This window comes from Lepidothrix coronata, unplaced genomic scaffold (genome assembly GCF_001604755.1).
Source record: "Lepidothrix coronata isolate B3197 unplaced genomic scaffold, Lepidothrix_coronata-1.0 Scaffold41, whole genome shotgun sequence".
Lineage (NCBI taxonomy): Eukaryota > Metazoa > Chordata > Aves > Passeriformes > Pipridae > Lepidothrix > Lepidothrix coronata.
In genome coordinates this window covers 4,241,347-4,367,814 of record NW_016690221.1, presented here as the reverse complement: position 1 = coordinate 4,367,814, position 126,468 = coordinate 4,241,347, and the positions used below count along the sequence as shown (strand labels likewise).

The window sequence follows — 126,468 nt, the reverse complement described above, 5'->3', positions numbered from 1 at the left end:
CCCTGCGGCACAGCCATCTTGTCCTGGCCGGGGCCGAGCCGAGGGGCGCGGGACGATGAGGGGCTTCCCGGTGGCCGCGCAGTCGCTCTCGGTGAGGCGGACGCGAGGACGTCGTGGGCGGTGCGGGAGAGGCACAGTCGGCCGTGACAGCCGCTTTCCGCGTCCCGGCGGCTGCGGGCGGGCCTGACCCGGGCGGCGCGGGGCGGGAGCCGGGCGGGGGGCGCGGGCGGGCCGTGGCCCCGGGCGGGGCTGGCGGCGGGGTCGCGGGGGGCGCCAAGTCCGGGGCCTGGCGGGGCGGGCGGGCAGCGGAGCGCGGCGGCGGGTGAAGGTCAGACAGGCCGCGGGCCGGGCCCGGGCAGGGAGCGGCCCCGGGGGCTGCACCGGAGCCGCCCCCGGCAGCGCCCGAGGGGGGAGCGGCCCCTCAGGGGATCCGGCTGCCTGTGGTGACACGGTGGTGCCTTTGGCGCTGGGGCTCGGCCTGTCCCGCAGGCGGGAGGGCAGAGGCCTTGTCCCGCTGCAAAGGCTCCCGTGGAGCTGGGACAGCGGGATAGAACCGGGGTTAGAGCTGCGCTAGAAATGCGCCCGAGTGGGAGAATGACTTTGAGTGATTGACAGCGTGGTTGTTTTAGACATGATTTAGTAATTGATAAATAAGGAGGCTTAGAGGTTAAAACTCGGTGTTGTACCCAGTTTTTGGTGGGGGAAGAAAGGAGTTTTTCCCAGACTCACACGGAACAGCCTGTGGCTGAGCAAGGGCAATTACATCACTGGTGTCCCTACAGCTGGGGGCAGTGGTGCTGCTGCCACTCAGTTTTCACCTTGACATGTATGGGAATAAAGTTATTTTTTTAATGTGAAAATAAGAGTAATATGTAAGTTTATTCTACAAGTATAAGCATCTTCTAAAGACGGTGGAAAGAAATAAATTTCAGAATCGAAATTGATACTCTTGTCATTTCTGTTGCCAGCTGCTGAAGGGAAGGCTTTTGCTATGTGAAGAACTGCTTCTGGTTCTTAGAATCCTAGTGTCATGGAATTGTAACTGAAAAATCAGTAAAATTTTCCAACACTCTTTGCAGGATTAGAAAGCAGGCATCACTTTATTTCTATGCCAGGCACGCGGGGCTATCTCCTATCCCTTGAATTAGCAGTTTATTTATACTGTAGAGATATACACATTCAACATGTTTCTTAGAAAAAGGCTGGACTGTGTTAACTGTTTTCCTGAAATTATTAGCATATTTATTCACCAGTCTGAGTTCTTAGAAGAGGTTGCATTGTATTAATTTTCCTTATATGAAGTTGTTTGTTTTCATTTATACAGCTAAGACCCCTGGGTCCCCCCAGTGTGAACTTGATGAGCAGTCTTGTGCACCCAGATTAATTATGCCCTTAGCCATATCAACTCTTAGCCCCTGGTTTTGTAACCAAACCACTGGTTTGAGTTGGAAGGGACCTTAAAGACCATCTAGGTCCAACCCTCCTGCTGTGGTCAGGGATTTCATTCACTAGATCACGTTGCTCAGAGCTCTATCCAGCCTGGCCTTGAACACCTCCAGGGGTGGGGCAGCTACAGCTTTGCTGGGCAACCTGTGCCAGTGCCTCACCACCCTCACAGTTAAGAATTTCTTCCTAACACCTTATCTAAACTTGCCCTCTCTCAGTTTAAAACCATTGCCCCTTATCCTGTCACTGTCTACCTGGATAAAAAGTCTTTCTCCATCTCTCTTATAAGCCCCTTTAAGGTGCTGCAGGACTGCAGTGAGGTCTCCCCAGAGCCTTCTCTCCCCCAGGTTGAACACCCCCAGCTCTCTCAGCTTGTCTGTGTAGCAGAGGTGCTCCAACCCTTTGATCATCTTCGTGGTCTCCTCTGGACCCGCTCTGTCAGGTCCAAACTTCAGTTTGAGGACTTGCCTACGTGTCCTCTTTGTGTGCAGCAGTCAGTGTAGGCAGGTTGGTGCTCTGAGGGGTGACTCTTCAGGAGCCTACACCTGACAAAAACAGAGTTATCTCCAAGCTGGTGTGCTGCACATGTGGCTGTGGTTCAGTTATTGCTATGCAGGGGTCCTACAGACTGTATAGGACAGGAGAGATTCCCACTGCACAGCAGCAAAGAGAGGGGAAAACCAAAAGCTTTCTTGCAGTGCTGTTTCTTGAACTTCCAGAAAGCTTGTGTAAATCATTGCACAGGTTTCAACAGTGATGTAAAAAATAATCAGAGTAATTACATGGGAATCACTGTTTTTACTCTGGGGTTTGAAATCCTTCATTGTATTTCTAGTTTAAAATTAGTTGCTTCTTCAGTATTGATGGAACATATGATAAATGAATTAAGGAAATCCATTCTCTTTTGCTTTCTCTTCTAGAAGAGATTTTACTCTCTTAAAGTAGCTCCTAAAGTTAAAAGCTCACCAACTGCAGCAAAAGTGAAATTATCTCCAGAGTCTGAGGATCTTGAGGTCAGTATGAGTACTGGTATTTATTTCTTTTTCCTTTTAATTTCTTTTTTAAAACTCAGTCGAAGCAGAGCTGTGATTGTACTTCCAGTGAATGACTAAACCATTTTTTTTTCCCTCTTTATTACAGATCACAAAATTACCAAATGGCTTAGTTATTGCATCTCTGGAAAACTTTTCTCCAGCTTCAAGAATTGGTGTGTTTATTAAAACGGGCAGCAGATATGAAACCACCAGTAACCTGGGAACTGCTCACCTGCTTCGTCTTGCATCTAATTTGGTAGGTGCTTATTCCTTTTGTTATGATGTTGATGCAGTAGATGCAGTGGTCAAAGGTTTATTGTTGCAAAAATAAATGTTACAGTAAAAAATTTAATGTAACATCCTATAAAGTGGAAAACAGTGTACCCTGGTACTTGGTTACCTGGTTTGAGTGCAGGAGAAATGACATTACTTCCTGGAAGACAGGAAGAAATATTTCTTTAGAATTATGCTCTCCTGTGGGGTGCCTGAAAGTGTATGTGTATATATATATATATATATATATATATATATATATGTAGTATATTTATACCTAGCTTTGCACATAGATTATTTTATTTAGGCTGCAGTAAAAATTATTTTAGGGGGCTGACACAGACTCAATTTTGTGCATGTGTTTGGAATATTTCTGAATAGTTTTTCTTATTGCTGCCATTAACCCCAAACCTGTTCTTAAATAGCTAGAATTATAAATTGCCTTTTTTTTTTTTTATTATTTTCACAGACTACTAAAGGAGCATCCTCCTTCCGGATTACTCGAGGCATTGAAGCTGTTGGAGGCAGCCTGAGGTTTGTAACCACATAGAGAAATAATCTGTCTTGGTAAGATGCAAATGAGCCCTGTGACTAAAGGGAACAGAAGATAATATGCACAACAATATGTAGGTGGATAAGCTCAGTGTGGAACTGGTACTTGAAAAGTGAATGTTGTCAAGGAACATCTTGTACTTCACATTTTACTAAGCTCCAAGAGTGCACTCGGGATTTGTATTTTACAGAGACCTTTCAGTAAGCAAAATATAAATGTTGTGTACCTGGAAGAAATATAATTTGTCCAGAAAGCTTACATTTTCTTTCTGCCTTTTCAGACTTCAAGATTAAACTTGCTGAAGTCAGTAGGTTATTTTTTTCTCCATCTTTTGTGAATAGATACTACTCATCATACTGCAAGTTCGGGAACAATTCAGACAGTAGTTGCCTTTTGTGATTTGAGAGTTTAAAGCCTAGAAAACAAGACTAAGAGAAATAAAAGAGGGATCTCGCTGTGCCTCATTTCTTGCAATGTATCTTGAAATCATCCAGTAAGATTGTTTTATTTAGAATTTGGTTAAAAACAGACTTGAGACTCTACCCTTTCCTGTTCCTGTCAATAACAAAAGCATTGAAGCAAAAGGACAAGACCTATTATGTTTTCTGCCCAAAGAGAATAATTTCTATATTTCTTTATTTAATACATATATATTTTTTTCTTGTTTTGCTATTCAGCCTTGTTTGCTGTTTTACCTTGAATTATTGTGGTATCTTAAATTCTGTTGGTCACATGACGCTTGTTATTACTTGAATATTGAAGATGGGAGTTTTAATTATGTCTGTTTCTGCAGTGTTTGTATTATCACTCCTTTAAACGGTCATCCCAAGCAGATTTAAGGTTAAATGATTATTCCAGTCCATATCTTGCTGCTGAATTCAATAAATGTGGAAAATGTGGAGAAATCCACTTCTATGTTCTGTGCTGAAATGGGTTTTGCTTTTTTCTCCTTTAGTGTGTACTCAACAAGAGAGAAGATTGCTTACAGTGTTGAATGTCTGCGGGACTACGTGTAGGTATCTGGATGTGCTGTAAAGGGAATTACTGCATTCTGTACAAACTTCTTGTAGTAAAGATCTGTCATTTTGCAGGGTGAGAGGAATGTCCTTGTGCTTCTGTAATAAATCAATAAATCAGTATATTAATATTCAACTTCTGTGTCATATTCCTGAGCATATGAATGCTACAGAACTGAAGTTGAATTCTTGTACTTTGTACAGCAGTGGTAATAACTGCTCTGATACATTTTGTTGTTAATGTGTTGCTTGCATATCTGTTTGAACTGCAGAAGTATGTGTTACTCTTGTGGTTAATGCCTTTGTAACTTTTTTTGTCTAGTGATACAGTAATGGAGTATCTTCTTAATGTCACCACAGCATCAGAGTTCAGACCATGGGAAGTAGCTGATCTTCAGCCAAAATTGAAAGTTGATAAAGCAATTGCTTATCAGAGTCCTCAAGTTGGTAAGTGTTTTCTAATCCACTGCATTGGCTCTGTGAGAGTTCCTCCAAAACGAAAAAAATGTGGAAAAAATAGTTTCCCTTTTGCTCTTTCACATGACCATTTAATATTTCAGCCTGTCGATAGGTATGATCTTTTTGTTGTAATGGAACTTTTTTTAATACACAGATTTTTCCAGCCCGTGATAACATTTAGCAAGTAACATACTGAAGACAGTTTACACCGTTCTTGACAGCTTTCATGTTACCTTTTTAATTCTTTTGGAGTACAACCAAAGAATGTGCAAATCATGACTGTTGTTGACAATGTATTTGCAACAGCTTGTGTAGTGAAAAACTATTTAGGTATTACTCATTGGTGTGAAAACAGTATTCTACAAAAGACTTCTTGAATATGGTTATTTTGGTATAAAAACAACATGTATTTTCATCACACTGAAAATGGATTCCAGCTTTAGGATTGTAAATTTAGGTTTCTGTGTTTAAGGAAAAACGAAAAGACACACACAAAGCCTCAGCCAGATCGAGCCTATTCCACTTTATCTTTTGTTATTAACAGTAGTGATCCAAGATCACCCAGGTAGTTCTGCACAATAAACATCATCTGTACCACTGTGAAGGGTGCTCACCTTCATAACCCACTGAAGGTGACAATGTAATGTTGGAAAAATCTCTGGCTTATATTGAAGTCCTATTATTTTTTTAAATACAAGTCACAGTCTTTTTTTTGTTTTGTTTTTAACTTGCATCAACTGCAGGTTGGTTTTCAGAGTAATTTAATATTTTCAGTTACCGTTATGTTCAGAAACAGAACTATGAAGAAAGGATTGTCATCTCTTTAGGAAAAAGTATGAACAAATACTGGGAGAATATCAAACAGGAATGAGTAGAATGCTATTGGATACAAGAAAAAACTACAGAGAAGGGAATTTAAGACACTGGCATGCTTCATCTCAATAGGGAGATAGATGAGACACCTCACAAAGCTACAAATAATATTACAGAGCCTGTTCTTTTCTCAAGATCAAGAACAAGGGATGCTTACAGTGAAGATGATAATTCTGAAACTAATTAAAAGATTGTTGTTTTTTTTCTGCTGCACCCCTTCTCCACACACTGATTGCATTTATAGCTTACTGTTGAGGCCAAAAAGTGTTGATCATATACAAGTTATTAGTTTGTTTTGGTTTCTTTTTAATAAGTTACAGAAGGATAGAAGGCCTCAGACCAGATTGCTCCAGCCCAAAGATTTGGATGAAACTTCATGTGGATTGGATTATTCTAGCCCTGCTTTTGCAGATCTTATGGTCCTTAAAGTGGACCACAGCTCTGTTTTGTTTAGTTACATTACAGGTGTCTGTTACATTAACCATCATCACTGAAACTTTGTTCCTCTTAGGAGTGCTGGAAAACTTGCATGCTGCAGCTTACAAGAATGCTCTGGCAAACCCCTTGTACTGTCCAGATTACAGAGTTGGAAAAATTACTTCTGAGCAGGTAGGGTTATTTGTGTTGTGTTAGGAATCTGCTTCAGTTTTTTTATCAGGAACAGGTGATGTCACTTGTGAGAGAAGATTAATTTAGGAAATATACAGTTAGTATTTACTACCTTATTAGTCTAGTGTTCCAGTAATTTTATTTTCATGCAGCTTTTAGTACTGGGTACAGAACTCATATTCACACTTAGAGAGGTGGTTACTGTCAGTGGCTTTCTGTTGATAATAAGGCTGTCAATGAAATGCAAGTGTTCTTATATAAAAGGGTTTTGTGGTTGTCACTGGGGAATGCAGTAAAGTGCCATTCTATGGGCAGTTCCTTTGGGAAGCGTTGGGGTTTGCTGCATGAAGAAGTACAAAGGGGTATGTCAGAAACACACTCAAGATGTTTGTTTTTTATACAAAATACCCTAAAATGTGAATTTACTGTTGCAGCTTCACCATTTTGTCCAGAACAATTTCACAAGTGGGAGAATGGCTCTCGTTGGAATAGGTACGTGTGTTCTTGGATGGACTCTGCGGGTCATACAGGAGAACTCCAGTAGAAGTTGGAGTTCTCTCTAGAAGTAAAGTGTTGTGGTACACACTTCACACGCTTTTATCTGACTGCTGTAGCTTTTCAATGCCATTGCATTACTTGGAATAACTTGTACTGCAGGTGTGAAGCACTCTGACTTAAAGAAAGTGGCAGAGCAATTCCTAAATATCCGAAGTGGAGCTGGTGCTTCTGGTGCAAAGGCTGTTTATCGAGGGGGTAAGTTTCTTGTTCTGAGTGACTGATTTCCTGTCTGTTATAAATGTAGTATTATTCAAACTTGCAACTGAAAACTATATAGTTGCACTAAATGCTGGACATGGGAGGTGACAGTTCAGAGGTGTAGCCCATTTAAATAAGCAGAGGATTATTCCCCACCGTGGAAAGTTCTGCCATAAAACTGAACCCAGATCTTCAACAAAGATCTGCAAGATCAACTGCAGGATCATTTATTCTATAAAGTGAAAAACAAGCTGGCATATGGTTTTGGTAAGATTCCCTTAAGAGTAGGTTAAGGGCTGTCAAGAAGTGGAGGTAGCATTTCTTTTTAGAGAAGATGTGTTAAAATGTCGTGAGTCAAAGCAATGCTTAGCTCTTTCAGAGCAGTATCTTGCACTGATACCGACAGCTACTGGTTAGTTGGAGTATTGGATGTTTCTCTAAAGAGATTGGAGGGGAAAGAAAGTTTCCAACATTTAATATTTGACTGGAATAACTCCAGTTTCTATAAACCAGAATAAATATTATTATGAACAGAAGGTGCACTGCTTTTCTGGATATTTGTTGTGTGGAGACTCGCTGAGTTTTATCATCCCACACTGTGTATGGTTTAGGATCAGGTTCAAGTAAGGCAAGTGAGGTACTTGGTTTTGTCCTTTCAAGAAAATTTTGAATGTAAAGGACTTTTAAAATTGTGTACAGTCTACTAACAGCTTCATGGTGTCTTCCTGAGTAGACATGCAGTAACTTCAGACCCTGGTTTCCCTCTCGTGAAAGGGAAATATTTCCTTTCCATACCTCTGAATGCACAGTGGTTTCCAACTGAACACTTACTACCTTTTGTTCTGGTTTTGTATTTTTAGGAGAAATCAGAAAACAGAATGGTGATAGCCTTGTCCACGCTGCTATTGTAGCAGAAGGAGCTGCTGTTGGGAGTGCAGAAACAAATGCCTTCAGTGTTCTTCAGCATGTTTTGGGAGCTGGGCCCCTTGTCAAGAGGGGAAGCTGTGTTACCAGCAAATTGTCTCAGGCTGTTGCTAAAGCAACTAACCAGCCATTTGATGTAAGTTCTGTAATATTTTATGTAAAATGTGTATTATCTTTGAAAGGCTACTACCTTCGGCTGCAGTCTTAATTATTTCATTCTTGTACACGTTACAGTGTATCAATGAAGCTTTCCAATCTGATCTTTCCTCTGCACAGATGGAGTTTAGCTTCCTGAATTAAGTACTTTAGATCCTTATAGTAATTATTTTCCTGTGTTTGATGCTGAATTGCTCTGGTACTTGAAACAGTTGACGATGTTTGTTTTTTGCAGGCTTCTGCATTTAATGTTAATTACTCTGATTCTGGGCTCTTTGGGATTTATACCATATCCCAGGCTGCAAATACCGGGGAGGTGAGTTGCTGATTAGAATTTAAGTATTAACAACATAACCTTCAAAGTAGTGTTTTGATTTGTGATAGTGACTGATTCATCTAAAAAAAAAGAAATTAATCTGATTTCCTGTATAAGAATGCTACATGTTCAGTTATGACCAAGCTCTGTAAGCTGGGAACGAGACTTACTTTCTGGGAAGGACAAATACATGATATGAACTAGAAATAGTAAAGTGCCTTGAATTGCTGACTGCAATTGCTGATTTACATTTGTAAGCTGGCTCTTGAAGCTGGCAGAACCAAATACTCTCATGAAAAATGGTGGGACCATATAAATTAAAGCTGTGGTGCAGTTAAAATCCACACTGGTTTCTGTGTCTCTCACTGGGGCATTTATTACAGTGGTTTTAGTTTTGTTTTAATTTTGTTCAGAATTGTGTTCAGGCAGACAATCCTAACATTGTCAGCTGCTCTCCCCTGAAGTTTCAAAGATTCCCAGATCGTAGAAATAACCTGTTGAAGTTTAAATGTGGGAAGAAGTTTTAAATGGTGTGATTTTCCTCAGGTCATTAAAGCTGCTTTGAACCAGGTAAAGGCAGTTGCTCAGGGCGGTGTCACCGATGCCGAGGTCACAACGGCAAAGTAAGTGTGTAAAGAACTGGCTCATGTGCTGTAAAGAAAAGTTTCTTAGCATGGAGCTACTTTGTCAAACACTTAGACTGTACAGCAGAGTTTTTCATCCTGTAGTTATTTCCATGGGGAACTGCTCACGGTCCTGCATTAAAACTGAACTGCTGTCAGTACTGGTTTCCAAAGCTGTACTGGTTCTCCAGTAGTGTTATTTCCTAATAAAAGCTTGTTAGGTAAGTGTTCATGTTTTCAATATAAGAAATTAGCTAGTGTCAGCAGATGCTGTTGTTTTAATCATATTCTGTAGTATTAAGATGTATTTAAATTAAAATCCTAAATTGCCTTATTTAGGTAATTCCCTTTACAGTTGCACTGCAGGAATTCCCAAAACAATTATATTAAGCAATCTGTGCCATCTTCAAAGAATAATAGTAATGAGGGTCTGCAAGTGTGAAGTGCTGAATTAGTGATGTTCCATCCAAGGGCTTGAAATACATGCCCCTAGGAATGTTTCAGATGGAGGAGGGGGGAAATTACTATTACAGAAACAGTAATACCGACACTTCAGTAGGAAAATTTTGTGTTGCATGTGTAAAATACTTATAAGACTCCATGTAAAGTATAATTACTCAAAACTTGATAGCCTAGACATGATTCTACTTTGGTCATTAGTAGCTAAATGGTGGAAATACCAAGCTACTTAATAATTTGCTATTGGAATAAATAATTTTCTATCTTTTTGTATTTAAAAAAAAAAAGGACTGGCTTATAAAAAAAGATTTTCATATGTAGCAGTGAGACTGCATAAAACAGAAAAAAGTGTGAACTCGCTGTCTTTTAACAAGACATGGAACTATTGCACAAGGAGACTGACCATTTACATTTACTGCTTGTCATTTAAAACAAAATTGCTCTGCATGCATCTGTTCTACGCAAGAAACATTAGGTTTAAACTTCATAGAGTAGTTGCCTAACTGCATTAGTTACTTCAAACAGAAATCCTGAGTTAGAGATCTTCTGACCATGTGGGGAGGCAGTAGATGTTCAAATACCTATCATGTTGATGCTTGGGCTATTTGTAGTGACACTTTGCTAACTATGGAACCCTTCTGTACTTGAAAAGGAAAACCTTGCAAAATGGAGAGCAATCTGGAAAACTTAAAAAGCACCAAAGCCTCTTTGTGTTTACAGGGGTGGTGGGGAAGGTGATAGCAGGACTCAGATGCTCACTCGTTCTTCGTGCTTTGTTTGATGGCAGAAATCAGCTGAAAGCCAACTATTTGATGTCAGTGGAGACAGCACAAGGGTTGCTGAATGAAATTGGCTCCGAGTCGCTGGTGTCTGGCACACACACGTCACCATCTGCTGTTGCTCAGAAAATCGACTCTGTAGCCACTGCTGATGTTGTGAATGTAAGTATGTGTTGGCATCTACAGGTGTTCCTTAATCACTCTGTGAGGGTTGTTTTTGTGGGAAACTGATGCTCATTTGTGTGTGTTTGTAAACACACACATATACTGTCTTTAAAAAAAAAAGGCAATTCATTTACAAATCCCAGCTGGGTATCTTTTGATGTCTTTACATACTTGATTGACAGAAGATCCTTTAATCCAATACACTGTAAGTAATGTAGCTAGGACTGATGTAAAATTCTCATCTACTTCACTTAAATTTACCAAAATTGCCAAGTAAGATTCATGGAGAACTTCATATTAGTTCCAATGCAGGTGATTCTGTGTCTTTTTGGATTCCTGAGTCTAGAATATTTGATGTGCTTAATAAAACAATTAGGCTTTCAGTGATAAATTGATTTAACTGCATTGCTCCTGCACATTATCTTGTGCCTTTTATGTGAAGCAAACTTCATACAGAAATCCATCAGAAAGAGAATTTCTAAGATATAAAACTTGCTTTTTTTTACATTCATTGCTTATTTGTGCTGCAGCATAAACTAGCAGTAGCTTTAGTAGTGAGGAGAGATCTGTATTTTTTGGTGTAATAATTTTTCTAAGAATAACCGTTTTTGGAGTTTATGCCTTTTATATCCAACTGTCATTCTGCCATTTGTGTTTAGATTATAAAGTAATGAACAGCTGGATTAGAAGCAATTAGGTTTATGCAGCAAAGGAAGATTGTTTACATGACGTTACAATAGTGTCAGGATGTTTGGTTTAGTGACTTGAGGCTGTGAGCAGCATGGGAAGCTGTTGCAGTGAATATTTCCTGACAGCCACTTTCCTGATTCATTTTCAGGCTGCAAAGAAGTTCGTCAGTGGGAAGAAATCAATGGCAGCTAGTGGGGACTTGGGAAATACTCCTTTCCTTGATGAGTTGTAAAAACAAAACTGAGATACAGATTCAAGATGGACCTGAGCTCTAAGTCACCCATGTTCTAAATAAATTACCACTAACTTGTTATTTATGAATTCAGTTCTTTCAGAAAATTAATCTGGAGTAATTGAGGGCTTGCACTCATCAAATAAAGTGCTGAGTTCATACATTTTGTGTTGAGTTTTTTTCACTGAAAATGGTATCTAAAAGGCTGGTAAATCTGGCTCTGTATACTGAAGGTGAAAACTACAGTGAGAAAACAACGTGAGTTTTAGTCAATGTAAAAAATAAATATATAAAAATTGATCACTGTGATGAAGACAAATACTATAATTACCACTAGTTGTCCATGTATTCTTGTATGTTCAGGAAAAATTCTTGAATTTTGACTGTCTGTACCATCCTTAAATCCAGTAAATGAAGAAACTGGCCTTTAAATAAAGCTGACTGTATTAGACTTTCTTAGAGCTTGCAACTGCTACTTGTCTGGGACTAGCAGAAGTGGTGTTTCTACATGTAGCATTGGAAGACATCTCTGAAGAGATTAGCTGTGTAGAGCTAGTACATAACTTGAAATACAGAACACAGATTTTTTTTGAAGTCTAGGCATATATTAAAAGAAAACAGATACAATGCACCTTAAGAAATCTAGGGTTTGAAGAAGGCCAGTTTTGAGCTGAGCTGTTGTGAAGAAAAGGCAAATTCTTCCAGATAGGATGTGTATGATGCAGAAGGGTGGGAGGAAGAGGAACAGTACGAAGGACTAACACCACTAGCTTAGGACTGCAGAATGCATCATCATCATTATGGAGTACAGCATCACACTGTCTGTACCTACTCCAGCCTAGATCAGGTGTTGCCAAATTTGGGATATTGCTGGTAACATGAGTGAACTCACACCAGTATGACTGGGAAGATTTATACTGAAAAGCTTCCATGTCTGTATCTTCATCACTACTGGACCCAGTGTCATCATCAGCATTTTCACTTGTATTGGAAATACACAACTGGTATAAGTTTAAGATGCAATAATTCCCATAGCTATTCTGTTAGCTAATCAGGAAGTCTTCATTTATTTCAGATACTTGTTCTAAAGACAAGGTCATTAGTTCTGAAGCTCCTCTAATATCACATTAATATTGTCCATAGTCATACTATTTTGTTTGGACTCTAATAGCTAAGTTGCAGTTCAGTCAACAAAAGCAAGCTATTCGGTTTCTGCTCTTTCAGCATAGCAAATGATTCATTTAAACATAGGCTTAGAGGTTTAATCTCTTGGAAAGCCCCTTGCTGTGTGAGCTTCCTTTCTGCTGTTCTAGCCTAATTATCTCATTTTAATACTTCTGTTCCTTCCCCTGCCTCTGAGGTTTATTTCTATTAAAACTTTGTGCCTCGGGAAAACTTGTAACTGCCTTGTATCCCAACTAGATTAATTGTACTTACTGCGTGGACCACCTTTAGCTTTGGGAGCAATATATTTTGAAAAGCTGTGTGCCATGGCTCTCACAAGAGGTGCTTATTTTTTCCTGCTGTTTAATTTTAAAATCCTAATCTTTAAGTACTGTCAGTAGTTAAACTGATAAAGAAACAGATAAGCTTTTTACAGGATTAGAGCAAGACCTTCCTCTTGGTATAATCAGCTGCTGGCAGCTGTCTTGATCCGTGGCTATGACAAATGGACATGGCCTCTGACTTCGGTGACTTTATTGCCAGCCAGACTTTATGCTCCCTGTGGAGGCAGCAGAGGGCACGTCAAAACAGCCCTCACATGGGCACGGTGCAAGACACTGTCAGGAGAGGCCAGGGAATGAGTAGGAGGTGCCTACAAGAGCCGAGGCATTCCAGCAGAAAGCATGGGGATGGGTTTGTGTTTGATTGTGTGTTTTCAGGGCTAAGGCTGCAAATGATATTCTTTTTACCAGCTGCTGGTGGAAAGCACGGAGCTGCAGTTTGTACTGCAGCCAAGAACAGCAGACAGGAGGCCCAGCACCTCTGTATACAATGGGGTATAACAAGATGGGGTATGGAGGGATTTGCAATTACTCTGTAAACCTGTGACTTTTGGGGGACTGAAAAAAGGCAAGCAGGGTCAATGTGCAGCAAACTAAAGCTCTGTCTGCAGCCTGGCAGAACCAGTTGCACAGAGGAGCAGTATCAGTAAACACTGTGTACTGAACTGCAGCACACCAGCACGGGGCTTAAACAAGCAATACCTCTGTTTGCTGCAGAGCAGGCAGAGCAAGGAGCCATAGAACACATCACATGCCATAAATAATTTGACTCCTTGTTCTTAGAGCCTTTATTGAAAATGCTTTTGGGGCTTGCCTTCTTCAAATTGTTGCAAATAGAACTGCTTAGTTTCAGTGATGCATATTCTTAATATTCAATGATTAGTATTCTAATTATAGATTTAAAAAAAACCCAAACAATGAAACAAAGCAACAATCAAATCAGTACCATACATATACTTTTGTATGCCATAGGGGATGTTTTAGGGGAATAGATGAAAACTATCAACTCCTAAGAAAATAATAATTAGAAAGTACTTAGTTCAAATCCATTTCTATTTTATGCTCTGGATTTCTCCACTGATTTTTATACTTGGATCAAAAGGGTAAAGCCTTTCCTAAAAAGAGGTATTGTATTTCATCAAACAAGTAGATATCTCTTCCTAGTGCTTGGAATACTAACTCTCTCTGAAAGGTGCAAGAAGAAAGGACTGCCCAGACTGTAAAGGCAATGCTGGGAAAATTGTTCTAATTTAAAGATATGCATTTTCACTGTACAGACAGTAAATTTCTAAATTTCTTCATTACACTCAAGTCTTCGCTTCATAGATTCCAATGTTAGAGACAATTTAATGCCTGGAATTAATGTAGCACACTATCATCTCCAAACTCTATCCATGTGACTGATGTAATTGGTCTGGGGACCCATGTGGAGCAGTCACATTTACAGAGCTTTCAATTACAAGTTTAATACAGGTATCTGATGTTCCACAAGAAACCCTTAGTAAGTGGTAATAGTCTGCTAGCACTGATGTGGTTCATTTCAGGTTTAAAGCATTTGGCAAGTCAACACCTGCATGGATTGTTAAAGCACAGAGATTAGTCCATTGCCACTTTGTAACTACTCTGTGTAATAAAGAGAAATAAAAAAGCAAACAATAAGGCAAATTAATTTCAAGCCTTGGGAAGTTTTGTGTTACTTGTAGAGTGAAATTACTTGAACAATACTACAGTGAACAAAGAATGTTATTATTCAAGTTTAGTTGCTACATAAAGGTAATAGTCAAAATATTTTTGGACAAACCTGCTGATGAATAGGAAATCTGTTTTTGCTGGAGAAAATCGTATAGACTTAAATCTTGATCTGATTATGAAACAGTCACCATATGAGCTATTTTAAGATCACAGGTATTTTATCACAATGGAATGCTGGCACTGAGCTTTATACAGTTTGTGCTGGTTTCTTTTTTCTGTAATTTTAAATAGAGTTTCTTTTGATCTGCCTAAGTGTAAATAAATCAGAGAAAGGCTCAAAGCATAAATGCAGAACAAGAATATTTTCAGTGCTATTACATTTGAATATCACAGTTGGTTCTTTTTATCTGGTTTTAGCAGAGCTTTTCTTAACAAGGTTTGTTATCTGGAGATACTGCCCATCCAGTAACATTGTGAGAGCTAATCTTTGTTCACCCATCCTGATATTTGCCATCAGTGCTGCAATCAGTGTGTGCTGAGAGGTTTTCCAGTGCTGATGATGGCCCTTTGAAAAGTGAGAGGAAAACTTTATTAGTTGGAAGTGTGATATCATTCTTCAATAAAGAGTTTAAAGAGACATTTGAGCAAGTGCTGTCCCCACTCTTAATTGTCCAAGCAGTTAAGCCTCTCATCCTTAGTTGCTTCTGTAGATAGGCATTGCCTGCTGAGTTGCTGCCAAAAAGCCGTAATAGCAATACTTATAAAAAGTTAGTGTACTCTATAAACCGGCTTTCTGCAAATAAATATACTGGAATTCGGTTTTACTTTACTTAGAAATTTATTTCTTAAAAAGTGACACATTTTGCCGAGTGAAAAAGCAGTAGTGCTGTTACTTAAGTATTCATTACAAGTGGCAATACATTCAGGGAAGGTAGGGAACAGGGCACAAAATAGTAGAACAGAGGAGTTTCCAGCTATTAAAGACTTCAAGAAAATATTGCATGCCTATAACAAATGGATTTTTCAAATCCATATTTCTTCCATGCACCAATTTTTCCTGGTTTAAAGGGAATAATTTCAGCCATTTTTCATCAAAAGCCTTATTATTTCCTTCGCCCTTAAGAAAATCTGTCAAGTAAAGGCAATTTCAATTGAATGTAAGTACAGGGTTTGTCTTCCAAATAATAAATCCTACTGATTGCTGTTGAACACTTTAAGATTACTTTACTAACATCTGCATTTTGTTTGTATAGTCTCCTGTCTACACAAAAGATCTACATAAAAATAAACAGCACAGACAATCACCCACTTGGCTTCCCGGTATGTTCCATATAGAGCAGTCGTGCTGCTCTGGAAAAAACAAGTGGGTGTTTGCTGTCGAAAGGGAAAAAATATGTAAGCAATTAGGTATTTTCCAAGTACCTGTAGATGTGGGGGCTGTTAGGTTCGTTTGCTGCAGCATTCCCATAGTACGATGGCAATATCGAAGGCACAGATTTACTGTGGCCAGAACCGGGCAGGTTTCCCACAATTGGTGCATTGTTCATTTATTGGCTACAGATTCCCCACGGTTCTGAATCCATGGAAAAGCGTGCCATCAAAACCGGCTCTGTTTGGGTGAGATTTCCAGCCAGGACTGATTAGGTTTTGTTCCAGAGGCACGGCACAGACACAGCGCCGTGTGTCCGTGTGTGGGGCTCCGCAGCCGCGCCACCCCGAGGGACCTCAGTCCTTCCCCTTCCCCTGTCCTCGCCACTGCTACAGAAGCAGCTCCGAAATTTAGGCTCATGCCCAACAGATAGAGAGCAGTGAGCTGAAAAACAGGAGGCAATTTCTGTGGTGAAGACAGATCTGCGACAGCTCCGCAGCCCTTGGCGCTGACCGAGCGGCTCATTTCTCGGTTCAAAAACACCTCTGGGGACTGGGATGCGACAGGGCATGAGGGCAGGGGATTCATTACTCAGCAGCGGGGAAAGTGTTGGGACCCCCTCGGGGCAGAGCCGGGCTGGGACGAGGCGGACCGGGGGCTCCCGGGGGCTCCCGGCACCACCCGCCCCTCACGACAGACCCGCGCTGAGGCACCGCCCTCTCCCTTAGGCCACACCCACACGCGGATTCGGCCCCGCCCCTCGTCCCTCACCAGCCCGCCCCTTCGTGCCGGCCCCGCCCCCTTCCCCGCCCACTAACAAGCAGCCCTCGCCCATCATCGACAAGCCCCGCCCACGTGCTGTAAGCCCTGCCCACCCGCTGCGCGCTCCCCGGAGATCCCCGCCCACTTCGGCATTGGCCACGCCTCTCTAAAGGAAGCCCCGCCCCATCCGTGCTGCCTTGGTCCCGCCCCCTCGAGAAGCCCCGCCCCGCCCGGGACGCGCGCGGGGAGCGCGGGTTCCCCTTCCGGAGCGGCCGCCGCCCCCCCGCCCGCCGGGTTCGCTTCCGGCGCCGAGCGGGTCCGATGGAGCCGCGGCCGTGAGGCGCCCCCGGCCCGGGCTCGCTGCGGCAGCCGGGCGGAGGCCGGAGCCGGGAGCCGCCGGAGCGCCGGAGGACATGGACAAACTGACCATCATCTCAGGATGCCTCTTCCTGGCCGCCGACATCTTCGCCATCGCCAGCCTGGCGAACCCGGACTGGATCAACACCGGCGAGTCCGCAGGTGAGGGCGGCCGGCGGCGGGACCCGGCAGGTGGCCGGGGAGGGTCTCCGGGAGTGCCGGGGCCGAGCGGAGCGCGGGGAGGGCCGGGGGGCTCCCCCGAGGAGCCGCTGCCCGGGCGGGAGGTGCCGAGGGTCCGCTGGGCACGGGGCGGGCGGGCGGCCGGGCTGGCTCCCGGGGGCTCCCGGGGCCCCCCGGTGCGGCTGTCGGCGGAGCGGCTGGAGGGGGCTGGCGGGACCCCTCGGCCCGGGCAGAGCCCTCGGCGGTGCCTCCCGGTCCCCCGAGGGGTCCCGCAAAGCCGCGGAGCCCCCTTGGACTGTGCATCCCCGCCTGTGCCTCCCGGGTGCCGTCACCTTGGACAGGGAATTCAGATCAGGCTCCGCTTAGTTCGTGGCAGGTTTTGAGTGTCTCGTACTACACTGACGTTTCCTTTGTTGCAGGGAAGTTCTTGCCTTCCTTCATCTCTTTTTTTCCTTTTGCTCCTGCATGCTGATTTTTATCAGCTTTTAAGCCTAGATCCCATGTGGTTTTTATTTTAGAATGTGACACTGTTTTCTTTAAAAGAGCAAGGATTTGTGCGTCTCTCTTCTTGCTAACGGTGTAATTGTTTGTATGGACAATTTATTTTAGGCTGTTGATAAGGACCTGGATAGTCTGATCAGTGGAGCAGGGAGAGATAACAGGAGAAGGGCCGCTCTTTGATGTCATGTCCCCAGGGAACACAAAGCTCCATGTCAAGAAAGGAAGCCATCCTTACTGCAAACAGATGAAATTAAATTAACCACCTTGACCAGCATTAGGACCCGAGGGAATGGCCTGAAGCTGTGTCAGGGGAGATTTAGATTGGATCTCAGGAAAACGTCCTTCCTCCAGAGGGTGGTTGGGCTCTGAACAGGCTCCCCAGGGCAGTGGTCACAGCACCAAGCCTGACAGAGCTCAAGGAGTGTTTGGACAGTGCTCTCAGGCACATGATGAGATTTTTGGGGTTGTCCTGTGCCAAGCCAGGAGCTGAACTTGATGATTCCTGTGGGTCACTTCCAACTCTGGAGATTCTCTGACTTTTCCTAAATGTATAACTTTGAAGCAAACCACAAGTTAGTATAAAGAAAAATGGTCTTGGTGTAAAGAGTTCTGTCATAAATTCGTGCTGAGGGTTTAAAAAACTTTCTTTGTCTGGCTTGCATCTTTCATGGTTAACATTCAGTGTGAATTGGGGTTCACACTAATAGTCATGTGTAAAAGGATTGGGGTTCTAATTATGTCATATTTCATTTATTCTAATGAATTAGAGTATTGAAAATGTTGGCTGTTAGGGATTGATGAGTGGGCATTCCCTCTGACCAGACTGTCTTAATGGCTTGTTTGAATTGCTTCTAGTCTAGAACTTGGCCTTTCCTACATGCTTGAGACCAGAGGAACAAGTCCCTTTCCTTCCCAAAGTGCAGCATTCAGGAACTCCCCAGATGACTTCACCGTTCCTCCTGTAGCTAATTGTGATGATCTTCCTGCCTGTGGCTATATAAAATAGTTGGTTCTTTCCTCTTAGAATTCCACCTAGCAGTAGTGCTGCAGTAATGAGCTTCAGGGGCTTAAATAAAATAATCTTAATTTTAAATATTTAAGTATGTCTTTCTGAAGTCCTGCCTCACATTAGCAGATCCTGTGCAATGTGTGAGATGTTGGTTTCTCTCTGCCCATGTAGAAGTGAGATAACAAAAACTATTCTGAAAAAAGCACTGAAGGAAAAAGAAGGTCCTTTGGGAATTAACCACAGTCCTTTACATTCTTTCTTAGACAAAAATGTTCCATATCCCTTTATAATACAAAAATTATCTCCTAAAATATTATAAGTAGCAATCATTATTTCTTGGTTACTCGGTGGATGATTACTTAAGAATCATCTGCCATTTCAGTGGTGCAACTAACAATGTTACTTTTAATTAGGCTGGCAAACATGAAACCTGTGTGGATTTTTCTGAAGGACTTCACTAGTCAAATAGTGTTTTGACAGACCTAAGTCTTTTTTCTATTCTTTGCTATGTTTTGAAGCCAAACAAATTGCTGTCTTGATAAAACCATAAAGCAGAGCTAGCTGTCATCCTTCCTTAGTGACTCTTTTGTAGATTTTTGTTGATAGGGGATTCAATGCATTATTATAAGAATTCTGGTTAAAAGCAACATAAATGTATATTTCTAGTGCTTAGACCTTCTAAACTGAGCCTTTTGCCCAAACTGCAAAGAAAGGAAGTGTGAGGATGCCCATTGAACCGAGGACTTCCTGTAGCAAACACGGTGGTATTGAATTATGAGGTGAATGCTTTTATGAGTGCCATTCATTACCCAGAGCCTGCTGGGGAGAGATTTGGCAAAGGAGGGCACAGCCCTGATGGTAAAACCTGTCCCAGCTGCTGGTGACATTCAGGCACTCTCAGCAGACTTACCGTGCTTGGAGCACATCCAAGGCCTCCAGCTTCCATATGTGCCACTCAGAACCAGGGTTTTTTTAAGCATCCTGCACTCTGCTGGTGAAAGGAACTGTTTTGTAAAAGAAAATATTTCTTTGCTTTATCTCTGTGTTCTTAGGTCCATCTCCTGTGGGAATTATTCTATATTGTGCTTCTACAAGTCAGCCTAGTCCCGAGGAGGAAGGGGGGTAACAGTGTCTCTCTGCTTGGCTGCTGAAAGGCAGCGTGGAACAGCCTGGTCTCCTCAACACTGCAGCTGTTTGAGGATGGCACAGAGCAGAGGTCTTGGCAATCCTGGGAAGGCAGCACTGCATTGGCTCATTCAGAGCTGTTTACAGCCATTCATTTTGGGAACCTGGGCTTATGTTTCAGGGAAAAAAAAAAAAAAGAATCTCTTCTGATTTGAATGCTAAACAATACGTACCTCTTACTCCAGAGATAATGATGATTTTCTGCTAAATTGGATAGCAAAATAAATCAGTGGCTTTAAAGCTTTTCTGAAAAATCTAGGTGGTTGTCAATATTTTTTTAAAGGGGCTTATTTTCTGTGGAATCAATATAGAAGAAGAGCTGATTAGTTTACTAAATCTTACTCGTAAAGATAAGTTTTACAGTCATTTGAAAAGTGTTGGCCATAAAAATTTCTCTCCAGCATTGCAATTAAGAGCAAAGGAGTGCAATCAAGATCATTGAAGGTTTCAGATGCTTATCTGAACCACACCTTTGTGAACATGGGTCCAAGTCTCCATTTGGCTCTTTCTGTAGTTTTGTAAGAATTGTTCATTAGCTGAGTTTTGGGTATTTCATACATCTTTAAGATTATAAAGGAAAGATGAAAATAAAATGGATTTTTCTTTCAGAGAGTTCTCAGTGAGGTTTTGTTATTCGTGCTGTGCAAGTGCTGATAACCAATCTGGAAACCAGTGGCTGCTCAGTATTCTTGCACTGACAGCCTTTTCTTATCAAACTGACACTCTGTGTGAGAAATAAGGACAGAGTTGGCTTTAATTTAAACCAATGCCTAAAGTGCCACTGATTTCAGTAGGAAGGAATTCTGCTCCTGTATCTCTACACTTCTTTTGAGAAGAACTTTATAAGCTGATAGTTTTGTCTCCATATGTTCCTTTTTTGTGTGGGAGGGTCTTTAATGATTTTGATATTTTGCCTTCAGTAGGGGAGGAAGGGGATAGAAGCTGCTCTAAGCTTCAGCTCTCAACCCTTTTGTAGGGAAGAGGGTATGAATAGTGTGCACAGTTGAAATTAGAGTTGTTAAAAGCTGTACATGTGTGGGGTTTGACAATTTGAAGTGCTTTTAGGATAGGTCAAATAATTCAAGAAGATAATTTAATCAAATAAAATCTCCCTTCAGAAAGCTAAGCTATCAGTTTGTTTATGTGATTTAGTCATCCCTTCCTATGTAGCATGATTGTTCACTTGATTCCAATTTACAGAACAACGTGTACCTTTTTTATAGCACTCATTAAGTTCATATGGATGTCAGAATTTAAGGATGCTTAACTCTGATGGGTAACTCCTAAAGCAAGTATATATCACATCCTCTTATGCTGATCCATAGATCACCAGGGAACATTGAGTATAATGTTATGGCCAGGCCACTCAGCATATGCACAGCAGTGCTGACCTGGGTGATATTGGTGTTCAGCAGAGCTTCCAATTTCATCTCACATCTGTGACATAAGCACAAGGTCCTTGTGTTAGGAATTCTACTTTTCATGTGAACTTCTGTATCAAACATTCTGTATCTTGCTGTGCAGTAACAGTATGAGAGTGAATTGTGAATCTACAAGATGCCACTTATTTTAAATTGCCTGTTTACAAATGCTGCCTTTCTGTGTATCTTCCCAAGTGTTATGTGTAGTTCTTGGGTTTGCATTCTGAGTTGTAGTTTTATTTGTGAAGCACGATTCCTGACTCAGTGGTATCTGTGGTCTTCTAGGAGAACAAGCCATACGCAGCAGGTCGTCCCTCCTGAGGCAGTTACCTCCCTGCTCCTGTGAAATAAGCTGTCTGGTACTAAGTGGAAAATTACTGATGTTCAGTGTTATTCCTCTGCATGTCATAGCTCTTCCTGAGGAATTTTGCTTCACAGTTCCAAGAGGAACTGTAGCTTTGTTGGGATCAGCTTAATGAACTATCACAGGTGATGTGACCAAGCAGTGATTCCTGGCTCCTGCTGAGCTTGAGACCACTGAAATATTTTTCTCTAATTGGAGCACTGACTATACATTAAATAAACCCAAGACCACATGAGGGTACTTGAATTAATTAGTATTTCTGAATAGAATAGAATAGATAAAATAAATAAAGCATCAACAATTTAAAGAGCGTGCAAACTTGAGTTCCAGCTGGAACTATTGTTCTAAGTACACTTGTCTGCTCCAAAACTAGTGATATGTAAAAATCAGGATGGCATATTACCACTGCCTTCTGCCCTTTAGGGCCTGTGCTGAGAAGCTGTTCATGTACAACACTCCTCTGTGGAGGAATCATGATATAGAGCAGTCATTGTGCTGCCCACTGAAGGAGGCAGTGGTTTGTTTCTGTGATGTATGGATTGTTGGCTTTTCAAAAACTGGTTGTAAAAGGATTCTGGTCATCTTTGTTAAGCATCTTGCAATACACTCAAAACACAGCACGTGTCTCCCGGTTCTTCTCGGTAGAGGATGGTGGGACGTGATTGGAAGCAATTCTACAAAATTACTTTTTCCTCATGTTTCTTGTGCTATCGTGTAGTGACTGTGACAGGAGAAGTTATTTGCCCTTTCGTGGACCTGTTTGGATTGCATGCTGAGAATACAAAAAAAAGGATGAGGATACAGAGAATGAAGAATTATGTACCATCAGGTCCTAGAAAGAGGTGAGTGCTGAAAAGCAATCTCCTAAGCCATCTGAACATCAGAGTGCTAAAATTAGATTCTGGACAAAATTTTCAGGAAAACACATTCCTTAGACAGATGCTCCCAGATGTGTGAGCAAGGAGGGAAAGGTGGTGAGTTGTGATTAAAACCTGCTGGTCCTAAGATGCAAGCACTGCCAACTACTTGCCTTTCAGAGATGTTGCCAGTGCCTTAAAAACAACAATACAAAACCCAAATATGAACTAGAATCTAAACCCTGTATAATTTGGTTACTCTATCAAGAGTAGTCTGTTAATAGTTCTGGGAGGGTCTGTGCCATCTTGAAAATGAACATTTCCATTCCACTTTGGGACTGTAGATGTAAAAATGTGACAAAGAAGAGTGTTTGAATTGTGCTTGGGTTCTGTATTTGACCAGGCCTTAAGGCACAAGAAAAATCAATAGAAAGGCATTGTTGTAATGAATTAATTTTGTGCTTACTCAATCAGTCAACATTTAAACATATGGAACTATTTTATGTGTAGGAAGAATCCCATGAAAGAGAGCTGTGTCAGCCTGGTTACTTGAGCCTGCCAGAGCAGAGATGAGAGAGCCAATTGTTTTTGTCCATTGAGAAACTGATGTTTTACATCTGCTTTTTAACAAATACAAACTGATACTGCTCCTGTGAGATGCTCGTTTTGTTTTCCCTTTAGCATGTGAAGGTACAAAATTAATAGTTTGCCTTCAACCAGATGCTGTTGAATTCCTCATTTTCTAATTAGTGTTAAAGAATTAGGTAAGAAATACCTGATTACAGAGTGCAGATTTGGGAGCCAGTAACTTGTATTTACCCGTCAAATCTACCATCTGGCATGGCTGAGTTTGGATGTTGGCAAGTTATTGTGGTAGTACCTCAGTTTCTTCCTCTGTAAAAAAAAAGGTGGTATCTTTATCACAAAAGCTTCTTTCAGCCTTAGCAGCAAAGCTTCAATTTCTTTTTTTTTTAACTTTTGTTTCCTGTCACAATTTTCCTTTATTAAACCGAGGAGAAGATAATCACAGAATAACAGGCATTTAATTTGTCTTTTCTGATGGTAGGTGCTTTTGATAAGGTACTTGAGTTTCAGATATTTGGAATAATCTTTTTGCCTTTATTTACTTGCCAGCAGTGTGCACAGTTACTATAGAATTAAATTCTAATCTGTATGTGCAGATACAGGTTTGTTTTCTGTCTATCCTATAGAAGAACTTGATGATCCTTGTGAGTCCCTTCCTACTCAGAATATTCTGTGATTCAAAGTTCGTGGTACTTTGTAAAACTGCTGTGTAGAAGTACAACCTGTGGGAAAGGTGCCTTGGTGAGACTTCAGCTCTGTGGCTTCAGGAACTTACCTGTGTCTCACAAACAGTGATGGTTTTTTAAATCAGCTTAGAGCTGATTTTACGTGTGTCTGTCGCATTTGCTGCCACAAACTGACACTGAAATCAACACAAGAGTGATTTAAATATATGAATCCTAGAAGGAAGGATTCATTAGTGTGTACTGCAAAACAAAGATTAAAAAGTGTCTGAAATAACGAAAAAAGGAATCCTGTTAATGGCTGAGGCTTATTAAAAACATTTGTATTGTTCAGTTTCCAGCCAGCACTTACATGTAAGCAGCATTATGTAAACTCCATTTGTACTTTTGCCAAAGCAAAGAAGATCAGTAGGTCAAACTTTTAAACTTGACCTACTTTTTTTTTTATAGGTACTTCACAACAGCTTAACTTTTTCCCACTTATTTTCACGCTAGTCTTGAAACAAAGTGGGGAGAACTAACTTTTCTTGTGTGCTGCAGTGTGTAGGATTTTCATCTTATTTAGGCAGTTCTTGAATCCTTTTCCAGAAGTGGTTTGAGAACTGTGTATTTCAGAAGAAGGTAACTGGAGTGACTCATAGATGAGGAGGAATATTGACCTTTGCAGTGGATAAATGCTGTTTTAAAAACAGATACAAAATTATGTTTGTAGTATGGTCGAACAAATAAAACACGGAGAATGTTTTATTCTTGTACAAAGTAATTTGGGAAAATTATAAATTATTTTATAGTATGTACAATTTTAAATTTTAAAATAAATTTCTCAATACCTAATGATAAGTTCTTATAATTCAGAGTGCTTACAAATTTAGTAATTCACAAAGGTTTTTATTACTAAGGGCTATATGCAGGAAAAAAGTTCTGTGGTAATTTTGCAGCAGTCCCCTTATGTGTGCTCCAACTGCTTTGCTGAATTTCACTTTTCTTCCCCAAGCCTCTGACTGATGGAGATATACACAGATCTGAAAAACTGGAGATATGGCCAAGAAGAGGATCTGTGCAGGGTAGGTGTCTATTTTAAGGAAAGCAGAAACAAGCTCTAGAGCATTTGACTGGAAGAGCACTTTTATTGGCCTGATTCTGTAGGAATCTACACGGAATCAAAAGTCATAGGCTGTGTCCTTTCTCAGGGTGAAGCTTTTGGTTTCTTCCTCTGATATCATGTTTGATTTCCTTCTTAAAGGATTTATCTTGTAGGATTTACCTTAAAGGTATTATCTTGTATATATGTTTTAAATTTTGTAAATAGAGTTGACTATGAGAGTTTGGTCTCTCTTGGCTACCTTAGGAAGTGTCTGATTGTGATGGTTTGTCTGTGGGATGGGCTAATCCAGTATGAAATACTCACTGCTAAGAGTTAGAGGTTCAAAATTCATACAGAGTATGTAGAGTCTGGTTCCTGTCTTTGAGTAAAACATAGTCTGATATATCTGGGTCCTTGGGATGAACTAAAATGCTCCCTTGTGAAGGCACTGAAAGCCTCTCAAGGATTCTCTGCAGTATCCAAAGCCAGCATTTCCTATCCAGACAACACAGTGTGATAAGCAACAGTTGGCTGCTGCCCAAGAACCTCATGGTAGCTGCAGTTCTGTGCCATAAATTACAAAGCACTTTGGGATTATTAAGGATGACAGTCTCTCAAGGTGTAGTGATTAATACCCCACTTAGATGTTTAAATACTTGTCCAGTTGAAGACAGTTCACATTAAGCCTTGAACTTCCTTGACCGTGAGCAATTCTTTGTGCTGTTGTTTGGACACTGCATTGGTAGGGCTGGGCTGCCTCTGGGCTTGGTACATCCAAGAATTTAATAATCAAATTACAGTGTTCATAGACAGTAAAGTCAAGTAGTTTATTTCTGTGCTGCTCATCATGTTTGTAGAGTTTTAGTGTTGCAGTTCTTACTCGCGGTTTTCTGTTCCTTTGCCCAGGTTGTTCTTGCCTTGTTTCCACTTTACTTGCTGTGACTACTTTCAGCTGTTGGCAGTAATGTCATTTAGTTGTATTTTAAGGAATAAGTGTGGGATCAAAATAGGAGGGAATAGGACAACTGGTCGTTCGCTGTGTGCCTCAGAACTGCTCTGCTGTGAATACTTCAGAAGGGCTGCTTTGAACGCTGATTCTTTCTACTCTTCTCAAACTGATGGCACATATACTAATGTTCTTAGGCTTAGTGAAACAGCTTGCTTTCTGCAATAAAATCTTTGTATCCATGTGGAATGAGAGGGATTCGGACTTCATTGATGGGCAGGACAAATGTACAAGTAAGGGGGAATGGTTTTATCTGTAACTTAATCTGTGTGATCTTATTGCATCAAACATTCACAGCCTTTGGTTATAATGTCTTTATACCAAACCAAAGTGAAGAAAACTGATGAGAGGTTGTCATGGACCTCAAGTTTCCTAAAGGATGACTTTTGTATAGAGAGCGACTTGTTTGACTTAAAAATTTACTTTGATGTTCAGTCTTCTCTACGCAAAATAGAAAGGCTCTAAATTGCAGCATTAAGAGGTATCTTTTCTTAATCATAGACAGTAATCCAACGGTATTCCCACCATCAGTGGAAATGTCAGCTCCACAACTGCCACAGTGGAAGATTCTGATTTCCTTTCTCGTAGAGGAGAAAAGGCACTGCTGCTTCTGTGCCTGTTGATGTGAGGAGCCTTGTGGGCGTAGCGTGCTGTGGGGGAAGAGAAGTCACAAGGGTGAAGAAAGAACTTCTTTTCCTTAGGTTGAATTCCGTTCTGAAACTAATCATGCACCTAAATTCACGAGTTAATGATGTGCTCTCCATTGCAGAAGCTCATGTGGGAAGAAGCACGTTTCATGTTGTCTTTGAAACCCACACTTAATTCAATTTAAAAACTATGCTACAAGATTGTACAGGAAACCTGGAAAGATTGAAAGGCCAAGAATTTCTAATGTGGTCCCATAAATTCTTTCGGTGGAATATTAGTGGGTCACTCAGCAATTCCAGGAAGCACTCTGAAGCGTAATACATGAAAAATGGTGAAATAAAGAGAATAAAGGGCAGAAGTAGTAGTTGCTGTTTTACAAACAGAAGTCTGTTGACTTATGCCCAGTGGAGTCTGAAGTAAATGCTGTCTGTAAGTAGATGTTCAGTAAGATGAAGTTCATGAGTATTTCTTGGTTTTTTATATCAAATCTAACATTAGAGTGAATTCTGCTTCAGAACGTCAGTATAACAACTGTATAAACATTTGTTAACAGATATGCTCTTTGGAGCACTATATAACATCTGATTGCTTTTGAAGAATAGTCCCACTTGCTCAGAAAGGGCTGAACCTTGCTGTTTTCAGTAAAGTATAAATTTAACTGTTCAGGAATGGTCTATCTTCTCTTATTCTAGCAAAAAAAAAAAAAAAAGTCTCCAGACTCTAAGAGTCTATTTTTGTAGATGCCAATTTGTGATAAGGGAGAAAGTGTTATCACCACACAGACAGCACCTGTTAATTGCCTAAATAATTCAGGCTTAAATTATGCAGGCTTCTAAAACAAGGACTTGCCCTAGCAAAAGGGATAAGAAAATATAACTTCAGGATAGGACCTGAATATACTTCCTGCCTTTCTATTCTTCTTTGTTTTTAATGTTTTTCTTGTGATGGGAACAAGCAGCAAATGCCTAATTTTGAGAATTATTACTGCAGAAGAAGGTTGGGGTTCGGTTTCGTTTGGTTTATTTTCCAGTTTGCCTGAAAAGTAGAAGCTACTATTTAAACTGGGGGGGCTTCAAATGTTAATCAGGCAGGAAACTGTGTGCCAGCAGTCCTTGAGGACAGGTGGTGTGTAGTTAAGCTGTGTGTCAGTCTGTATTTCAGCACGTGAAGCGTTATTGGAGATAATGAAATCTTTGCCCCTGTACCTCATCCCTTTCAAGTGCAGTTTAACCTGCACTGCTGGTTCTTACGAGCATGTTATACACGGGTTTGGCAACAGCTAAAAACTGCCTTTAGGAATAAAATCTAAGGTTGGGTTTTATTCTACTTGAAATATTATTCCAGTTGCAATGAAATATGTCTTCGGGCAAATAGGTGCCATTCTTCAGTTGACAAAGATGCCTTATGGAATAAAGCCAAGTCTGGTAGACAGGGATAGCATCTTTTATATTCCCAACCAGTACAGTGAGGGAAACCTGTGTGTCCAAGGAAGGGCTTGCGAGACCAGAAATGTGCCTAATCTTTCCAGTTATTCTAGAGGTTTTAATAAAAGATTACTTCTACCTGCCAACTTCCCTTCTCGTGTCCTCATTGCTATAAATACAATCTGCCATCAGTTGTGTGATTTAAAGGAACTGCCACAATTGTTAGTACATTTTGTTTGCTTTTTGAATGTTTTGTTCTTTATTTAGCATAGTCTGTTGTACTTTCAGGCAATCTGGGCCTAACATATTCTCCCAGAAGTGGACCAATTGAAAGTTGGGCTCAGGTGTAAGTAAACATTCAAGCACATAAGGTGCATTTGGGCTGAGTGTTTGCAGAACACACACCTAAACTTTGCAAATATGTTTCTAACCGTATAAATGCCAAAAGGCATTTCAACACTTCTCTTTTCACCTTCACCACTGGGTGATTCATAAGGCCATGGAAGAGCCAGATTAGTGGGTGTCCTTGGAGCATGTCTGATGCAAGCTGAGATCAGCACAGCAGTTACGTCTGACGGAGGAAGACGATCCTTATTCCTCCTGAATTTGATTTGATAAAATGCACAAGGAATCTTGAGGGCAGGGCCAGGACCTGAATTTTTCTCCTACCTTGAGTGCCTTTGTCACTAGGTGAGAGAAATTGCTTTAGGCTGTAACCAGGAAGGCTGATACTCCTCTAATTTTTCTCTCCATGAATAAAGAGAGAGAGAACAATAGGATACTTTACTTGATGTGGTTTGAGGATTTTGGTGTATCTATCCTGATCTGCTTGAACATAACTAAGTTTGAAACTCAACTGACTTGGTGACGTGATGCTTTTGGATATGCAGGAGTTAAAAATGGAGCCTGTGAACAGACCACCTGATAAGACACCAGTGTAGTGGATCACCTTCTACACAGAAGATGCAGAATTTCTGTGGTTTTCTGGTTGTGTCATGTTCATGCCACATGGTAAACTCTGGTGCTGCCATTACTGACCCAGCCTGGCCACCTCATGTCACTGGCTCGAGCCCCAAAGACCTGCACATCAGCCATAGGGTTGGGAAGTGATGAGCAGACCATTTCTGATAAGGCTGGGGTAGGGTCGTGTGGGGTGTTGGATAAAGAGGTGTCACTTTACAGCTCTGTCTGAAGCCAAATATAACTAACTCTGTTAAACAGAAAAAAAGCTCATCAGATGTTAAACGGCAGAACAGCTGTAGGTGTCGCAGCTTGTGGCTTTCAGCTGAACATATGGCATAAAACTGGTGTAGCTGACTAGAAAAATCGTTTTTAAATATTGACACTGCCTTTGATCTTTCTTCTCTTAGGCAGTGAATTTTGTCAACCTTGAGTAGCTCTGTTTTGGTTGGAAGAAAAATGGGAATAACTATGGATTTTTATTTGTTTTTTTAGGCTAAATAAAACATTAAGTTTTCTTATTTTAAAAAAGGTTCTTTCTTTTTTCCAGGCCCTTGCCACTTCAGAAGCTGTAAAGATTCTAGTCACTGACAACACTGTCCCATTGTGAAAATGCTCATAGTGTTAGAAAATTAACAAACAGAAGGATGCAGCTTATTAGAAATCCTGTTTACCAACATTTAATTACTGCTGACTTCTCAAGTAGGAAAGAATACCTTCAGCATGGGCAGATTTCTTGGCTCTGATACATGAGAACACAGAGCCTTTTTTGTGTCAGGAGAGTTGTTCCTGCATTGTTGCCTGAGGATAGCTCTTAGAGAGTCTGTGGTCCATCTCAGGAAAATAATTAAAAAAAAATTTTAAAAAAGAGGGGATGCAGAAGAAAAAAAGCATTAAATAAACCCAACACACAAGCAGCATGGCATTGAAACTTGTATGTTGGGATTCAGAAATAAACTTGCTTTTATTGGTCCAACTGTCTGCAGTGTAAACATCACTTGCAATTAGTATATCATAATGATTGTCATCTGTAGTAATAAACTTTTGTAATACATGTAAGTCTTTCCCAATAGATGGCCCCTGATTTTTTTGTTTTGTTTTGTTTTAATTTAAGGAGGAGGGAGGGAGAAGACTGTGGTTTTTGTGAAGGGGGGATTTGGTTTGCATTAGGCATGATACAAACATGGAATTGAAAACTTTTGAGGCAACTCAGGCACCAGATGTTGTTCAGCAGCAAGGCAGGCTTTTCTGCTAGTATACTACAACTCTTCCAGCTTTGACTTTAGACTTTAAAGCTTTGAATTCTTCTCTTTAAAAGCCAGAAGGCTTTCTAAAGAGTGACAAAAAATGGTACCTGGTAAGTTAAACTCTCTGGAAATGAGGTTGGTAAATATAATTAAATTGGTAGGTTCCTCATAGCTGGGTTTGAAGCTAGGGATGTTACCTCACCTATATGAGTATTTTTAAGAATACTTAATTCCTGAAACAGGGAAACACCCTTTACATCTCTAGAACAAGAAGGATGGTGCATTTCAAAGTTGGTATGGATAAATGGAGTAGAAGAGAAACATCAGCTTATATAACATAATCTTAAAACATTGACTTGAATTGCTCTTAAAAGAGGCCCTCTAGGTATAGCAGAGACTTTGCAAGTAAATCTAGGTCTTTAGTGAAAACTGACCTTTTAACATTACATAAATATTTTTAGGTGTGTCTTTCATGCCAGTAAACATTCAGTGGGTGTATGTATTGATCTTGAATCTGGTCTTTTTCAAAGTGAGAAGCTCCAAAGCTGTTTTCCCAGGGTTACAACACCTGTTAGATGATTTGAGAGACAAATTGGAGTGAATGCCAAAAACATAAGATTTGGCTTACAAAGGGCAGGAAGGATAATTCATAATCCCTTTGTTTTCAACTCCTCTATGTTCGGTGCTTTTGCAGTTGATCCTCTGTTATTCTTTTCAGCCTTCCTTTAAAATTTATAAATCTTATTTTTGTGAGTCTGAACTTGTTTCCTATGAATCTTACTGACTGAACTACATACTGGAACATCCGCAGGGAAAGAATCGACCTGTTATGCCACATCCTGAGTACTGTACTTGCATGGTAACCTCCAAGTTATTTTAGTGGCATAAGTGCTAAAGAGCATCTACTCAAAGTACCCCCATCCCTCACAAAAGGAGTAATTATTAATGTAAGAACAGTAACAGATATGGTGTTCTCATACTTGATTAGAAACTGGTAGTGGATCCTATTTTGACCATTTTGTATACTTTTTATTGCTATCGAGGTGTAATTCAGTTATTGTATTGTCCTACAACAATGACCTAAGCACAAATGTGGAGGAAAAGGTGTTCAACTTGCTTATAGTTACTTAGCTGCAGTTAATTATGTGTGTGGGCTATTTAAAAAATGCTCAGATATGACGTAGTTTGAGGCTCTATTAAAATTGCTTTAATCGGTCAGCGGTTGAAAATTTAGATGAGGACTAACTACATTTCCTTTTACAAGGCTCTGATTGCGAGCAGTTGTAGATACAAACCAGTTCTGGGAGCTCTGTCCGTGGGCACCACGTGGTGGGACTGGACATACAGAGACCCCATGACTGACTGTTAAACCTGGACCATGCCTTGCAGAGTCAAGTGGTCTTCCCCAGCGTTGCTAATCCCTTTTTCCTCCTCGGTTTTGCAAACCAGCAGGATGCTGTTGTCTTTTCCCCCTTCACGCCAGAGGTGGTGCTTTTCCTAGAAAAGTGTAGCTTTTCCACTAACCTTCTGCATTGCTTGCTCTGGGCGTGACTAATCTCCTCATAAGAGAGGGTACAGGGCCTGATTTCTGATGGAGTTTTGCACTGGAATAAGTAGAATTAGCTGTATGAAGCACTTCCAAGGCTGTGGTAGGGAAAGATTAGCAGTGTCAGTTCCCTGGATTTTGGGAAAGGCAGAAGAGAGAGCACCCTGATTCCAAGGAATCACTACCTAGAACATAGAATTAATAGAATTTTTGCCCAGAACAAAATACATATAAATAAACCCAAATAAGTCATTCTCTCTTCCCCCTTTATATAGCAACATCACTTCAAGTGCCCATTGCAGGAAAATAAATTCCCTATGTAAGAATGGGAAACATCCCATCTTCAACTGCCAGATTCCTTTGATGACTTTGAAAATTTTCTTCTTGGAAACACCTTCTCCTTGTTTGTTATTCCGGGCAGGTGTGTTGGAACTACTGTTACAGATACAGGGATTTAGCCTGCCATGACCAAAGTGCTGCGTTTTCTGTAGACCTTTCAAGTTTCCCCCTGGGTTGGTAGCAAGTACAGCTGTGCACTACACAGCTGCAGCCTGGTCTTAGATGGACCTACACCTTTTCCCATTCAAGTTTATCAGCTCCATAGAACTTAGAAATTTTCCAAAGATGACTTAACTCCTGCCCTTGTCTGTGGCACAATGAGAGTTCCAGGGAATGCCTTAACTGAGCTGCCCTTATTTTACATATGTCATTCCCTGGCATGTGACTGTTACCTAACCAGCAGTAATGAATGTTTTAGTGTGCCCAGATAACTCAGCTCCATATCCTGTGCTCATTACTAAAACACAGAACTTACCAGTGTCCTTGCCACATTGGCGACACGCTAAGATTTATGTGACCAGCACCTCATTAGGAGCCCTCTAAACTGTGCTCTTCGCTTAGCAAAGATGGTTTAACAAGTCCACAGGACACTGTAGAAAAGCATCTTGTTTGAGCAGAAATTGTCTGGCACTCACAAATGGCTTTTCTGGCAGAATCATCCCATCTCATCAGGACAGCGAGCGGGGGAGAGCAGGTGGGCTATCTGGGAGTGGTTGGATGCTTTAACCTCCTCACTAAGCATATTGGCCTGTAATATTTATTTAATGTTAGTGTTAAGCATTTTGCTGAGGATGTCATTGATGTATGGAAGGTAAAAGCGAGGAAGCTGTTGTCACAGAGTATAAGGGGTTGCAGATGCACTTAAACCCAAGGAATAGCATTTTCTCTAATAGGAAAGAGTAAAGAGATTTTCAAGTGGGGACAGTAGGGGAGGACAGAGGAGGAGCAGCACCCCAAGCTGAGCAAGAGCAGTTCTGAGGATGTTTGTGTGAGAGCATAGCTGCTGAGCTCTGTGACCTTCTAATGTTTGAGCCCCACCTCGTTCACTGCATTGTGCTTTTACCATATTAGTTGTTTCTCATGCTGTGGCAAGCTCCTCATGGCAGTGGCACCTCTCCTGTGTCCATCTGGCACGCTTGATCCCACATGTTCTGGCAATCAAGGAACAGATGAACAGCAAGCATCTGAATGGCCGTTATTGTGCTGCTGCTTTCCAGCCGTGGTATTGCTGTGCCACTTTTAATAATTCAGAAGTGATGTAGAGGAGGGGGAGTCAAAGGGCTGCAGCAATCTTTGTTTCTCTCTGTAGCGTGTGATTCCTCCTTGGTGGCTCTGTAGTTACCAGGGAAACGGGAGAGGGATGGCACAGCACCGCGGGGCTGGAGTGGGACTTGGGGGTCGGCTCCCTGGCAGCTGCTCGTTGTGCCCAGGGGGAGAACGAGGGCTTGCCTTTCCTTGGTTTGGTGCCTTTCCCCCTCTTTCCCTCAGTGGTTTTGTGAAAATTGTTAAATTGGGGATGCTCCCCAGTGTTGGTGTATTTGTTAAAGAGTCTTTTTATTACTGATTCTAGCAAAAACATGCAGTGTCAGAAAAAGAGCATTAGTGTCAGTCTGGAGGAGTTGGGTGATCACGAAATCTTTCTCTGGTATTAACTGGAGACTGTCACTACTGGAAGGTTGTTTAATGCGTTTGAAATGCTTTGGCACTTCAGGGAATAGATTTACTGTGAAAGACTAAGGACCACTTCACTAACATTTGCTCAGGGCAGCATTCTCTGATTTGATAAAGGTTGAATCTCATTTTTAGTAATTAGCATATATATCTTAATCACCTCTTGCACCACCTGTGCTGACCTGAATAATGCCTGTCTTGGAAGCTCTGAGGAGAGAGGCAAACAAGAGCACCAGAGCAGTTCCTGCACCTCTAGGTCATCCCTGTGGCTCCTGATGTGTGGGAATGGGGAGGTGGAGGAAGGGCAGATGTGCTCACTCCACTGCACATGTTTTAGGGCTGGATCCATCTTTAAGCTGCCTAATCTACTGGCATTAGCTGTGCTGTTTGCTTCACACCTGTGTTAAGTGCTTAGATTTGCAGCAATTATGCTGAAGTTGTTCTGAGAGAATGACTTAAAAACCTCTTTTACCTACGGATCAGAGTGGAACTTGGTGACTGGTTTGAGATGGACTCTTGGGCTATTCTCTAACTACAGGCAGAAGGAGACTGTTCAGTTTATTATCTCTGTCCCTCCTTCAGTGGTAGACTAGATAAGGTTAAACAAGACTTTCTGTGATAAGGTTAGTTTGTTGGCAGCTGCCTGGCAACTGTTTGCTTGGTTGGTTTAGAACAGGACCAACACAATAAAATACCATTATAAACACCCTTCTTTTGAATTCCATGGCAAATAAATATGCTTTTTCCACACCAGAGACTTCTTTTGAAGTCTGCATTCAACAGGAGATTTGTCATTATGGGAGAAAGCCCTGAGATTTAATTTCCTTGTGCCCGGTTTATGTACACAAGTGAGGTATTCCTGTGTAGTCAACTTAAACTATAACTACATTCATGAGTTCTTAATGAGGTTGTTTTTCCAGTTACCTTTGTGAAACCTTCAGAAATGGTTCCCAGACCTCTTGCCCTCCATTTGCCTCCCTAGAGTCTGCAGACTCGAGATTCAAAACCTTAAATATGGAGTATATCCCCTCCAGATTTGTAATCCATGGAGCAGATTTAAGAAAAAATACTGGTATGTGCTAGCAAAAGCTTAACCATAAAGTTCACTATATTTCCTCCAAAAATGGCAGATTCTGAAATTTAATTGCTGACACTGTAAAATTCTGTTTAAAAAAAAAAAAAAAGAAGAAGAAAAAGCCAGAGTGAAACAATACACTTGGGCACCAGAAGTGGTGTTTAGGAAACCACGCTCTCAATAGTTTCTTGCAACTATCTTTGTATTAAAAAGGAATGCTACTCTGGTACTCACAATTCAGAGATTTTTTTGTCCTCTTTTTTTTAATTTTCAGTTGTGGGTTTCTTGGTTTGGGTGGGTTTTTTAAGAAAATGACCCTTTGGATGTTGACAGTAAAAAAAGCATTTCATTGAAAAATAGTAGTTCAAGATGGAGTTTTCTTGTGTTTCCTCTAAATATGGCAGTACTGGGCTTAGCTGACATGTTAAATGTGCTCATGTTGATTGAAAAATATCTTCAATATAAATTGTAAATTCATCTGAAAGATGAAGTCCCTTGCTAATACATGCTCTTCTATAGCAGCTGTTCTTTAGTTTCAGTTAACACACAAAATGGAACCAAGTCCAGCACAGGGGCTCTGTTGCTTTTGCCAAAGTTAAAAATGCACTAAATTATTGCCACTGAAGTTAGGAGAGGTCTTTGAATTCAGAAAACATCTACTGAGTGTGTGATGTCATTTTTTATGAAGTCATTCTTTGATCAGAAATGCAGTTTGGAAAAAACTGACTTCTGCTGTAAGTATAGTAAAATTGTTGATAAATCCTAGTCCTGCAGAGTGATTGGGATCGATTTCCTGTTGTGTGATACTGCAGTGAAAAAGACTCTTTATCCCCAAACTCCAGGAGACTGCTTAGTGTTTTGTATGAGGTTCTGCAGTGTGTTCCAGGGAGCTTGACTTTTAAGGATACAGGCACATCTCCCCTCTGTCCCAGCAGCTGATGTGCAATGAAAACATTGCAGGCTATGAAAAGCCAACTGAGAAGCAGTTCCTGTAAAACTGTACTGTACAGGTGTGTGAGCTGTGCAGGATTGCTCGTGTGATTCTGGCTCAGTTTTGTGTAGCCCTGGGGCACAGCAATGGTGTGATTGCCGTGTATCTGGAATAGAAAATGCCAATTTTATTGGGTTTTGTAGCTGTTCAACTGTTAGCTGAAAATTCGTCTCTGAATCTTTCAGTTGTGTAATTAAAAGGATGTATTTGAATAGGACTGAATTTTGTAGTCTAAGAAAGGTTACAGGAATGCTTCTGCAAAACTGATTCCATAACAGTTTTGCTTTTGGTTCTTCCCATCCTCTGGGAGTGTATGTGAAGCACTACATCTAATCAAACATCATATGCTGCCTCCTAACCCAAGGATTCTGAGGTCAGAAGCTGATTCTGGTGGTACTTACTGCTGAGGTGTGAGCACACAGGATCTGTAGAAGTTGGCTCCAGGGTTCTAGGAGGTGCAGTAGGACTGGTTACCCTTTTGACTATTGGCTTAATTCTTTGTTTCATGCTGCTTTTTTTTTTCCAAAAAAGAAGCTAAAAAGTATGACAGATGTTTCCCCCTCCAAAGGACATGCTAAACCTAAGCTTCCAAGTCTTACTGTAATTGTTTCTGAGTTGCCCTCTTTTTGTTTGAAACAGGTCAACTAAAACCATATTTACTTGAAGTAATTTGTGGAGAAAGTTTTTGACTCTAATGCTATCCACTATTGTTTTTTTCTCCTAATTTAGATAAAGGATAATTGTGATTATTTAGGAAAAACAGTTCAGAAGAAGGGACAAAGTTGAAAAATACAGAACTTACTGTTTAAGAGACACTGGGAGAAATGGGTCTTAATCTTGCATATTAAAGTGGGGTTAAAATTTTCCAAATGAATATAACTTCATTATTAAAGCTTAGTAAAAGCTTCTTTATGAATCTCAAAACCACTGAATTAGATTTCAAAGCAGATTTTTTAATTTATTATTTAACAGAAAATACATCATTTTGTGTAAAACTTTAGGGTTCCTGTACCAGTCTTACCATTTTTCTTGGTATCTTTTTGATAGATCTTTTGTGTAGATATCCCAGTTTATGTGTGCAGTTATTCTTGTTAACCATCAAAAGGATTGACCAGAGGGACTCTTAAAGAGCTGTTGTCAATAAGCAGGGGTTTAAAATGTTTTTAAAATCATACATGAATCAAATGCAGTTTCTGCTGCAAGACTTAGAGGATTAAAACTGTATTTACAGATGAGGGAAAAAGGTATTAGACAATTAAAGGCATTTTAGGGAGACTTCAGCTCCTTTTGTTAGATTATAAAAGTACTTCATCTTGTAGAGATGAGGGAGTGATCCTCTGTACAACTCAGCTACCACGTTAGCTGATACTGGCAGGCTTTATTAGGAGTGCTTTATCCCTTTGATTAGACCTTGATTGCCACTCAGGAACCAGATACAGCTTGCAGCCATCTCACTTCAACTTATGCAAGTGCATGATGACAGAACCTGAAGATAGATGTTCGAAGCATGCCCCCCCATCCTCTGTGTTTGAAAGGCTTATTAAGGTTCATCAAGGAAAGAATCCCTTATTTTGGGGCAATTCTGAGCTTTGGTTTGCGATTGAGCGCCCCTCAGAGAGGATTTTGAAAGTTTACTTGCCTCTCTGCTGTGTATTTTCAGGTGCTCTCACAGTTGGCCTTGTGCGACAGTGTCAAACCATCCATGGACGTGACAGGACCTGTATTCCTCCACGGCTGCCTCCCGAGTGGGTCACTACGTTATTTTTCATCATAATGGGAATCATTTCACTAACTGTCACTTGTGGTTTGCTGGTGGCTTCCCACTGGCGAAGAGAAGCTACTAAATATGCCCGCTGGATAGCTTTCACTGGAAGTAAGTGACCTCAACTGCACAGTTGCCCTGTATGCAGGATAAACTGGTGGAGTCCGAAATAACACTGTAGTGTGGTTAAGGAGCAGTGCTCAGGGCTCTTAATGTACAAAACATTCCCTCTCTTTTAAATACCACATCTGAGGGAAAAATAAGTCTTCCAAAATAAAGGGGTTGGTGTCTTAAGTGACTGTAATTGAGAGGGAATAATAGTCTGTGGGCCCAAGGTGAGAGAAGGGAAGGCCTGACCCCTTGACGTTCCTTGGGCAGTGCCATTAATTGACCTAAGGGAATGAGCAGGGATAGAAGAGGTCAGTCCTGATTTGAGTGTCTGTAGTGTTTCATACTGCCCTACTCCCATATAACCAGGACTTATTCCCAGCTGCATGGAATGACAGAGAATCCTCTCCCCAAGGCAGTGGAGGCAGTTGGTCCATCTGAGACAATCCATCCCTACTTCAGGTTGATCACCTGGCTCGGGGTTGATGCTGGTTCAGTCCTGCTTCGTGCTCCCGGTGGCTGCTTTATTCAGAGTATCTGCATCCTAATTGGCAATGCAGGAGGATTGCCCACTGCAGAGCATCTGCTGTGCTTCACAGCACTGAGACTTCTGCTTCCAGGAGTGACCTGCAGCCGTGCTCTAGCCAGAGGGAGGAGTGCTGCTGTTTCTCTGCCTCCCCCGATTGTGCTCTGCATGAGCACCCGTGTAACTGCTCACAGCTGAGCCCTCTCTAGCAGCCCTGTGTTTCCACACAAGGAAAAATATCCTATGGCTACTGCAGTGCAAAAGAAAAAGAGTTATAATGAGCAAGGGGAATAACTTTCAAACTTCCTTTTCTTGGTGTGTGTTACAGGCTTAGCCCAACTGTGAAATGGTGCCTTAATGGTGGGGAGGACAGCATGAAAAAACTCAAAACCTGAGGGCTTTTAAATTGACTTGAATTATGACATGCCACTAAAGGTAGTGTGAACACTAACTAGAAAATGCAAGTTTGTGGTTTACACGGGCATAAATAAGGCTTAATGGAACTCTGTGACATCTAATGATATCTAATACGAGTAAGATTTAACCTTGTTTTGGGGAAGGGAATAATATTAAAAAGTGCTCAGCTTCAACAAAGGTACTTCACTGAGGCACTTGTACAATCAAACCCATCCTTCTGACAACTTTGCTACACAGCATATTAAATTAATAGTGCAGCTCCTGCAGACAATGGAGCTGTTGAAATGCTGTATCTGTTGTGATTGAGTTTTATTTATTTTCCGGTGAATGACTGAAATAGCAGATATGAGTATTCCTGAATATTCCACCCCAACTTTTCCAGTGCACTTGTTTATCTATACATATTCCATGTATATCTAATATATGTGGGGGGGTTAATCTCAAAATGCTGTATAAGATTAAGATGCTTACAGTAAGCTGAAGTCAAAGCTCTAGGGCAAGAAAGGGGTTTTGAAGTACTACCTATTAATGTTTTTCTTAAATATCTCAAATTGTCACATCCCTGCAGCTTTAGTTTTCTACAACTGTGATGATTAGTTCAGCCAAAAGGGCTGGTTTTTGTCTTGGGTTTTGAGGTTTTTTTCCTGTAGATTTCTTTAGGTTTGCAACAGGTCCATTATTAGATGTTTCAATATAGAAAGAAATTCTTTTATTTCAGCACTTGTCTTTTGTTATGAGATGTTTAATAATGAAACATCCTAATTTATTCTTCTGCAAGTCAGAATTAATCATAATTCTATTATGATATGATCTCTGCGTTGATGAAATTCTAAAATTCAGTGTCTTTGGTATTCATCTCCAATACATAGAACTCTGTGACGTTTGCATTCCTGTTAACAATGATGATGGGAAACCTGATTGCTTAACTCACTTTTAAGAAAAATCAATTTTGAAAAATAGAAATGAATGGAAGGAAGAGTTCTATATTTTTCAAAAAGTTGATGAGAGTGACTTCTGTGGTTCACTGGATGCAACACAAATTAGTAACCTATTTGTAGATCAGTGTTAGGAAACATGCAGCCATGTGGAATCAACTTGGAATACCACGAGCAGGTTCTTCCTGCGAAGTGCCAGTGCTGTTTAGATGAAAACATGTGTAACTCATTAGAAGGGGGTAGGGAAAACTTCATATTTGTATTTCATCTCGTCTGCAAGCAATTTCAAGACTTAACAGCCTCGTGCAGGCTGCTGGCAGGATATTCTTCTCACAGAACTTTCTGAACACAACTCAGGACATGCCATCCTAGGCAGGCAGGGAAGTCTGCTGGGACTTCCAAGGGAAGCTCTGGGACTGGCAGCTCTGTTCCTTCAAATGCAAGGGGGTCTGGAGTAAATACCTGAGGGCAAAGGAGTCCTCTTGCTCAGCCCTTTCTTTGCAACTCTGACAGCAGCAAGGAAAGCCTGGTAAGAGGTCACTGGCCCAGTTCATGCTGGAATTTATATATAAATGCATAACTTATATTTCTCATGGAATTTTTGCTTGTAATCTTGTCGTCTTGGATGACTTCAGATTTTTTCAACCATGTACCTATAAATATGAATTATTCTGAGAGTGGTCTTGTCTGTCTTGTTTAGTGAAGAGGCAAGTGAAAGACAAAATTTGGATCTGGCAGTTCTCTTTCCTGTATGCATCTCCGCAGGGATCCACCCAAGAGGGGGTTAACAGGCACAGCCTTTGCCTCATTCCCCAGCCATTGGTGGGTTTTCTGCACAGAAACTTGTCTGACCTCTCTGCAAACCAGCTTTGTGGAGAGGAGAGATATTACTGTCCTTCAGGTCATACTGCATGAGTGACAAAAGTCTTCTAAAGGCAAATGTGAAGGTCTTCCTTCATTTTCTGTGGATCAGTCCTTCAGGAATCACAGTATTCCTAGTGATGTGATAGGTTTTGTCATTTTGGACACAGACACTATGAAATCTGTCACTGATGTTAATAGTCTTACACTCTAAAAGAGAGGGTGTGGTGAAGGTATGAAAATCTCAAATGTAATTTTCATGGTCCTTCGGACAGATACTGTTAAGTTCCACAATTCAAAACAATGCCCAGAGCTTATTCCCTGTGGAGGCTTCCTAGGTGGTCTTATGTATATTATAACAATCTCGGCTATTGCAGGAATTCACAGAGCTCCCTCAAGATCTGTTTACATCTTACAGATTCAGGCCTCTTGCCATCTGCTACAACCAGAAAGGGAATTAATTCTGTGTCTGCTACACTGAATGAGGTGCTTCTCTGAGATGTATCAAGGGAGGAGATGTTAGAAAAATCATATTGCTGCCTTCTTTCCAGCAGTTACCAGAGTCAGGTGTTTGGTTTTTGAGGTTTTTTTAATGAGGATTTAAAAGTTCATGAGCATAATGGACTTGCTTTTTGGAATGCAAGTAAAAATAGGGCAGGATAATCACATCCTTAACTAACAGTAGCTATTCTGTGAACGTCTGTCACTGGTGTTCCCCAGTGAACAAAGTGCTTCATGAGTTATTAAAGATTTGTACCAGGTGCTGCTTTCTATGTTATGTGTCTCTAAAGAGATGAGCAGATATTACAGTGAGCCCTCTAAAGACTAGACCAATTTTTTAAGACTGGATTTTTTGAAGTTGTCATTAGATGCTCAAAACAATTACAAGCTAAAGAATCATGAGAACTACTGGGGGGTTTTTGACAGCCACCATTCAGATGCAAATTAGACATTATTGTGTTTTATTACCTAATTATTTTTGTTACCAGAAATTGTACTCATTAAGTGGCTTTTCTGAAAATTTTCCTACACAAGGAAGAACTTGAAATCAAAAGCAAGTACTCTTAAGGGAGAAGTTCTTTATGAGTTGCTAGAAATTCAATGAATTGATACTACTAGATATGGAGAGCTACTTTTGGACTACGGCTTGTATAAGAAATTCCTACTCTCTGCCTTAAAAATCTCCTTCTAAAAGAATAAATGAGCTCTTCATATATTGGATTTTCTCATTAGTTTCTTCTTCTTTTTTTGAAATAAATTTATCATGAAGTCCTTCTTAATGACTTCTCAAAACTTTGCCTTAATTCCTTTGCCAGGCTTCCTAATCTGCCAGAGAGTTTGATGGATCCATTTTTTATTTGCTATTTCAGTAGACTAAAAATTCAGTCCATGCTAAGAAAATTGCTTGGACACCCTCCCAGCAGAACATGTGCACAGTGGAAGAGAAAAGGTGGCTGGTTCCCTCTGTAGTAAATGTTTGAAATGCATATGCACATCAGCATTCTGCACCCTGCCTGCACGTGCAGAATTTATTTTTGTTCCTGCTGTGAACTGAGGGAGAGTTGAGGTGTCTGCACCCTTTTGTCCTTGGGCAGGAGCACAAGGAGACCCTGGGCACGTTCCACTTGGCACACTCCCAGCTCTCAGACCTGGGAGCACTGATGTGTGTAGGTACAACACACCTCAAGAACAGTTTAGTAGAGAGGGATAAAGATCTGTTCTTCGACCATATCTGTGAGGCCATCAGAACGTTTCCAGCCGTGTGGTTCTTGAATATAAAAAAGGAGATTTAGTCTTGAAAACTGCAGGTTGTTTTCAGAATTCAAAAGCTATCTGCTGTAAGTGTGTTACTGTTAAAATATCAGACAAGTTTTGTAAAAACTGGAATGCTTGTCATGGACAAACTGGATGTAATAGGAAGGGTGCTGAGTTATGACAATGTGCTTCATCCTCGGGATATCATTCAAACTGGTACTATTTGTATGTTGTGTTACTAATCACATCAACCACTGTTTTCTGGACCACTAAAATACAGAGCTCTTCTGTACTAACACAGATCTGCTCAAGAAACACATACACCCATGCTTTCCTCAGATGGACCAGCTGTTTGTTAAGATACAATTGAAAAAAAGGGAAACATTCTTTAAGGGTTAGATTGTGTAGTGTGGAATTACATGGACCAATAATCACGTAGATTAAAACCTTCTGGATTAATGTTTAACGCCTGCTTGCTGGGCCCTTGGTTCTGTTTCAGTGGCCTAACGAGGTGGCACTGAGCAACAACGTGGTAACTGTGCAGTTGCCAGATGTTTGCTGTTTGTGCTCCGTCTCTTCCCCTTGGAAGAATAACCCGCCGGTGCGAGCACGTTGTGAGCGAGACACGAGCCCCCTCCAGTGGAACATCTGGTTTTTCCTGCTCGGTACTGTCAGCCGAAGGAAAGGCTGATCCTGGTGCTGGCTGCCTTTGACTCGAGGTGTTGTGAAAGCTGCTTTAGGTGTTTTGGAAATCAAGGAGTAGCTGAGGTTCTGATGTGGATCGTGGCTTATGAAACTGTCCTTTTCGTTTGTGCCCAAGTCCTATCTTAACTGGGCAAAAATGACTGTAAAATACCTGGAGAAGTAAAGAACTCTGTGACTAAACTTGGAGATGGTGGTAGAAGTACATCTACCAATTTTTTATTCTGTTAAGACAGGTCATGATCTAGTGAGCAGGCCTATTTACAGAAATTACAGTCAAAACTGGAGTCTTTTAGTCTTCCTTGGGGGTAGTTTTAAAAGCAAGATAAAGCCTACTCATTTCAAGTGATTTATGTACTGGCATATCTCAGCTCTTGAGTTCGCTCAGAATACTCTGCTTGCTTTTCTGGGTGCTCTATGAATGGGTAAATATTTTCACTTTAACACAGCAGTGACTGTTTTTTTTTTCTTTTTTCTTTGCAGTGATTCTATTCTGTATGGCAGCCCTAATATTTCCAATAGGATTTTACATCAATGAAGTTGGAGGTCAACCATATAAATTACCCAATAACACAGTGGTTGGGTCTTCGTATGTACTGTTTGTCTTATCAATTTTCTTTACAATAGTGGGACTTCTATTTGCTGGCAAAGTTTGTTTACCTGGCTGATGAATGTCTGAACTGCAGGACTTTATTTTGGAAAAGAACAAGACATCAGAATTGCATTCTCAGGAGGATGCCTAAATCAGACTATCAAACACTGACTGAAAAGAGGAATGCTTTGACTTGTTCTCACTATGCACTTTGGATGAAAAAAAAGGAGAGCCTTTCCCATAACCAAATACAGACAACGTGGACTAATCTCCTGAGCATACTCTAATGCAGTCAGGTCTGCACTGTGATAGGAACTAGTGAAGAATGCTTTACACTGAAAAGCATAAATGCCCCATGTTACTGGACTGTTCCTGTTTTTAACGTCTAACAATTTGGAAGTCAAAGTATTTATGAACTCTGTGGTAGACCAGAGGGTTGCAGAGGAATTCAAGTGAGGCTGGCCTCGCTGTTTAGGAGATTAGTGTTTTACATCTTCCTTCTGATGAGCAAAGCCTTTGGCACCAATGTGGATCAATCTTGCATTACTGCACCAAGAAGCCAATAGATCAAAACATGTTCTCTAAATGTATGTAACAGCAAGAAGACATACATCCCCTCCTCCCCCATAAGCTCTAGGAAACACTAAGGAACGTTTTAAAGGGGGATTTCTTCCTTATATTTATATAAATATATATATAAATATATATATATATTTTGCTGATGCAGTATACAGTGTGTGTGTATGTGTGTGTGTGTGTATATACACATATGTATATATATATATGTATATACACACAAATGGTTCCTGGAAAAGAACTCAGAACGCTTTGCTAGCAAAACACTGTGGTGTGCAAAACTAGAACTCAATAGAAAAAAGCCATTTCTCTGAAGGCCACATAGCTGAGAGTCTTCAGTTTACCTCATTCTTTGTAGCAGCCCTTGATTTTAACAGTTTTTTGTAATAGGTACAAACGATCCCATGCCTTTCTAGGTGCAATTTTAAGTTAAGCTAAAATTCTTTTTATGGTAATTTATTTGTATATGAGGGTAGAAGGTGAGATCATGTCATGCCGTAAAGTTAAAATCCTAATTTTGGGAAACTGACACTATTTAAATTATTAGCAACTGTTGTACAGAAAATCTCTTTTTCTACTGCATTGTTACATTAGCATTCATACATGTTCAAGCACAGCATTTTACCATAGGTAAGCATTTCTCTAGCACATGTCAAATGCAATGTTTAAAGTAATGCAAATACTATTCCACTGCAAAGATGGATGAACTTATTTTCACTTGAGTATTAATTCATCTTTGCCAAAAAAATGAGCAATATAAGTATTGAAAAATATATGCCTTGTTTACTAAAGTTGTTATTTTAAATGTGGATTTAATGACCACCCAAATTTGGAGTAAATATTCCTCACTAAAAGTAGTTTTACTTTTCAGCACATGGATAAACCATTGAACCCACAGACGTCTTAATTCACTACTTGGTCTAACCTTGCAGAAAGTAGTTTGGTGTTCCAGGGAAGCTGCCTGCACTATCAATATTTGTTTTCCAGTTAATCCATGTTTTACCTGGGATTCTTTATGAAAACAAAAACAATAATCCGTTTTGAGCGCTGTTTCATTGCATTTACTGGGGGAACTGCATTTCTGAATAGACACTTTCCTAAACTGTTAGGGAAAGTGTATTTTAGAATGAGGTGGTTATTGAAATATAATCAGCAGTTCCCAAATTAATCACTGATCAGATAAGCTGAGGTGTTGGAAAATAACAAAATTTGCACAATTATTTTAAACTGTGTGCCATTCAGACCCTAGTGGGTCCCTGTCCTTCTCACCTCTTCCCTCTCCCCCTCCCAAGGTATTTTAATACAAAAATACTATTTGCTGATTTAAGTCTTTTTTCTTTTGAAATTTTTGAACAAACTTGTCACTGGAATAGTTCATAAGCAACTTTTTCTTTTCCAGTCAGCTCATTCACAGGTAAAATGGAGTGTTTATGGATAACTAAATTTTTCTAAAGTATACTAATCTGTAAATACAGCCAGGCACCTACTTTGAAGTAGTGGTTTAAATATGATTTGGTTCCTAATTTAAGTCTGAGGTCCCTAGTGATGTTGGTGGAGATAAAAGGCAGGGTTCAGCTGCTTGATATGTGTCAAAATTTTGGTGTTATCACTACCGTGTCCTAAGATAAAGTATTCACTAAAACTTAGATTATAAATAATATTGAAAAAAAAAGGCTCTTATTTTTTTCAGAAATGTCACACTTGTAAATAGTTCTAGATCTTTGTAACTGGAACACAGGTGGGGGGTGGGGAGGGTTTCTCAGCTGCTAAGATTTCTTCCCCTTCCCTGCTCCCCCCAAATTATTTATTTCAGTTATAGTAACATCCTATGGATTTAGGCTTTGATTAAATGGATCATCATTTAATAAAAATAAAAAAACCAAACACTTATCTTGGAGCATACCCAGACTGTGGTTGGCTGACTGGAAATTTATCTGATCTGCCAATGCTATTGCTATGAATTATTAAATGATAACAGAGATTTAACAAATAGATTTATTAAATATTTGAGCATTTTAAGTCCAGAAATAGATGCAGCCGTTTGCATTTAAAAAAAGCCCAACCCAATAATTGAAGAGACAGCTGTCAACAGTTGCTTTTAATAAGGTCACTAAGTACTATATAGTACAGTATTTATAGAAGAAAATCAAATCTTGTAAACTGTATATAAAACACTGTTTTATGGTGCAATCATTTGTCAAACTTATGTCCGTTACTTTTTTTTTAAAGTTGTGTGCATTCTTTTCATACCTAAGAGCATCACTGTAAAATCTGCTGAAGACTATTTATAGGTTTTATTTGCACAAGGTTTTGTTTTAAACTACAGGAAGTTCGTACTGAACATGCCTAAACATCTGTAGACTTTTTCAGTTCATGAAAAGCAAATGGTTCCATATGAATCTTCTCCAAAGGTAATCCCATATTTGTGTTGAGTGTTTACATAAACTTTTCTGATTCTGCCAGCCATTATTTTTAACTTTTTGAAGGACAGCTCATTTCATATGTCACTAGAGAATCTCATTTAGTCTTTTGCTTCGACATTCCCCCAGAGGTTTGATGTGCCATCATAATGTAATTTGTGCACACTTTGTCATTTATTTGGCTAACAATATGTAAGATTGGAAACTTGAAATACTTTCAGAAGGGAAACTAGTTAATTTGTCTGTGTAAATCTCATTGTTGAGCTCAGCTGAAATAATTGCCTGGAAGCTGTTTGTCTCGGACCTGGGGAGGGTGTGCTTCCCTGAGCACACCAGTCTGACCATTTAATGTGGTTTTCTGTTGTTACTCTTGCTGGAGAGCGATACCGGTGTCCCGCAGACACCGGTAGTGAGCCACACCACCCTGTCCCCTGGCCGAGGTGGCACCGCCAGATTCGGGCTCTCCTGCCATCCCTGTGTTTCTGAGCCGTTGTTGAACCACTCCAGAACACAACTGTAGGTTACTGTCCGCCCTGACACACACACACACAGGAAAATGGAAGCTGTCCTTTAAAACCTTTGTGAAGGATGAACATAATGAAGGAAATGGTGTCTGCAGGCGGGCTGTCCTGCCTGGGCGCACGTTGCTCCCGCTCGAGGCCGGACCCACCGCCTGCGCCCCCGGCCTTTTACTGAGGGTTGTTTTCTAATTGGTTTAGAGCATTTTTTCAATTAATGATTTCCGAACAAATGTTAATACAAACTGTATAAAATGAACATAATTTTCTTCACTTGTATTTTTGTTATTGAGCAAGTTTATCAAAATAAATTGTCTACTAAAGCGACTGGCCCCGGCTGCGCTGACTGGAACCGGCCCTGCCCTGCATTCAGGTGTCCCCACAGCAAGCCCTGCAACTGTGCCCTCAGGTGTCCCTTGAGATGTCCCCACAGCAAGCCCTTGCAACTGTGCCCTCAGTTGTCCTCCCTCAGGGTATCCTCTCAGATGTCCCCCCTCAGGTGTCTTCTCAGGTGTGCCCTCAGGTGTCCTCCATCAAGTGTACCCACAGCAATCCCTGTAACTGTCCCCTCAGGTGTCCCCTCACGCCCGCCGGGGCCCGCGCCCCCCGCCCACACCGCCCCCAGGGGCGGGAAGCGGCGCGCCGGGGCCGCTCCGTCTCCAGCGGCAACGCCGTAACACGGCGGAGCCGCCGCTCCGAGCCGGGCGGGGACCGCGCTGGGCCCTTCCCGCCCCTGGACCCCCGCACGGGGGAAGGGTCAGAGGAGCACCGGGAGGTGCTGAGGGGGCTTGGCGGGGGATCCCTGTCGTTGGCGCGGTGCCCGCCCGGGATTCCGGGGCGTGCCCAGGGAGGGTGGGCAGGGAACGGGGAAGGTGAGTCCGACAGGGCGGTGCGGGGGAGCCGAGGGGTTCTTCCCCCGCCGGGGAGGTGAGTCCCGGGGGACCGTGCGGGGGAGCCCAGGGGTCTTTTCCCCCGTGGGTTGAGGAGGGTCGGGGGGGACGGGAAGGGTGCGCTGACTGCGCTGGGAGCGGCAGGGCCCGGGTGGCCCTGGACGGTGGAGCCCAGCGGAGCGAAACCCGGCATTTTATGATGGTTTTTGCTCAGTTCTTACCGCGCCTAAGGCCGAGGGGCAGCTCTGCGTTTTGCTGTGGTTAATCTCGTTTCTGGCTGTGAAGCGGGTCTCCCGGCAGCTGTGCACAGTTACATTTAACTGCATAAAATCCCTTAACAAGCAGCTCCTGCAGAATAGTTCCTAAATCCGTTTTCTGTAAATGGATAATTGTAACTTCTCTTTGTTTTGTTTTTTTTTAGTTTGCTGTTGTCCCACCTACAGTATAAATTATCATTTAAGTTGCTGACAATATCAACAATACCTTTTTAAGTAGTGTTTATTCCTGAGGATTTAAACATTTTTGCATTTTGTCTTTTTGCTTCTAACAAGGCTAAGTCTATTCATATAATGGATACACACATCAGGAAAACGGCATGGTTGTTGGACAGTGATCAGTTTCTGGAGAAAAATGGGTGAGGAAATTGTTACAGAAGCTTGTTGGGGGTTCATACATAGATATAAAATAAATTTTAGCTCATATAAACTATGTACTATATTCCTTCAAAACATTTATCATATATTAAATGAATGTTTAAACAACTGGCAAAGTATAAAACAGTTTCTACAGAAGAAAAATTAAACGACTTTATGACAATACAGGAACATTATGGGTAATGAAGTAATCCCATAAAATTAATTGTCTTGTAGGGTGGCCACAAAATCCCATGTCCAGGGTGATCCTCTACCATGGCAAGATTTTACTGCGTCTCATCTAGGACCAGATAATGGATTATTGGGAACACATACCAACAAGACACAAGATCTGCTGGTAGGCGAGTTTTCCTGCTAAATGGAGCAACTAGAACAGTGACACATACCCACAATAAATACAGAGTAAGAAATAGATAAGCTGATAGACAACTAATATGTTTCCTTAGATATATTTGCATATACACAGACAATTTGATAGATATAATCACTGAAGTGATGCAACTACATGTAGTTGTTCTGCAGAGATAAATCAGTCTGTGAACAAATCAGGCAAAACAATAAATGTAGATCAGCTGTAGACCCTGCATTTTTCTTCAAAAAAGCAGAAGGCTATATGTCCTTTCAAACTCTGAGTCACTTTTTGGAGATGCTTATTTCATTTTCCTCTCTGGTAAATCACTGGGGTATTTATTTTAATTCTTTTACTGAACTCTACTATTTCTTGTCTTCCTTCCTGTCTTCTCCAAACTCAGTTCTCCTTCCCCTTCCTTTATCTCACAATCTGGGGGTATTCTGAAAGCTTCTTTTCCTTTACATCCCACATCCAACAGAGTATTCCAGTAGCTAAAATTATGTTGTTCTTGGATATGCACTGCCTATCAGCAACTGTCCTTAGGACATACATTTTTGTCACATTTGAACAGCACTTTAATTCCTCATGCTGCGTGTAATTTTTTCTTATTTGATCCATAGAGAGGACAAATGAAGACAATACAGTCTCAAATGATGCAAACCACAGAAGAATGGATAAGAAACTACAGTTTAGAATCCTTGCAATTAACATTAGAGTATCTGGTAAACAAGGGCAATATTATTTTGTAAGTACAACACTACCCTTGCTGCACTCAGTCCTAATTTATGTGCACCTCTGATGTTAATTATGCACAGTGTTCCAGGAATTCAGGAGATGGTGTTGAAGGGATGGTGTTTACAGAGGAGACTGTTACTGATTTTGAGTCCAGACTTTCTGAGTAAGTATCAGTCTTGTTTACAGTTTTGATCTGTAAGTGATTCTATATCCCCGCTCCCCAGGACTGCAAGTCCTGCCTTAAATCTTAATTTGTTTTCTGTGGGAACTTCAGAGTACCTCAGCATTAAATCCTTTCTGCTGAGATTTAGGGTAGGTGATAATTGTGTATCACTACAGCTGAAGCTTGGGGTTCTTTTTAATGAAGATGCCTATTAACCAGGTGTTAAGGAAATAATTTAATTAATAGGTTCAATAAGCTGTAGGGTAACTATAACATTTTTACTGGTCTTCACAATTCCTAGGAGTGCTGCCACTTCAGCATACCTCACTGTGTCTGGCTTTTATAAAAAAGAAGCAGCTTTTCTCTTTTGAAAAAGCAAAAAGGTTTTTCCCCTTTCAAATATTTGTTTAAACTTTTTGTTCACCAAATCGTAAAAATCCTGTGCGTGGTTTTAAAAAGAAGTAGGTTAAAGTAAAACAGTCTTAGAGGCCAGCAAGCATTTTGTTTTACCTCAGGTTATACCTATTTTGACATTAAGTTGTTGAAGGTTGTGCTGTAGTTAGTCTGGCACAACAACGAACGTGCTGCCTTTCAGTCACAATGTTACATTTCATAAGTGTCTTAAGCAATAGTGTAGTTTTTATTAAATACATCTCCTGACAATAAACTGTGTGTGATGATCTAAACTCAGTAGTGCCTGAGCTGCTGTTGTTCACATATAGAGGTGGTGAGTATCCCTCTCCTGTTTCTGAACAGAATAAACCAGCAACTCGTTAGAAAACATTTTGGTGATCCAGTTTTTCAAACATATCTGATCAGTCAAACAGCTTTAGGGGAAGGGGAGTTTAAATGGTTAACCCTGCAAGCACCAGTTGTGTAAGAGCACTGAAAACAGTATTTTTAAACACCTGTTTCTCAAAGATTTTGCATCTGTGAGAGAAAGGATGTGATGAAGAGAGATGGTTGATTGTTGATTGTTACACTGAAGCACAAAGCCAGGGAATGCCTTAGCTAAGTGTGTGCTATGCCTTTTGTCAGAGCAATTGAACTTTATCAGCAGAGAATTCAGTGGCTCTTGGAGGACAGCAGAAAGGTAACTTTAACTTTGCAATATATTTTTAGAGTGGAACTGTATATGAAATTAAAGAATAAATTAACTTTTGAATACTAGTGAGAAGTGACTTGCAGAAAGCTTATGCATTTTCATTTTTTCCTGTGAGTTCCACATCATGTGCAGCGATCTTGGCAGTGGATTGGTTTTTTTGATCTTTCATTGGTATGCAGTTTTCTGCTTTCCAGATCTAGTATTTTTCTTTCTCTTAGCAGTTTTAATCATCAGGACCTCCCAGCACAACTTAAATGGGAGCAGACAGTGCTGAGCATCCTCTGACTGGAGTGGAACTGTCTCGTAGTCCCTTGTGCCTTCTCTTGCCCAGCTGGTTATGCACTAACTTTGCCCAGCAGTGCTAATGCTCAGGATGTAACTCCCTCTCCAAGGGGAGAGAGAAGGAAGCAGCATTCCAAAATCTGGTTTCCACAAAGTTGCTTGATTTGGCCTGAAGGAGATGCTACAGACAATGTTATGTTTGATTTATCCTCTCAAACAATGAATAGGTTGTCTTGGGAAGGAGGTAATATGATTCACTGGTAAGGATTAGCTGGGACCCAGTTAACTCTTTTGTTTCTTTTTCTTCTTCTTTTTTATCCCTTTTTTCCTTCTTTTTTCTCTCCTTGACTTTGTCACTGTGTCATCTTTAGTCTAAAAGGTTTAAAATGAAAATAAATATCCAGTACATGATTTAAAAATGGTGTTGTACAGAATAAACCATAAAATTATTAAAATTGAGATAAGCTAGTATTTACAATTACTTGTCTCTTGTAAGGTGTTTGGTGTTATAAAAGGAACCAAAGTGGGACTTTTGATTGATGTGTCTCACATGAGTTATGGACCTAGACTACTGGATTTTCAGAAGGACCTTTTGGTAAGTAATAATAAAGTAAGTTCTGCCAATTCGAACATTATTGAAGTAGTATTATTAAATTTTCTCAATTCTGTCAGTGTTCCCAATGGGATAAACTTGCCTAACAGAAACAGTTAGAGGTAGAACCCAGTTGTACATAGAGCTGTTTATAATAAGTATGGTTTTCTTATGCCTTTACATTTTGTCACAAGGCACATTTCACAGTCTTGGTCAGAACCTTGGTGAATTAATCAGTTTCTGAATTCTTGGAAGAAAATTGTCCTTTATTATGCTCTTTATTTTTAGAAAACTTTTGTAGTAAGGAAGGAAGATATAATGTAGCTGGTTTACTGTCTAAATTTGACATTTGGTACGGTTTAATTTCCCACATTCTTGAATTATTTAACATCAATTTATATTATCTGCATCTTTCATTTGTATGTTTCAGATAAAACTCCTTCAAGAAAACTCAGTTTCCTTAATATTTGAACTATTGTTTAGCCCCATGCATGAACATGTACTAACCATTTTTAGTACTTGCTTGGTTGGTGGATATGTGCATTCTAGATCAGGGTTGTTTCATGTGCTCATCAGCTTTACAGAAAAACTGATACCAGTACAACAAATATTCCTTGACTTCTGCCCCATTAACAAATCAGTTGGAATACCATAGGTTTGCAGGTTTTGTCTCTGTACTCCTCAAATATTTGAATATGTATGAGTTTTTCTTGAAAGCTTTTCTCAGTGGTAGCTGGAAATACTGCTGTCAACTGACTTTTGGGAAATTATTATTCTTAATCTTTTACATAATAACCCTACTACTGGATAGTAATGCATTTTCAATTTTTTGTTCATTAGTGCTTAATAGATGAGCAGCTTTGTTATAAGAAGCAATTGTACTGCCTCTCATTCAGTGCAGAAATTTCACCGCTGTGGGAGAGTCCAAAAAACATCAACGTTCACGTGTAAGTAAGTTCATTTCTCCAAAAAATAAAGGTGTTTCAAACAAGGCCTGCATTTAATTAGAACAATCTCTTGTAGGCAATAGTGTTTTTCATCTTGTGCCTGTAGTGATTTTAAGAGGGGAGAAAAAGCAACGAGTTCAACATGTGGTCAGCGATTTCCAGCTGGTTGTTCATGTTTAAAGTATCTGAGCAGCTCCTGTGGTTTGCAGTAATTTTCATGATCCTCTTCTTTAGCACCTGTACATATTCTTTTTCTTTTTTCCCCCTCCTAGGCTACATGAAGCGAGACAGTGGATACAAGAGCTGGAGCCTGGTCAAGGCTGCAATTTGCTGAAAGCCTTTAAGCATGTCCTTACAATGAAAGAACTGAATTCCCTGGTTCTTATTGTAGGAAGCTGGTAAATTCATTCTCTCTCTTAACAGCCAGCTTTATCTTGGATACAGAATTGGGACAAGAAACCAGACTGGATACAAAAATAAATAGAAAATTTAAGATCCAGGGTTTATATGTTTTTAGTTCATACCATTGAATTCCTTTATTTGTTCCCTTTTTTACTATTTATAAATCTTTTCTGATATGAAGCTACATTTTTCCTTTGCAGATCGATTATCACAGTAATCTATTGAGAGTCTGCTAGCTCTAATTTTACATCAATAAAATCTTTCAGCATCATTAAGGATGTCACTGAAAGGATCCATGCCTCTGTGAAGATTGGAGGATAAGCTAGATTTTGCTGTAAAATAGCATTAAATGTTGAAGGATTGTCTTCTCTCTGTGATCTTAGTTGTGCTAATGGAAAACTTAAAATTTCTGATTAAATAAACTAAACCAGGCTGAGATTATATAAATTATGGACATAAATTCTGCAGTTCTTTTGTCATAATTTGAAAATTGCAATATTGCAGTTGAGATTACAAGGAAAAGACTACAGTAAGGATTCTAGGAGTGTTACCCTACTCCTAGTTTATTAATTGCAAGTTAAGTTCTAAAGCACAAAGCAAAGTTTTCCTTTCGTTTGGGCCTTTGGAAGACAGTGTTGAAAGGTTTTTTCTCATTGTTTGTCACAGGGGCCAAAGCCACAACTCCTGATTTTTATCTTCCAGGGCCAGGAGGGAATAATTTAGATAATTTAATCCACAAGGTGTTGTGAATTGGAATAGAATCTTAGTGCTTTTGTTATCATTCAGGTTTTTAGGACAGAATTAAACCCTAGTAGTGGTACCTCAGTAATGGTTGAAAAAGGGAGAGGAGGTCAGGTTGTGCTAAATGCATAAATCATTCCCATGATTTATTATTTCTTTCCCACTGTTTTTTCTTCTCTGCCTTCTTCAATATGGCCTTCCCCCCCATTTAATTACTGCCATTGTTAATATCTCTTTTTCTTTACTTTTTGTATCAGCCCTGATCAGCCTTTTGAAATATTGTGTGATTATGCTCAGCAGTGTTTGCTGGGGAGAAAACTGCAGATTCACACTGTTACATATGATTGCAGCAATCCTGCTTCTCTTGTAAGTAATTGTGTTAATAATTAACTTCCTTAAGTGTCCTGTCTTTTTTTTTTTTATTCAGCTGTAATGCCTTCTCTCATAAACTTGTTGGGGAGCTGACCTAGTCATTAGAGAGTTCTTGATTTAGTGTTATATTTTCTTTAGAGCAGATTTGCACACATGAAAAAATCTGTTTGGAGCATCATCTTGTAACTTTACTGAGTTAGTTTTTCAGCCTTATTAAAATAAGACTGGTAAGCAAATGATGGAAACATAATTACTTTGGCTTTCTCACTACATGTACCTCAAAGATTCTTTTCCTATCTGTAATTGAGAATTGAATACCAACAACCCAAAAGAGACTAGCAAATCAAAGTAACTCTTTTTCTTCCTGTTTATGTTGTGTAGGCAGTTCTGAAGAATCTTGCAGAAGCTGTAGAAAGCCGTTATCATTGCTACTCTTCAAAGGGAGAGGTGGGTGACAGTTAGAAAGGCAAAGCATTTTTCTCTCTTTTTGATGATTCTTCCCTTTGAGGAAGTAGAATAATTATGATCTGAGTAGAAGTTGCTAGCAAGGCTTGGTACTGAAAGTCTCTGTCACAGAAGTGCTGAGGAAGTGGTCAATAAACCTGTGGTTAATTCTTTCTGCAACTGGAAATGTTCCTAAAAGCACAGTAAATTCTGCAGATACTGTTTACTGACTTACAGCTGATGAAAGCAATGGTTTATTGTAGCATGATTCAAAATAATAAAATAATATCTTGTTTATAAATTATTTCTAGTTTATATGCAGTGCATTAAATACATTTACACTCAATTCTGCTATGCCAGGCAGTCTTGTATTGATGTGTGCACTTTAAAATAAGAAAGCTGGTGTGGGTTGGTGTTTGAATAGTAGTTAACTTATTTTTCCCCATTTGTTTTTATATTTGCAGTATTTTGATAGCAGTGATTTTCATTTGCTACTTCAGGAGTTCCTGAAGGCCAAGGACCTACTCAAAAGCATCAAACAGACTTTTCAAAGAAGACTTGGTGGCTCAGTTAGTAGTAAAACAGCCGATGTATCCTTTCATTTTCAGATAGATGTTGAATAACCAAGGTCAGAAATGTTTAGGTTCACAATATGAAAAAAAAAATTTATAAATAATCAGGCATTTTCAAAGTGTTTTGCTTGTTGTAATCACAGCACTTTAGTTTTAATTATGTCCACCATACTGGATACTTTGGACTGAGCATAAAAAAAATGATGCTGAAACTTGCAAGAGCTTTTCTTAAAATCCATTTCAGGTTTCTGCAGGATTTGCAAATATAGCACCTTCCAGCTTCTTCCCAAAGCCTCCAAAGCTCAAAGGACCATTAGTTATTCAAACACCAAGTGTCCTGGCCAAAACCTCAACAGACTGGTTAAAGACATATGGATTGAAAGGTAGCACAGAAGGAAAAACTTAACAAATATGAAATATGAATCTGAGTGTGTGTTCTATATAAAGTATTTATTTCTTCCTATAGCCAAGAAGTTAAACCTTTATCAAGTTCTGGCTCCCAATGCTTTCTCTCCTGTGGTGGAGTTTATACCTATTCTTAAAAAAAGAATATCATCAACTCTGCATGAGGTAAGTGATGAGGAACGTTTTTTTCCTGTGTTTGTTTCTTTCTATTGCTACGTATTTCTAGTTAAAATCAGTGCTTTGTAAGTTAGTGAAATTCTACAGGCTTTAAAAGAAATTTGAGCCATGGATTCAGATCAAATACTACTGCCATTCTTAAGAATGATTATTATTTATCCTTCTAGAAAATCATGATGCAGTTTGAATGGCATGATGGAACTGTGAAAAATATCCATGTTGACCTGCCAGTATTATACAACTACCAGGTGAGTTGTCTGTCTCAGGGCTGGATTACCATCTAATTATTCCACATTAAGTGTCCTTTTCTAGCTTGATATGCCCTGCATATACTTGCAAAGGTCATTTTCTGTAGAGTTTAGACAAATTACCTTAATGTCTTTAATTTGATACTGTGTTAAAGAATGATACGTTTGAAAATACTGTGTTTATTTTAAATGATGTGTTTTGTTATGTACCCTGCCTAAAAATGCTATTGAAGAAATGGTAAACTTGCAAAAGCTGTATTTTTTAAGCTTCTTTTTTTCTTTTGGTGATATGCCTGACCACTATTTTGGGACGTGCTAGCAAAAGGAAAAGTGAAGAGGAGAGTTTAGACCTTTAGACTCTTTGTTGCTTTTTGGTCACTGTATGTTTTTCTCATGGACTGTATTCTCTTATTGTTACTAAGAATGAAATACTGCTGTCAAAATGAACGAAAATCCTTTTTTTTTTTTCATTACTGTGCTGCCATGTTACTTCTGTGTTAATCATTTGATGATAAAAGACTTGAACTTTTTATTTTTAACGTAAATTTTCTGTATTTTATCCATAGAAACTCCTTACTAAAATGGTGAATATCTATGAGAAACGAATTGACTGGCTCTCCATTGCTAGCAGAAGAATATGGGGGAGTGTTTGTGAAAAGAGGTATTGTATTTGACAGCCCTTTTTTGTGAGATTTGAAGTCTTCATCTAGTTCTGTGTTTGAGGACAGTGCTTATTTACAGTGTGTCTGAGGCCTTACCCAACCTCAGTTGCACAGTTGCTCTTTTTTTCTAAGATCTCACCTTATGTTTTGCAGAATTAAATTCAGTGTTTATACATTTTGATACACAGGTAGAAGATACTTTTCCCATGGCAAGTTGGAGTGCAGTGAAGATAAAAATACATAATGAAATAAGATTTTTTTCCTTTTCTTATCCAGGGTGGTTATACTTGTTGATATATCAGTGACAAACTCTATGTACATCACCCATATCCAACATTCTCTGCGACTTTTACTTGAGGAACAAATGTCAAATAAGGATTACTTCAATATCATAGCGTGAGCAAGTGTTGAAGATTCTTTTAAAATAATTGTAATGCATTGCCATGAGACAGGTCTGCTCAGAGACTGTAGTTACTAATGGACATATTTTAGATTTTTAATTGTACTTAATGTTTTTTAGTGAAGTAATTGCAAAACTAGCAATGGTTTGTCTTTATTGGGTGAGTGTATGGATCAGATGAACAGAGATCAGATTAGTAATTAAAAATCACTGGTTTGGGTGTGGCTCACTGGAACTGATTGCATCATCCCTGCAATCCAATACTCATCCTGCTATACTGTTCATAGCAGTATTAATACCCCAAATGAGATTTTTCTTTTGCAGTGAATTTATTCTTTCTTTTTGCTTGTTCTAAACCATAATCTGCAAATTAATTGCTGTTATCTTTCCATGTAAGATTTGGGAGTGACATTGTGCCTTGGCAGCAGGAACTGCTTCCTTCCCATCCAGAAAACTTAGAAAAGGCTTGGAGGTAGGATCAAATAATTATCCCATGTGTGTGAGTTCAGTGACCACAGGTCTTGTGAAACAGATGGAACAAAGAACAATGTGAACAATTACAAATATTTTTACATTTATCATATTACAAAAATAGGTTGCCATGTTCTGCACTGATTGTTCATGATGGGCTGTTGTAAAGACACCATTATAAAGTTTAATATGTCTTAATGACTTTGTATTTCATATATATACACAACATATATGTACCCAGATACAGAAATGTCTGTGTAAGAAAGGCACAGGTTACATCAAGAGTTGAAGACTGCTTCAAATACAACTGAAATGTGAAACCTGAACTATGTTTTTTTCCCATATACTTTGGAAATAAATCCCATGTTTCTTTTTGTGGAGTGACACCCAGAGTGTTTTCATTATATATCAGGTTTCATTTTTATTTCTGTAAGTTCTAGTATGCTAACATTTTTCCATATAAAATTAAGAGATAATTGTTTCCTTTTTATGCTCTGTATCTCACCTTAAAAACTGGTTTTCTATGGTGGCAGTACATAAACTAGAACAAATAATTTGGGCCGATATATAATTTGGTTTTGCACTCTGTCATTCTCAAAAATTTTAGACTCCAGTGCAGTGTTATTTCAGATTCTTAGCTCTCTTTATTGCTTTAAGGAGAAACAAAAGCTTTTGTTTCTTCATTCTTTGAACTGTAAACATCTTTTTTTAGATGGGTGTTGAGCTTGCAGTGCAAGGGCAGTAGAAATTTCATGAGTGCACTGAGGAGAGCTGTAGAAGTCGACTTCAAAGACAAAGAGAAACACAAATCACAAGGACTTTACCTGCTGACTACTGGAATACCTGATCAGGAAACAGTAAGTATCATCATAGGCAACTCTTCTGTAAGTTCCTATCAGAATTAGTCTCAACTCTGGTTTTCTCTCTTTTTTCCCCTTTTTTTTCTTTTCCTTTTGCTAGTCATCACAGTTCATTGGCAGAATATTCCTCCTTTACATCCCTAAGGCAGCCCAAACTTCCATCTCTGCAATTGCTGTACATGTGTTGGAGGCAGCAATTATTAATAATGTGCCATTCATGGAAAATTCAAAACTTGCTCTTAGGATTCCCTCCCCCTCCAGCTCTGGCCGTCATTTCACTGGACATTTCTGAGTATGAACAACTCTGATTTTTTTGTATGGTACCATTTCCTCATAACTCAGGGGAACAAAGACACAAATAATTGTCCAGTGAAACTCCATAGTACCCTGTGTAGAGACAGCTCCTGTTTTTAACCACAGGAATCCCTTGCTTGGATACATGTTCATGGTACATGGGCTCTAGGGCTGTTAAACCATGTGCACAGCCCAGAGTTCCTCACCATGAGTGTACAGTGAGGTGTCTCTTCTCTGGAAATTCTGTGCAAACCTAAGAAATCATCAGATTGGGAGGATTTGTATATCATTTATAAGTGTCAGGAACCAGTGGAGTGGACAGAAGCTTGTCTGAGGTAGAGGGTCACTACTGATGGGGTTTTTTCTCTGTCTTACAGCACACCATCAGTGCTTATGTGGCTGAGGTTTGCAGAGGTTTTGATTTACAGCTTCATGTCTGTCTGTTCAGTGCCATGGAGGACATTGGCTCCAGTGGGGTTATCCCAGCCCGCTATGCCAGCCCTGCAGAAACTGCCAGTGCTTTTAGAGAAATAGTGCAGGCAGCCAGGGGCAGATTCCACTGGTTTGGAGAAGCAGGTATGTGAGCAGGGAGGTCACATACTTCTTTTTCATTAATTAAATAATATGTATTAATGCTTTTTTTACTCCCAGATCAGGTCGTTGGCTTTTTTTAGGTTATGCCAATGCTCTACTAGCACTGAGATATAAACTCAAGTTGTAGTTTTATTGAGACTTTCAATTGCATTGCAGAATATTATAATGCAGCCTTAACACAGCAATTTGGTATTTTCTATTTGAATTCACCATTTTCTGTTAGTTTTTTTAAAAATGAGCATTTAAAATATAGTAATATATATATTACTATATATATAATATATAAAATATTATAAATGTATATATAAAATGTATATATATTATATATAATATACTACTAACATGATAGGTTCAAACAGTGAGGGTTGCAGGAAACAGAGGTTTTGTGATTCTTTTCTCTGATATTTGACATATCTACAAATTGTTGTACATTTACAAAAATACATATTTTGTACACTCTAAAAAACCCTAATTAGTGTCTATTTGATTATCAGGTATTTTTGAAAGTGATGATATTACTAGTATTGTGTCGGAAATGGAAAAAGCAAAAAACTACTCCCAAAAGGTATGAATTATATGTAACTTTTTAAATTATGTATTTCTTCCTAAAAAAAATTCAGTGGTGTTTGTTCAGCTGTCAGTGGAGGAGATTGGACAAAATGAAAATCCTTGCAAGGGCAGGAATATTCTGGAGTATTAGAACAGTCACCAAAGGGTAAATATGGACTGGGAAGCAGTTGTACAACAGCACTGCAGTGACTGGTGTTGGAGTAGCCATGATTCCTTATCAAATGCATGGATTTTACAGTTGAAATGATTCTCCTTTTCTTTGCTAATCCTGTGATGAATGTTTCTCAACTAGAATTAATTGTTCCTTATAATTATATATATTAATAAATAGATCTAAAATGTATATGTGTTATACAACAAACATAATATTATGATCTTAAAAGTCACAGTGGAGGGAGAGTTGTCACTGGCACAATACCTTTGTTCAATTCTAAAACAGTTGTTTTCTGAAGTGTACCAAGGGTGTAGCATTAGACCATATCTCTCCATATACATTCACATGACTTTTTTCCAAAGATATTTAACAAAATAACTAAGGCAGTATAGCCAGCCTGGCACTACAGTGGTTGTTTCTTATAAAAGTGTGATTAGGAAGAGTTATGCAGTAAGATACATGTCCAGAGGGCTGAGCACCTTGTTGGATGCAAGTCTGAGTCACAAAGGGTTTTGGTCTTGTTAAAGAAGAGTCAGTGGATATTCAATGACATCTTAAAATATTTTAGTGTCATTTAACAGATGCATATACCTGGTTCACCATCTTCCAATTTGTTCTAGCCTTGGCATACTGTTGCCTTTTCTTTTGGAATGTTTGCTCAGAGCAGGAAGGATTTCCATCCAGTGTGTTTGAGCAAGCACAACACAAAGGGGTGTTAACTATTCAGTTAAGGGTGTTAAGCATTATCAGATTGATCAATTCAATATGAATTTTATTTATTATTACAGTAATAAATATAAAATACCTGTCTTTGAAATTTCATATACTTACATTTCACGTATGTGAATTCCTAAACAATGTGAACTTCCATTTCAGTGTGCATTCCTGGTGGAATCCTTGAAGCAACGTTCAGTAAATCAGTCTGTTAATCCATTTACACCAGAAGGAGATTCAAATGCACTTACAAAGAATGAGAAAAGAAGGCCACAGAAGTTGCCATCTCCTAAACCCACAGCTCCAAGCCCGGCTAGAATGGTTTGAAATGGTCCCATTGTTAATGTGCTGGGGTTTAATTAGAGATCCTTCCCAGATATTGGATGCTTCTCTTTGTGTTCTGCTCATTTACAGATGAGCTGCAGCTCAGTAGCACATCCAGCATAAAACAAGAGCAGGATTCAGGATTTGTTTCCTGGCCACTGTGCTTATTTCCATGGAGTTACACTGCTGAGTCCTTTGGGATTTTGCTAATGTTTTCTGTGTTGTTTTTGGCTGTGCACACATTTGGTTTTGAGTGGGTGTACAAATCTGTAACAGAAAGGGACAGTGCCAGTGTTTACCATTTTGGTGTATAAATTAGTAGATACAGAGCTTTCAGTTGCAGAGGATGTATTTAACCTCTCACCTGGAACTTTCAGCTCTCATGGGAACAGCATTGTAGGTGTGGGAATGCAGGGAATGGAAATGTAGGTGTGAGAATGTTGCAAAGACCTCGTAGGTGAGCTCAGACAGGCCTTCCAGGCTGTTTTAGCAAAAGTGGCATATTCTCAACACCTCTTCACAAATGCAGGGAAAAAGTAATTACTCAGGGGTGACTACATAGCATAGTTTTGCAGGGATTAAAATTGTAGAAAACTGGTACAGGGTTGTCTGTAGATGTTTGGGGATATTTATAGTAGTGCTGTATGTTTAATTAGATGTCACTTGATGGCTCAGTGTCACAGCAAAAGTCTTATCCTACAGGAGGGTTACACAAGTGCTGTGTTGTTTAGCAGAGTGCTCAGCCCCTGCAGGGATGAGCCATACACCTAAAGGAGGAATTACTGGGGTCAGCACTAGATTTCCAATATTCAGTAAAATGCTGAGGAAGACAGTCTACACTGTATTCTATAAAACAATGCCCTCACCATACTAGACTGCTCCTTCAAGTGGCAAAAGTGGTCCCAACTCCTCTGCCTGTAGATGTTGGTCTCCAGTTTTATGGCAGCAGATGATATCAACAAGATAATAAAAACAGAGCAATTAAAAGTTACTTCACCCAGCAAGAAACTACAAATTAACACATTGTCATGGCAGTCTGCTGACTTGTCAGAAAAGCCAGAGTAAAGCAGGAACTAGAGAATAGTGAAGGGTAGTTCCAGTTTTGAATAATGCAGTTATGATCCAACTGAAACATTTTTTACAATTATTTTTTTTATGTGCTTATAGGATGTTAAAGACAACCATGGTGCAGGGAGAAATACTCCTGTAAGAGTCCTGGCATGGCGTCCTCCTAGTGCCAAAGCAGAAATTCCACCAGGTCTGGATGGATTAGGGGCTTTTTCTCTTCAGTTTCTTTGGAGTTTTGCTTAAAAGACAGTATTTAGATATTTTATTTAAGCTTTTAGAAACAGCTGAAGTTTTAATCTTTAATCAGACTGACAGAAAACATTGTGGTTGTTTTGTGTAGTGATTTTCAGCTCATATGATTGAATACCCTTCCTGTATCAGGAAATGTCTGGTGTGTGTGGTGGAAAGTAGAACCCAGCTTTGTCCACACTTGAAACCAGAAGGCTCAGCAATTCAGAGGTTTATTATGTTATTAGTTCAATATATCCATTTCCACTCATACTGTTAGATCCTATTGTCATTAATATGCTGTTTCACTTGATTTATTTATGATCTGGTAATGAAGGAAGATTACAACACAAATGTCAGGTTGTCTGAAGTGCTGACTCTTCCAGCTGTTCCTGGTATATGAAAAACTGAATTGATTCCAGTTACTCTTGGTCCCTTAAAGTCCAATTCATTTCGCCTCCATTTTTTTGTAGTTTTCCTGTGTTTTTTAATTTGCATCTTTGCAAATTTAATTTGCATCTTTGCAAGTTTAATTTGCAAATTTTTTTCTTTTTTTTTTTTACATTAAATTTGAGTCTTCAAATCTACTGATTTATTGAAATTAGAATGTTGGTATGTAGCAGTGTTTACAAATCTGGATTCATATTTGCTCTCTACAAAGTTAATTGGTTTTTCCAATAAATATTATGCTTATTCAGAGTCCTAATATTTTCAAATTAACTCCTGTGACATTCTTCCCAATGGTAATTTATACATTTGTACAAGTTTTAGTTCCATATCTATGAAAGCCACATAAGTAGTTCTGTAATAGGATTTTTCTTAACCAGTAGCTAAGAAAATGAAGTATTTATGGTTGTGGTAATAGGAATATATGAAGTGAAGAACAGGGTTGCATGTAAGAGTTTTATCTAGCTGAAGTTAATTTTTTTTTTTAATTCTTATTTATTTATAGCACAAACAGTAAAAGAATGGCCTCAGACTGAGAATAAAAGAAAGGATAAACCAAGGAAGCAGCCAGAGCTTTCTCTATCTGTATTTTACACTGATAAAGGAAGACATGTGGGTATGTCTTACCAGGATAGGATGGGTGAAGCCCCTTTTCTTATCAGCATTTTGATTATAAAACTGTCAGGTTGTTAAGTCACTGATAACTAATGTGCTTTAAACAGTGAGTGGAAGTGAGTTTATCAAACAGGGGGAAAGATTTTTTTGGTTTGAGTGGAGGTGGGTGGTTCTTTCTTTTTTTTTTCCTTTTTATTTTCTGTAAAGTCCTTTGGCATCTTCTGGTCGAAGGTGCTCTAAGTTAAAATGCTGTCATTGTGCTTTAGATCATTATAGAAAATTTGGGTTGGAATTTTTTGAAGGTGACAGTTTTTAAAAATAAGTGGGTTTTTTTTTAGGTGCTTTGATATGTAGAAACTGTACGATTTTTTCAAACGTGGAATTGTGTATGAAATGTTAGTCTGTGGGTTTGGGGGTTTGGTTTATTGGGGGTTTTGTCTGGTTGGGCTTTGTTAATCAATGATCATATGTGATTCAAAAGGGCTATATTTTAACCTAGAGCTCTCAGTATTACTTGTTCATTTTCTTAAACAGGTACAGTAAACCAGAAGTATCCAAAGACTATGTGCATAAGAAAGTCTGTTCCCCCTGTTACATTGCCAAAAGAAGAGGAAATCTGTTCAAGCAAAGAGGTAATTTTCTCCTTATTAATAAATTGCCATTTTGGAACTATCCATCTGAATTAATGAGAACATGTTGACTGTGATTTTGTACAATGTATTATTACTTAAAATTAAACTAACATTTTCCAACAAGCAATTGTTCCATTGGTTTGTCTTACAAGTGGCTGACCAAGTACAGTATAAAAAAGCTTGAATTGGAATTGCCCAGGCTGATGTTTGGTCCAGGCTGCACCCACCAAAACAAAACTGTGGAGTCTCTGCACAAGAAAGTATCAGCAAAATACTGTTCTATCTTCCCTAGTGCAGAAATCAATGTAAGTTTTTTCAGATGTCATCTATCTACTTCATTGAAAGCCTTTGTATTTGATTTAGACAGTGCATGTTGATCAGTGTTTGTGGCTTGCTGGTGTGATGTTCCCTCCACTCATCTCTGTTCTTCTTTCTAAATCATACTTGTAATAGAAAGCCAGAGAAGGTCTTTTATTCACCACAAAAAAACATTTAGGATGTTTGAAGTCTATGGGATCTTTAGGGTGTATTTCTTCTGCTCATATAGTATGAAAAATAATTTTAAAATTTTAAGTAAATCTTTTCAAAATCGTGTAAGTTGAAACTGGGAAAATGTTAGATCTTGATTTTTTAGTTTGTGTAGTGACTGGAGAGAAGCATAGAAAGGATATTATTGCTCTATCACATCTGTAAACTCTCAGAAATAATGCAAGAGCTGCACCTGTCCAGTCAAATTATATAATTGTGTTGCCCAGCACAGCTGGCTGAGATGAGAGCCAAGCTTCCCTAATTTGGGTAAACCAGTTACTTACCAGCAAAAGAGTCACAGAATTGTTTTCTGTGAGGTAAAGACAGGTATTTCCTGGAGGTAAAGAAAAAAAAAAAAATTGATCTCCCTGTTTTCTAATGCCAACATGGCATACATAGCAGCTGAGCTCAGATTTCCTGAAGTAAGATGTTCCTGTACAAACTGAATTTTTGCAGGGGGTTGTGAAACATCTGCAGTTTCAACCTAAGGAGCTGGAAATCTACACAGAACAACTGGAGCGAGTGTTGCAGCGCTACCTCCAGAGGGTACAGTGGCTGCTCTCAGGTACTGCTGTGCAGCTGCTTGTCTGGAAAGCACAACTTAAATATACACAAAGTCCTCTGCTCTGCTGTTTCTAATGGAAACAAATCCAAACCTCAAATATGAACAAAGGTTTATCTGTTTTGCATTTCATGGAAATTTTAAAAACTCGTTTTTATGGATACAAGAATACAATGGAATTTTCCATCTGTGTAGCTGGTAAACATTTAGTTTGCTGTGAAATAATTGGAGCTGTGATGTAAGTTTTTACTTTTTGGATGTTGTGTTCCTGAATACAGAACTAGAAGCTTTCTATCAACAAAATATATACAGTAACATATACAAGCTTTTAAATTAGCATTTTTGTTTCTTTTGCTAAGAATGTGCCCTGTTTAGAAGTTCAGCATCACTGCTGGTGAAAAGCATTTTGATCTCTGTGTTGCTCATAAAGATCTTTGTTTAATTTTTTGCTGGATTGTGAAGTAGGAGCTACAAATTATTTAATGCAAGTTGCTACAGTTGGCTAATAATTAATGCTTGATAGTGCTAGATTTGAAATGGCAGAAAACTTTTCTATTATTAATCTTTTAACTACCTAGTTACTGCATAGATTAATGATGTAGAAATGTGCCCAGAATAACCCCTAAAATGAAGATTTACAATATGCTCAATAAAATACACCTGTGTAATGACCCTTAATTAGTTTTCATGTTCTGGCCCAGGAAGCCGAAGGTTGTTTGGTACCATTTTAGAAGCAAATGTCTGTGTTTTGATTGACACATCTGGTTCCACTGGCCCATATTTGCCACATGTCACAAAAGAACTCACCTCCCTTATCTGGGAACAGCTGAGAAGAAATGAGGTCAGGTATGGTGAGTTACTGATAAAGATTGAAATCTGCACTACCTATTATGTAATAATTGTTTGTTAATTACAAGCAATACAGTGCTGAAACACAATCCAAGTAATTGTTAATGTTAGACTATAATGTGCATGTGACATAACTGCTTTTTCTGTTCTTTTTAACCAGCTTTTAGTTCTGAGCTCTCTAAGATCTGAGCCTATGTTGTAGGCTGATGCTGTTCACTCTTTTGGGCTCAGCATTGCCATAGGTTTTCTGTTCATGGAGAGTGAGAGATGCTTTGTGACTCCTCCAAAGCTGAAGATTTAATCCAACACTAGGTTCTGGGATGGGGGATTTGGTTGGGGTTTGGTTTTTTTCTATTGGGTTTGTGTTTGTGGCTTTTTTAATTAATTAATTTATTTACTCCGAAACTGCCTTATCCAAAGTGACTCATCGTGTTGGTGAGGGTTAGATGTTGTGGGTCATCTTTCTCCTCAGGTTTAACCTGCTGAGATTTGCAGAAAATACAGAGTTGGAAAGAGTGTCTTGTAGAGGCAACTGATGAATCATGTCATGATGCTGTGCAGTGGGTTTCCAAATTCCATGCCCATGGTAACACGTGCATCCTCACAGCTTTACAGGTTAGTAAATTGCCTGCCACGTATTGGAGAAGTGTCTTGTGGTGATAAAACACTTCCCCCTGACTGGTAACATTTTAGGGGAATGATTAGGTCAAAGCATACAACATTTTTATATGCAAAGCATTGAAACCAAGCTGCTGTTTCTGGCCCCAGGGCTCTTTGATACCAGAATTAATTGCTCGCACTGAGTTTTAAAAAAAATGTCAACTGTCAATAGTTGCATCAATATTTGTGTTCAAGGAATACTGGAGAGAGAAAATAGCCAGTTGCTCAAAATTATGTTTATGTACATCTGTGGCTGTGGTATGTTGCTCTGAGCCAAACAGGGTTTTTAAAGAAGCAGTTTGTTGGAATCTCATAGGCTTTGAGTGCAATTCTTGAACTTCAGTAGCAGGTGAAGAAACTTTTCTCCTACAAAAATGTTCAGTGTAGAAATTAAGTAGTACTAGTAATTTAAAACAGATGCTGAAGGAACTCGCAATTCCACAAGATTTAAAATTTGAATCAAAAAAGAAGTGTTGCCTTAAATGAATGGTTCTTCCAGACACCCTTGCACAGTCTCCATATAAATTTTATGGAATTCATCATGAATCAAGTCCAGTAGAACTCTGAGGTGTGTCTGCAATACAAAAGTGTCCACTGAGTCAATGACTGTAGCAGTTTTTCGTAATATGAAAAGGTCAAATCCTAATGAGCCTGATTTTCAGACATTAAACATCTTTAACTCCTATGAAACGTGATGTAAAAAATCTTTTGTCAGCAGTTCCCCAAAAACAATTAATTTTCTTATTTCAATGAGTCAATTTTTAATGAATTCCTGCTTATAAATATGTTGTCTTTTGCTACAAATTACCTACTTTATTTTTCAAATGTATATCCTTGGTCTCTTTCATGATTAGTGAAAAGGAAAAGCCAAAAGTAAGTCGATTAATGATGTGGTAAATATAAAACTATCTTAAATCACTGGAATTATGTTTTTCTTCTTAAATATAACTTTTCATATAAATGTACTAATTATGTTTTACTTTTCAGAAGGCTCTCAGTTTCCAAGGTGTAGAGGCACTGTATCTCTTGACTGATGGAAAACCAGACACCAGTTGCAGTCTGATTTTGGAAGAAATTGAACGATTGAGAAAGGAACAAGATATTAAAATCCACACCATTTCTTTTAGCTGGGCAGACAGGTATATGATACTTTGCAAGAACAACAGAAAAAACTTTCCAAATTACTAGTTTATTTATTGTCAGAAATCTCTGTTACCAAGATGGGAACAGGGAAGGTTGTTCTGACACAGGTATTTGCCACATGACTTACCTTTCATACAGAAGTTTATAATCATGTCCTCCCAACTATTTTTAGATGTAATGTTTTTTGAGGAGTTCTTAGAAATTCTTTTTCTATTGCTGTTGCTTTCAGAGAAATCAGTTTTCATAAGCAACTTTCTACTTTGTTGTTAACAGAGGAGCTAATGAATTTCTGAAGAAACTTGCTTCCCAGACAGGAGGGCGCTACCATTGCTGCTTTGGAGATGAAGATGGACAATTAGCAGCACACAGAATATTGGCAGAGGGGCTTGAAGATGAAGATGTATGATAAATGGATTGGTTTGGGTTGTTTCATTTCAACTTAGTTCTTCACCAGAAGTCAAACTCCATTTAAACAAAAAAAAAAAAAAAAAGAGAGAGAGAGAGAAAAAATAACACAAGACTCCTAAGATACTTCACATTGAAACCAAAAGGAGGAATCTTAGTATTTGTCTTTGCCTTTCTTCTAACTGCCTTGGTCTGGTGCCCAAACCCAGGAAAGGAGTATACAGTGCAATATAGGTTTTGAAAGAGAAGTAAAAAATATATCTTGGGCCAGTGTGGATTTTAAGCTAACTTTAGCTTTTACTGTGCTTTCTTATGCTTGCCATCTTGTATTTCATTTAAGTAATTGTAAAATCCTTATAGAGTGTTTGGCACATTAATTCTCTAGCATGAGACCTCAGGGATTCCCACAGCAGAAAAATGTTAGTGAACAGAACCGAGTTCAATCTAGAATTGCTCTGCTCTCCCCTTGTAAGACCAAGACCTTCTCTGCAAGTAGGTAGGAGTAGGGAAATGTAGAACTTAGGCTCAGTTAACTAAGTTGGTAGAAACAGAAAATAATTAATTGTTTCAAGTTAAAGTAGAATATTTTAACTATGTTTTCAGGATCCAGCTTTCCCTTACTTTGAAGGAGATGATTTAAAGAAACTTATGCAAGAAGTAGCAAAAGCTAGAAGTTTCTTAAAACAGGCAAAATCTTGGAGGTGAGTATTTATCAAGAGTCTTTGTATTTTTTATTTCATGGAAGGAAGACAAGAGTATCTGACTCCCAGTGTCTGCTATATAAAAAATAGGATTGGAGTGAAAGACAATTAAATTGTATTGATCCTTATGTTTCTTCATTGTTATCCTTCCTAACTGCCAATCCAGAACCAGAAAGCACCATTTCAATGGTAATGGTGGGCAAAAGTACTTGAAAAGAGCTTTAAAATGCATTATACCTCTTCAAATAAAAGATTTTCTGTCATCCAAGGACACAGCTGAACAAAGGCACAAAGGTACTATGTGCCTCTGTGAAAAACTGCTGGAATTCTTGGGGATTTGTTTTTCTTTCAAACAGATTATTACTTGAAAAACGGAATATAAACCAAAAGGACAATTCCAGCTTTCAAAGAAGTGCTCAGGTAAATAGATCATAGTTTATACAGAATTCATGTGTTTCAGTAGAAGGCTAATATTTCATAAGCCTAATGTTAAATGTATTCATTTTCAGCAGGGAGTTTTTCCAAAGTTGAAATAATTTGTAATGATTTTAGTTCTTAGCTGAGCTGGTCCCCAGAATAACCCAATATAACCACAGAACAGTTCAAAGGGGACAGTGTTTGGGGTGAAAGGAGTAAGGCAGGTGTGTGTTTGTAGTTATCAGTGGTCCAGCTCATTCTAAGAGAGCAGTTAAGCACATTAGAGGGTTAGAACCAGATGTAATGGCTGTAATAACAATTGCTGCATGTGCTGCATGATTTATCTGTTAAATGAACAAGGCTGACTGAAAAAAGACCCCACTAATAGTAAAGAGCCTCAGCAAACATGGCACTGTTGTTACAGAGTGGTGGGAGAGGCAGCTGGGCAAACTAAACCTCTCCCAGAGCCAACCTCCAACCTGCTGCTTTTAAACTGGCAGAGTATCACAGGAAAAGAGAAATGACTGGGTGGAAGTACTTTCTCAGTGTTAATCAAGACAGAAGCATTTCTCACAGAGCTGTTTGAGGGAGAGCTGTGGACACACAGACAACTGCAGAGAGTTGCACTACAGAACTTTGGTCTGCCGAGATATTCATCAGGGAAATGGGTAATGCAGACAGAGTGAGACTGGTTTTTAAATCCTTGTTTCTGTGGCTGTAGTTTGTATTTCCTTTTAAAAACGTTGCCCAGTCATTCAAAGAGGAGAAAAAAAAATCCAGTCAGCCCCACTGGCTAAGAATGCTTGTTCATGGAGAGTGGAACCTGGAGCCTGGCCAGGTATGTGCAGAATTCAGCATCTAAGGGCTGATCACTCAAGAGAAAAGCTTGGAGAGGAAATGAATGTATAACCATCCTGTAGTAGCAAGGAAGTTGTTACAGGCATACAGAGATAAACCTAGTGTTCCACAACCATCTCAGTCTTTCAGCCTTCCAAGGAAAACTGTATTGCTTGTAAAGCATATAGGAATACATTCCTATTAAAGTACTTCAGAAAGTGCATAGCCCTGGAGCACCATTAAACATGTAAGGAAACTTTCAATTTAATTTGTATTGGTTTTCCATTGCCATTTTGTCAGGGGTGATGGTGAGCCTGTGCAGTTTATATATTTTGAGTTTTTAAAACTATTCATGTGCTTCACTTGTAGGATTAAATTTTAGATGAAGAAAAGATGCTGAAGAGGTTTGGAGTCAGACCACTAACCTGCTTCTTTTCAGAGTGTGCTCAAAGCTTCCAGCAGAAAGAGCGAAGATGAATTCTTTGTTGTCACGAGTGCTGGCCAGAGCAGTTGCAGGTGATAAGTGCTGCATTGACTCCACTTGTAGACTCTGCAGGACTCAAAGTAAATCAAGCCCTGAACTCTCCAAAGTTTCAGCATAAGTAGAGGATAGTTTCCAATATAGCTGATACAAATTTTAAAAGTGTATGTATTTCTAATATAAGTAGGAGTTATACAGGGTTACAACTTTTGTTTCTATTCTACTGCATCATATTAATAATTTCTTCAATTAGTTGTTGGTATGTCCAAATTGTCTTTTTTTGGAAGTTGGTTGGAGATTTCCTTCCTGGTGCTCATTATGCCCAACAGATGGGATGGATGGCTGTGATATTATGAAGAGAATTCTCTGTGCCAGTTTTGCATAGAAAGTCCAAGCAATAACTTTAGTGCAGAAAACAAGCTTGGAATTCATGTTTTTGTCAAGAGAAGTTTGCTAATAATTATTTCTACCCTTTGCTTTTTAAGTTGCCAGTACAGAAATATTTAGAGTTAATGATTCAGAAATGATCAGATGTGCAAACAAGTAATATATAGTTGCTGATACAGCTTGGTTATGTTTGTGTAACCAGACACTGCTAGTCTTCTAAGCAATTCTGTTAAGTTCTTATGTGTTTCCTGTCTGGAAAGATTTAAAGTATGTTTGCCAGTACCAGCTGATTTATGAAATACACTTTTTTTTACTGCTGAGCTCAGTAATGACAGCTCACTAGTATTTTGTAGGTGTTTATTGTTGCCTTTAAGAGGATTATAAATTTATTTTAAGTGTTTAATATATGTAATATAATAAAAATGGATTCAGACTGCAAAATTCAGATACTTGATCTGCATTTATTTAAGAGCCATTTGCATCTCCTGAGTGCCAGCTGATGGGGATGACTGGATATACTTTGATATGGGAGACAGTCTCTTTTCTGTCCCTCCTTCTCTTTTGTCTCTATAAAGAATTAAAAACTATCTGTATCATAGAAGTCTCTTTTTAGTGTTGTATGCTCTGAACCAGGTGACTCCTGCATTCCAGGTTAGTCCCAGGCTACACTGGAATACTGCAGTTAAACTGGTGCTTTGTGCTATGCTGTACTTCCTGGGATTTTGGTAGTGTATGTGTGGAACTACTGAGATGCTTTGATATGAAAATGTTAGTTGTAAATTAATAGGATTAGTTACGTTTCTGTTTGGAGTATAGAAATATTAGGTGACAATCACTGATAAAATAAGTGAATTTGTACTAAGAAACGTTAAAACAGTAAATCCAGGTAGGAAGGATGAGTGTTCTGTATTGCCAGGAAGGGTTTCTTATATGTTCCTTGGAGGATTTGAGAAATGTCACAGTACTGCAGCATAGATTCTGATATTCTTACAAAGGTCCTTTCAAAGAACTTAAAAGGAAATATGCTTGTGCAGGTGTGGTAAATGATCTCAGAGGCTCCGTGTGAAGGAAGAGTGTCATGCACATGTCCAATTTCAGTGGGTTCTGTTAAATTACAATTGTCAAACCTCTCATTTTATAGCCTTTTTTTCCCCTGTGTAATACTTGGTGTTCAGATATTTTACTCATTCAAAACAATTCCATTTACATGGGCTGATTGCCAATGGATCTGTGTAATCCTGAGTTGTGGCAGCCTACATTCATACTCATCACTCAGCTGTTTGTTTTGGCTCAGACTGGTTGTTTCTGTGGGCAGAGCAGAGCACGTGTCTCTGGTTCTCTTGAGCTCTCACACTTAAAGTAGGTGTTAGGAACTGAGGAATCTTCTCTTTGGTTAGAATCTGTGTAACTCCAGAAGCTATAAAAGTCAGTATTTAGCCTTGTTGTCTTGGAGGCTGGTCAGCCCTGCTACCCAGTCACAGCAGCTGCTTCCTTAAAATACAGATCCTGTCTCCTTCTTATTACCCACCTGGAAACTCCCATCCTACCTGCTTCCATCAATCTGAGGGCTACCGAGCCAGGAACACATTTTAAGGAGATGGTTCATTTGGGACGATGTGAGTAACTCTGTGAGTGACTCCAGTGTCAGTCTGTCAGGTTTATGTCACTTGCTTTCCTGCTTTATGCTTCCTGGAATGCAATTCACTGTATTCAAGACATAATAAAAGAGGAGTTTTATAATTGACCAAGATGCATATTTTTCTGCCAGCTCGTTTGTAAGTCATGTCATTGCTGTGACTCACTGAATATGTTGAGTTGTGTGCAGTGAATTAAAGACAAATGGCTAAACCAGTTGCCACCTCAAAGTATGCGTGCTTCCCCTATGAGAGGAGTGCTGTTCTCACAGCAGGAGTGGGTAATTTCCATGTGGAACAGCTCATCTACTGCCATAATTTACAGTTTCCAGCTCCTGTGCTACATTGAACTGGTGCACATGCTCATAAAACCTTAGTATGGACTGGCAGTTCAGAAACTCCTTTGTTGTGCTTCAGGGGACAGAAACTTCCAGAAGAAGGGTGGGACAGCTTGGCATAGTAACAAATTCCTCCATCTAAATATGCCTGAATTTGAGTCAACCCCAGAAATTGATTCTGCTCCAGAGGAAGGTAACGGCAGTGAGTGTTGTGTCCTTTGGAATTCTGTTCAGGAAGAATTGCTCTGTGCTGTATTAGTATATTGCCTACTGTGAGCACGTATCTGTAACCACAAAGTTCCAAGACTTTAGGCACCCAAATATGTTAACAGAACTAAGTCACAGGAATTTTCGTTAAGTGTTTTAAAGCATCTCAGTCAGATGTATATAGAATACTTTTCATTCCATTGAACCTCAGTCCTCTGAGAAACCATCTCAAACAGATGCATAGGAGATGTTTGCTTATGGATTAGTTTAAATAAATAAATAAGACAGAGAGAGGAAGAAGGGAAAACAATTCCAGAAAGCTGCCAGCATCAGAAAGCACCTTATTCCTTCCCTGTCTCTGTTACAATAATGATAATCTAGGGTTTAGGTAACTATACTGAATGCACTGGTGGAACTACTGTATGAGGACTGGTAATCTCTCACTCATATCATGTGAGACTTCATCAGTTAGAATCTTAAATTCTACCCAGAATTCTGTAGGTAGTTTAGGCTGACCTTGTAAGCCACAAATTTACATCCTATGGGCTGCCTCTGTCGTCGTGGCCACATTTAATGTGGTACTAAGGCTCTTTCTAAACAACTAGCAAATAACAAACCTAATCTCTCCTAGAGGGTTTCTCCTTTTTTCTTTCCTACTTGGAAAGTCCTGCAGCTTTTGTTATGATTTCTGGGTTAATAACAATAGATGTGAATGGAATTTTGCAAATGACACCTGGTAGAAGTTATGCCAAGATTTTAAATGATACCCAGTGGGCACAGTGCAAAACATCCTCCTCTTCTGTCCATCCTAAGCCACCTCCCATGCCCTCAGAACTCCTCCAGTGGTTTTTGGGATGAAAGCAAACCATGTAATAGTAATGTTGATCTGTACTTCTCTCTAGTGCAACCACCATTAGAAAACCTTTGAATTAAGAGGAAACCTATTGGAATTGGTCTTATAGTCCTTTTAAAACCTGCATCTGTATACTTCATTCCTGTGGCTTGTTTTCTCTGTGATTCCTGTGTGTAACAAGCCAAGCTGTGATCCCTGCTAATTATATAGAAACCTGCCTTTATTCAGTGCAATTTAATGCAGTATTTTTATTTATGATGCATTTGTATTCTTTCCCTTCAAATATTGCATAAACTGTTGCCTTTTTTTAACAAGACCTAAGAGCTGATAAAGAGATGTTCACTGCTGCTGTGAGAAGTTGTTTTGTTTCTTCCTGTAATTCCATCCTGACTTGGCAATGCAGGCTCACAGTTATCATTTCATTTGACCTGTAAATCAATCTCTGTAACATGCAAAGCAGCCACGAATGCAAAGGAAATGAGAACAAAGTCACGGGAAAAGCATTTTATATGACACATTCCAAGGCTCTATTTATGTGTGCTTTATTCCTTCCATGAGGAAATAGTGAAATATGCAGAATTGTAACTCACATACACAAAGAAACGGGAAAAAGGAAGGAATAGAGACTGTTTATGTATGTTAATGAAGAATGGAGGGATTTAAGAAGAAGAACCTGATCTCTCAGCTTTGCAGCTTGGAATAAGGATCTGCATCTTCTTTTCCCTTCTGGTCTGGACTTAGAGCATGACATGGGTAAGTTGCTTTGCCTCTGTGTCTTACCCTTCTAACTTAGCAAGGAATGTGAAGAATGTTGCATTATCATAATACTTTGGGTATTAAATTACATCTGTTATTGCATTAATTGGGAAACCTTTTTTAAGGATGATGTCATGCCTTAGAAATATTTGATAGGTACCACTGTTTAGCATTGGGTTATATGAAAAATAAATATTAGGTTTCCTTTAATTCAGATACCATGATTTATCTTTTTGACCAAAACTTTTAAGCACAGCAAGACATAATTAGAGGAGAGTTTCATTCTTTTCCCTTTTTTCCATTAACATTGCAAGACCTTCTGATTTAAATGCTTTTTAACATTTTCGGTCTTCTCTCAATGAAAGTGTGATTCCCTCACCATTGACACTTCCCTACTCTCACCTCTCTGTTGGTTTAGACTCAGTCCTTGCTATGAGGGTGATTGTTTTTGTAGTCACAAAGGGATTAGTACATTTAGTCAGAAGTACTCAACAGATCTGTCCAGACTTCTCTGGGGTTGCAGAGGGGATCAGTGATGTGGTGCACTGTCCAAACAAGTCTCACCACTCTGAGTTCACAGATTGTGTCAGTACGTGTGATGGGGCATCTGGATGTGAACAAGTGCACAAGGAGGTGTTCGAACACATGACGAGTTTGAACAACTCTGCTAATTTAGGGCTTAGATATAGAATTTTTAATAAGTCGAAGAAAGGATATTTTTATGCTGCAGTTATTTCAGCAAAATCCTATCCTTGAGTGGCTTTAAGAGAGAGCTTAGTTTCTGAAGCTTTTCTGCTATTCCCCTGCCCTTGGGCACTGCAGAACACCCCATCCTGCCTGTGACTCATGTCAAACATCCAGCTGTCACCTCAGCTCACACCTCTGCCGAGCTTTGCACGCTTTGGTGTGTCTCTGTAAAAGGCTCTCTTCTGCACAGTATCTTCCACACAATTAAAAACCCTCCTTCAGGTTCCTGTTACCTCAGAGCTGGAGCATTGCTCCTGTTCTGTGGCCTGGAAATGCAGAGCTATGGAGTTAATGGGACCTGCTGAGTGGAAGGGACAAAGCCCTGGTCTCACACATCTGTCTGGTACCTCTCTGTGACCCAGCACTGCCCACAGGACCAGCCCAGGGACAAGACTTTGTAGGCTGGAGACAGACACTCTCCTGTCTGTTTTAGGCCAAGTCCTTCTTACTCAATTCAGACCTGCATCTATCAGCATGTAATTTGAAATGAACTTGTGTAAGACAAACTCTCTGACACCTTCCTGTTGTGTTTTATACAGTCACCTCCTGCAAGTACTGCATGGTTTTTTTCTGTGTGCCTGCATGAACTGGGACTGGTTATAGGAGAAAAAGTAGAAAAAGTCAGTCTAGAGTTGTGATTCAAAAAGCAAGCTCAAATCTTAATGCAGCAGCTTTTCTCCTTGTAACTTTAGCTTCTGTTTCTTTCAAAAATACTTAGAATGATGCATTAAATAAAATGTGGTCACCCCTCTTCACTGAAGTCAAGACAATACAAAATAGCACTTCTGAAAGCTCCTCTGAGGTGTCCTCTTCTGGTGGAACCAAAGCCAAGTTAAAATACTCTTTGTTGAATTTCACCGAGAAATGAGGGATTGATATCCATGAATAAGCTGACCAGCTGCTCTGACTTGTGGAGGAGTTCTGGAGTAGTTCAGGGGTAGAATGGGCACTTTATTTCTTGCATTAAATGGTAAAAGCTCTCAGTGCTGTGGACAGCTCAAAACAGGGAATTTGGTGGTTTTGGGGTTTTACTCTGAGCTGGGTTTGTCCCTCATCCAGGAACCCAAGAAGTGCAGATTGGTGTCACAGGCTCAAAAAGGTTCTGGTTCTAATGCCAACTACAGGGACTTAAGAACATATATGTTATGCTAAAATATACTTGCCTAGGTGTCAGTTTGAGTTCTTGTCAGCACATGAACATTAAATTACATTTAAATTGCAAGGCCACCTGTGAACTTGAGATATTTCTAACATGCAAACATTGAAAATTGTAGTCATTTATATTTAGATGTGGGAGTGTTTCTTTAGCATCTTAACTACTGCTTTAAGACTTAATTTTAGACACACCCTTTTGAAAATGTTGGCTTTGATTTCTCATTGTTCAATTTGTAAAAGGATATTTGTTTTAAAAGGGCTTTAAAATCTTAGGATCAATGTCTATAACTGTTAATCATTTAATTAATTATCATTAATTTAAAATGTATTATTTAACAGTAAGTCACCTGTCCATGTTGTGTTGTCTATGAGTTAATTCACTGCCTTCATTCATCTTGGAAGCCAGAGAACAACCCTTGTGCCTACAAGTTAAGCCTCTCTGCAAGTACAAAATTGGGTTGGGGATGAAGACAGAAGAGTCAGGATGGAAGTGCTGGGTACCACTGCCAAACTGGAGTTTTGTTTCTTCTCTAGTACAGTTTATCTACAGACTGGTGGTACCAATAGTGTATTTGTGTCACCTACTGTCTTATACTTCTACCAGGTAACAGTAAGAGGGTCTGATGTGGAGAAAATATTCTATTATTTTCCCAAAAAGGAACGTAAATTATGTACAAATTAAGCCCTGCCCTTTTTTGGCTCACAGCCCAGCCACCAGCTACAAAGGAGCAGGAACAGCAAAAGGGCCTGAGCACACATGAACATCTCTGTGCTGAGAGCACCTGATGCCCTGGAGTTACAAATTGTCCAGCAAAGAGACCTCTCCCCATCTCACCTGGCCAGGAAGGACTGGGACAGCTGACAGCCAGCATTCTACCAAGGGTACTTACTACTTCTTTAGCTAATTTTAAAAACCTGAAATGTTTGACTCTAACTTTTTATGGGAAGTAATTTGTTCTAATATTTGAAGTGACAGCAGGGGAGCTAAGAGCAACTCACACTGCATGCACTGCCTGAGATGTAACTGTGCTCATCATGCAGAATACATTCATAAATCAGAATAGCTCCTGTAAATTTATAGAAAAAAAATTACCTATCTGGAAAGAAGTATTTTCTTAAAGAAAATCTTTTGTGTTCAAAATTTGATAACAATTTTCTAATTCCACAAAGCAGATTAATATATTAATGCCATTAGTGCTTTTTAAGAAAGAGATTTCTAGAAAAAAAATATCTTGAAACTTTTTTTGTACAACCTCTGTCTTAGTTAAAATGTAAGGAGGTATTATTTGTGATAAGCTTGACTTCAGTTCTCTTTATAGTGTATAAAAAGATGCTTTTTCTCAGAAGACCAAGAGCTTTATATGGCTTAAGACTACTGCACAATCTAGAGATGCAGATTTATGTTTCCTTGCTTGAACAGGAGAGCATACTTGGTTTAGTTTTGTTGTATTAGTTCTAATTTAAATTGTGTTTGGAAACTTGGATTCTTTTTTATTTTTGAACTGTCAGGATATTTTTCAACATAAGGAGCTTGCATTTTACACTTATTTTTTACAGTAGTTTAGCTGTATATGAATGCCCTAATGAGAACAATATGGACAAGTTAGTGAGAACTGAACAGAAAACTAAATGTATTTAGTGTGTAACCAGAGAAGCTTAAAATAGAAACAAGTTTTTATCATTGCTGAAGAACTGTGACCCAAATGTGAAATAAAGTGAATTTTAAAAGTAGAATGCATCCTTTCTTATGTTCCTTATCTAATGTGTTGGTTTATTTTCCTAACTAGTAGGATGGCATCTACTTGGCATTAATATGTCAGAAATCAGTGAGTTTTCAAGAATAAAATGTTTGATTAAACCAAGCTTTTGAAAATGTAATCATACCTGTTAAGGTTAGGTTATTATAATGGCTCTAAAGTCTCTTTATTTCTATATAATATAAAACTTCTGGGTATGAGGAAAAAACTGTATCTTGGAATATAAAAGTATTCAGACTCTTTACTCATTGTACATAGAAAGCCCATCACCAAAATTATTACTGTATATATTTTAAACATGTTAAGATAATACAAATAGAATAGTCACAAAAGGGACATTGTAATGTGAAAATCACTGAAATTACCCAGATCTCAGAGTGCTGTGCAGGAATTTCCACGAGATCTTCTCTGTTGCAGTCGTGATGCCAGAAGGATCCCCAGCGGAGCTCCCCAGCAGCCAGGAATGTGAGAGCCAAGGGAAGGAGCCTGCTGGGCTGCTGGGGAACAGGAGCACAAGGACAATGGTGACAGGAGGCGGAGGCTACCTGGGATACAATCTGGGATGTGCCCTGGTTAGGTCAGGAATTGCTGTTGTTCTGTTTGATGTACGGAAACCTAAGTGGGAGATTCCGAACGGAGCCGATTTTTTCGAGGTACGTGGAAATCGCGTCTTTAACAGCAGTGAAATAACGTTATCCTGCTTGTATGCACAATGAGGCTTCCTCTTAAGGATTTAAAAAACGTTTACTGAAAAGCCTTTGAGGACAAGAAGTCGTGGTAGAAGGTGCTCACGTGCATAAGTAACTGATGAAGAGATGGCAAACAGAGTCCAGTGGAGTGTCTGTGTCCCCACTGACCTTCTGCAGTCCTGTGAGGGAGGTGCCCCCCACACTCATAGCTCACCCCCCTGAAACAATGGAGTGACAAAGTTACTGCTCAGGGAATTATTTCAAGGAAGAGGTGAGAGACAAGGCAATAAAAGTGCTCACGAATGCAGAATGACTGCTGTGCAGAGAATGATTGAGGAAACCAGGATTTCCAGTCTGGGAAAGAGGTGACTTGGGAGCAGGAGAGCTCTACAAAGCGAGTGGCATTGACATGGATAGGGATTGACTGCTCACTGTCCTTCATGGAACAGGAAGGAAGGGCCACCAGGGGAAATGAGGAGGAGTCAGTTCAGTACAAAGTGATGTTGTTTTTCGTGCAGTGGGTAAAGCATGTGCAAAGCCTCACCAAAAATTTACTTCCTTTGGAGATGACTAAATAGGTAAGCTCAATTAGGCTCAAGAAATCTTCTGAATGAAAATACTTAGAGACTAGAGGAGTATTCAGGGGGAAAGTGTCACATATCCTTGCCCTGTTCATACTTTTCCCAGGACACTCATTTATTAGGTTTTGATTCTTAACAATTCAAATTCGTGGAGTGATGGCAATTTACATCTTCTAAAGGAGGCTCAAGATCTCACAAATGATCTTCTACAATAGGGGGTTTTTATAATTCAATTTAAAAAAAATAAATATTACAAAGTATAGGTGAGTTACCTGGAAAATGGAACTATGGAGTCCTAGTAAATAAAGTAATAAGTCACTTCAGAGATCTGAGCCTTGATCACTGATTTGGGGATTGTTAATATTGTTTATCCTCATTAGCTGCTTTAGCACTGGGTAAAGGGTGGGAAGTGTAAGTCAGCCATATTTGTGAAACACTTTGCCAACCTCAGAAGAAAAAAGTTGGGAGTTAAAGACTGTTAGATTAGCTCTTAATATTACCTCCAGCTGTTTCTTTGGAGATTATTCTATCAAGTTCATTAAAGTAACTAATATTTAATATTTTGAAATATTATATTCTGAAAATAAAAGTATAATATTTTTATTAATATCTGTATATATGTGGAGTATTATTAATATAGTATTACCTGGTATACAAAAAATGCAATATAGTGTTCTAACCCCAGCATAGCATTTGATATTGGATACAGTGTGGGTTCAGTGATACATAGAATTTAATAAGTGTGATTACTATACACTACTGTACACTAATAAAATATTCAATGCATATAGTGTGTACTGCTTTTTGAAATCTTGTACAAAGCTGAAATTGAAGTTATTGTACAGTGCACCTAAAATAAACCTTAGATGGTCAAAGACATTTGTGAAGACGGCACAAATCCCATCCCAGGGTGCTAAAAAAGGGGTTTTTTTATTTGGTGATTCCCTGGCAAACAGCTGAACCCTTCCCACTGTGGTTTATTGTCCCTGGGGCTTCATTCTCCAGCACTGGAGCATGTGCTGTGCCCATTCAAGTCAGACAAGTTCTGCCAGGCTGCAGGACTCAGGGTGAAAATACGCATTATAATCGAAGCCAACAAGACTCGTGTTTGCTTTGCAACAAAACACTGACAAAATTCTTAGTCACGGATTTTTCACCCTGTTTATAATGGGTTTTTTTAATGCCAGTTAAATACTGTGAAAAATAGATCTAAGTATCTTTAGGTTTTCATTAACAGCCATAATAGATGTAATTCTGTAGAGAATGTAAGCAGCTCTACCTGTCAAAAACTCATCCTTCTCTCATTTTCCAGGGAGATGTGAGGGATTATGATGCAGTGTTCAAGGCATGTGAAGGGGTTGACTGTGTTTTTCACGTGGCTGCATGTGGAATGTCAGGATTAGAACAAGCAAGTACCATTTTCCCAATGTTTTCTGTTGTTATTTTTGAGAAAGAAAAAATTGTCTGCATGTAGCAAAGAATGTAATTCTATGATATTTATGTCAGACAGAAGTTGGTTAGAAAGGTCAAGTCATCCATACAGGCAACAAGGGAGGTATTTCTTAAATAATAAATGTCAAAGCATAAACCTAATGTACTACAAAATATTTTAGAAAAATGAGATCATAGTTTTAAGATCTTGGAGAAGAAGGCTTATCCTTTTTTTTTTTATGTTATCAAAAAAGTCATGAAACTACTCGTTTATTTCTAGAAACAAGACAGATTGCACTGGAACAAGACTTTGTAGAAACTTTCAGGGAGCATAAACCCCGCCTGTAATTTTTGTTTCTGTATCATGGATTATCTGAGGAGGTGACAAAATGTTGAAGCATTACAATTTCATTTTAGATGCATTTTATCTTTCATTTTTCAACTGAACAAGACTAGCAAAATGAGAACTGCCAGAGATCCCTGTCAGACAGGCAGAGAACTGTAACACATCACAAAAAGGCCTCAGCTGTTCTACATCTGGCAATTGTAACAATCATATTGTGAATGTGACTTGTTCCATGAATCAAATCTTGTGCAAACTCTATTTCCAGCTTCAAAAGAAAGATCAGATTGAATCCATAAATGTTGGAGGCACAAAAATAATAATTGATGGTAGGTACCTCACTGTTCTTTCTTTGCATCTGATTCAAACCTAAGTGTATTGTAAATACCAAAGCTACTTTCTCCTTGCTTTTCCCTCAAAAACCAAATGGCCAAAAAAAATAATCAAAAAGCAAAAAGGGCAAAACCAGTTTTTATTTAGACCAAGTTTCATGCTGCCTGTGTGTTATTACTGAAAAAAAAAGCAAAATGGAATAGTAGGCAAATAAAATTCTACGTGAGTTAGAGGGAAGAGGTTCCCACATATTCCCTTTTTCCTACCCCAACCTCCAGACTCACAGAAACATGTCATGGCAAATTTCCATAGGCTCCCAACAAAGCAAGAGTCTGGGAGGAGCATGAACCTGTTCATCTACATTTTAATAATAGATGTTAGTATTCTGTTTGGTTCCAAATATTTACAACACAATAATTTTATTCGTTATTTTCAAAAGGAGCCAACGACCCACGTGGACAGACAGCTCTGCAAATTCTAAAAATTCCTGACTTTGAATAATAATTCACTTAAACTTTAGAAATATTGTTAAATGAAGAGGAAATTTATGTTATTCAAGTTTGCAATGACATATATGCAGCAGAATTTAGCTATAATAACACGACTGGAATCTATAATTAAGGCTTTGTTTTGTAAATAACATTAATTTCATTTGCATTTAAAGCACTACTGATTATACACTGGCAGTGCTATACCACAACAAATGCTCTTACTCATGTCCTTTTTATTCCATTTGTAAAGTGAACATGTTTTAAGAAATATTTCTGAAGGAGGAATTTTTTCCCCACAAACATTCCTCTGTCCAGTTGGTGACTGCAATCCAGTGGTGATATGATTAGTTACCCAATCATAAAACATCTGGTGACCACCACATGTAATATTTGCATAGCAGATATTTGGGGTGAAAAATTCCATCTGGATGAAAGACAATGCTATATTAAATGATAATGTTAAAATTAAAATATTCCTTTTTTTGCTATAAGCGTAATGTTTGCTTTCAAAAAGAGAAGCTACCAGTTCATGTGTTATTTCTCACTCTTTATTTTTGTTTTAAAATAATTTCTTTTGTCTGTCATTGTAGTCTGCAAACAAAGAAATATCCCCAGACTGATATACACCAGCACAGTGAATGTGGTGTTTGGAGGGAATCCTATTGAAGAAGGAGATGAAGAAACTGTGCCGTATTTTCCACTGGAAAAGGTCTGTTGTTCATGTGATGGTGTGGATTTACTGTGCTTGAAAAGGCAGATTATGTGAGGCTGCTCTGAGGGCAGAAACTGTTTTACTGTAGGTCACATCAAATTCCATTAAATTATTTTTCATGAATGTAAATTGACCCATGATCAGTGAAGAAATAATCAAATCATAATGGCTTTTGGAATTTTCCATGGTATATTTTCCAATATAAAATCTGGCAATACAGAATTCAACAGATAACTAGTCTTGTGTGGACAGGTAATCACTAAACCAGCATGTGCCAACTGTGTCCAGAGTCCTATTGTTTAAATACACTTGGGTGCAATTTTTAAAGTTCACACTGAAAGATACTATTTGGGAGAGAATGATTTATAACTTCCCAAATAGCTTCCATAAGAAATGGAACTGTTTTTTGAAAAGTCTGAATTTTTAATTTCATATTTAACTTACTGTTTTTATAAAACTTTTTTCAATTCAAAAAGGATAATTTGAAAAAATATCTGTTCCACCAGAACATTTGGCTTGGGAGTAATTTTTTCAGTACATCCGGCACAAAAAGTGAGTGAAGTAAATACTGGTGAACTTAAATTCACTCTGAAACTAAATTTGTGCCTCTAAAATATAAGTCTGGTAAGTTTTTTGTCATAAACGAAGTATATATTTGCTAAATCTTGTTATTTCTAATCGTGTTTTGCTCAGCTGATATCTAGGAGCTGGCTAGTTTGAAATGTTATCAGTCAAAAACAGTAAGTTTGCCTTTACAGATGCAATAATGTGGTTTAAATGATTGTATTCTGCCTTTCTTTATAGCAATTTAATCATTATTCTAGAACCAAGGCAATTGCAGACCAAATGGTTCTTGCTGCTAATGGAACTTTACTCAAAGGTACGTATAAAGCATTTGGAGTCTTCCTATCATTAGTAGTGCTAATGGGTTTTGTTTTCTCATTTATCAATAAGTAGAGGATTTTAACTGAAGTGAGGATTTATTTTGTTGCAGGTATCTGGCAGGAATAGCAGCAGTTTCTTTAACAGATTGGCAATATCAGGTGACTTCCAAAGTTGCACCTGCAGGAATAGTTGTGGCTAAAAATCTATCTGTACATGGCAGGGGAAATTTTTAGATACCTATTTTGCTATTCCTGTTGATTTCTCTTAACTGCAAAGTTGGCAAACATAAATTAGGTGGGGATTCAATTTTAGCATCCTTGATTAACTCCTGAGCAAATGCCCACCCCCTGTTACTCTTGGCCAGATACAAGGTGTCATTGTGCCTGTTCTCAGGGGTCAGAGGGGTCTGCTGAGTGATTCACTGGTCAAACTTATTCATTTTAATTTAAAATATTCAAACTCATCTGAAAGCCTCTGTTTAGGAGACCTCTTCTATTCCTTTGTGGTGCCTCTGAGCTGCAAGCAAGCCAGGTGTCTGGATGTAGCAAATGGAATGATCTGCTCCCAGTGTTGCATGTGTCTGCAGGGATGGACAAATATAAGTTGTAAACTTATCTCTGTAATAAACAGCAAAAGCCAAACAACCAGGAGGAAAGCTTGATTTCCCCTGTTCCTAATCAAACTCTTCTGTGGGATTTGGCTTTTCAGGCTTCCAAGCTCAGGCCTTTCACAGCTACTGAATTCAATTTTATAGGGAAATGAAATCAAGTTCCCAGGAAGCCGAATCACACAGAATGGTCAGACTGAGCCTTTATTTCAATAGTGTAAGATTCAGACAATATATGTCAGCCATGTGTTGATATCCAAGCTGTCTGAAGGTCCCCTGTTGTTCTCTCTCCCAGGAGGGGACAAGCTCCACACGTGTGTGCTTCGCCCCCCGGGCATCTACGGACCCGAAGAGCAGCGGCACCTGCCACGAGTAGCCGTATGTGTTTTGTAGTCAGCTCTGGAGGACACCACAAGTAGTTGTAAGGGCATAACACAAGTGGAAGTACCTTGATTGCAGTTCTTAACCGTTGCTCCAGAAAGGCTGTTGTGAAAGCTGAGTGACAGGGGATGTGACACAGGGTAACAAACAGCACGGACTGAGCACTGCAGACACGGCCAGGATCACCTTGGCAGTGAAAATTAAAAAATGCAAGGCTGAAATGCCACGGTAGAAGAAGTAGGTTTGCATCCCTGATCGTTTAATGGAACTGTTGACTTTTAAATATGCACTTTAGTTTCTGCTAAACACTCTAATGTCACCATATTTGGCCACTGCCTATCAGTGCAACGGTCTTTGATTCATGAAACCACCAACTAGTTTTTTTTCCTTGTGACACATTTCTTGTGCTGTAATTGTACACAAATACAGCAAACTCTGAGTATTTGGGCTGAGATAAAATGAATGTTGTACTGCATAATAAAGGAATAACATAGTTATCACATGTTTTCTCTTTCTCCAGATAAACATCCAGCGGAGACTTTTTAACTTCAAGTTTGGGAATCACGAAGTTCAGATGAACTGGGTTCACATAGGAAATCTAGTACAAGCTCACTTGCTGGCTGCTGAGGCTCTCACCTCTGAGAAGGGTTATGTAGCTGTAAGTAAACAATATAATAACTGTGTCCCAGTAGCTTTAGCTCTCAAATAGGTTTAATTTTTGATATTTTGAGATCAAAGGGTCTCCAGAAAGTCATATGCTAACTTCTCAAAAATAGTGTGTGGCTCCAGAAACATGTGGACAGTGCAAATGCAAATACATTTGGCTCACGTTTTTTTCTGGTTTGAAAATATATAATTTCCTGGTTTATTGGAGGAAACAGTATTTTTAACTACCATAATATATTCACCATCATACATGGGGTTACCCAAAACTGTGTTTGAGAGCACAGTGAAGTGAAGTGCAGTGCAGGCAGTTTGCTGAGCTGCTCTGTGTACATTCACTGTGTTTGTGCCGGTGTGTCACTCACAAAACCAAGACATGGGTAGGTATGAGAGAGAAAGCAATGCCATCCTATGTATAGTGTTTTTCTAACTGTTTTTCTCTGCTTCTTTAACAGAGTGGTCAGGCATATTACATCCACGATGGTGAAAATGTGATTTTCTCTGAGTGGATCGTGCCCTTGGTACGTGTTCAGCTCAGAGGCACCTCACAGGCTCTGGCCCTACTGCTGGCTAAAAACCATACAAACTAAATGAAGTGCAGGGCACATTAACTACTGAATGACTTAACATCAAACTCAGTCCTGTTCTCCCTGCATGTCCCGAAGTTCCACTGGCTTTCAGGGAAGTTTTGGCTATGCCTAAGTGTGGAATTTGGCCTTACTGTTTTGAGATAATTTAGCCAAGAGGTACAGAACCTGCTGCAGAGCAGCAGCATTTCTGTGGAGCAAACTCACAGTGCAGGGCGAGCTCTGCCACGGGCATCTGGCAGGTTTCTCAGAGTCATTGCTGATCTCTGTCCTGCCATCAACTGCAGCACAGAAGGGAAGCCCATTCAGAATCTTATCTTAGAAGCTAAAAAGAGGCAACATTATGTTTTCATAAACACCAAGCTGGGATTTCAGGAGCATGCCAAAGTGTTAATCCTGCAACGCCAACACAGGGAATTCCTCTGGGAAAATTACTGCAGTAGAACAATGGGCCTGTATTTAACTGTAGGGAAGGATTCCAGCCTGGGTCACTTGCCCCTTGCAAAAGCCTTGTTCCCCCTTTACTATCCAATTGCATTTGAAGGGTGGAAGGTGGGCACTAAAGAATGAGTAGTGGGTTTCAATTGCATTTCTTACTACCAGTATTGATAGGAAGACTAGCTGGAAAAAATTTTAGATACGTGTTTTATCAACATTCCTTTTTTTTTTTTCCTTCCATTTTCATGCTTCATGACACACTCAATTTGGTACAAGCTCTCTCTTATTCTTTCCTTTTATATCCTTTCTAGTTTGAAAAATTAGGCTACAGGAAACCCTGGATACATATTCCTGTTCTCCTGGTTCATATAGCAGGTAAAAGAAATAAAATACATTATTAATTACTGTGGGCTGTATTTTTTTTTTTTATTCCTAGAAAGCTCCATAGTGGTTTTATAAAATGATGAGACTCAAACTGTAGGAATTATGTAACTTAATATTATTCCAATAAATAATAATCCCTTGTGCCATTTGGCACTAATTACTAGATAAATTTTAAAGGCTATTCATAAACTGAGTCCATCATGTACTTTATAAGTTAAACCCTGCCTTCTACCACCCTAATTGCATCCTCTGATATCAGTAGGAATTACAGGATGTGCAATGTCAGCATTGTCTCAGTTTATTGTTATCCAGCCGTCTGTCTCATTAAGTAACTTTGTGTTTCACAGCCACTGTGATGGAATATCTGCACCTGATACTAAAGCCAGTTTTTAGCTTTACACCTTTCTTGACAAGGAATGAGGTAAATATATATAAAAAGAAAGAATGTTTATATATTTCTGACCAAAACTCTCATGAAGTCTGTGATATGCCCTTTGGATGCAGACAGGATTCTCTGCAGTAGAGTTCTGTTTGCTGTTCTGTTTCCATTGCAATATCATTGTCAATGTATTTTCATCCAAGTTCTAGAAAATCTGATATTAAAGTCACTTCCAAAACTGTCCTTTTGGGTTTCAGGTGTGGAATGTTACTGTAACTCACACATTCCGAATAGACAAGGCACGAAATCAACTTGGTTACAAACCAAAGAAATTCTCATTCGCTGATTCTGTGGATCATTATCTCAAAACAAGACCTACTTGCCAAGAAGATCACACATTCCTTAAAATGGTGTTTGTTTTTGGCATTATGTTAAGTTTGATCATTCTTTCTTTCTTCTGAAATCAAGTAACTCCCCACCTGTTCCAGAAAACCTCGTTTTATTTCTGTGTATTAATGATCTGGTCACAGTACATTCCTCAGCCACCATGGACTTTGTTATTGTTATTACTATGGTGACACCTCTCTGACTTCCTTAAGAAAGAAAAAAAAACAAACAAAAAATAATCACAAAAGTGAAAACATGGGACACATCAGGAAATGTTCCCCTGGAACAACAGCGTCACAAATCAAAGGCGTTCACCACTAACGGGTGCAGGAATAGTGTTAATGGATCTTCATTAATTGATTGCTTTGTGCTGAGAAAGATTTTCTAAAAATGATAACTCAGGAGAGTGAGAAGCTGGAAGAAGAGGAACCATCGTAGGACTGCAGTGCTGCCACAAGTCCAGCAGCTCCAGTGAAGAAAAGAGTGACTAAAGAACTCCTCTGATGAAGCTGCTGCTACAGCTACTGTCTGTAAGTCTGAGGAATTATGGAGACCTGGGAAATAGGAAAAAAATATGGAAAGCAAATATTTATAAATAACAGGTGGTGAGAGGACTGAAAATCGTATTTATATAAAAATAGTTTTATTGTTCAAAAGCTTTGTAAAAATGTAATAAATAATATTATGTGTGTTTGTAAATCAAATAATGTACATTCAAAGCAATAATAAATAATAACTGAACCAAATACTGTTTTTAAAGAGCTTCTGGGAAGGGGGAGGAAGGATACTTAAGATCTTGGAGTTCAGCAAGGTGTTCCTGCTGGAGTCATGTTATCCGCAACCCTGTACCAGCGCTGGCACACGCTGTGCCTTCAGGGAATTGCCATTTGGGGGTGAGCAGGCAAACCAAGCACCAAGACATGAGGGAGAATCCAACCTCTCTCTTTTCCCCCTTCTTAAGGCTTATATTTGTTGCTTATTGGGTGGATTGTACTGCCTGAGCTACATGTGCTGGCTCTCATTTGAGTTCCTCCTGCTCTAACAAAACTGCAATGTGTCTTTAAATGATTAAAATTTAATATGAATGGTCAGACACAGCACAGCTGTAATAGAAGAGGTAAACGTGTTCAAAGCTTAATTTTTGCCTGGAATGCATAACTCTCAAATTCTGCAGCTCCTGACCCATTTCCCATCCTCCCAGGCTCGAATGACCACAGGGACCCACTGCCAGCTCAGGTGGTCAGGGCCCTTAGTCAGTGCCTATTTGTTTATGATTATACCCTCCTCCTTGGGAATTCCTGCTGTTTCACAGGTGTCTTTGATGGTCTGCACCTCAATGAGCCATGTCCTGCCACCAACTGTCCAACCGCTAAGTAGGAGGTGCTCTTTTTTCTTCCTCAACAACCCGTTCAAGAGGTGTCTCAGTGTGGACGGAGGCGTCACTACCAACAGGATGCGAGTGAAGACACTCGGAGGTAAGAGCCACCCCAGGGTGCTGTGGGATGAGCAGAATCTCAGGGGTGCTGTGGGATGAGCAGAATCTCAGGGAGGTTGTGCGATCCTAAAGATGCTGCCAGGTGAGCGGGACCCAGGGGTGCGGTGGGAGCCCAGGGGGCTTTTGGGAGCGCGGGGGTGCGGTGGGACCCCAGGGGGCCTTTGGGAGCGCGGGGGTGCGGTGGGATGCCAGAGATGCTGCGGGATGAGAGGGACCCTGAGGAGCCCGGGGGCGGTCGGGCCGTGGATCGGGGCCCCCTCGGGGGTCGCTCCGGGCGGTGCGAGGGGCCGGCAGGGGTGGTCCCGGGCCGGACACCAGCCGGGAGCGACGGGGGCTCCCCCGGCACCGGTGAGGGCTCCCCCGGCACCGGTGAGGGCTCTCCCGGCACCGGTGAGGGCTCCTGGGGCGGCAACGGCCCCAACGGCCCCGGCCCGAGGCCGCGCTGAGGGCGCGGGGCCGCCGACCCTCGGAGCACCAGTGCCTGCGGCCCCGGGCCATTCGCAAGTGAGATGCAGAGAGTCCCGGCGGGGTCCGGGTGGCTTTGAATGTTTAATCGCGGCCAGGGCAGGGATGTGGGTGACGGGGGGAGTCGGCAGCCACAGCCTCTGAAATGCCCCGACTGGCAGTGGTGAACCCATAGATGGGCAAGAACCTCCATGCTCGGGAAATAAGTGATTCGCTGTTAACTTTTTCTTAGTGCACTCATTGACCCTTTCTTTCAGAGCAGCTATTTTATTCAAGTTCCCCTCAAAAGCGAGGGGATTTGATAACCTCGTTCTCTGATACACCTTCTAAAATTATAAAGTAAGGATCAGTCATTCCTCTTCTCTCCTGAAACACTCATCTCTCTCAACTCCATCACTGCCAGTGGTAACTACACGGTGTATTCTTAATTTATGCTCAGCTGCTCCTACTTAGAAAGGAGCTGGAAATACCACTTCCCTCAGATATCTGTGATAAACTGGGGGCGAGTGGAAGAAACATGGAAGATTTCTTTTGCTCTAGGGGACATTGTGTTTGGCTACTGTTCTGCCTGGCCCTGCTTGCTTGGTTTTAAGCACAGAAACTTAAATGCAATTTGTTCATCTTTACAGTTTTCCTGACAGTTCAAGAGTTCGAATTCAGGTATGACCCCTATAGCACATCGGTCCCCACAGCCATCTTCGAGTTGTGATGCAGACCAGGATGAACTGAACTGAGCCCAGACTGTTTCACATAGCCAGTGATTTCTCTTCTACTAATAAAAAATTAGGATCTGTACTATTATTCTAATTTTGACCCATTTGTGGAAAAAATTTGAATTCACATTCTCCATGTTAGGCAAAAATATTTTTTTTGTTTAGTTTTTCTTTTATTATTCTGAATGCCATTTGCAAATTAAGACTTAGCCCAAAACATGCAACCTTTGTTATTTATTTTCAGGATGCTATCTCTAGTATAGTATACAGACATTTGAAATGTTTGTAAAACTCCAAATGGAATGGAAATGCTGCAGCATTGAATAAAACCAGTATGAAAGCTGTGGTGACAGGAGGTGGTGGCTACTTTGGATACAAGCTGGGATGTGCTCTTGCCAGCAATGGAGCTTCTGTTGTTCTCTATGACATGAACGAGCCTATTTGGGAAATTCCCAGTGGAGTGGCGTGTATCCAGGTATGATCAATTGTATTTTCCCAGCAGTCAAAATTAGTTCATTTGCCTTTTCCATAACATTTTACTAGTTTTCAGAGAATCCAAATAGCTAATTGCAAATTATTTCAAATTCCAATAACCTTTTTGACTGTGTGAACATCCCACAGGAATTTTGGTGAAGGGATTTTAGTATATCTGAAATATGGAAAGCAGTGAAACCTGTAACGTGGAGCACAGAGCAGTTGTGCTCCTGCCTCCTCAGGACCCTGCCCTCACGTGTGCCTTAGTTTAATCCCCTGTAGAAAAAATACAGGAGTATTATGAAGCTTAATGAATGTCTTTAAAGCCCTTTGGGTTCTGTGAAAGAAAGGTATGATTGTCAGCAACCACTGGGGTGGGCCCAGGATATACAGCCCATACAATTCTAAATATGCATTATATATATGGATTCCCTCTGTGCTAACCCACTGTATGACAAATGCTCACCTGAAGCTTTGATTTCAAGTCCAAATATGTTTTCTTATGTATTACAGGCAGACCTCAGGAATTACTGTGCCATACTTGCAGCCTGTGAAGAGGCTGACGTTGTGTTTCATGTAGCTTCATATGGAATGTCAGGAAAAGAGCAAGTGAGTCCAAACAGTTCTGGTTTTTTCTATGTGACTGCCCACAATGAGAATGAGAGACTTGATGCTGTAGCACAGCATGGTATATTTTATCTACCACAGTAGATTGCTCTGTGCAAACTGGAGTGCCCCCTGCAAAAAGGCTGCTTGCAGAATGATTTCCTCTCCATCAGAGGCTCCACCAGCAGCCTGGGAGGGTGTGTTTGAGATGGAAATGGCAATGAAGAGTTCTGAAACAGCATAAAGACAAAAGGAAAGACAAGAGAGGCTGGTTCTCTCCAACCCCCTGATCCTTCTCTAAACCTTCACAAGGAATTCCTAGGTGTAAGGTCAATGCGAGGAATAAAAACTGCACTAAATTATAAATTATTTTATATATCTAAATTATAAGGACCACTGTATTTCAAGTCAAGGCAAAAAGCTGTAAGGATGTACTCTGAATCACAGTTTTTATGATTAGAGTTACACACATCCCCCTTTCTTACCTTATTTAATAAAAGGAACTTCAGTAATTACCCTGTCCGGATAGAACAGCTCACTCAGAGCTGTTTGCCACTGAGCAATGCATAATGGGAATTGCTCTGGGCAGAGGCCACTCATCACTGAAGTGCTAATGAAACACAGATATTTAACATTTAACATACCAGGACATGTTTCTTGGAAGCACTGTGATTCTCTTTGCTTCAAGCAGACTAGTCTGCAAAAATACAAGAAAAATACAGGCATTAAAAATAATGATTTGACTACTTGAAGTCAGAAACAACAGTCTAAAAGATCTTTTTTATAATCAAAGCACTAAATTAATTACCTTTATTTGAGGACATTATAACATCCTCCGTATTGAATTTGCTATGTATTCAAAAATGCACAATTTCTTTCTTTTCCTAGTGGCAGAAAGAACAGATTGAAAGCATAAACATCAATGGAACAAGATACATCATTGATGGTACGTATCTAACTGTGCCATTGGGTGTTAGCAGAGCACATCAAGTATCATATACCATTTAGAGAAAGCCAGCTGGTGTTTTTGGCACACACTATTTGTTACCAAATGCTTTACATTGTTGGCAGAAGATGAGGAAACGTGTCATTGCTTTTTATGCTCCATTCTATGACAGGGTGTGATGTGTCAGACTGGGATGTGCCACAGAGTGAAGCACTTGGTTCCACACTGATGCCTTCCCTTTAAATATGCTTTGCATTTCAACTCACCAATCACAGAATGGAAGGATTTTCCCTTTTAGGATTTGACAGTTTCTCAGAATAAGGTTATACAAACTTTTTTTTTCCACATTGTTTCATTTTCCATAAAGTAATTGACTTTGTACGTTCCTGCAGCTTGCAAAGAGCACAGCATCTCTCGGCTGATCTACACCAGTACAGTGAATGTGGTGTTTGGAGGGCTTCCCATTGAAGATGGGGATGAGGAATCTGTGCCATATTTTCCACTTGACAAGGTATTTTGTTGGTACATATTTTCAAGTTTCCTCTTTGTTTATTTTCTTGTTTCTGGAAAAGCCTGGAGCTTTTATGACAATGTTTTACCTGATGCCAGAATCCAGGTACAAGAAAGGCCAGGTTGGATGAGAGTTTGAGCAACTTGATCTAGTGGAAGGTGTCCCTGCCCATGGCAAGGGGGTTGGAATGAGGTGATCTCTGATGTCCCTTCCAACCCAAACCATTCTGTGATTTAGTGAAAGAAGAAAGAAAATTACTTTTTGAAGATGCTATTCACGGCCTTGACACATCACTTTTATGTACATTGCAGTATATATTTCTTTGTTTCCTGTTAAGGCCTTGATTTTGGCAAATAACTCATACAGTGTCCCATTAACATCAAGGAAATTCCACCTGGACATAAGGACTGTGTTCTATGGCTTGGTGCCTCTCTAGCTATTTATTATCTACATGATTTTTCTGTTTCTCCCTTACTGGAGATGACATATATTCAATGTAGAGCTGATCTGGAAAAGCAGCCTATTTTTATGTGGTTTTATTGCATTTAATTAAAAAGGAGAAAGTACTTCTGGGTGCTTTGCCTACACAGTTGTTTTTTGTGTCCCTCCTCTCTCCATCTAGTACTTCACGATCTTTCAAGAAGTAGAGATGGAGAGAAAATACTGACTCATATTTTTAATAATATTTCAAATCTTTTCTCTGGGACAGTGCCACACAAAAGTGAACAGGATACTTCAGAGGTAACCTCTTCAAAACTTGGCTTTTGACTTTTCCATTACCTGAAGAAGAAATCCAGATTACAAAGTAGTGATCAGTCACATTCCTGGCAGCATTCAAAGTATACACATATTTATTGCTTCTCAAATGTGCTGAAATTAATTAACCAGATTTGCATAAACAAAAATGCCTCCTTACAATGTGCATGTATTTTACCCTAAACCTAATACCCCAGGGCTTCTGCATTTTGAGGTATTTGTTGCCATTTGCTAAGTAAAAGCTAATGGAGAAGAGATGCCCCTCTGCCCTGTCATTCCAAGAACAGATAAAAATGTATTTGCTTTTCCTCCTTAGCACGTTGATCATTATTCCAGAACCAAATCCATTGCAGAACAAATGGTACTGGCAGCTAATGGGACTCCACTAGCAGGTACTTTTGTCTGAGCATTAATTCATAGTAGAATTTACTCCTCCTCTTCTTGTTCCCCCCCCAACATCCTGTCTCCTGTATCAGTCCTTCCTTAATTATGAAATTAAGTTATCAACCCCCTCTCACAAACTAAAGTATTTTCACTTAAAAATTACTTTTAATTGTTTTTAAGTTCCCACAATGTCCACAAAAGGTTTTAGCATGGTAGCAATGAGCTCAGTATGTTAATGGAAAATATTAAGACAGCTAAATTAAACAAAATCAATTGTTTATTGTCACTGTTTTATGCAACAGAAGTAAAACATGAATGCTGATTAAATTGTTACACTCTCCACGCACCCTCAAGTTATATATTAAAATCTGAAGTAGCCACCTGATACTACAGCCTGGAATTATTTATTAGTGCTTCCCAAAGTTTTCCATGTTGAGGAAGCCAGTTATACACTTGAGTACTTAAGCTCACCTGTGAGATACTATAACTGCCAGTGCAAAACAAATTAATGTAAAGTGCAACATGATTCTATGTGACCAAGTGATACTGAGCTAAATTTAGCTGTAGACAACTTACAGAAAAAGACTCACTTGATACTTGCAGAGGGCTATAAGAGATAGAAAGTCACTGGTGGACATTTCATCCCAAGAGAATTATTTTGTTTTAAAAAAATAAAGGTTTGGGGTGTTTTTCCTCATTTCTTTGGCAGCTCTTTGCATCAAAGCCCCTCTTAATTTTAGGACCAATACACAGTTCTGCATTTGTCAAGGAAATTAGAACCACTCGGTGTTCCAAACATCCCATTTTGATCCTGTGCCATAGCAGGATTGAGTATTTTACATGTTTTCAAGTACTGTTAAGAGCAGCTATTAGCAGATGACTAACCAGCCAACCGATGTACTTGGGAAGTGATTGGATTTTATGATCCCACTGGAATTGTCAAGTATCTCCATCAGCTCTAGTGGGAGCTGTGCCTGCTGTTGAGGGAACCTTTCAGCTCTACCTTGTACTGATAAGGAGTCACTGCTTCCCAGCAATAATTTTGGGTGAGCTCAGTTGGTTTCATTCCGTTTTCCAACGGTTATTTTTGAATAACCTGCTCACTTCACCAACCTCATCACCACAGCTGGCACATTCATTCACTGCTCTGGCACAGAGACAAGGAACTGGTTAGAAAGAGGTTTTGAAATATCTAGTATTTTCTAGTAACATAACTATGCTGGCAGGACCTCTCTGAATATTACCTTGCTATTTCACATGGTCTGATTCTCCCAACTTAATATCCGACTACTAATGCAGCACCTTTTTAAGACAGCAAAATTGATTTATTTCAGAGTAAGTTCTGTTACCACAGCCTTTGGTTCATACAAACAAAGATACAACATAGTCATATGAGGGTCACTAAAGAATGCTCTTATCAAATCTTGCAGGAGGTGGAATACTCCATACGTGTGTTATTCGCCCCCCAGGAATCTATGGACCAGAAGAGCAAAGACACTTGCCAAGGCTGGCAGTATGTGATTTTAATTTTCTAACCAGTAGAATTTTCTAAGATACAGGTAGAAAGCTGTAAGGAGCATTACTTATTTTGTAGTATAAATTGACTGACCTTACTGGGCAGCAATTCAACAGTTCAGTTGTCTGCTGGGTATATTATAACCTTCTTTAAGCAGGCATTTCATTACATCTGTAAAGGGTGTACCCTAAAAAAGCCTTTTCTTGAAATACAAGCACATAAAAATCCAGCTTTATAATTTAACAATTACTGTAAGATTCAGGCCAATCCCTGATATTTCAAATGTCTGTTTACATGCAACTTACACCAAATGGTTTAAAATATTAATGAAAAGAGATACAGCAAAATATCTTATTTCCAGTCTCAACTATGAACAGCTTTCACTGTCCAATGAAACAAGTTAGGGAGCTGGAAACACTTTCTGGTACAAGAGGTTACTGAAAGGCGATGTTTTTAGAGCTCTTTGTACTTCTCTTGTTTCTTTTTAATTGATTACAGAATTTTTATTTTTTCGTTAAGTAGAGATAAACCTACACTTCGCTGGACAAGGAAGTGCATTGTACCTCATTTTAAAACACCTTTTGCTCTGGTTTCATGTTTGTTTGTGTCTACAGAAGCTTATTCAGAGAGGGCTACTTAGCTTCAAGTTTGGGGACCCTTCTGCTAAAGTGAACTGGGTGCATGTAGAGAATCTTGCCCAAGCTCACATTCTAGCTGCTGAAGCTCTCACCCCCAGGAAGAACTACATAGCTGTAAGTACACAATAAAAGCACCACAGTTTCCATTTGACAGTGGACCCTGTGCTATAGTAACTCCTGTAGTAGCAGTAATTAGTGTTATTGTCCTTCAGCTTATGTTGTTGTCTGTGGCTTTAGTTGATAAATGTGCTGTGAACAGTGTGGGACTGGGCAGCACTGGCTGTGCAGCATGTTAGGAGTTGGAATATTCAGTTCTGTAAGAATCTCTCTCTCTTTGCATTGGTTTAATATAATATTTGCCATTTCTGGAAGATAAGCAAAGAATTGTCAGATATGACAGTGGAAGTTCAGGCAGATCTACCCCCCCACCCCTCCCCTGTATACAGGTCCAGGTTTAATGTTCTGAACTGTGATGATCAGTTCTTCCCATACCATAGCCAAAGGAAGCACAGTTCATTTGGATTCATTGCTTTCAAAAACAGTTGCAACTGTTTTCTTCCTTGTAAATACAGGTTTTTATTCACGTAGAAGCACTGCCCTTAAAGTCTATTAGAACGAGTTTCAAAGTAGATTTAACTACTATTTCTAAAACCCTAAAAGCAAAAGGGAAAGAGGGAACTTAGGCCTTGGTTTACACAGATGAAGTCTTACAGATCCCAGTGAATCTCAACTAGACCCAGAGCAGAGCATGTCCCATTCTTTGGTGGGTACCTGTCAGCAGCACCAGTGAGATGCAGCACCACCTTCAGTGGTGTCTCTGTACAGCCAGTGCAGCCACTCTGAACAGGCACATCTGCAATAAATCATTTATTCCCGGGCATGTTAATCACAAAAACCACCTGTCCACCAATTTCACTGCACTCAACAGTGCAAGTGATTGAAACACAGGTGGACAGCTTGTGACTCACATGTACATCCACACATGTTATAGTGCTGTATTGTTTTGAAGCTATTCATAAGGAGTGAGATAAAGAAAAAGAAGTCAATATATATGCAGTATTATTTTTACTAACTTGGCTCTTCTCTACTTCTTTAACAGAGTGGCCAGGTGTATTTCATTAATGATGGCGAAAAATACAACATTTTTGAATGGTTAACTCCACTTGTAGGTGCCATATATACTCATCTCCAAATACATTAATTGCTTTAACTGTATGCAACTCCAGCCTTTGTGTGCATGTTACATTCTGTGTGTTTGCTTTGGGAACTCTCTGAGCGTGGGTTTAATTCCTGCTTGAATCTCAGTGTGATCAGCACTGTAACAAAGCCCACCTAAAATACTGCATTAAAGCAGCTGTTTTCCCTGAGAGCAAAGGACCATCTACACCAGTGTCCTGTTCTGAGCTGCTATTCCCTTCATTTTTGGGCCATGTAGCTGTGAATGGTGGTTACTTTGGGTGGATGAAAAATATAAATCTTAAGTATTAATCTGTAATATATATTCTTTTCAAAGTACCATTTTATTTTTAATTATAGACTAAAAACCATAAATATGTAACAGTGTTAAATTAGGTGTATCAGCACACCATGAGATTTCAATCAATTTTTGTAAATTTTTTCCCTTTTTTTAAGACTGATACTTGAAAATTACATAGTGTCTGCATGTGACATTTAACTGGAATCCCCTTAAAAATGAAAAATAGTAACAGCAATAATTATTTTTTCTGTTTTATCAGTAAATATTTCCACAAATAACTTAAAACTTGTTTGAAGTTTCTGGGTTTTCCACTGTTTTTTTTATTCTCTTTCAGTTTGAAAGATTAGGTCGCTGGAAGCCATGGATACGTATTCCTACTTGCTTGGTTTATGCATCAGGTAAAATATTTTATCAACATTTCTCTTTCCTCTCCGTGCTACCCTCATTCCTAACTGTAATATAATGTTGGGTTTTTTAATTTGCCCATAGTTTCCATTTTCATGTATAAAAACAATATGCTGTGGCCTCATCTAGTGTGCAGCAGTGTGAAGTTCAGCTCTGCACAGTATGTTGGAACTAGACTGATCTCTTATTGAAGTCCCAGAAAAACAGGTTTTATGTAGTATTTAACAGATGTGTAACTTTGTGGAGTTAATGGTGTAAGTGCTAAAAGTTAAACCCATGACTTCCTGAAATATGCTGAAGGGTATCTGCTTTGCTGCACGTGTGAATGTCTCCATAATCAATCCCCATGTGCAGCTCAGACAGAATCCCACTGAGTTCTCTGTTGTTGCCACATTTTTTGTAAAGTCTCGTGACCTTTTCATTTGACCTGTGCCCAACCCTCCCAACCCTCTTCCTACAAGGACAATAATTAAGATTAAATCCAGCCTCTTGTGATCAAGTAGTCTGATGATGTTACTGATGGTGCCCTGAGGTCTGTGATGATCCTTCAGGAGTATTTACAGTGTGAGATATGCCACAGTCATCATGGCAAAGCAAGTCACTGCTCTTACCTCAAGTAGAAATCTTTTGTTATGCAGCCATGGCAATGGAATACCTTTATCTGACGCTGAAACCAATTGTTGAACTGTCCCCAGTGCTGACCAGAAATGAGGTAAAGTCTGTTTGTAAACTTCCCTTAATTCCCATGGGTTTAAAACATGTTAATAATGAGGTACACTTTAAGTCAGTAGAAAGTAAAATCCACCCAGTGCTACTTCAGCTTCCACTTTCCAGAGCAAATCCATGTACAATTTAGGCACTGCATTATGCTTGTTGCCCTGATTTTGGAAAAGGTAAAAGCTTATGCTTGCAATGGGGAGAGGCTGCTTTAGCTCCTTCCTGCCATGGGCCAGTATCCTTCATGGCTTTGGCTGGGCCCTTGGAGGCTGAGAAATGGCTTTGATCTGCCTTCTTGGGTACATAAACAGGACAACGTTTGCAGAACATTTTTTTTTTCAAGTTTTCAAGTCTTATAGATTCTGTTCTGCAGCTTTTACTGCCTGTTTGGGCTTTCTCCTTTTGAGTGAACAGTTCAAAAATAATGTGATGTATGTCAATAGGACACTGATATAATGTTGGGGGGGTTATTTTGCATTTCCTTTAACAGTGTCTTTGCTACCATTTACAGTTTGTTCCAACTGCCTAGGTATTCATACCTTTGTATGTTGACTCTTTTGCCCTGTAGGTACTGAATATTTCTGTAACTCACACATTTAAAATAGACAAGGCACGGACTCAACTGGGGTACAGGCCAAAGAAGTTTGTGTTTGCTGATTCCGTGGACCACTACATTAAAACCACACCAAGAGGCCGGAACCATCACATCCTCCTCAAAGTTTTGATTCTTTTCATTGTTATTTTCAGTTTTATCTGTCTTTCTTTGGGATGTTATGGCCTTTCCCTTTTGCGTTCTTTTAGAGAAAGGCGACACTGACTTGCCTAAGCTGGACATACTCAGTCACAGCATTACCACCCGGATCATTCCAATCTCCACTATAGTCACTGGCCCCAGAGCAATAAACAGGCAGCTATTTTTAAATTTGCAGACAGAATCGTAACATATCACTAGCTGCACCTGAGAAATTAAAATACAGTAAATTATTATGGCCAAATCACCCAAACAGACCAGAGTCAGGATTGTTGCCTCTATTTCACATCAAAAAAACAACTTTCCTAATTGATTGCTGAAGTGAATGAGAACCTGCAGAAAGAACAAGAGCTACAGCCAGCTGAAACAAAAAGACTGACCACAGCTTCTGCCATGACTCACTACCACTACCTTGGGGAACAGAGGAACCAAGGAAAGGACAGCCACAACAGGCTTCTGTGAATAACACACACCAGCTGTAGAGAGACTTCTCGCTGTGCGAATTGGTGAATTAGCTGTTTCAGTGCATTTGAGGGAAAATAAAAGTGTACTTCAAACTTTGCTGAAATGTGTGCTGTGCCTCTGAATGCTGCTCCAGAACTGCTCCCTGCCCTGCCCCTAGTGCAGAGCCATCTGTGACAGCACCTTGCAGTTCACAGGGTTAAGAGTTACATGCTGTTTTTCACAAGTCAAAACTGGGTATTTTAGTTAAATTGGAAGTTACTAACAAAGTTATTTTAGTTAAGTGCATTTATGTCACAGTACAAGAATCTGCCACTATGGGTTGCCTGGATCTTTGCATAGCTTCCTTCACCTCCTGTACCTATTGAAGACAACAACTAACAGAGTTTAGTTGCTTCTCAGCTGAACTTCAGGTGCAAGTGTGGTTTTGCATGTAACTTCTAAAGCAGTTGAACTGAGCAAATCCCTACAGCCACTAGAGTGAGCACAGTGCTTCTGAATTACTGCTCAGCTAAAATGGGCTAAAAGCACAGGCGCTCTGGGAGGCCCCGGCCCCCGCCCACCTGCCGCTCATGGTGGGAATTTAAAACAGAAACCCCCTTCCCATCTGCACCTTTTCCAGCCTGGGGAGGAAAAGGTGTTATCTTCCACGTGGAGAGAGAACAATGAAGAGCGTGATCTGAATGGGAGAGCTTGGGAAAAGACTAGGGATGAGATACAGAGGAATCACGGTCTGGGCAGGGGCAATAATCATATATGGATTTGAGAATTCTGGAGAAGGTGGGAGCGCTGACCTTCCATCAGTCCAGGGCAGGGAGCAAAGCCCAGGGGCAAGGCCTGCGGGTCGGGGCTGCAGTAATCCAAACACAGCGAGGAAAGGCAGAACTGCCGAAATTAGGATTTCTCGTTTTATTTTAGAGCAAAAGACACGCAAGGAAGACATTCCACTGTTGCCAGTACTCAACACAACAAGTATTATTGGGTTTTATGGAGTGTGCCCGACAGCGCCCCGCAACCCTCGCGGCCCCGTGCCCGGTGGGCCGCGGGCCACCCCCGCGGCCCCGCTGTGCGGGCAGCGAAAAGGAGCCGCCGCCGCGGGGACAAAATAACTTGGCAGCGGTGGGATTCGAACCCACGCCATCGAAATGACTGGAGCCTAAATCCAGCGCCTTAGACCACTCGGCCACGCTACCGCCTGGCTGCTCTGGCGCCCACCAGGCCTCTTTCACCGCGGCCGCCCCGCCGCTCTCCACACCGACCCCCTCAAGCGGCCCACCCGTGTCTGCGCCACCACAGCGCCCTCGGGCGCCCGCCCCGTGCCGGGGACGCGGCTGCTGCCGCGGGCACGGGCTCGTCGCTCTGCTGCGGCAGTTCCGCCCCGGCCTGGCCCCGCGGGTTCCCCAACAGGTGGCGCCGCCCGCCCGCGTGTCCCGCGCTGACCCCGCGGCCCCGGCTCCCTGCCCGCTCCCTCCCCCGGGGCCCGGCCGCCCCTTCCTCCGCGGGGCCCCGGCCGTCGGGCCGCGCCTCGGGGCACTTTGTCCGCGGCAGGCAAGGGCCGGCACCCCGGCAAAGCGCTGCCGTGCGGCCTTGCAGCAGCGGCGGATCAGCTCCAGTCCGTCCTCGGGAGGGCTTTTCCCGGCGGCGCGGATCTGCGACCCCAGGGATGGCCTTCCCATGGTCACGTAGGGTCGAGGGCAGCCCTTCGCAGATGCCAGAGCAGGTCTGCGCACACCTCCCAGCCAGGAAGAGGGTCCGTCCCGCCCCATATCAGCCCCCCCGCCTTCTCTGCCCGCTGCTCTCAGGGAGGCAGTGCCTCCCGCCCACCACAGCACAGGTGCTGCCCACAGGGCTGCCAGCTCAGCTCGCCAGTGACCTTCCCGGCCAGCTGCTCTCTTGGCACCGCTGTGTGCCTTCAGCTGAACCATTCCCACCCAAAACGGTGGGCCTCGGCCGCCTTTATCTTGGTGCTGCTCCACATGCAGCTGCAGAGCTGGTACAAGTGCAGCTGGTGGCCGGGGCTGTCCCTTACACAGCTCGTGTCCTGCTCTTTGGTGCCTCGCTTACCTGCTGCCGCCGAGCTCGGGCACGGGGTGAGCGAGCTTGTCCTGTCCACCTCGATGAGGGAGCTGGGTTTGGCAACCAGAACCAGATTCAGGCTGTCGCTGGTGAGTAGAAGGACGAATTCTCATATTCTGGGAGGCCCGCAGGAGAAATTTGTATAATTACTTGTGGACAGAGCTGAAAACATCAGGACTAAATGCCATGCAATTAAAAAAATATGAAGAAATTATATCTACTATAGCCCTTCTCCCCAAAGGAAGTCACGTGCTGGAATTTTTATGCATGTGTATTAGATGCACCTGCCATATGGACATTTATGACCAACTGGATTTACCTTGTAAGACAGGACTGTCACAGGCACAAATTGTTGCAGAATTAACTGATTTACAGTCAATTTTTAAATCTGGCTTTTCAAATGAATGAAAAACAAAATTGCTCTGAAAGTTAGTATAATATATCTGGGATGTGCTTTCCTTTTTTCTTTCAAATCCACTGTTCCCTAGAACAACAATTTCTAAGGGGAACCTCATTTATCGTGGGCATACTGGAACTTTACAAGCTACCATGCTCTTGGAAAAAAAAATATGCAATGCTGAACATACTCAATGAAAGAACTGCATACTAGACTTGCAGGTCACTAATTTCCTAGGTTGCCATTTCAAATTTAATTTTTAGTATTTTCAAACAAACAAAAAAATGTGAATCAAACCCTTTCAGTGTTAAGGATATAATAGGTAACATATAACTAGAAAACTAAAACTAGAAGATGCAGCGTGTCTGGGCCGATATCTGATTTCAACATACATCTTTAGTATTTCATTAAACATTTTTTCACCATCACTGATTGTTCCTTTAAGAACAATAGAATAGAAGAGAAGCCTCAGGCTTAAATCTGAAAGTCAGTACACCCTTGCATCAGAACTGGATTATTTAAAAGCATGAGACGTGCAGCTTGAGAGGGTATATCCTAACTATGTTCTTAATAGACCAGGACACTCTCCATGAGGATTTATGGCATGATACAGCCACATGCCACTGGGTTCCTTTCAGTCCAAGCAATGCCGAGTGTTTGCCTGAGTTTAAAGCCAGCTGCTCTTGTGACTTCAGTTGTGTTCACGTATCACACCAGTAACAGTATTCTGCTGTTATCAGTAGCCTACCATAGCAGGTGGTCATTTTTTAACCATTATCAACACATTTTCATGCAGTGGGAAGGAGACATCTGGCCTCCACTAGGCCTTCAGAATTCATTTGATGAGTCTGTGCCCTTCCCAGGCCCTGCCGTGAGGCATCCTGACGCCAGCCCTGCTGGGTGCTGCTCTCCCCGGGGCGCTCAGCCGGGCTGCCCGCAGAATGAGAAATGGGGAGACACAAGTTCTGGTGCTGATGGGGCAAACGTGCTCAGTTTTTGATAACTGTTAATATTTACCACTGTGATTTGCAGCTGGGAGATGAATAGGAGGTTTTCCTACACAATCACAAACATTGTAAATGTGTTTGAGCTTAAGCTGTGCAGGAATTTGAGGCTGGCCAGAAATGTGCCTGTAGGAAGCAGCATTAGACAGGGGCTCCATGAAATCTCTGCTTTGCATTCTCAAAGGAGGGCTGAACCCTCAGCATGGTGCTGGAAATTGCTGACAAAATTAGTTACCCTGAAATCGCACGTGTGCTGCTCCCTCCAGTCTCCAAGCTAAGACACAGTTTAATTTATGTAAGTAATGGTGGTGGCAGGCGGGTGTTCCTGGCAGAAAGACAGAGCATCTGCTCTGTGTGTTTTTAATTAAATATTAGTAATCTTCCTCCTGAAGATTATCTCAGCACTAGCGCTGCAGCAGCATTTCTCTGTTGTGTTGCCTCCCTCTTTGCAGAGCACAGGGATTGTGCATTTTTCTGTCTGTGATACCACAAGAGACATCCATCTGTCATGAAGGACATACTCCCATCTTCCAGTCTCGGTTCTGTAACCCCTACTCATGGTAAAAACCACTAATGAGAGTTATTTACATGAATAAGAGACTGAACAGCAGTAAAAGAGGCAGACTCTTTGCAGGCTGCCAAGTAATACAATTAAGCCAGAACCTCTTTACATTAATTTCCATGTAACCCACGAAAGGATAAGGAGTTTTGTTTAAATTTTCCACAAATTCTAGCTTGAGGAAAAGCTTAAACAGAGGCACTCCCCACCCGGAAAGCCAGTGTTTTAGGAAGAATGCAAATGTGGGTGCTTTGAGGAACCTCGGTCTTTGGAACTTGAAATTTGGTGCATAATCCTACCATTTCTTATGGGGAAATGTGCATTTGTGCCATTTAATTTAGCTGGAAAGGCCAACCTGAAGTGCATATAGGCCCCGCAGTCGCTGCCCACGTCTGCTCCCTCCGCCTTCCCTCAGGGTGCTGCCGTGCAGTGGGACCCTCCTGCCCCGAAGACCCGCCGGGCACAGAAAGTAAAGGAAATCTGGACGCCGCTCCTGCGAGCAGCGCTCTGGAGACCCGCACACCCGCTCCCCCTCCTGCCCCCCCGGGTTCCTCCATGGCTAACACCTAACGGTGCTAACTGGGGAGGGGGAAGCTCTCCTCAGATTTTCATCGGTTTTCTCATGGGAATAAAGCGTCTGGCCGTGTCCCCCCGTCTCCTCGCTGTCAGGTGGTGTGGCGGGGCCCGCTGAGGAGAGCGGGAGGCGGCGCCTCATCAGCGCCGTGGGCGGGGGGGCCGTGAGGGGCGGCCTCGCTGCCCGACTCCCGCCTGCTTTCGCGGGGCGGCTCCGCTGCCCGACTGCCTCCTTCCCTCCTCCTCCCTCCTCCCCGGGGCCCCGCCTCCCTCCTCCTTTGCCTGGAGCGGCTTCTCCTCCCGTCTCGCTCAGCGGGGCGGCTGCGGGACCAGGCGCGGCGGCTGCGGGGTCGCTCTGCACCGAGCCGGGCTCTTCTGCCCCGGTAGGTGCCGTCGCGGTGCCGGGCCGGGGGTCGGGAGCTGCCTCAGGCTGCTGCGCGGCGTGGAGCGCGGAACGGGCCTTCTGGATTTGTTTGTAAATGTTTTAAAATTTGCAGAACGTGATCGACAGCCGCGGTGGTTTGAGTCTGCAAAAGGCCGGGGCCAAGCCTTTGCGCTGGGCTAAAAATAACCTGATCCGTGTGTGCTGGGCAGCGCTGCTGCGCGTACACCTGGAGTTTAGCGTTTTTTCCGTGCTCATAGTTTTAATGCATGCGCTGATAAAAGTGCCCAGTGGTGTTTGTGACCGTGGAGCAGCTGGTGTGTGGCCGGGGCTGGGTCCGCCGTGACAGCCCGGAACGGCTCCAGGACTGCTCGTGTTTGGGTAATTTTTCAAGTGCCTCAATACGCGTAAAACATGAGCTTAATTAAGACCGTGGGATACTGTGCAAATGCTTACAAAAGGTCAGCGATAGGCAGTTTTTCAGTGTATTTAAAGCCAGTTGAAATGACAGGGCTATTAATGTCAATGCAAGGGCATTTTGAAGTTGTGTTGGAAGTTCCTTTTGTGCCCTTTTACGTCCCTGTACTTTGGGTACTGTTAACATAGTATTTATTTGTATGTTTGGCAGAAGGGTGGACTTGGCTCGGAGGGGTCGTTCCTGTGCTTCACTGCTTGTAGCTCTAAAAGCCATTTGTGTTTTTGAAGCCTCACTGTGTTTCCTAGCACAGCGTTTTGGGTCTCAAATGCCTTTTACTCTGAGCTGGTGCAGAGGAACTCACCCTTTTGCTCCATGAATTTTGCATCGTTGTTCCCTAACACTCAGGCTCATGCAGTCATTATCCCAGCTGTGCTTGCAGGCAAGCTGAGTGTGGTTTGTGCCATGGTGTTTGCAGTAGTGGCACACTGGAAGGGACCCGTAGTAAAGCTTCTCATTAGAAGATCTGTCCTTGATAAGACAAGGTTTTCAAAGGTAGACAATGAGTTGAGACATCTCTGGGTTTTTTTTTAATCTTGTTTTTTATCAGAGCTCTTATCTAGACTCACTAAACCTGTTTTCATGCAGTGGTGCAGATGAGAATTGACGTTTGCTTTGCAAGGGTCAGTTGGGTGTTTTTAAAGCACAGTAGTTCATAGTGTGCTATAGGACATTAACATAGCTAGTAGGCTTGTTCTGTACTGTGTTAAGTAGCTTTATGTCTGTAGTTCATGAAAGTGATAATAATTTTTAAGGTCTGTATAGTTGCTTAGGTTAAATTTTAAATTAGTATCCTAAGAGTGTTAATCTGAAAGGCGATTTCTCTCTTTTAAGAAAAACTTGCTTGTTACTCTTACAGGTATCCTCCTAAATGGCTTTAGCTCATGTGGTATTAAATCAAAAGGGATTTAGTATTATACCAGGGAGAGCTGGGTCATCCTTGCTTTAATGCTTCTTTACAAGAGAATCTGGGACTTGTGTTACAGGGCAGTTCCTGCTCCCCTGCTCTGTGCTAAAGAGGTACAGAGGGCCGTGTCTGAGCTGAAACGATGGGTTAGGAATTGCTGGAGATGCTCCAGTTGTCTCTTTTGCCAACTAGAGAGGTCCTATTGCTCACCTCTTTGGGATGAATTAAGGCAGGTTTAGATGCTGAGGCAGCTGGCGGGCCTTGCTAAAGAGTCCCACCAACCCAACAGTGCTTTGTAACAACAGACACCTGCAAGAAATCTGCAAGTGCTGTTTTAGCAGCACTGTGATGTGGATTTTCCCCTCTGTTTCTATGTATTTGCATATTCACCATGCTCAGCAGCACAGTGGGTTGGCTTTGCAACTCACCTGCCCCTCCTGGTCATGTGGCTCTTGGTTGTAAAGACAGGAGAAAGAAAAATACTTGAAACACGCATTGGGAAAACACAAAAATTAGTAGAAACTTGAGCAGATGTAGTAAGTGACTGTATTTTAAATTATCTTCATTTTGAATCACATAGTACAAGGCTGATTAAAAAATGGAATAAATTTTCAAAGTGGATTGGAGTGGGTAGTTTAAATTACAGGTGTGTAATAATGCAGGCTTGCAGGCTTGGTTCAGTGCAGTCCTAGGAAAACTCCTGTAATAGATATTAAAGATTAAATTAGCAAAACAAAGCAGCACTAGTAACAGGAATTCAGAGATAGCATAACTTTATGCCATAATGCAAAAGCACAGAATATAAACCTTGGGATGAAGCATAGGCTTTTTTATAAGGCTTTTCATCAAACTATGAGGTTTAGAGCAGTGTTTGTGTAGTTTAATGTTTGGTTATTGAATTTGTTTTAAAGAGTGTGTTATGTGAGGCTTGGTTTTAGTACATACACTTCCAAAGTAAACACCACAAGCACTTTACAAGAAATAGGGTTCCAAGAAAAACTGTGAGACTTTTACAAACACCATTAGCTTTAAATAGAAACTGATTTGTGTGACAATGTTTGGTTTGCACAGCAAGTCACAGGAACCCCAATGTTTGCACTCACTGCTGCACAAACCTGTATTCCTGTTGCTGCTGCTTTTCAGACCATTGTGGACCCCGTGGGTCTGGAGATCCTGTGGCAGCAGGCACAGGAGTGAGTGCAGGGCAACAGTTCCCTGTGTTGCTGGCTGAGATGTTGGAATGTTGCCTCCATCAGAAAGGCAGGAACCAACACCATGATGTTGCTGGTGAAAGCTGCCATATGGTGCTGTTTCTGTGGTGACCAGTTTCTCAGTAACTGTGGAGTAGGAGCTGTGCATGCTGCTGTAGGATGGATTTATCTCGCTGTTTCTTGGAGAAGGAAGGCTGAATATGCAAAGGGCTGAAGAATAACCGTGAAGCAAAACTGAAAACCTTGTTTTATGATTGTTTTATTAGGCTAGCTTTCTGAAAATCTCTGATTTGCTGGTCCAGTGAAGAACTAAGCCAAGTGACAGAAGTATCTGTTTTAAATTACATGCTGTTGCTCAGCCAGCATCAGGGCCAGATTTTGAAAATTCTCACTAATCCTCTATTTGGTAGGTGCCAGTGTTTTCAGAGAGGCAAACTTCCACCTCTTCCAAGGGCTTTGATCATTTCTCCACCTCATTTTTCTGCAATGTGCTGCACTTTCAGCAGCGTGTTTTACTGTGGACTGTTGGCTGTATAGGAGCTAAAAGCCAGCTTAAATCTTGTTGATGGTGGGAAATTTTTTTATGTTGTCCTAATAATGCTATCTAACTCACTTGACTCTTAATTTGTGTGCAATATCTTTGAGAAGACTTGCCCTGAAAAAATTTGAAAACCTGAGTGTGGTGTTCGCGGTAAAACCCCTTCTAGTTTCTAAGACTAGTGTTGTGAAACTCAGGATTTAAAAAAAGGAAGAATAAAAACATTTGAAGGAGGAGATAGGAGCTAGTTTTATTCTATACTTGACTGTCTTCTTTTCTCACTCCTGTAGCAGTTTAAAAACAAAAAACCTTCTAGAAACCCAGCTATAGCAGTGAGGTGTTCGAAACTACATGGAAGTACTGGGGGATTACTTTTACAGAGCCATATGCAAATGTGTTGGATTTGTTGTTTTGGTTTGTTTTTTTTCTGCCAGTGTGCTGACATCAGTTTTATGCATAATTTGTTCTTTAAATAACAATTTTTTTCTCTTCCACCCAGTTTCTTCCCTCCGTTTGCACGTGCTTTGGAATAGTGGGTGTTTCAATCCTTGTAGGAGTTAAACCAACCTCCTGCAAACATGGCAGACGAGGACCTTATTTTTCGTATGGAAGGGATTGATAATGCCAGGACGACCACAGCGAACTCTGGGGATTATCTTGATGCTGATAGTGATGATGAAGACAATTATTTTATCTGTCCAATAACTGATGATCCAATTTCTGACAAGTCTGCCAATACCAAAGTAGACAATTATTACAGCAGCTTAGCAAAAAGTGAGCAGTACAGTTCAAGCTCTTCTCCTAGAAGCTTTAGCTTTAAGGTAAGTATTGGCTCCAACCTTCAATAAGGTTTTGGTTTTACTTTGTTGGCATGAGACATTCTCTAACTACTTCACCTCTTGTAACTAACACTTTTCAATAAAAAAACACACTTGTTTTTTTCCAGACCTGCAGTTAATTCCATTAAACCAATAGTCTGACACTGCCATGGAATTGCTCACTGTCCCTTTTAGTTCATTTACAAAGGTGGCGCGATCCAGGCAAGCGATTCACTGCCCCTCTGATCAAACTTTGACTGAGAGACTCAGAAGATTATACACTTGTTGTAAGCTAAATTGGGGCCTGTCAGAGGATAATTTATTATGGATTTTGCTATATCGGGCAAATAAAATTGTAAATGATAAATGGTACGTTTTTATGTAGTAATTCCTTCTTAGGGAGCTTTTGACATGTTGGCTCTCATGCTTGGGCATCAAGTGTCACACTGGCAGTAGTTCTGACAGTGTACTCGAGCAGTATCTGACCTTTTTGAGATGAAGAGCAGTCATAGCAGTGCAGGGAGGTCGAAAGGGCCATAGTTGGTGCTTCCTTGGCAGTGTGTCCTTTTTCACTGGGCTCCCTTGGCACAGGTCAGCCGAGGAAATGGAGCCTCAAGAATGCAAGTGAGACTCATTCTGTAGCTTAGATAATCCAAATATACACCATTTGTGGTAAACTGGCATGTCTCTTAGATTTTACTTAGACTAGGATTTAATGTGTTTTATTAACACGTTTCTTATTGTAAATATTAACATTTATTTAATATATACTCTAAAATCTCGGTTATGCCTAATGCATGCTTTATTTGTGAAGACATAGCAGGGGGGTTATTTTAGTCAGATAACATATAAAGTAACACATGGAAAGTGAACCTGGCTTGTCTGCAGCAAGATTTTTACCAAAGGTAGTTAATAAAAACATTAAAAGGTACATAATCCTAAGGAAAGTGAAGAGTAAAAGCTTAGTATAGAAAGAGGACAGATGTTAGTGTATTCTATGCTAAGCAAGTTATGACCTGATAGGGAGCTTAGTCTTCATTTGTGTGTATATTTTAGCACATAGTAAATACTTGCCTCTGGGTTTGCAGTGCAAGTTCTGAGTCATATGGCCTGAGATAAAACTGATAAGGACTTCAGAAATTGCAATTATTTCCTCCTTCTTAACCTATCATTTTGTTTCTGCAGAATGTTTGTGGCTATCTTTGGTCTCCACAATGTCTAGTTTGGCACTGTGGCTCCTATCACAGATAAAATGAGATGTGGAGCAAGCAAGTCTCCATCTCCTGCTTAATCTTCAGGAATGGTGACTTCCAACAAAGTGAAGCAAACAGCCAGGACTGATAACATCCTAAACCCCCACAGCCTGCTCTGATCACTCTGCCTGTCAGACCCCAAACCTAAAGGCAGTGTGGGCCATTGATAATGAAATGCAGAGACAGAAACTTGCTGTTGTTAACCCTCTGCCTTTAAACAGGACTCAGCAGTGTTTAAGTAGCTAGTTAATAGGCAAGATCCTTTTAATGCATGCTTTCCAGTTTAAAAAATTGCCAACTTACCTCAATAGGTTTGTTCACAGATGTTCTAAGAGTGAACTTAAATTGGGGATATAAACTGAAGAGTGGCTTTTAACTGGAAACTTTATTTTTTTTAACTAACAAAGAGAACCAAGACTCTTTGTCAATCATTTGTCTTATCACGTGTATTTTCCTGCTTTCATGTCTCTCATGGATCCTTTAGAATGACACACAGCATCGTTCTAAGCATGGCTCTGTGGTTGACCATGGTCGGGTAGGTTAAAAAAGAAACGTGAACACCATATCTAATAGATGAATTATGATTTTTTTTTTCCTTTTAAGGACTTTTTTGTTCATTATATTATTGTCTGGGAGAACTGCTTGCCTCAGCCCATAAAAGTCATTAAGTCAAAACTAGAAAAGATACCTGTTAAATGAAATAATACCCATCTTTTGTTCTCTGCCCTGAAAGGTCTCTGTGTGGCAGCCATATGCCTCCAGCAGGAGAAAAATTGCACTGGTAGCACCATTTCCAATTTCTGTTTGTTTGAAGATCAGAATACAGCTTTTGTACAAAGCACCTCATGAGATCATGCACAAGTAATTAACTGATTTAAGTTACTGCCTAGCATGGACACAAATCACCTTTTGGAGCGGGAGTCTACTCAAGAACGATTTGACACTGATGATTCACTGAGCAATTCTATTTGTTGCTGTCTCTCCCTATTTCTGTCACATGTATTTAAGTGTGGAAGTTCTCAGGTCCATGTGAAATGTCTGTCATTGCACGACCTGAGGCAACTTCATTTGCTTATGAAACATAGGAAATCTTTCTCAACATGTCCTTTAAACTTGTTTTATTTATTATAGTATTGTGTTCATTTTATGGTACTCTTATCAGAAAGGGGAGCATTTGAATTGTTTGCAAGGTATGCAAAGTTACAGCTGAAATTCAGAATAAGCATGAACAATTTAAAAGCTCAGCTGCTTCAAAAACTTCCTTGATGTCATTGCTGACCCAAATTTATACTGTAGGGTTTTTTAAATTGACTGATTTAAATTCCAGAGGGGGGGGGTGGGAATTCCCAAATTTTAAAAGTTGCCGTTTCTCTACACTTGAAATTCAAAGAGACAGTAGCAATACCTCAGGGCCCAGTATTTCTTTACTGATGGGGTGCAGAGTGCTTTTTCTCCTGCTCACCTTGCAGAAGGCATTTGGCACATCACAGGTTTTCTTGGAAAAATACAATGTAAAAAGAGGGAGATCAGAATGTTAAGAGAGAAGCATCCAAATTGACTGGTAGAGGAAGACTGTGGATATTCCAGAAAACTACTTTGATGTTGTACTGTTGACTTGGTGAACAATGAAGTTGCTACTTGTCTGGAATTGTTGTAATAATAAATTTATACAACATTCTAATTTCTTCTTTCTTATGCTGAGCACAATCTGGGGCCTTGGGGTTCACAGAACTTTTTTCTTTGTCCATATTAGCTCTGTTGCTAATGGACTTTTTTATGCTTACACATATGCATGCTGTTAGTTACGAAAAGTTAAAAATCAAAACAGTAGAAGTGAATTAATATCATCTGGATGTGCATTATTGCTATTTGCAGTATGTGCTGGAGATATTTGCAAATTACCACAGGTTTGATAAATTATATTTGGTATATACTGTACCAGGTTCTGTTCTCAGTAACTTCACAGCAGTGCAAATTGAACTGAAACCTGATGATTTATATCCCTGAACTGTGTTTCATTATAACTGAAACTATAAAAGGTCAGAGTGGTCTCTGGTACTGCTTAGTCCCTGCTCTGAGTAGTTCTTTGAGGGCTTGTGTGGTTGCACATCTTCCTAGCATGAGGATCCTGATTTGGTCTAGAAAATGCTGGTTTTGTGAGCTGCTGGTGATTATAAATAAACTGCCAGTTTGTAACTTCTTCAGGAAACCTGGAAACATGCTATTGAGAAAGCCAAGCACATGCCTGATCCATGGGCAGAATTTCACCTGGAGGATGTTGAGACGGAACATGCCACTCGTTACAGGTCTGTGGGTCTTTGGATGCTGATGTTAAACACAACTGCTGGTTTCTGTGTTTGTGTAGTGCAGAATATCTGTAATTACATGGCTGAAAAACTTTCAATAATACCCAAAGTGAGCGTGTCTTAATCTCTCAGGAGTATGTAAATACTGCCCACCAACAGAAAATAAACCTTTCAGCAAACCAGTGGCACACTCTTTCTCTCCCACCTAAGTAGTATCTAGGACTTTACCCATGTAGACAGGAAACAAGGCTGAGAAGTATTGTCTAGTTGATTTATTAGTGCTATAAACTTAATCTAATAAGGAAATGAATTCCAATAAAGGGGCAGCATACTTAGTTTAAATAGTTTAGAAAAAAAAAAGCAACATAACACTCCATGCCTTTCCCAAAATAGCAGTTTCAGTGTTACCAGTCCATGCAGTATTGTTGCATGTGGCTGGAATTTAAATCCTTATAGAGCCCAGAATAGCTCAGCATGGTGTACGTGCTGAAACTGAGTTTGGCCATTAAACTGGTTTTAGTGCTTTAGCACAAGCTCTGCCAAAATATTTACTCTGCTGACACAGGTTTCTGGGTGGAAGGGGTAGGGGTTAGAGGCCAGTTAATCACCACTTAGCATCAGTGTTGGGGAGGCCTCCCTTCCAATCGCATACCACTGTCATGCAGTGCTGCTCTTCCCCACAGACTGCATCTGTCCCTGGTCAGCCACACAGTCCTGAAATAGTTTGCAGATTTTAAAACACAAATAAGTGGTAATTCTGGTTTAGGACTACTCAAATACCCTGTTAAAAAGAGGTAGCTCTGATATTTCCACCGCTTTTATCTGCTGCAGACTGGGGTGATACAGTACTCAGTGCAGGATGGGGGAGTCGGGCTGGAAACAATCATGTGTTGGTGACTCAATTGCTGTGGTTCTTGATTTGGCTTTTACTGTATTGGGAGTTAAGGGGGTGGGAAGAAACCACAGTTGTAGTCTTTGTATTATCACAGGGTTGTGCAGGGACTTGCTCCTCCCTCAGTGCAGTGTTGGGCAGTTCTTGGCCCCACTGCTTCTCACAGCTTGTTCTGCTCACATCCTCGACAGCCCTGAGGCAGACTCTCAGCCAGAACCAGCTTTATGCAAGCTGAGGTTTGGGGAACACAAACTGTCCAGTGGGTAGAGGTTGGTAAGGCTCTTTCTGCCCCCAGTGTGCTGGCCAGGCATCACAGAATAGGCTTAACTTCAAAGCAGATCAAGCCTGATTTGTAGTGTTGCAAAAGTATAGCTTCTGCAGTGCAGTCTGTTCACTGTCAGGAGGATTCAGTGTCTCTTCAAAGAGTTAATCGTGTTTCTGCTTTCCTGTCTGAAGCAAGGAGGGCCTGACTGTGGTGGGAAGATTAGAAGCTTTTGTGTTGGAGTGGCAGCAGCACTTTGTAGTGTTCAGTTGCAGATAAGGAAGGATGGATGTTGGGAATAGGAGGATTTGGGGTCCCTCTGCATTTTTCTGAGACACATCTGATTTTGCAGGTACAATGCAGTTACTGGGGACTGGGTTGAAGATGAAGTCCTTATCAAGATGGCTGCACAAGTAAGGTCACACTCTCCTTCATGTTCATTAACAGCAAGTTTGTAATTCTTTTCTGTTCCAGAATAGTGGCAGCAAGATAGAAGTTTTGAAGTCTCAATGTAACTAATTTCTCCCAGCTCTCTGTTTCCTTGGCTCATTCATTATGTTGTGGTGTCCAAACAGCCTTTTGTCCCCAGAGTAGAGTAGAAAATGGAGTCATCCCTTCCATGTCAGCAACGTGAGGCATTTGTTCCATTTCCAGTGATTTCCCTTCCATTTCACCACTCCCATTTCCTGCTGGCATCATTTCCCTGCCTGGCAATAGTCCTACTATTTTGTGTGCATCCAAATAATTTCTGCTCTCAGAATGAAAACCCAGTGAATTTTCTGTATGTGAGGTAGAAGCTGCTGTCACTTCCCGGTTACATCCTGGGGTTGGTTGTGCACTACTGGCGTAGTGTCTGACATCTGGGGAGATGATGCTCTGCTGGGCACATCCTGTGTGGAAGCCTAAATGCAAAGAGCATGAGGTGTGCAAAGCCAGCTTCTCTAGGCAGTCACACGGGGCTGATTCCCAGCTGGACAGAGAATTTGAATAGCTTATTTGAAAGACATATCATATTTTCTCCACGGGATATTGAGGGGGGCTTATTCCAAGTGTCTTTTCCCCAGATTCCTCTTTACACTGCCAGTGGGTTTTCATTTTTCTTTGAGAAGATGTTTTATAGAACCTGTTTGAAAACTGCTTTCTGCAGGATATAAAGGGGGGGAAACATGGTTGTGTCTCTTAGTGGTTAGAAAAGAACTTTGTGGAAATGGCAATGCTGGGTTTTTCTTTTTCATTTCCGTAGCCTTTTGGCCGTGGAGCGATGCGAGAGTGTTTCAGAACGTAAGTATCTGCTGACTTTATCTTCCTTGGCCTCCATGCAGTATTTTCTTCTGTGGTGACTGGAATTTCACTTTGGTGTGGTGGAAATTTTGTAAAGCTCTCAAGTTCATGTGAGCTGTCTTGGAGGCAAAATACTCGTAAAAGTACAGAAACAGTTACCTTCTTTCTGTGTTCCTGGTATGCTAAAATATCTGAAAATCTGATATGTGGCCATAGGTGTGTGCAGCCTAGAGACCAACTTGAGGCCTATAGTTGGGCAGAGAAAAGGAGAAAAATATTTGGATGGTGCAGACTGAATTTGGAAAGCCTCCATCAGTGAAGAATGTTATCCTCCCAGAGTTTCCTTTGGATTACACGTATCAGAGTAATCCTATTCTGAGTAAAGCAGAACTTTAACAGCTGTGCTTTCCAGAAGGGTAAAGTGTGGGGGAAGACAGAGGAGGAACTTTTATTTCCTTGGAGAGTCTTAGCAATTGTTGTGGGCATCAGCATACAGTTTGTGCTAGAAGAATATCTCACCCTTTCCAGGCTCTGGAAAAAAAATGTTTTCTGGAAAATGTACACGTGTGTGTTTAAGAACATTTCCCCTTCTTTCCAGCTGTGGAATCCAGAGAAATTGCATTTCATATCTGGTTTTGCTTCTGGAAAGATAGATAATCCTGAATGACAGAAACATTGGTATAGTTTCAGTATCAGTTCATGCTCGTGGTTGTGTTCGTGCAAAGCCACAGAGATAGAGTGGTGAATGAAGCCTGGGAAGTAACAACTCTGAGCCTGCTGAGGTTGCTGCTGACATTGCTTTTAGCTCTTGTTATTTTCCAAATTCCCCATTACACAATATTTTGAGAAATGCCATAAACAAAAAATTTGTTAGCAGCTTTGCTTTAACCTCTTATACAAAGAAAGCATAACTTGTATGTCAGCTTCCCACTGCTGGATTTTCCAAAAGTCTCAGTGGTGCACTGATAAATCCCATCTGGAGATCTCTCTTCTAGGTTTTTGTAAGTCTGCAAGTCTTCAGTTATGACAGTGACAGCATTAGCTGCACGTGGCTCCATGAACTTCAGAGGATACTGGATGTAGAAGAACATGAGCTACCTTGTTTTATAGAGAGGAATGTTTTCCTTCAAGAGCTGGGGAGGTTCAGATCCTGGCTGAAATTTTGATCTCACTTCCTTGTTCCTTCTTTCCAAGGCCTCTGTTCCAGCAGCTGTCTGCCCATCCCTGCAGGAGCACAGACAATCTGAAGTTGCTTTGCCTGTAGAGTGTCCCCTGTACCAAGACCTCTGCACCAAGGTCTTGGGAGGGAGAGAGGAAAGGAAGGAAGGGAAAGGGTTGAGAGTTTGAGTGCTGCCATTAATTAAGGTACCTGCTTAATGCCCTTGTCAACCAGCAGATCCACTGTTAGTTTTCCCGTGCTCCACACCACCCCCTCCTTGCTTTTGAGGGATCTGTGGATTAAAGATTTGCACATCAACAAAAGGTAAAAGTTACATCAGAAAAAGCGTCAGGTGCTTTTTTCTTTCTGGGAGCATGGGGATAATCACTGCCGTGTGTTAAGAACATGGCAATTTGCTTTTATTCCAGGAGAGGTTTCTCTCAGTTCATGTTTGAAATGTCACTCCCTGTTAATTTATGCAGAAAATAATTGTTGACATTAGAACACGGTGTTGAGGTGGCAGCAACCCTTCATACTCTTGGTTTGAGGGAAAGGGATTCAGAAAAGGAGGAAGTCCAGAGTAGAACTAGCTGGAGCCAAACCAAACAGTTTGGCATGTCCCAGCCATTCCCATGGAACATTTAATTTTCCCTTGTCCCTACCTCTGCTTCATGTTTCAGCCAGAATATCTGGTAAATGATTGAGGGTAATGCTGATCTTGAGGCCTGGCTCTGTCCATGCAGGCAAAGAAATGACAAAGATTGAAGTAAATTTTTTGGGTTTCCTTTCACCACCAATTTGTGTTTCAGGAAAAAGCTGTCCAACTTCTTACACACACAGAACTGGAAAGGTGCCTATAACTATGTTGCCAAGCAATACATAGAGAGTGTGAGCAGGGATGTGTATTTTGAGGATGTCCGACTGCAGATGGAAGCAAAGCTCTGGGGAGAAGAGTACAACCGGCACAAGCCACCGAAACAGGTACTTTCAAAGTACTGAGCAAAAATGCAGCCTTGCTCTCCTACAGGATTAGTTTTCAACTGAATTTAGAAGGAATTACTTGTTCACATTCCATTAAATTTAAATGCCCTTTAACTTCTCTTGCCCTCCTGTGTTTTCCATTAAATGATAGTTTATTTTGAATGAAGTAAATGCAGAAATTGCTTTACATTTCCAGAATTAGGGGCTGTGTGTTTGTGAATGTCTCACTGTTCTCAGCTGTCGACTGGAGACCAAGATAAAATGGTGTTTGTATTGCTCTTTGAGATGTGTGCCCAGCTGCTTTTGAGATAACCAGAGATGTCACAGAATTTATTGCCAGCAGCAGTCTCAGCAAGCACTTAACTGTTAGTGCTCCAGGAAGGTAGATGCTTAAATCTTGTAGACCTACCCAAAAATGTAACTAGCATTGATTTTTAAGAAGAACTGGAAACCTGCTGGAAGTCTTAACAATTTTAATAGCCAAAATAAGTGCTTTTGAGTATGTGGGGTATGTGCACTGCCTCCCATGTGAGGGTTAGTTAATAACTACCTGTCTCACAACAGCGAGGTGAGGTATAGAGTGAAGCGCACAGAGAGGAATCTGGAAATCTAGAAATTCTAAATGCCACATGGAGGAAAAAAAGTGAAAGATTTGTGATAGTTTCTCCTTTAGGAATGTGTCTGGAACAGAGGGAGGAAGTAGGGCAGGATACAGAGATACCCAAGTGGTAGATACCCTCAGTCCTTCTCTGAAAAGGCATTTCTTCAAGTTGTGCTATAGTGACTCTGTGATTTCCTCTTTGGTACAGACTCTTTGCAGTGCACTCTTATAGGGTACCCACAAAATAAAATAGAAAGCCAGCACTTGCTAAGAATTTTTCAGAGGGATTTGTTGCAGGAGTGAGCTGTTTTGTTGTGTCTGCTTTTAATTTGTGGAATTCCTCCAATAGCCCAAGAAGAATGTGACTCTTCCCCCACTCCCTTGTTAAACAGATCTTTGGAATTGTTCAGCTTCTTGTGTTGGGAAGGTTTTCACAGCTGGAGGATTCACACACACTTTGATCTGAAGACAGTATTCTGTTAGTCATTGTTTATCTTCTTTTCCTCCCCAGGTGGATATAGTACAGACCTGTATTATTGAAATGAAGAATAGACCTGGAAAGCCTCTCTTTCATCTGGAACATTACATTGAGGGCAAATACATCAAATACAACTCCAATTCTGGATTTGTGCGGGACGACAACATCCGTCTCACTCCGCAAGTGAGGCTTTGTTTAGTGCTTTCCATAAAGTCTGCTACAGGGAATTTCTTGGCTCTATCCAGGTCTTGCATTACTGCCAAGAAAGGAAACTGTAGGCTCTCCAGTACAATGCCAAATTAATTTCTCTATTTGCAGTTTGTTGGCCCCTTCCTTGGGGCCTGCTCTTTCAAGCACTGGGTGCTGCTTTGTTGCATTTCAGTGTCTGTTGGTTTTAGTTGAGTTGAACAGGGTTAATAGTCTTTAGAAACTTTAAGCCCTTTGACTTTAATTATAACTGCAGGCATTGAAATATTTCAAGCTTTTTTCAAATTAAGGCAGAGAGAGAGATCTCTCGTGTACTATGTACTGAACAGGTTTTTTGGTGCCTCACATAATGTACAAAAGGAGGTGGCAGATATCCAACTCATGTAAATAAATCTAGGCCATTTGCACTTAAAAAGGTGGGTTTTTTCAGCTACAACTTCTGAAGAGCTGAATCTGAGATTGCATGTAGAAATACAAGTACAGATTTCAAGTGATTCTTGGATCTTGTAAAAGAACTTTAAAATACTATTGAAAAATGCAAAGTGGTCAGTGTAGCAAAGGAATGTTTTACTAGGCCTTGAGAGTTTTGTTCATTATATTTTTTCCCCCACTCTTTTTAAGGTATTTGTCATGATGCTTAATGTAAGCAGAGAATTTATGTTCTGGGCTGTCTGAATCAGTGCTGTGCTTTCACAGATTGGGAACAAAATGTTCCATGGTACTTGCTGCAGTTAAAATGTTTGTCTATCACCACCAGTTACTTCCCCCAGGCCTGGCAGCACTTCTTTGGAGGCCTTCCCAGAAGATTCCTAATATCTCAGCTTTATGCTGAAGAGAAGGGCTTTTTTACCTGATTCTTGAAATGTGTTTTTTGAAGAAGAGTACAAGTGTACACTTCATTATCTGACGCAAAAATGTAGAGACAGAGCAGCTCTTCAGGGGGACCTCCCAGAAGGGAGGGAGAATTTGTGGCATGCTCATTTTTTTTCAAAATGTGGCTGATCTTTGCTTATTGGCAGAAGGAAGCACGGTCCCAGAGATGCAGAGCTTGCAGATCCACAGGCACAGCCAGAATGTTTATACAGAAGTTATTCTGCACTGGCTTCAGAGCCCACTGTTGTTCCCTCTAACAGCCAGCTCCTCAGTCCCGAAGGTGAAGACTGTAGTGGGAAACAATTTCTAATACAGGAAGGAGGAACAAAGCAATCTCCTCTCCCTTGCCTGTGTCTGCTGCTGTTTTTCTCCCTGCCTCTTTTAGCCCACCTCCTAGATGGAACAGGTTGGAGAGACAAGCCACTATGTGCTTTTAGTCTCTTGCTGCTTTCATCATGATGTTTATACCAGTTACATTTCACTGCCAGGGTTATCAGACTTCCCATTTATAAAGGTGAATATCTGTTGCTGTTTTCAGTAGATCAAGGAAGAGTGTTCTCAGACATCTTCTATGGTTCTTTCCAGGCCTTCAGTCACTTCACCTTTGAGCGCTCAGGACACCAGCTCATTGTTGTTGATATCCAGGGAGTTGGAGATCTTTACACAGACCCTCAGATCCATACAGAGAATGGTACAGACTTTGGAGATGGCAACCTAGGTAAAATCAGCCATCTGTTTGACATGCTGTGGATGCTTAGTTTCTGTTCCCAGCTCTCTGCTGAGTAGGCACTGCAGGGCTGGGTCAGCTGGCACGTTTCTGAAGTTCTGTTGTGAGGAGTCCCTGAACAGGGCAGCTGTGCAAGGGCACATTTAAAATGAGAGCTGATCTTGGCTCATGTCTCCTGGCCTACTCTGAAATAAGTAATGAAATTAAGTAGCTTCCTGCAATGTGAGAGCAATAATCATGGCCTTTAATTTCCTTGCCCCATTGCAGGAATGGATACAGCTGACTGTGGAGAGGTAAGCGCTGCATATTTTTAAATCTGCAAGTGTCTATACATGAAGCTGTTCATAGGACAGAGCAAGCTTTGTAAGCAGGATCAGATTTAGGCATGTTTCTCAGTGATACAGCCAATTTAGTTTTTTATTATATCTTCTGCATATATAGCTTTTGAAGATTTTTGAGACTTCCTTTAACTCTTGTGCAGAGAGAGTGGAAAGCTTTTACAGGTGTTGAAATAAAATGGAGGTGGGTTGAGCTGTATGTGCTCAAAGCATTTTTTTCTCTTTCTTTCTATTGACTTTTTAGGAAAAGCTTTGAGACTTCTGGCTTTTAATAAGTGAACTGTAATATAAAGTTCAGGTAAACCCTTTCTTCACTTTTTTTAATGCTGTAGGTGTTCGAGGTATGGCCTTGTTCTTTCATTCTCATTTCTGCAACAAGATCTGCAAGAGCATGGGACTTGCACCATTTGATCTTTCATCCAAAGAGAAAAATGCCTTGGATTATAATAAAAAATTGCTTGTAAGTGCTTGAAGGGGAAAAAAAAGTGTCACTAAGCAGTACAGCTAGTTTATCCTCACTTCAAAAGCCCTGTAAATAAAACTGAAATACGCTGTTTACATGGAAAATAAAAAGCACCTAATTGCTAATGTTGCAGTTTAAATACAGCAGTTTAGAGCGGATTTGTTCATACTTGTCTCTGAATTAATGCTGCAGCTGTAATTGAAAGGAAACCTTATAACATGGTGTATATTTAGGTCTTTGAATGCTGAAATCATTGATAAGTTTTGTATCTCACAAGCCTGCTTGTCTTTAACTAATCTCAGTTTCAGCTGATTTTAGTGGGAATGGGACTTGATGAAACGCTTTGAATGAAATTCAGTCCTAAACAGAACTCTCTCTGACTGTAAAAGTGCCAGGACTTGATATTTTGTTGGGACGTAGAACTTCTCAAAGCAAATTCTTCTGTATACGTTGGTGTATTTATACCTCCTCTTCGATAGAGGACTCCTGATAAACATCCATGTTGGCTTATGTGGCACAGTTAGAATACACAGAAGGGTTATTCACGGGACTTTGTTGTTGATTTGCCAAGGAATCTGCTCAGACCATCCTCCGTGGCACCGAGGAGAAGTGCGGCAGCAGCCGGGTGAGGACGGTGTCCGGCAGTCGGCCCCCTCTGCTCTTCCGCCTGTCCGAGAACTCGGGGGATGAAAGCATGAGCGACGTGGCCTTTGACTCCCTGCCCTGCTCCCCTTCCTCAGCAACCCCTCACAGCCACAAGGTGGACATGCTTAGTGAGTGAGCCTCATACGTCCCCTCTGGGGGGTTCCTGAACGTTGGACAGGGACTTAGTCGATTTTAAACCCAACAGCATATTGATTTAATCCAGAATACTTGTTTCTAGTCTTCCTCTTTGGGCAGAAATAAAACTGAAAGGACTTCTTTGTAGATAACTAATGCATGGATACTTCTGTGAAAAAACAGCAGTAAAAGGATGATGGCTAGAGCTTTCTCCTCAAGCATGTTGTCCTTACAATAAGAAGCAAATATTTTTCTTCCTAGATTGGCCTGTGTTCAATGAAGTAGATAACTTGGTTCACAAAGACTATGATCAGCTTGATAACCAAAGGGTGAGTGTCTTTTCAACAGGAAATGAGGTTGCAGTTCCCTAATGAATGTGTCTTTAAAAGACTTCTCAAAAGCTTTGTGCAGTAAAAGCACATAAAGGTGCTCTGCCTGCTTTCATTGTTGCAGCTCATGTTGCCTTCATGCATTTGCTGTTTCTAGTAAAGGAAGAACACTTTATTTTAAAATAGTATTCATTATTCTTTTTCCACCAGAAATTTATTTGCATCTGATGTATTTTAACAGGTAATTAAAGTGTGTGTCTGTTCCCCTGCCTGCATGTTGTGTCTTGGGCACTTGTGCCAAGTGTTGTGGTATGAAAACTAAGCAGAAACCCTATGGATTAGGGCTCTGCAAATCCTGGTACTGTGGGATGTTGCAGAACCTCACCTGAGGAGATGCAAGAAGTTCGCAATGGACTTTTTCCAATGCTGGACCTTAGTACCAGTTACTGGTTTATCTTTTAACTGGCTGCCACTGAATACTGAAAACTGTATCTAGTGGACTCTTGACTTGATAAAATATGCAAGTCTTTGATTTATTTTTTAATGTATTTATTTTTTTATATATATGTAAGAGAGAAGACAATCTTAGACAGTACCTTCTGTATCATTAAGTCTTGTTCTGTCTATCAGAGGTAGCACAACATTACAATCATTTTCATCCTGTATAACCATCCAGTATTTTTCACTGAACCAGCAAAAGGTTTGCTCTGTGGGAAATGTCAAGCTGAGATCCTTACAAAAGATAGTGCTAATGCCGTTCTGTTCTTGTGTTCTGTAGGATTTTGAAAATGGTGGAGACAGTGGATACCCCAGTGAAAAGAGAAGTGAGATGGAAGATCTGGATCATAGAGAAAGGGTGAGAACCTGACTCTGGGTTTAGCAGAGTTGGGCCTGTTCATACTCAAACTGTTTTCATAGAAGAATCTTATTTTTTATCCCTCTTGATCTAGGCTTTGTAAACAAAGGAACAGACAAATTTCCGTGTGTTGCAAAATTACTTATTCATCTTGGGAATGACAGTTTTACAGGGAAAAGATGATTTGTAATGAGGAGCTTAATTTCAAACATCATATTTGATTACATATTGTTGTGGGGTTTTTATTATTCTGTATTGCATTTGGAAAATGTAGCCAGCTTCTTGTCCTGTGGAATCCATGATTATGATCTGCTTTCAGCCTCTTACCCTGTCTACTTTATATGGCTTGAATATCACAGAACTTAATGTTGTTATCAGTTAATAACATGCGATTTTAGAATCCCTGTGGGTAAGCTGGTTACTCCTTTAAAATATAAACTTTTAAATAAATGCTTTTTGACCTGAAGATCTTCACAAGATATTTAATTAGAAGACAGGAAAGAGAATACTGCTTCCAAAGATACCAGTCCTTTTGTCACCTGTGAAGGTATTTGTCATGGCATCTCCAGCTCACAGGATTAAAGCCTGTGTGTGCCATGTTCTTTACCATTTTGGTATGCTTCTTATTACATTGTGATATCCCTGAAAGAAAAGGATCCAGTGGAATCGATTTTGGTCACGGTCAGTATTAATTCTGCTGGATAGGAATAGTCTAGAGAGATAACTGGCACACAGCAGTTGCTGCAAATTAAATGATGTAAATCTTTACATTAACGTAGGGCCAGTCAAACAACATCCGGAGACAGGAGTCTGATGAAGACAGTTTGGGAAGCTCTGCAAGGGTAAATAAAGCAGAAATGTTCGTAGACTGAGTCTGCTGCTCTGCTTGTCCTTTGTTCCACTCATCTAACCACATCACTAAATCAGATTCATTTTCCCTCCCTTTTCAGCTATAGAATATGTTTATTAATATCAATTTACCACTCTGTATTGTTTCCTTTTTTGTTTTGTCTTTACTTTCCAGTTAAAGAAGTACTGTTAAAGAAACTGTCACCTCTGTAACTGATCCCTGACATAAATTAGTGATTATGCATGGGTTTCTCACTTAAAAATAATAATTACAGTTCTGTGGATTTTTTTCCTGTCTGACTAGATTATAATTCCTTTCTGTACTTCATTTTTGGATTTGCATCCTATATGTGGTTGTATGATTTCTTGAAAACATGCAGTGTTTGAAATAGGTGACAATAGCTGTGTCCACTGTGTATCTCACTGAGCTAGGGAAGACCAGGCTTTCTTGTATGTTTTTACAAAATATAACTTCTGTGGTAATTGGTCTGTGGCTGTAAACTTAAACAAATAACTACTCTGCAAGGAAAGAAAAAACAGCTTTGACAGCAATAATTTATTTAGATACACTTTTCAGAATTTCCTTGTAAATATTAAATATTGCTGCTTTAGGAAATTGAAACAGCTTTAACAGAGTGGAGTTCTTTGCCAGTAACCTTCCCAAAGGTTACTTCCCAAAGGCCTGTGTTCCAAAGACTTTCATTTTGATAGGATTGTTTTCAGCTACTGTTTCCCACCCACCAGTTGTGTTGAAAAATTTATTCTCATTTGTGTTGCACCTCCTGAGAAACACCAATGCATATATCTGCCTGTCATCTTCTGCATTGTTACTTCTCATTTTTTCTAGAGCTCTAGAATGCAAGCAGCATTTAAAATGTTGTGAACTGAAATTCTGATCATAAATGTGTGGATTTAATTTTTTTGTGCATGGATAACAGTACGTGCAATGTGACTGTTCAGTTGCTTATTTGTATAAGTAACTTTTTTTCTGATTCAGAACTTAAAGAGGATTCTTTGCTTCATTGCAAAGTGATGATGTTTGGATTAGAAAAAGAGGGCTTTACTCTGTTTCTTTAGTGATGAATAATAACCCTTTATTCAGCTACTAACATGACTTTTGAAAGTCATGTCTCAAATTACAGTATTTACTAAGAAGTAGCAATATTAATGGAGGCTTTGATTTCTGGATGGCAATCCATATATCTGAAAATTTTAATTTTGCATATAAATAATAGTTTATTTCATATTTCAGATCAGTGTGGAGAAATGGAATTTGTACAACTCTTCCAGAGTTCATGTCCACAGACCATCCTGTGTTGCCCAAGAAATTCAGAGGCTCAATGCACTAGAACTTGAAAAGAAAATTGGGAAGTCAGTCCTTGGAAAGGTAGGATGGGTCTAGTAATCCTCTTTTTTCCCAACTGGAAAGAAACATATTTATTACTTACATAGAGATGTTGCCCTGCATGAGTTTATTTGTGCAAGTGAAAATAAACACATCCATAGCTTTGTGTCCTCTAACCATACTGTATGAAGGACTTCTTAGCTCAGGAACCCATGAGTTTCATCTGCTTTTGGACTTGCAGCATCTGGGCTCCTTTGGGAAGGACCCTGCTGTTGGTTGGTCTGCCTTTCCAGAGGCATCATACAGGGAAGTTACAGTGGGATAATTATGGTGTGCCTGACCCACATACCTTGCACAAGGCAAGGCTGGGCTCCTGAAAAGTGATAGCATGGACCAACTCTTTTTACTCCAGAGTATTCAGGATAATGCAAATGTGAATTAAGTTTCCGTTTATGTATGGGCTTAAGCCCGCACTTAAAACACGGTGTAGATCTTCCTGAACATCCTGAGAGCCATAGGTATTCTCAAAACTCTTGGTTTGTGAAGAAGCCAATTTTTCCCTTGGGGAGGGAAGTCAAAAAGCCCCTCAAAATCCCATGGCATGTTTGGAATGAAATCCTGCCCCCCACTGATAATGAAGGCTTCAGTGGTGTGAGGATTTTACCCCGATAGCCTTCATTTTCTGTGCCTCAGGTTAATTCCTCCCCTGGGAGGGCCCTTGCCATGCACTGAAGTCTGTGCCCCACAGTCACTGCTGTTTGCCTTGCTGGCTGCAGTGCCAGGCAGTTGCAGGCTGGGTGCCTTTAACTGTGATTCCCTCCTAGAGCTCTCCAGGGTCCCAGCAGATGTGCCAGGGCATGCCCCTAAGATCTGGTAAAGGATGGGCACAAGGCTTTGGAAGGATCAGATCCATATGAAATACTTGTGCCTCTTCCCTGTGCAATGGTGCTCCAGGTTCACTTGGCCATGGTTCGCTACCACGAAGCCGGGCGTTTCTGCGGGAAGGACAAGGAGTGGGATCAGGAGTCGGCCCTGTTTCACCTGGAACACGCTGCAGACTGTGGGGAGCTGGAAGCCATCGTTGGGTTAGGACTCATGTGCTTTCAGCTGCCACATCACATTCTTTCTGAGGTCACTGTGGAGGTAAACACATCAAAGAAAATGCCAAAATGCAGATTAATGGTGCATTGTAAAAATAAGAAGAGCAGGAAGTAGAGAGAAAACAGTCACCATAGTTAGGTGTTCTGTAGCCCCTCAGAGAAAAGAGATGACTTCGTAATTAAGGACTTGGACAAAACAGCAAAAAATGCTGCCTCTTTCTGGTTTTGCCAGGAAATTACTGCATGCCTTTGGGAAGTTTCTGAAGTCATCTTCATTGTTCAGCTGCTTTGTTTCTTGTGGCTGTGCCTGTTTCT

At 40.3% G+C, this 126,468-nt stretch overlaps 6 protein-coding genes and 1 non-coding gene across 11 annotated transcripts; 6 read left to right on the top strand and 1 right to left on the bottom strand.

Moving 5' to 3' along the window:
- The first annotated feature begins 6 nt into the window (after nt 1-6).
- Nucleotides 7-11,526, top strand: LOC108496600 (cytochrome b-c1 complex subunit 2, mitochondrial). The gene is made up of 14 exons (XM_017813460.1): nt 7-91; nt 2,367-2,459; nt 2,587-2,736; nt 3,223-3,287; nt 4,262-4,318; nt 4,645-4,769; nt 6,166-6,263; nt 6,698-6,755; nt 6,921-7,016; nt 7,880-8,079; nt 8,335-8,415; nt 8,962-9,038; nt 10,285-10,438; nt 11,280-11,526. The coding sequence occupies exons 1-14, from the start codon at nt 56-58 to the stop codon at nt 11,361-11,363; spliced, it is 1,374 nt and encodes a 457-aa protein (XP_017668949.1). The 5' UTR covers nt 7-55; the 3' UTR covers nt 11,364-11,526.
- Nucleotides 11,527-17,075: 5,549 nt separating this feature from the next.
- CUNH16orf52 (chromosome unknown C16orf52 homolog) lies at nt 17,076-47,319 on the top strand. Of its 2 annotated transcripts, XR_001874537.1 has the most exons (4): nt 17,076-17,210; nt 37,485-37,697; nt 38,549-38,655; nt 43,374-43,483. XR_001874537.1 is itself a non-coding variant. In XM_017813554.1 (3 exons), the coding sequence occupies exons 1-3, from the start codon at nt 17,105-17,107 to the stop codon at nt 43,556-43,558; spliced, it is 504 nt and encodes a 167-aa protein (XP_017669043.1). In that variant the 5' UTR covers nt 17,076-17,104; the 3' UTR covers nt 43,559-47,319. The 2 variants fall into 2 exon arrangements, 1 of the variants encoding a protein (XP_017669043.1); XM_017813554.1 differs by lacking the exon at nt 38,549-38,655 and having other exon boundaries at nt 43,374-47,319.
- A 352-nt stretch (nt 47,320-47,671) lies between these two features.
- VWA3A (von Willebrand factor A domain containing 3A) lies at nt 47,672-70,568 on the top strand. The gene is given in 35 exon segments (XM_017813547.1): nt 47,672-47,771; nt 48,438-48,520; nt 48,756-48,876; nt 49,512-49,636; nt 49,715-49,789; nt 50,828-50,882; nt 51,673-51,771; nt 52,609-52,715; nt 52,988-53,113; nt 54,116-54,224; nt 54,612-54,677; nt 55,139-55,264; nt 55,491-55,629; nt 55,713-55,816; nt 55,996-56,076; nt 56,643-56,737; nt 57,015-57,134; nt 57,536-57,610; nt 58,322-58,466; nt 59,141-59,339; nt 59,852-59,922; nt 60,958-61,116; nt 62,287-62,377; nt 63,368-63,478; nt 64,012-64,109; nt 64,262-64,414; nt 65,094-65,202; nt 65,901-66,045; nt 66,521-66,553; nt 66,555-66,663; nt 67,696-67,847; nt 68,125-68,251; nt 68,860-68,957; nt 69,314-69,377; nt 69,875-70,568. Coding segments are annotated over 34 exon segments (3,576 nt in total). The 5' UTR covers nt 47,672-47,771; nt 48,438-48,455; the 3' UTR covers nt 69,899-70,568.
- A 2,482-nt stretch (nt 70,569-73,050) lies between these two features.
- On the top strand, nt 73,051-88,552 carry LOC108496646 (putative short-chain dehydrogenase/reductase family 42E member 2). 2 transcript variants are annotated; one of them, XM_017813549.1, is made up of 13 exons: nt 73,051-74,864; nt 77,172-77,651; nt 78,944-79,179; nt 81,109-81,204; nt 81,839-81,899; nt 82,985-83,103; nt 83,911-83,986; nt 84,894-84,976; nt 85,500-85,637; nt 86,098-86,163; nt 86,979-87,042; nt 87,399-87,472; nt 87,688-88,552. In XM_017813549.1, exons 2-13 carry the CDS (start codon nt 77,555-77,557, stop codon nt 87,889-87,891), a joined length of 1,314 nt encoding a protein of 437 aa, XP_017669038.1. In that variant the 5' UTR covers nt 73,051-74,864; nt 77,172-77,554; the 3' UTR covers nt 87,892-88,552. The 2 variants fall into 2 exon arrangements, with proteins under 2 accessions (XP_017669038.1, XP_017669039.1); XM_017813550.1 differs by having other exon boundaries at nt 73,051-77,373; nt 77,453-77,651.
- A 638-nt stretch (nt 88,553-89,190) lies between these two features.
- Nucleotides 89,191-100,232, top strand: SDR42E2 (short chain dehydrogenase/reductase family 42E, member 2). Of its 3 annotated transcripts, none has more exons than XM_017813553.1 (12): nt 89,191-89,292; nt 90,735-90,965; nt 91,478-91,573; nt 92,459-92,516; nt 92,909-93,027; nt 94,100-94,175; nt 95,598-95,680; nt 96,298-96,435; nt 97,421-97,486; nt 98,133-98,196; nt 98,842-98,915; nt 99,489-100,232. In XM_017813553.1, the coding sequence occupies exons 2-12, from the start codon at nt 90,825-90,827 to the stop codon at nt 99,735-99,737; spliced, it is 1,164 nt and encodes a 387-aa protein (XP_017669042.1). In that variant the 5' UTR covers nt 89,191-89,292; nt 90,735-90,824; the 3' UTR covers nt 99,738-100,232. The 3 variants fall into 3 exon arrangements, with proteins under 3 accessions (XP_017669042.1, XP_017669040.1, XP_017669041.1); XM_017813551.1 differs by lacking the exon at nt 89,191-89,292 and adding an exon at nt 89,707-89,816; XM_017813552.1 differs by lacking the exon at nt 89,191-89,292 and adding an exon at nt 90,345-90,437.
- Nucleotides 100,233-101,244: 1,012 nt separating this feature from the next.
- On the bottom strand, nt 101,245-101,326 carry TRNAL-UAG. The gene has a single exon. It is a non-coding gene; the product is annotated as a tRNA-Leu (tRNA).
- Nucleotides 101,327-105,006: 3,680 nt separating this feature from the next.
- On the top strand, nt 105,007-117,029 carry EEF2K (eukaryotic elongation factor 2 kinase). The gene is made up of 7 exons (XM_017813484.1): nt 105,007-105,125; nt 108,755-109,076; nt 110,811-110,861; nt 112,532-112,632; nt 114,139-114,199; nt 115,030-115,067; nt 116,063-117,029. Exons 2-7 carry the CDS (start codon nt 108,834-108,836, stop codon nt 116,070-116,072), a joined length of 504 nt encoding a protein of 167 aa, XP_017668973.1. The 5' UTR covers nt 105,007-105,125; nt 108,755-108,833; the 3' UTR covers nt 116,073-117,029.
- Nucleotides 117,030-126,468: the final 9,439 nt, after the last annotated feature.

Excerpts from the sequence above, each read along its gene's own strand:
- LOC108496600 (XM_017813460.1), top strand. The coding sequence starts at position 56 with ATGAGGGGCTTCCCGGTGGCCGCGCAGTCGCTCTCG. Across the intron at positions 4,770-6,165 it reads TTATCAGAGTCCTCAAGTTG|GAGTGCTGGAAAACTTGCAT; the intron begins GTAAGTGTTTTC and ends TGTTCCTCTTAG. Across the intron at positions 8,416-8,961 it reads AGGCTGCAAATACCGGGGAG|GTCATTAAAGCTGCTTTGAA; the intron begins GTGAGTTGCTGA and ends GATTTTCCTCAG.
- CUNH16orf52 (XM_017813554.1), top strand. The coding sequence starts at position 17,105 with ATGGACAAACTGACCATCATCTCAGGATGCCTCTTCCTGGCCGCCGAC. Across the intron at positions 17,211-37,484 it reads CAACACCGGCGAGTCCGCAG|GTGCTCTCACAGTTGGCCTT; the intron begins GTGAGGGCGGCC and ends GTGTATTTTCAG. Across the intron at positions 37,698-43,373 it reads CTGGATAGCTTTCACTGGAA|TGATTCTATTCTGTATGGCA; the intron begins GTAAGTGACCTC and ends TTTTCTTTGCAG.
- LOC108496646 (XM_017813549.1), top strand. The coding sequence starts at position 77,555 with ATGCCCTGGAGTTACAAATTGTCCAGCAAAGAGACCTCTCCCCATCTC. Across the intron at positions 79,180-81,108 it reads ACGGAGCCGATTTTTTCGAG|GGAGATGTGAGGGATTATGA; the intron begins GTACGTGGAAAT and ends CTCATTTTCCAG. Across the intron at positions 84,977-85,499 it reads GGCACCTGCCACGAGTAGCC|ATAAACATCCAGCGGAGACT; the intron begins GTATGTGTTTTG and ends CTCTTTCTCCAG.
- SDR42E2 (XM_017813553.1), top strand. The coding sequence starts at position 90,825 with ATGAAAGCTGTGGTGACAGGAGGTGGTGGCTACTTTGGATACAAGCTG. Across the intron at positions 91,574-92,458 it reads GAATGTCAGGAAAAGAGCAA|TGGCAGAAAGAACAGATTGA; the intron begins GTGAGTCCAAAC and ends TTCTTTTCCTAG. Across the intron at positions 97,487-98,132 it reads TTGAATGGTTAACTCCACTT|TTTGAAAGATTAGGTCGCTG; the intron begins GTAGGTGCCATA and ends ATTCTCTTTCAG.
- EEF2K (XM_017813484.1), top strand. The coding sequence starts at position 108,834 with ATGGCAGACGAGGACCTTATTTTTCGTATGGAAGGGATTGATAATGCC. Across the intron at positions 110,862-112,531 it reads CTGTGGTTGACCATGGTCGG|GAAACCTGGAAACATGCTAT; the intron begins GTAGGTTAAAAA and ends TAACTTCTTCAG. Across the intron at positions 114,200-115,029 it reads TTATCAAGATGGCTGCACAA|CCTTTTGGCCGTGGAGCGAT; the intron begins GTAAGGTCACAC and ends TCATTTCCGTAG.